Source organism: Triturus cristatus, chromosome 9 (genome assembly GCF_964204655.1).
Source record: "Triturus cristatus chromosome 9, aTriCri1.1, whole genome shotgun sequence".
Taxonomy (NCBI): Eukaryota; Metazoa; Chordata; class Amphibia; order Caudata; family Salamandridae; genus Triturus; species Triturus cristatus.
Window position 1 is genome coordinate 873,624,116 of NC_140592.1, and position 144,179 is coordinate 873,768,294.

A 144,179-nucleotide genomic window follows, 5' to 3' on the forward strand; every position below is an offset into this window, starting at 1 on the left:
TAAGCCTGAAGGTTGCACTCCACAGCTACCACTCAGACAGCTTTCTAAGGTTGTCTACGACCACTAAAATCAGCATAAGGTTTGTCTGGATCAGTGCAAGGTGTCCACTTACATAAGTGTACATCATATACTAAGCCAGTCTTTCACACCAACTGCTAGGACCTCTTCGATTTTTGGATTTGTTTCCTTATCACAAGTGAGGTTGTTTGAGGCTGAGGTACAACAGAAGGGCTAAGGTATACTGATACATCATATGGTCTGTCCTTTGTTTCACTCCAATGTGTGAGGGGCTTTCAGTTTGAATATTCACCAGACCTTTTTAAATCATTTTCCTGAAGTATCAAGCATATTTATGCTGCAAAGCAACCTGTCTTTCTCCCAAATGCTTTTACAAATATATTGCTGTCATTTAGTGTAGTAGGGGTCATTAATACATTTTTATTCTTCTGTGTGTATCTAACCACTACTGTTTTGTTTCTTCTTGCTATTCATGGTATATGCAAGGTTCCTCCACATTGGCATGGACCCATTCCAGCACTGCCGGACCTAGATTGTCCTTTTCGGGTCACGGATTTAGCAACGTTAAAGGACACGATGGCTACACCTGCATGAATGTTTTTTGTATATGCTTTAAAAACTTCAATAAAGAGATTTAAACCATAACGGATAGCCTGAAGTAGCATCTTTCTACGCCTTCTTTTGCCTCAAAGCAGGGACTGTCATGACATTTTTTTATTTTGTGTTTTTTCTCTTGGAATGGTGGTGCTCTAACAAGGGGTTTACCAACATTTGGTTCCAATTCCTTTAGTGGCTGAGGGGTATAAATATATCTGGTGTCAATCAATCTACACCTGTATCCAAAGAAAGGCTCGGGATCCACCTCATGAATTTCCTAGTGATCTAAAAAGGGAGCAAAGCCTTCTCCCAAGAATTCACTTGCCCACTGCTATGTGGATCTTGTTTACGCTTTGCTCTATTCCTCAAGGGAAGTGGTAACTTTAAGTTATTTTTATGTTCACAAAGCTGCGTATTTCATTCCTTAAACCAGGGGAAACAAAAATAAAATCCATGCTTGAGCAGACACCAAAATGAGATGAGAGTTGACTTTGCTGGGGTATCTAAACTCTTCCTGAAATTTAGAACTGACAATAAATATTGCAGATTCCATTTTAACATTTGTTATCAGATATGTCATTATCTGAATGGTATATCGTGAGAGCTGCCCAAACTGGAAGTTATAATGCTGCTGTTGTCTGCCATTACTGCACTCAGGGTCTCTTACTAGACTATTAGGTTGCTCCTGGGGAACCACTGAAGAGCAACGAAACTGCCATTAATTTTCCAAAAAGGGAGAAATTGACATGGGGGTATATATCAAGCAAAATAAAAGCCTTACTAGAAATACTAAGCACTGATAGCTATTTCTAAGGAAAGACCAATTTTAGATGTAGAACTCAAGGAGTCTCCAACAAAAGCAATACTCTCTCTCTTTTGTTATACCCTGTTTGTTTTACCTGAGCAATAGAATCCCACATCATCATGCTGTGCAATATTAGCAAGGCTAGTTAACTATAAACAAATCTTTATCACAGCGATGGTAGGATAACATAGCTATATTCAAGGAAGGTATTGGATTTATGCCTTTTCTCCTGACTTCATACTGTAATGTCCAATCTATTTCATGGTTGAGCCCAAAGAGTGAATAAAGATTCCGGCAATACCGAGTTATCACCTGTCTCCTCTAGGTTACTTATATAGAAGAGACCTGCATAACTATCTATGCTTTCAGCACAAATTAAATAAACTGGGGCAGAATTGAATAAAATCAATCATTCATTTCAGGTCAATAAACCAACTTGATTGGGGCATGTCGAGTGCAGGTGTGTTCTTCTCCTATAGCTATTCTATGACAATTACCATTTACATTGTTTAAGATGGCAATGCAAAAGAAAGGAGATTTGAAGAATACCTTTGTCAGTTCTTCTTCCTGCCTGTCCTCGATATAGGGAAGTCAGACCTTTATCCCACTTATTATCCGACTCAGTTACGAAAGTTGTCACAAGATGTTTGATAAAATAGACCTATTAAAATGCAAGTAATTCACTCTGTCGTTATAACTTTTACTTTTGAAGATTGAGCAATGTTGCCACATTCAATGCTTAGAAGGAGTTATCTAGAAAGATTTGCAATCCCCTCCGTTCATCCACTTTTCACCTGGGTCATAAACCCAGCACTAAATGTCCCTTTTATACTTAGGGGGGTGTCTGAACATACTCAGCTCTGAATGTTCATTCATAGACCCATTTACTTCACTCCAGAGTGTAAGGCTGGTCTTGAACATATACAGATTAAGCCTTATGAAATGTTTGCTAATCAGTTCTAATCGATTCATATGCAAATGTGTTTCACATTAAAGAACTATGGATTATTCTGGACTTTCGTCTCACCTTCAGTTGCCTTGATTTTCCTTCCAACGTGCTGCTGCCAGACAGCTGGGTAAAGGCCACACAAGAAGAATGGACCTAATCCCTTCTTAAACACTATATAGCAAATAGCATGACATCCTTGTCATAAATTCTGGCCAGCTAAATATACCCCAATAATCAAAAGCTTCTTTACTCCTTTGATGTAAAAAAAGCAAAGTTTCTAAACCTGCCTGATCTAGAATAATACAGAACACATGATCTTGAAGACAATGAGGGCGGGGGTGGGAAGGGTGTCAATAAAACAGAGCAATTGGTACTATAGAACATCAGGGAACTTCGGCAATTGATTTAGGATGTGGTGCATAGCTGGTCTTCATATTTTCCAACTGGCAGCTGCCTATCATGAAGTGGATGACCACCTGCTGCTGGAATAACTAGATGGTGTGGCAATTAGTCCCTACTCTTTTCAATGTTTATATTAAACCATCTAGGGTATCATACTGAATATTCAAATGTACTCCAGTAATACCTAGCTAATGGTGCAATTGCAAAGAACAGACAGGGAAACACACACTAGAGTGCTTGAAGGACACCCAGGCTGAAACAGGAGAACATGCTAGCCTTCAAAATACCAAAGACAATCATCAGTGCTCTAAGTGTTCATTCTCTTGTATATCTTGCTTTTCTACGGCCATTCTTGATGCCATTACCCATCATTCCACCCTCTTGAGTCATGAAAACTTTGCTTATATTTCACAAAAATCTATAAATACATAAGTACATATCGGAAGTGGAAAGTTCATACACCTGTCCCCTTAATCTGGCCAAAGAACTCCTGCTCTCTTGTAATACCCAAATCACAGCATCAATGATCAGATCTATCATACATTATATACAATGTCAAAGATGTTCTTTCTATCTCAGTTTTCCAGCCCACTTCAACATCAGAATTCTTTGGGTGCACAGTACAATAGTATGTGATATTTGTGAATTGTTTGCATCTGATCATGTACCCCAACATGGCTCACCTTCACTGGTCTCTGGTCTTCATTCACTCTAAAATCATGACATTGGTCTGGAAAGCTGTCTGGTGGAAGGGCTGTATTTCACAAGAGACTGCCACAAGACTAGTGGCAACTTGCTGCCTACAATTCAGAGTCTCAACTATTAGTTTGTTTAAGTAAAGGAGAGTAATATTCTATGCCAGTGTTTTTGTGGTCTGGCTTTGAAATTCCCTTAAGGGTGAGTTCTAAATCAGCCCAGATTAATAATAATAATAATAATCCACATTTGTAAAGCGCAAACAATCACCTGTAAGGGTCTCTAGGCGCTGGGGGCCGTCGGGAAGATGAAGCAAGCTATTGCCCAGAGTCACATGGTGCTGGGCTAATCTGCCGCCGGCGCTGGGGATTGAACCGTCATCCCCAGATTTTGAAGTCAGTCGCCCTGGCCGCTGCGCCACACCTCTTCCCTCATGGTCTTGAAAATGCAATTATTGGCAGAAATGTTAAGCTCCGTATCAGACCTACAGTGTTTGTTTCAATTTGTGTAACTGTGAATCACTCCTTCTGAGTAAGTAATTCACACAATGTGTCATAGCCAATATGAGTAGTGCAGATCATATATGAAGCCCAAAAACATAACATGACATTATGTGAAATATAACAACATAATATAGCCTAATGTAATCTGTTACAATGCAATGTAGCTTTACATATTACAATGAAGTACAAAACAACCCAGCACAAAATAACATATCTGTTAGACCTGGCATCTTTGCTGTGGTTTTCCCTCAGCTTCTTGCCTTCAACCCTCCTGTGTTGCTGACTTTCTTTTTGGTGGCTTAAGGACTCTGCACTCTTTCCCACTGCTAACCAGTGATAAAGTGCCTGTGCTCAATTCTTAAAACAAGGTAGAATTGGTTTATACTCAATGGGCATACTTAATTCACTTGCAAGTCCCTAGTGTGGGACTATGTGTGCCCAAGGCCAGTAAATGAAATGCTGTTAGTGGGCATGCAGCACTGAGCGTGCCACCCACTCAAGTAGCCTTTTAAACCTGCTCCAGGATTGTGTTGCACCCTCTCTGTGCAGTTTAGCTGCCATTTCGACCTAGCAAAATAAACCTCTTGCCAGGCCTAAACCTTCGTTTTGAATACAAAGGGTAGGCACTGGACGGATCAGAGGGCAGGGTGCAGTGAATTTAAAAAGCTGGACATGTCCTTTTAAGTTTTTTACATGTCGTGGTAATGAAGTACTCTTAAATTTGTCTTTCACTACTACAAGACTACAAGGCTTGACTCTTCCACAAGATAACTTTGAAGTTACCTTATTATTTATAATAATTGATCATTTCCAAATGGCAGCAGGTACCCAGTTCATGTTTGGTGTCTTTGGAGTTGTAATGAAAAAGCCTCTCTAATGGTGAAGTTGGATTTGTGCTTGCAATTTTGAAAACACATTTTTTAGAAAGTTGACATTTTCCTGCCTTAACCATGTAGGCATTTAGTGACTGCGACCTGTCACTGAGTGACATGACTGGATGTAACTGACAGTTGAGCTTTGTGTATTCCTCCTAAACAGCCACACACAATAGAGACCTTAGGTGTGACTGCTTGGGCCTTCACTGACAGGATGGGAGGGCATAGCTGAGCACAGCCCTACTAACAATTGCACTTGTAGTTTGTCTGGTGTCAGGGCATGGAAGGCAGGAAACCTGTGCAATGCAAAGGGAAACCCCTAGAAGGTTCTCCCACTGAAAAAGAAGAAATAGGTAAAAATATTAGACCTCAGACACCAGCTCTTCAGTACACTCCTTGACCAGTGGTAATTCTGCCAGGAAGAACGACAGCAGTGCTGGACTGCTGCACCGATGCACTACTGCCTTGGTGGACAACTGCATTACTGGATTGCTGCCCTACTGCCCTGCTGCCATCCTGCCTGAGTTAGAGGGATTAGAGACCTGCACCTGAACCCAGGACTCTCAGAGAGACTCCAAGGGATAGTCTGCTGACTTTCTGTTCAGAGTCACAGGAACATAACAGGCCCCCAGCCACCTGCACCAGCACCCAGATCCAGCTGGGGCATGCTCCTGAACCCCAAGTGTTGCCCGTCAGGTCCTGGACCTGCTGGTGTAGCCTCGGAGAGCCTGAATTGAAGTTTTAAGCTCTTTGCGAACGGGAACTGGTCAATTGGTGCCAAAGCCTTGTCACTCGCCTCGCCCACCAAAGTGAACTTTCATCAACCCGACTCTTTGCGCTACAGCATTGACTGCTCACAGGGAGCACCACAGCTAAGCTTCGGCTTGCCCACTTGTGACGACAACAGGCTATTTGCACTACAGTGATGACTATGCTCGATGCCAGGCCTGCTCTTTACGCTACATCGGCGACTGTCCATGTTGCTTCTCTGCATCTTGTGGCCCCCTCCACCGCAAACTATACTGTTTTCAGTGGGACTAACCTGGCCCCTGTATCCAACCTGTGCTCCATTGTAGATGGCCTGAACCTGTGACTATCTCCTGGTCTTGCATGACCAGATAGCCGTGAGTGGTGCCTTGGGCTTTTTGGTGCTATTTTCTCTCAAATCTTAAAAATTGCATATCTCTGGTTCTAGGGATTTTTTATTTTTTTAAATTTGGTCTTGATAAATGTTCTATTTTGGTCTTGGTAAAGTTTGCTCTATTTTTCTAAATTGGTGTGATATTTTTTTTGTGTTTTCACTTTTTACTGTTTGAATTTCTGGGTGAATACTTTACACATTGCCACCAAGTTAATCTTGACTGTTCTGTGCCAAATTATCAGGGGGCCACAGGTTAATTTGGGATTTGCTTGAGCCTTACCCTGCCAAGGATTCTTGTTGCTGCTTGAGTAAGGTTTCACCCCCCTCAACTAGTAAGCCAATTTTTCACAATAAAATAACCTAACATGTCTGTTTATATCAATATGCACTATTTATTAAGAGAAGTGAGGAATACCAGGGGGGTGTGGCCAGGCGCCAAAGATGGCGGACGCGTCTCACTAATGCTCCGCGCTGAATCCCTTCATTATCCTGGGCATCCTGGCAGAAAGGCAGATTTCCTGACCTTACCGCGCATCCCCCATGCCTGTGCATACCCGCCATACCTGGTGAGGGTCGTCTGGACCCGGGAGGTGACTCACGGTGGCTCTGGTCGGTGCGGCCTGCTGAGCCGTGAAAACCCGGCCCCGGCCGCGTGGTAGGCTGCTGCAGAGCGGCCCGGCCCCTTGAACTGCTGCCGCCGCGGTCTCAGTGATTGTTCCGGGACTGCTGTTCACTGCTGCCCCCTTACTCAGCGAGGCTGCGGCAAGTGCGACGTGACCCTGACGGGCGACGGAGGTGGCCCCTGGGCTGCCGGTGGGGAGTGCCTGCCATGAGGGGCTGGACCACTGCTGCCTGCTGTGGAGGCTGCTGCTGCCTGCTGACTGGGGACGCCCGGAGAGGTCTCTGCTGCCAAGGTAGTCCCGTCAAATTTAGTTGCGACGTCTGCCTGGGGACATGGGGCCAAGGGGGTTGGTCGGGCCTAGGGCCACCACCGGAGCACAGCGCGTGAGGAGATATTCCAGACAGGCCAGTGGGCCAAGTCATCTTTTCTCAGGTGGGGGACCTCGGGGGTCGGTTGGGCCTAGGGCCCGCACCGGAGCACAGCGTGTAGGGTGGCAGTCCTGACGGGCCAGTGGGCCAGATTACCTCTTCTGTGGTGAGGGACCTTGGGGGTCAGTCGGGCCTAGGGCCCCCACCAGAGCACAGCATGTAGGGTGGCAGTCCTGATGGGCCAGTGGGCCAGATTACCTCTTCTGTGGTGGGGGACCTCGGGGGTCGGTCAGGCCTAGGGCCCCCACCGGAGCACAGCACGTGAGGTGGTGGTCTGGACAAGCCAGTGGGCAAGGTTGCTTCTTCTGTGGTGGGGGACCTCGGGGTCGGTTGGGCCTAGGACACCCACCGGAATACACCGTGTGCCCTGTTAGACCGGACGGGCTGGTGAACCGGGTTGTCTCTCTCGCGGTGGAGGCCTTGGGGATCAGTCGAGACGAGGACCTCGCATAGACTCTTTCTGCAGATACACCTGAGAGGGGGACGGTGGCTGCTATGAGTGAGATAGCCACGGGGGTCGGTGGGGCCTAGGGCTCCTCACCTGCAGCAGCTACGGGGACCGAGGGATGGTCTTGCTCTCTCCGCACCAATACTGAAGACCTGCTGGTGTTGCATACTCCTTCCTCCGGGGGGGTGGTTTGCCAGCTGTGCTGTCTGCTGTGGCCCCCTTTCTGTGTTCTGGAGCCTTGGCGTGGAGTTAGAAGTGGGCCGCGACGCACTCGGTCTCCGCACTTTATGACTGGCGGCGAGCTGGGGGGCATTGGGGCCACGCCATTCACATCGGAACCTCGCATTCTCCTGCTCCCACCCCTGATAAAGTGATCGCTATGGTGAAGGGCCCTGTGGTGCTGACGGCAGGGTCAACCCTGTAGGTGGGGGCCACAGGGATCAGGCTGGGCCTAGGGTACCTCACCTAAACACTCTTTGTGGACTGTCGGCCAGGAAACCACCTGGCTGATGCGACTGCTCGGCACAGAGCTACCTTATGGGTCCCTCAGCTGAAGCGGCCGTAGACAGCTCTTGATGACTCTTCCCTTAACCAGAATCTGAGCTGTGATACCACATATCTATGAGTGCGGGGTGCTTTCCTCACTTTCCCCATCTGTTGCATCCTCTGTGGCCCCTGTGGGGGGAGTCTGGCCACCCAGTGGGACCCTGTAGCCATGGAAATCATGGTGGGGCACACCGCTGAATGGAACGAAACCGCCTTGCAGAGTGATCGAACTTAACTACTGACGTGACCACTACACTGGGAAGTCACGGTGGTCTGACATCCCAGCCTCGCTCCCTATGAAAAGCGCTCAGCAGATCATCATGGGCCGCCTGCATAACACCACCCCTCGAGATGAGCCCTTTGGTGGCCAAACTGGGACATTGCTCACGACCCCAGGGTCAGCAACCGCAATGGGTCAGCCTGACATTGCAGCCAAGCTGGACTCTGTACTAGCGGCGGTTGAACGGATCGGCAACGCCCTGGACTTGACCCTCACCCCCTTGGAAAACCAGATGGACACTATCACCTCGCACTTCACGCTCCTCCGGGCCGACCAACACAAACTCTCGAGACGGGTTCGTGACGCAGAAGCCACGCTGGCGGACCTTCAACACCGATCCCAGAATTGCTCCTCCGCGCTTCAGGATCTACTGGACCGGGTTTGCACCCTGGAGGAGAAGGTGGATGATGCGGAGGGTTGTTACCGCTGGAATAATGTGCGTATGGTCAATCTCCCTGAAGGGATGGAGGGGCGGGACCCGGAGACCTTTACGGATGCCTGGATGAAAGAGATCATGCCCCCCGGATCGCTCTCCCCACAATTTGTGGTGGAACGGGCCCATCGAATGCCAGCTCGCAGGCTCCCTCCTGGAGCTCGCCCTCGCCCCTTCTTATTTCGAGTCATGAACTTCAGAGACAGAGATGCTATTCTACGGGAGTTGGGCAAACACCCTGGTCCTAAGGTACAGAATGTCACTGTTTCCCTCTTTCCAGATTACACGGCTCAGGTACAATGGAGGCGAGCCACCTTCACCGTAGTAAAGAAACAACTCTGTGACCTGGACCTCCACTACTCCTTACTCTTCCCGGCCCGCTTTAGAGATGGCAAGACGAAGTATTTTTACTCCCCCGCGGAGGCATGGGACTGGCTCGAGGAACAGGTGTTGGCGACGGCGCCCAAATCGTCTGATGAGGTCTGACCCCGTGAGCACCCATGCGGAGGCAGACGCCGGGGGAGAGGAGCCAAGAGTGTGGGGTCTACAGTAGCCACCCCCAGCCCTGACCTTTTGATTTGTATACATGTTAGATCACCATAGTGCTTCAGGGCATGTTTCTTTTCGTACTTTGGTGATGCTCTATCTCATGCTCTCTTGGGGCAATTGAAGGGGATGGTCTTTACATTAACTCCTCTCTCTCACTGGTCTATCTTCCCCCCGAAATCATACAATGACACTAGTTTCGAAGCCATGATTTGGTGTGATTGTTTGGGCAGTTCCTCATGTTGGAGTTCTGCTCTTTTCCTGTTGCAAGGTTTCCTGCTGCCCCACCTTATTACTTTTCTCCCCCTGTATGAGTCACCACCCCTACAGACCTGCTGTCTCTCTGTCCTTCCCATCCAAGGGGGGTACTCCACATGTGGGGCCCCGCACCACCCGGGTAGGGCACACTAACCTCACTTGTCTCGATGACTGACCTTAACGTCCTAACTTGGAATGTCAGGGGCATCCAGACACCTAAGCGATACGCCATTTACGCCTATTTGCAGCGTCACAAGACGAGTGTTGCATTTTTACAGGAGACGCACCTGGCAGCCGTTGAAGCTACCTGCTTACACCGACATTGGCGTGGGCAGATATACAGTACCAAATACTCGTCCATGGCTAGAGGGGTGATGATATGGGTTAAGGCAGGGGTCCCGTGGGAAGAAAAGGAAGTCCTGACAGACCCAATGGGGCAGTACGCCCTGATAGTTGGCAGACTGAACAGCTCACCGATTTTGCTGGGTTCCTTATAAGCCCCCAATGTTGCCCAGGGCACCTTTCTGAGTGATCTCTCGGACATATCGCTCCAGTGGAGGGATGTCCCGTCGCTCCTGGGAGGTGCTTTTAATGCAGTACTCAACGTACCCCTTGACCGCTCCTTTCCTTCTCTCACTAGTACTACAGCTTCCTCTAATGCTCGCCTTTTAAACGCCTGGCTGGGTAGCTGGGCTCTTTCAGATGTTTGGTGAGAATGTCATCCTCACTCCAGAGTATACTCCTTCTATTCCCCGGTCCATAAGTTACATGTGTGCCTCGACCGTATACTTGCATCTGCAGCCCTCCTCCCCTTGATACAAATGACTAATTATCTTGGTCGGACACACTCCGATCATAACCCCTTGGTGATGCACCTGGCCTGGGAGGCGCAACCCCCTCCGGTTCCGGCCTGGTGCCTGCAGACTGCAGCTCTGGAAGACCCCCTCTTCCGAAGCTCGCTGGAATCAGCGATAGCTTGCAACTTTGCACTTAATACCGGTTCCATGGACTCGGTCCTCACTGAATGGGATGCCTTCAAGGTGGTGGTTAGGGGTCATTGTCTGGGACAGACTTGGAGTATTCGCAGACAATTGGACACCTCACTGGCCCACATTGAGGGACAGCTGCTCTTACTCGAGTCGCAGGTTGTCACCAACCCGGCGCGATAACAGCGCCTCGATGCTGCCCACACCAAACGGGAGGCACTTCTGGACCGCCTGTGCTGCCATAAATATTTGGCACATTCGATCCGCTCTCACTCGGCCATGGACAAAGCCAGGAGACTAATGGCCTATTTGATTAGACAGGAACATCCCCAATGCCCCATACATTTCTTACTCGACGACTTTGGTCGGGAGCGCAGCACCCAGAGAGACATTCACACACTGATGACTGAACACTACACTCACCTATATGAGACCCTCCTGATGGGTAACGCCCAAGATGTGGGATCCTTCCTGGACACGGTGGAGTTGCCCACTCTAACGCTAGACCAGTCCCTGGAGCTAGACTCTCCTCTAGCTGAGGACGAAATACGAGATGCATTACGTTCCTTGTCCTCTGTTAAAACTCCGTGGCCGGAGTTTTTCAAAACCTACGCGGAACATTTGGTGCCGCAACTACACTCGATGTATCTGGAGGCAATCTCAGAAGAGACTCTGCCCCCAACCATGCGTACCGCTAATATGGTGTCTTTGTTGAAACCTGGTAAGGACCCCGCGTCTCCCGGCTCCTATCGGCCGATATCTACATTGAACTCGGAATATAAGATCCTGACAAAGGTCTTGGCCAACCGGCTAGCCCCGTTGGTCCCTGGTCTAGTACACTTTGACCAGAATGGCTTTGTTCTGCAGCGTAATACGGCTCTGAACTTACGCCACTACTTTCGGGTGGCAGAATATGCCTCGATCGCCTGGCGGCGCTCCGGTTGCATGGTATTTGACCTTGAGAAGTCCTTTGATTTGCTGGCCTGGAACTTCCTTTTTGCTGCCCTGGTTCGCTTCGTTTTGGGGTTGGCCCCTGCTTTCTCGGCTTGGTGAAACTGTTATATCAGAATCCATCGGTTCAGGTTCGGACCGGCCCATATATCTTTCAGATCCGATTCAGGTGCGACGTGAGACCCGAAAGGAATGCCCATTGTCCCCGCTACTATTTGCGCTAGCGGTGGAGCCGCTGGCGGCCCATATCTGCGTGCACATCGATATGGGGATTGACCGAGGCGATGGCAGACACACCATTTTGCTCTACGCAGATGACCTTTTACTGTATGCTCGGGACCTTCATGACATTCCCCCTTCCCTTGATCGAGCCCTCAGCCATTTTGCACGTGCCTCAGGGCTCCGAGTTAACCGAACAAAATTCATACTTTCTCCGTTCTTAGGGGATACGCCTGATCCAGGCTACACGCTCGGGGAGATGCCCACGGCCTGGTGCATTCACCCTTTTCGCTATCTGGGAGTCTGGGTTTATCACACCAAAACTGACCTCTTTGACGGGAATGTTGTCCGAGCTGCCACGGCGATTCGATCTCAGATGGGTTTCTGGAAAACTCTCCCATTGGCGATCTCTGGTAGCATCGCCCTGGTTAAAATGGTGGTTCTTCCCCGCCTTCTCTATTACTTTGCCACTCTACCCCTCATCATTTACCATCCCTTTTTCAAGCAATGGGAAAAGGTAGTGCGGGATTTCATATGGGGGACATCACGCCATAGAGTATCCATGGGAAAGATTTATCTGCCTACTGAGCTGGGCCTTGCGGTACCCAATTTCGAACATTACTACCTGGCCTCCCAGCTGCAATGGATCGCCAGGTGGATGTCCTCCCGTTATTTACTGGACACGGCCTCTCTGCAGCCTCCGCTACAGCTGAAAACCCTTTTACAGATTTTCCACCCTTGCTCCACACTTAGACCCCCAGACACCTAAACGAAGGCGGCTGAGTTACATCACTGGGTTTCGGAGGAGATACAAGATGTGGGGGACCTTTTTCAAGAGAGAACTCTTATTCCATTCCAGGAACTCATAGCAGAGGAGAATCTACATCCTGGGCAGTTCCTATTTCACAGAACATGCATAGCTTTGTTAGCGTCCAAATGGGGTACAATCGCTCAGGATCCTCACATGCACCACACATTGCAGTACCTTCACATGATGGGGAGAGGAAGACATCTCACGCTCTGGTTCGCATCTTCACTTCTACAACACACGGCAGCAGATCTCACCCGACTTCTACTTCATTGGGAGGGGACCCTGGGAAGGGCGTTTACAGATAGGGAATGAATGGCTGCCTGAGGCAGTCCGACCCGCATCCCTCGGAATCAGCGATTCAGGCAGATACCATTTTTCATACTGTATCAGGCCTACCTTAACCCAGCTCAAATCAACAGATACTTCCTCCGCATCGATGCGGCTTGTCCCCGTTGTTGGCAATTAGATGCCAACTTGCTTCATATGCTTTGGGGTTGCTCAGTTCTTACTGACTATTGGAACACGGTGACGGCTACCCTCATAATTTGCACCTCCCGTACCATTCCCCCGACCTGGGAAGCCCATGTATTGCACCTCTTCAGCAGAAACAAGAAATATAGAGCTGCCACACAGTTTCTAGACCTAGGTCTAATAACAGCCAAGCGCTTGATCACCAAACGGTGGAAATCCCCCCTGTCGCCCCACCCACTTGCTTGGTGCCAATCCCTGCTTAACTGGGCGAAAGCGGAGGGAGCGGCGCTATGCAGAGAGGACCTGCTTGGCATTCGCATGTTCCCCCTGGTGCCTCAATAGGATGCGATGGTCTCTAAACTCTTGGGGGCGGACACTGACACAGGGACCCCAACTGCATCACAGAGGATTATCACTCAGAGTGCATCCCCCACTGGCGTGAATGCGGACTAACTCTGACACCTGAACTGCCACTGCCCCTCTGCCTCAGAGCCCCACTGTCACTGAGTCTTGGTGGTGTTTGAGGCCCCCCAGCTAATTAGGATGCGGCGGCAGGTCTTGAGCGACTCTCCCCTACCCTTTCTTCACTTTTGTTGTCCTCATTTTGTTGTGCCCTATGTCCCCGGTTGCGTTTGAACTGCACTGCCCCTGCATTACTCACATGCTACCTGATGCCGTGATTTGTCAGCACCACTCTGTCCCTCTTGAGATATTGGCACAAGCTTTGATGTACTCAACACACCCTGAATTTCCATGTTCATGTTGCTATGAGTCAATGTGTGCCTTGCCACTGGCAATTAATTTTCTCTCTTTTTCCACCTGTTACATGAGTGCTGCTCTGACTGTATGCTTTATTGATAAATGTGCAAAAACAAACAAAAAAACGTTAATAAAAACGATTTATACAAAAAAAAGAGAAGTGAGGAATACCATAACTCTCGTTGAGAAGTTCTGCATGTCTGCTGCAACAGAGACACACTCAGAGGGCCCAAATAACTGACCAAGTGAGTTGATCCGAAGCTGTGGAACACATTGTTTCCACCGCCTGTCACATTACTTTGTTATGTTTCCATGATTTTTTGACATTCATTCACAGGAGAGATCTTGGCACTAGAAATGAGAGCTTTGTCTGTACAGTACCCTAAGGACAATGCATACAATCTTGAAATTAACTTTTATCTCTTATCGGAAACCAGTAGAATTGAGTGAGAAATGGTCATGTGAGAAAAACTGGAAGTGTTAGAATCAGACCTAAAGCTGTGTTCTTTATAACATGAAGACCTCGAAGTAAATATAATGGTAATATTGCGCATTGGAGTTAGTATGATACATATGGAGAGCCAGTTGGAGTAGGAAATGCCATATTTTTCCACCGTCATTCAGGAAAAGCATTAACTTTTCTAGCAAATTCAGGTAGAAGAAAAAGGTAGAAAATACAGAGGGTATTTTGCCTACCATAGTCAGATCATAGTAAAAAAAATGCCTAAAATCTTGAATGTTTTGCATGGATTGGTACTCCAGATATAAGACTTCCAAATTACTGCCAATGCTTCGTTCTCTCTGCGTTGTTTAAGCCGATTGTTGCCATCCAGTTCCAAATGCTTTTCAAGCATTGTTGAAACTGCAACCTTCATGTGAATCCTCCTTTCAATTGGATTAGTAGTTTGGTATCATAAGCATATATGTGTTAAAATTAAACCCTAGGACTTAGAATAGCGTGGCCAGGGCCTGACATATATTTTAAAAAAGATGTGGGATAAAGCCTAACCTGGAAGAACACAACATTTAAGAGATACAGCCAGGGCAATATAGCATACTGACGGATTGAGGATATTTCAAGGAAATTTTAAAATATGCTAGAGCAAGGTGAGTGATTCCAGATGCTTTCAGATGTTCGCATATAGTGTGATGGTCCACGCCACTGAATGTGGCAGATAGATCACTTATTATCAATGCCTCGATTCTACTATTCAACACTTTGAGTCTGATATCAGCAAGTACTGCAAGAAGGACTGACTTAGAGCTATATGCACATCAGAATACTGCTTATGTGCATCCAAGTATGTTGGCCATTTAGATGTAGTTACATACGTGTTTGATTACTCGGACTTTCTCTAGTTTAGCTGCTCCTGGTATGAGGAATCTATGGTGAACATTCTATGAATTGATAGGATAATCAACTTTTTTTTACAAACTGCAGACTTGAATGGTTTGGGAACCATACCTTGCTTGAGCACGGAGAAGAGTAATAACATTGACGGGGTTAAGAATAGCAAATCTAAGCTTACCTACTTATATTTATCTTGATGATATATTAGTTGTCAATATTCTAAAAATCTATTTTCTTGTAGGTCAATATTTTTGACTTTACTATTTTAACTTGCAACCCCTTTCACTTCACTTAACCTGCATTATTACACATCAACCCATTTGTAGATAATTTCACATTTGATAGACTTCAACTTTTGTGTCATGGTCTTTCTTTGGGTAATGTTAGAAATGTGTATGTTGTCAAATATAATCAAAACATGATACACCTAACGGAGGACCCCATTTCTGGTGGATGTCAGTACACCAACACACTGGAGACAATGAAGTGCAAAAAACACAAGGCAGCAGATCATTGACCCTTCTTATCCAACCACTTTCTACCTCTTCACTGAAGCCTTTGATTCTGACAGGTATTTTGTTTTTGCCAGTATGTTTGTGAAGTCAGTGTTTTCACTTGAAGAGCATTTTCACTCAGTTATTCCATCTATGCATCTAGGATCTAGAATGATTTCCGTATGCATCAGGACTGCCCCAACGGTACTAGAATTTATTAAAGAGCTGAAGACATACTTCTTTAAACAACACAATGCCACACTCTTAGAAACTAACTACCACTACAATCAAACATCCACTGCCTCTTTTCCTTTGACCCTATAGAAATACTCTTCTGACTTTCAGATAGGTTTGTGATAGACAGATAAATACTTACATGCATATAGACAGTGCACATTTCACTGCCCCTTCTCCCTCTTGTTTTTTACTATCCCACAGGAGTCAGTTTGCTGATGAGCCAGGGAATACACCTGCATGCTTTGGCGAGGTACTTTACCTGGTATGCTACAAGCAGCTTTTTAAGAACCCACAACTCTACCTGCTACTTTCTTCTGAAGACAGGCCAAACCCATGAACACATGTCCAAAAATGCAGAAATTCTTTGCTCCCATTCAGGTCATCAACAATGTATTAGAGTGTAATTCAAAAACACTATGAACTGCAACTTCTGTGAGGAACTGAGAGAACTGGTGATGACTTCCTGCCAGAATGCAAACCTCTTTCTTAGATTGTTAGGTTCCTCTGAGCGTCATTTGATGGAAGAGTCATTGGATGCACATGTATGCTTAGGATTGGTTGTTTACCTGATTTACTACAAGCAGCATTCCAAGCACCCCCAAACCTACCTGATACGTCCTGCTGAAAACAAACAAGAATACAGAAACACGTGTTAAGAGATGCAAGCACTAGCTGAGCAAACACGTTTCTCCTTATGAGTAATTCAAAAGCTGCTATGAGCTGCATCCATCATAATACAATAGGGACTCTGGTGTGACTTACCTGAAGTTTGCTCCCTCCAATCTTGGTTGATGAGTAATAGATTGACATTACACACTGCTTGTACATACATGAAGTTAAAATGTTTGTGATTACAATACACTTTCTCAGGATTTTTTTCAATGGGGCTAATCCAGAATGTTTGCAGTCTGTTGTTCTTACCACATGTGGTATAGCGCCTCATCAGTTGATGTACGGAAATGGGTTCCAGAAATGAAACCCTCCATTTTATTTGCTTTTTGGACTACTGGTTTTTCCACTTTTCCCTTCTGGTTTGGTGTCTCACTCACTGTAAGGCTCCTAAAATTTGTTCTCCACAGCAGCCGACAGTGGAAGCCTTTCAGATAAGATCATCTGCCTATAGGCAGAAGTTTTGGTTGACTTAGGGTATTTAACTGAAGAGCACATCTAAAGGCTGAGCAAGACGGATTTTTCTCTCACTCAGTATATCATATGTGCATGTGGCAGATACTACCCATTCAGAATTTTGATGTAGGTCCAAAGCATAGTGATTATTTGACTCCCAAATTCATGCGGGTCCAAAAAGAATAAGCACTTAGTTTTGATACATTTGTTACCTTCAGGGTTTTGACAGTCATCAGTTTTTTTGTTGCTACATTGTGTTAAAATATATTTACTGATCAATCTATCGAGACCCAAGTCACTTTTATGGCTTACTCAGTTCCATAATGTACATGGATTACAATTTCCCCACTCCCTTAGCTAATGGTATTTACTCTTAACTGGCCTGTATGAGTGAGGATAACTGCCGTCCTCCTAGATGGCATATCTAGATGGGTGGAGCCCATGATGAGGACTTCAGTCTTCTCTGAGTTGAGCTTGAGGCAGAGGTTCTTCATCTAGGCAGTGACAGGCTTCATCCCGTCGTGATAGTTGATCTTGGCGACCGTTGGTTCGTTGGTGAGGGGGAGAATCAGCTAGGTGTCATCAGCGTAGGAGAGAATGTTGCATCTTGATGATGGCTACGAGTGGGGCCATGTAGATGCTGAAAAGTGTGGGGTACTCTGCAGCTGATCTCTGTGTGTTCTGAAAGGAACAGAGGTAGTTTGACTCTCTGTGCTCGGCCGGTGAGGATGTGGAAATGTGAGTTTTAGGGGCACACCGGTGCAGGGGTCACCCTTCTCTGTAAACGGGTCCTTAAACCAACAAAATAGAGATTGGCACTGAAGCTGGAATTCAAACAATAAGTTTATTAGCCACTCTACGTCCACACAGCACTCTCAAGTGCTGCCTGAGGTAGTACATGGAATACAGAGACCATGCTGCTTATATACACCCTTTGTTGCAAAGTAAGCACGTAGGTACAAATAGAAGGTACAAGCATACACAGGAATAGTTACAGCCAGACATGGGCAGATATGAAATCACTTAGTTAGCAAAGTGGAAGGGGGAACAGAACTGCTTACAGTTGCAAGACACAGTTGACAGTTATGTCTATAGTCAGGTGCATTCTAGCAGCTACAGGCCTTTTCTCAGCACATATACATTGCTTGAACTTAGAATAGAAGGAGTTAACTAAAGCTGATGACTCAAGCAGAATATAAAATCAAGCAGCAGTGAAGACGGAAGAATTACAAGGCTAACAAAATGGATGCTGCAAACAAGATGGCTTCAGCTCATGCTAACAGCAATTATTTTCGATATCCACAGACGACCCTTTTAGCATTGGCTGAAGACACCTTTACGACTTAGAAGGGGCATGGAAGATATCCTGTACATCTATTCTCATGAGTTCATTAATTTCCTGGTCCATTCCTAGGCGGGCATTTACATTCTTGACATTATTGTTTAGTCGGTATACATGAGGTACAGGTAGAAATACAAAGGGAACAGATCATTGGGCCGCATTGAATACATAGGCAACAAGTGAAAAGAATCACAAAAAATATACATAGGGCTGACAATATTTTCCAGCCCCATACAGTAAATATACTCCATAGCCATCCAGTCAAAGTCCATGTCCCTGAATCCTGATGGATTTCAGTGGCTATTTTGTGCATTTGCTCGTGATAAGGAAGAGAAAAATAGTGATGTTCAATGGGGACAGGAGTAGTAACAGTCAGTGGATTTCGGACAGGAGCTACTTCCTCTACAATCCATGTTATTATAGCAATAATAACAACAATCAAAGTGAGCCTAATAATGAACTTACTCTTTCGATCACAAACTCTTGCAGCAGCTTGCTTCTTTTCCTTAGGCATGTTCATCTTGTCGTTGAAAGACAGATGGTCCCCTGAGGTCCTGGGCAGACGTTGGTTTCATCACTGAGGTTGAGACGAGTAGCCACTAAAAGATTACCCCCATTTGTAACTCAGTCTTTCACTACCCAGGACAGTGGCTCAAACAGTCTTTTTCAGCAACAAAGTGTCTTTGTTCCGGGGTCGCAGCTGATATCGTGATGTACCAGGGATCGTGTGGTCCGGGAAGACATCTTCAGGTCCTTCAGGTGACATAGCTTGTCCTTTCTCAGTGACCAGAAGATCGCGATGATCTGCCAACACAGCTGGGCTCACTAGATCTTTCAACACCTTTTGACAGTGTGTCGCGTGGACCCAGTTCTTCCGGTTGGTCACTCGAACTGCAGTCCTGGTAGCCAAGAGCATCTGCTCAGGGCCACGACAACAAGGCTCCAAGGAGCTGGTCTGCTGAAAGGACTTCGTCAGAACAAAGTCCCCTAGCCATAGATCATGGCCCTCACCCTGAGACCTGTCTGAAAGAGTCTCCCAAACCTGTTGATATATAGAAGACAAACTGTCAGTCAACTGAGACAAATAGTCACTCATCAATACACAAGGTACATCATGTATAGGGCGTGGCTTAGGAATCCCCCAAATATTCATTGGCCTTCCAAAAACCACCTCATACGGTGTGAGGCCAGATCGCTTTGTGGTATCGATCTAATGGATAGCAATGCCAAAGGAAGTGCATCAGGCCATTTCAAAGATGTGGAAGTCCGTATTTTGGCCAACTTCACTTTGAGGGTAGAATTGTAATGTTCCACTAGTCCTACTGATTGTGGGTGAAAAGCAGCATGACATTTCTGCTTAATTCCCAAGCCTTTCATGAGATACTCAACAACTTGCCCAATGAAATGAGGTCCGTTGTCACTCCACAAAACTCGACAAATTCCAAATCTGCGGGAAAACTCCATTAGGAGCACCTTCGCTGTAGTAAGAGCTGCATTATCTTTCATGGCGTATGACTCCACCCATTTACTAAAGGCACAAACCACCACCAGAACATACTTCAGATTATTACAGCGTTCAAATTGGATGTAATCCATTTGCAGAACTTCAAAAGATGCAGTAGGTATTGCAAACCCTCCTGTTGGAGTTCGCGTTCCCTTTACAGGATTATACTGGAGACAGATCAGACAAAACAGGACTATCTTTTTAGCTGTGCTGGCAATATCTGGATGATCCCAAACTTGCATAAGTTGCTTTGCCATTGAGGATGCTCCAACATGTACCAGCCCATGTGCCATGTGAATCATAGGATGTAAATAGGATGTGGGTAACTTCCATTTTGTCATTTCTTTATTCCTCCAACAGCCCTCATCATCCAGTGTTCCTTCCTTAGACCATTGGTCTAAGTCCTCAACAAAAGCAGATCGTTGCATGTCCAGCACCTCTTGTGTGGCATCATGCCAAAGTTCAGCCCGTGACTTAAGTACATACATAGATGTGGTACTTCGCTGCATTATAGTCTCACGAGCTGTGTAATCTGCAAAGGCATTTCCTTTTCCTATTTTATCAGTCACTTTCTTGTGTGCACTACACTTAACAATTGCCACTTTCTTAGGATATGTCAAGGCAGTAAGGAGATTATGTACTAATTCCCCATGCACTATTTGTGTCCCATGTGAAGTAAGAAAGCCTCTTTCCTTCCAGAGTTGCCCAAAATCATGAGCCACTCCAAATGCGTATCGGCTATCAGTGTAAATTTTAACAAGGAAATATGTATTAAGCTCACATGCTCTTGTCTGTGCTATCAACTTGGCTGCTTGAGCTGACTTCTGTGGGATGCGAGCTATCTCAACTACTGTCTGAATTGTTGCAATTGCATAAGCAGCAGACGTCGCAGCATCAGGCAACTTCACGCAGGACCCATCAACCCACAGTTCCCCATCAACACTAGAAAGGGGCGTATCTTGTAGGTCAACATGACCCTTTGTTTATTCTTCAGTAATGGATATACAATCATGTAACTCTTGTGACTGAGACTGAGTAGCTGAAATTGGCAATAATGTAGCAGGATTCAGAGTCAAACATCTTTCCAGTGTGATATGAGGGGTCAAAAGTGTCAATTCATAGCCTGTCAAACGGGCACTAGTCAAATGCTGTGTTTTTGTTTGGTTTAACAAAGCATCAACTGAATGGGGTACTAGCACAAGCAATCTATGTGACAAGACTATTCCGTCACTCTGAAGTGTTGACACAGCCGTTGCCGCCACCGCTCGAAAACACCCAGGCAGCGCACAGGCGACTGGATCAAGGACAGCTGAGAAATATGCACAAGGGCGCTGCTTATCACCATGTGTCTGTGTTAAAACTGAGAGAGCGCAACCGTCCCTCTCGTGTACATAGAGTATGAAGGCCTTAGTGTAATCTGGAGTTCCTAATACTGGTGCAGAACAAAGAGCTCGACGTAACTGTTGAAAAGCATTCTGGCATTCAGTAGTCCATAGGAATGGGCATAGGAGTGCCTTTAGTCAAAAGGGCCAACAAACATTTAACAATGTGAGAAAAGCTAGGGATCCACTGCCTACAGAAAGAAGTAAGGCCAATCAGTGCACGAACGTCCTTCTGAGTACAGCGCACAGGCGTTTCTAAAATAGCTTGAATGTGATCTGGTGTGAGTGCACGTCCCTCCTTAGACAGGAGTTGACCTAAATAGGTAACCTGCTGTCTACAATAGTGCAATTTCTTCAGAGAGACTTTGTGATGATGAAATGCAAGGAATGATAATAATAATAGTGTTCCTTCTTCACACTGTTTAGGGGTATCAGCAGCCAACAATATGTCATTGACATATTGAATAAGAGCCACCCCTTTTGGTACAGGGAAAGAGTCAAGCTGCCTTTTCAATGTCTGGCTATAAATGCACAGACTCTCTATATACCCCTGTGGAGCTCTACAAAATCTGAATGATCGATTATTCAAAGTGAAGCCAAACAAATAACGGCTGTCAGGGTGAATAGGTATCGAGAAAAATGCATTCTTCAAATCGATCACACTAAATGTAGTGGCAGTAGGAGGAACCATAGTAAGAAGTGTTGTGATGTCAGAGACTACCGTGTATTGGGGCACCACTATTTTGTTGACCTCTCGTAAGTCAATGATGAATCTGTATATTTTAGTGTCAGTATCTTTTTTCAAAATAGGGAGAATAGGACTATTACAGGTATTGTAAGGGACTTCTTCCACAACCCCCACCTTGATTAAATCCTGGACAATGTGTATTAATGCTTCTTCGCCTTCCCGAGATATTTTATATTGGGGCAGTCGAGGCAATGAAGCACCTTCCTTCACTTGAATATGTACTGGTGGAATAACCATGTGTCCCACATCGGTATCTGATGTAGCCCACAAAGTACTAGGTAGTGATGCCAGAGCAACATCCTCTTTAAAGAGACTAGACCTCTCAACCATTGGATAGTTATCATTTAAAATAACACGCACACCTTCTGGGGAACAACGTATTGTAGCACGGATATGTTTAAGCATATAGATACCCACAATGTTATCTGGCGTGGGAGGGGAAAGCAGAAATGGACATGCTGCAGTGAATTTATGAAGACTAAATGCAAGTGGCTGTGACAGTGGGCTAAGTGTAGATGTCCTATCGAATCCTATCAATGTTATCATTGCGCCAGACAGGTGAGCCCTTGGAACCAATTGTTTAGACAGAGGACTACGAGTAGCTCCTGTAATAAACCAGAAACTGATCGGTAGAACCCTAGACATTTGTGTCAACATAGGAACCCTCTGATCCACTGGGTCCTCAACCGGTTCCTTACCCCATCCTATGCATTCCTATGCATAATCAGAATCCTTGAGACCATCAACCGAATAATCAGACATTTGATATTGGTTTCGTCTATCAAAGGTATTAGAAGAATTTGGGTTGTGTTCAACTGCCTCAAATATGGTATGATTATCCAGGCCTTCCCTATTTCCTGAGTTCCCTGGGCGGCCTATCATACTTTCTGTACCCCGCTGATACTGCTGATCTCGCAAAAGGGGGCACTCAGAACACCAATGTCCAATCTCTTTACAATAGGCACACTGATCAGAAGACAAAGTTGCTTGAGGGAAAGGGGGTACACCTGGGCGATACATTGCACGTCCACCTCGTCCACCCCCTCTAAATGGTGGACCATAGACTTGAGCCAACATAACGTTCGTTTTTAAATCCTTAACCTTTTTATCCTCCTTGCCTTTTGCTTCCAATTCCTGATGCTCATAATACTGGGCCATAGTCAAAAGGGAGACTGGGGAAGATGTAGTCCATAAATTGTTGCTGGCCTTTAGGCGACTAGCTATTTCTGGCAACATGTTGGCGACAAATTTGTCGACAAACTGATGCTAACCTGTGTCATCTGTCACTGACTGCCCACTAAAATCATGGAATGTCTCTTCAAATCGCATAAAGAAATCAGAAACTGACTCATCCGCTTTTTGTTTACAAGACGCTGACATAGTCCATCTATTTTCTTAGGGGGTATAAGAGTTTTCAACTTAGTCACAATAGCTTTGGGAAGATCTAATATCTCCTGTCGTGGTTTCTGCGCATGCTCTCTAGCCGCATGTTTTTCCTCTAAATGCACCCAAGTATCACCATAGGCTACATTATCATCTACCTTCCGATTTGATCTCCACATATCAGGGGGCAAAATAAGTGCAAAAAACATGTCAATATCTGGCAGAGTCATAGTACAGGAGCTAATAGCTTCTTCTGCTTCTTCATAAAAAGCGGCTGGATTTTTCCACGGGTCGGGCAAAGCAGCTTTATGAACAATAACATCTGCTATACTCCATGGAGTGTAAACCCAATTATAGACAAAATATCCCTTTGCATCATCTGAATCTTTATCATCATTCGTTCCCGCTCCCTTTGGGGGAACATACAGAGGTGCTGCTTCACGCATGGGTTTCATAGTAACTACAGTATCACTAGTATCTTTATCTGTCCCCGTAGCTCCCTCTTGTCGCTCCGGGGTCTGAACTGTTTGTTCAGTTGTAGCTTTAACAGCTGCTTTTCTCTCCTCTCGCAGACGGAACGTGTCAGTTCGCAATTTAACCACTCGCCTAATTAAATCAGGTACCTGTGAAAGAAGAAAAGTGCCATAACTTAATTGTTTATAATCAGAATTTATATCAGAGGGCTCTAGGTCATCAGAATTTTTTTCTATAACTGAGTATTACTTCCCAAGTAAAGGTCTCTACAAAATATAACTGCTCTAAATCTTTCCACTGCTGAACCATTGCTACGAGTTCTGGAGCAGAGGCACTCCCATGAGCTGCTTTACGAGCAGTGGATCGAAGATGAGCCTTGCCTTCAGGACTCAAAGTAGAGCGAGTCTTCCGCCCATCATGCTTATCTTTATCTTTTTCTTCTGAAGACAAATGCTCCTCATCAGAAACCTCATTCTCAGGGGCACTAGAGAATTTATACGGGGTGGAGGTCTATCTAACAAGATGGAATCATCCTGGGGTTTATTAAGTATGGGATAAATAGGGTGCCTAATAGGGTACTGGCCAGTTACCTCTAAATGACGCTCCCTTTCTTCTTTTTCTTTTATTGCATTCATCTCTTTATTTTTTAAATCTAACGCTTTTGGATATATCGTTTTACACTATAGCTTCTTCTTTCCTCACTCTCTCTTGTACTTCTTTCTCCCACATTCGTACAGTCAAACATATCTTGCCGACTCTTATGCTTAAACAAACCCTGCACTACATACTGAATCTTTTTAAAATTAAATGACCCATTCACAGGCCATCGTAAATCAGGATCCTTTTTCGTATATTTGTTCCACAGTGTACTATACATTATGAAAGAAATACCATATTTAATGTACATATGCCTATTAGGTGTCCCCCCTGTGGGAGCCATCTGACTTCTTTCTAAATCCTTTTTGGTACCACCAAGACAGCAACGCAACCTACGGAGTGTGCTAGGAGCAGGCATGCTTCCAAATTTTTGTAAAATGTTACTTATCCCAGATATGTCAATATAGAGAAAAATTTCCACATTACCTGCCTTTATCTTTTACAAGAGATCAGCAAACAAACAAAACCAGAATCTTGGCCAAGCAAATCCAAAATCAAGAGTGCCGCTTCGGCGACCTTACCAAACAATTGTCTCCAACATCCAACTGCCAATATCTTGGTCGACCTAATGGTCACTGCAAAACTTACACCAAATGAAGTCTCAGTTGGGACCGGCCACCACCTGGAGGGTCAAGTCGAGAAAACCGGAAAAGTCGCATCGGTCTGCAAAGACAAGGGTCTCCTCATACAGGACGTCTTCTCAGAAAGATTCCATTCCTCCGTCAAGACCACTCCTTCGGGCGGGCGCATCTCCGATGAGCCCGACGTTGGGCGCCAAACTGTGGAAATGTGCCTTTTAAAGGGCACACCGGTGCTGGGGTCACCCTTCTCTGTCCACGGGTCCTTAAACCAACAAAATAGATATTGGTACTGAAACTGGAATTCAAACAACAAGTTTATTAATCACTCATGAGTAGGACTACGTCCACACAGCACTCTCAAGTGCTGCCTACGGTAGTACATGGAATACAGAGACCATGGTGCTTATATACACCCTTTGTTGCAGAGTAAGCATGTAGTTACAAATAGAAGGTACAAGCATACACAGGAATAGTTTAAGGGTGGGTGACAAATTCCGTTCTGCTTGCGGAACTTGTGAAATTTCGGCATTTTCGCGTTCCGTGCGGAATGCGAAAATGTCAAAACTTCCGCGATCCGTGGCAGAACGTAAATATGCAGGGCAGGATTCATTCTGGCACGATGCTCCTGTCACTAAACCTCAACAGGAAGCACTTACAGATATAAATAAAGCAGGAGCCCAAGTTGAAGCTCAAATTCAGCAACGCATTAATCAGCACAAAACATTCATGAGCACGGTCGAGGCTAGGCAGGTGTGCTTTCTCCCCATATCTACCGTCAACAATTTGCTGTAATCCTTGATGGAGCTCTGTTCACCCATGAGTTTCTCGAGCGCAATCCCCGTGTAGTTCCTGACACCAGGAGGGTCTGTCTCCTCATCTGCTGCTCTGATCGGTCTCTGGCACTTCATAAACAAGAGGCATGTGAACTGCATGGAAGCCCCGCCCCTTCGGCCCACACACCAGTGGTGTGCAACGTCTTCCCGCCCTTTCCCCCACTATGATGGACAGCTCACTCGAGGGACCCCGGCGCCCGTCGGTGCGGTGGCAACGTTACAGACACACATGGTTGCTATAGACAACTCTTCTGGCCCTTTACGCAGCTGTAGTGTAGGAAAAGCACTATACATTTACCCAACGAGGTAGCACTTACTGATTAGCCAGTAGAAAGTACTCCACTTGAGTAGAGGTATTGCACAAAACTGGTGGCATCTTCTTGAGTAAATATGCAGGGCAGGATTCATTCTGGCACGATGCTCCTGTCACTAAACCTCAACAGGAAGCACTTACAGATATAAATAAAGCAGGTGCCCGAGTTGAAGAAGCTCAAATTCAGTAACGCATTAATCAGCACAAAACATTCGTGAGCACGGTCAGGGCTAGGCAGGTGTGCTGTCTCCCCATATCTACCGTCAACAGTTTGCTGTAATCCTTGATGGAGCTCTGTGCATCCATGAGTTTCTCAAGCGCAATCCACGTGTAGCTCCTGACACCAGGAGGTTCTGTCTCCTCATCTGCTGCTCTGATCGGTCTCTGACCCTTTATAAACAAGAGGCATGTGAACTGCATGGAAGCCCTGCCCGTTTAGCCCCAGCACACTCACCAGCAGTATGCAACGTCTTCCCGTCCTTTCCCCCACTATGATGGACAGCTCACTCGAGGGACCCCGGCGCCCGTCGGCTATAGACTCTTCTGGCCCTTTACGCAGCTGTAGTGTTGGAAAAACACTATACATTTACCCAACGAGGGAGCAATTACTGATTAGCCAGTAGAAAGTACTCCAGTTGAGTAGAGGTATTGCACAAAACGGTGGCATATTCTTGGGTAAATATGCAGGTCAGTATTCATTCTGGCACGATGCTCCTGTCACAAAAATTAAACCTCAACAGGAAGCACTTACAGATATAAATAAAGCAGGTGCACGAGTTGAAGCTCAAATTCAGTAACGCATTAATCAGCCCAAAATCTCCGTGAGCACGCACAATTTCGCGTGTTCGCGGAGATTTTTTGCCATTTCGTGAAATTTTGCGAAAGGCAATTTCGCAAATTCCGCCCACCCCTTGAATAGTTACAGCCAGACATGGGCAGATGGGAAATAACTTAGTTAGCAAAGTGGGAGGGGGAACAGAGCTGCTTACAGTTGCAAGACACAGTTGACAGTTATGTTTTTAGTCAGGTGCATTCTAGCAGCTACAGGCCTTTCCTCAGCACATATACATTGCTTGAGCTTAGAACAGAAGGAATTAACTACAGCTGATGACTCAAGCAGAATATAAAAGCAAGCAGCAGTGAAGATGGAAGAATTACAAGGCTAACAAAATGGATGCTGCAAACAAGATGGCTTCAGCTCATGCTAACAGCAATTATTTTCGATTTCCACAAGGAAGGAGCGTATCCATTACAGGGCTTTGTTGTGGATACCGGCGTCATGGAGCCTTATGCGTAGGGTGCAGTGAGAGACGGTATTAAAGGTTGCTGAGAGGTTTAGGAAGATGAGGGCTGCAGTTTTGCCTTGGTTGAGGAGGGCACGGACGTCGTCTGTGGTGGCGAGGAGGGCAGACTCGGTGCAGTGGTTACTTTGGAAGCCAGATTGTGAGAGGTCCAGGTTGTGGTTTGCTTCGATGAACTCAGAGAGTTGGGCGTTGATGGCCTTCTTGATGACCTTGGGGAGGGGGAAGCGATATGGGTCTGAATGTAGGAGGAGGGATAAGATGGAAGAGGTGTGTTCAAATGGTCTTTACCTCCCTTTAAATTCTGCTACAGAAGGGCAAAGAACTGAGAAAAAGAGACACAAATGGAATGTAGAAGTGAATGAGGAAGGACTAACTTTTTTGTGCCTGCTCTGTACTTGTATCTCTGCCTTTCAACAAACCCAGGCCTTCTTGATGTCTGGTGGCACCAGTGCACTGACCCTCCCTCAAGCCAAGTGAGTAGTGCACATGCTGTAGTGCCGTGGAGAAGCCTTGCTAAATGTATCGTTCAAGAAGTGGCCATTTCAGACTCTTGTTTTTGAGTACTGACCGTCTAGAAAATGGTGTGCACCTGGGTTGCTAGAGAGTTTGTAGTGGTTGCTACTAAGTAATTATGGTTCGGTCAGAGTCTTCATAGGAAGAGCGTTGGTCTTTTAGTATGATCAGGTGTGTGCACATTTAGCTGTTATTATTTTACCACTTCTTTTATGCCACTTCTTTTGAAGTGCTACAGGCTGCAAGGTTTGTCAAAGGTATCACCCTGATACTATTGAGTTAGACTCCCCCAAAAAAGTAGCATGTTGCACAACAACAGACGAATGGAGTATGTGGTGACTTTAATGTAGTACCAAATCCAGATCTGTCCCAGCAGAGGTTGGGGCTCTACAGGTGGCATGCCGGTTGAGTGAATTTAATAAAAAACAAGAGGTTTTCTACCTGAGCAACTCAAAATGTGCAAAAAGTCACGAATCACTAGAACATAACGAGTGCAAGTCTCAGGTTAATAGTGACACCACATCAAAAAATGGGAATTATCAAAAAGCCTTTTATTATAATTTAATATTGTGATACATACCGTTTTTTTTTATATATAGATATCCTTTCAGCAATAATATACGATCAAAACACATCCCACAACACATTCACTCAGATCTCAAGCATACCTTCTAATATACTAACATACTCACACACCTAACAGTATCAGACATTCAACAAAATAAAATCAATATATGCATGGATAGATACGTCCCGATGGATCTAAGGTAATATATAAGGCCTGAAAAGAAGTGCAAAAATGCCTCAAGGAGAAGAAACCATGTCAGGACATAAAAATCCATTAAACATGAGATAATAAACATTCTTAGAAATCAAATGAGGTTTTATTTTCTATCAAAGCTATTCCAAGTTTTGAATCCAGCGCCGACGCGTGTTTCGGTGTAAGACCCCGATATGGGTATTACCTTCCTCAGGGCGCATAAGTCAGCTAGACAACAACAGTGGGATGTGCCTAAAACAAAAAAATGGTATTCTTAACTTCCTTTAACAGAAAAATATAACATTTTATTACATTCATTGAATAATGGAGAACAAGCAAATGGTTATCTTAAAACAGGATAAGTCTCAAAGAGTGGGTCACGCTGCACTGGTTTATAGAATCAATTTAAAAACTGAGAACTTGTGCACATACAAGAAGACAGAAAGAATACACAACAAAAAGCTGGGATAAGACTAGGATGAATGCCCTGCAGAAGGAATAGAAAAGATAACAGGGTAAACAGACAGACAGTCTGATAAACGCAGCTGTTTGAGTCAGATATTGTGAAAGATATATAAAGGTATGATTGATGTTAAAGCTGAGATCTCAAGGCTATCAAACCAACCCTCCCGGTTACCTTAAAGCAAGACTGGATCACAATGGGTGAACTGGAGGTATCGGATGGAATACATGTCTTCTAAGGCCTATTTCGGTGCAGAAGGTACAAGCTACACCTGCTTCCATGTCGGATTTTCCATGACTTTCATTTCTCGTTCACCCGGCGGGAGGAGCCTCACCTTGGAGCCCTGATCCCATTTGTTAATATGATCATCTGACGGCTTTTCAGTGTCAGATTTTTCACCTGATCGCTCTCATCATTGGTGGAATTGAATATCCCTGCGGGTTTAAATCCGCTTGCTTATTGTTGCTCCCCTAACTTGTGGAGCCACTGCATTGGCCCGGCCATCATGCCGTCTCTCTAACATCCATTCCGCTGAACAGGTAAGCTGAATGATACACCGCCCTGCGCTCCCTCGCAGTTCGGTCTTCTCTGCTTAGATGCTCATCCTCCTTTTTATTTTCCTCCATTTTCTTTTATTAGACCTTGGAGAACCCCATGTATCTCAGTGCCCGCCGCGTTTTCTCTTACGGGGTGGGCCGTCTCCGGCCCAGATTGATATCCTGATGCCCCTCAGATGCACTCCCCTGACTGAGGTAAGACGCCGCCCCTACCAGAGCACGCGCTGTTTTTTTACTTCATCTCCGGCACCGGGATATTATGATCAGCACATCCCCTAATGCCTTGTGACCGTTTTCTGTATGTTTAATTACAACTATTTCGCAGCATCGGGAACCTTTAACATTTACAGCCGCACCTAGCCTGAGACCCGGCAATTGGTTTCCTCTCATTTCACTTGTTGCCTCACACGGCTGTAATCCATGCCATGTTTTCATCGTTTCTCACCATCCAGTACTTGCTTCCGCTGGGGACCGGTTACAGAATTACTCGTTTGACCGGCCGCACTTGATGAGCGGTGAGTCTATTGACCCATTTTTTTTTTCCCTGCCCACTATTCTTATCCATTCTAATTTTATTTTCTCATTCGGCCTTTTTATGTTTATGTTTTTGTTTGCTTGTCTTTTGTACCTTCTGCACCGAAATAGGCCTTAGAAGACACGTATTCCTTCCAATACCTCCAGTTCACCCATTGTGCTCCAGCCTTGCTTTAAGGTTACCGGGAGGGTTGGTTAGATTGTTTATTATCTCATGAAGATCTATCTGCATTTATTATTTCATTGTTTAATGGATTCTTATGTCGTGACATGTTTTCTTCCCCTTGAGGCATTTTTGCACTTCTTGTAAGGCCTCATATATTACCTTAGATCCATCGGGGGTATCTATCCATGAATATATGGATTGTATTTTGTTGAATGTCTAATACTGTTAGGTGTGTGAGTATATTAGTTCACGAGAATGTATGCTTGAGATCTGAGTAAATGTGCTGTGGGATGTGTTTCGATCGTATATTATTGCTGAATGGATATCTATATACATAAAAGAAACGTTATGTATCACAATATAAAATTTTAATAAAAGGCTTTTTGATAATTTCCATTTTTTTGATGAGGTGTCACTATTAACCTGAGACATGCACTGGTTATGTTCTAGTGATTCGTGACTTTTTGCACATTTTGGGTTGTTCAGGTAGAGAACCTCTTGTTTTTGATTAAAATTCACATACTTCCCCTGTTGGTCTCTACCTAATTTGAAACCAGGGCCCCCTCCTTTTGAGTGGCATGCCGGTTGAGTGACAGAGGTGTATCACTTTACAAATTTGGAAGAATATGCTGATGCGAAAACACTAGGCCAGTTATAATGAAGCAGGGAAGTAGGTGGGGACACTGCTCCACTCAACTTGTAGTTGAGCCCTAAGTGTGGATCTTAAGCACCATTCACGAACAAGACCCACACCATCAACCAAAAGTCATATTTTTAACATGATAATAACTGAGTCCGTTTTACAAAGATACAATTTCCAAATTTTACATTTGCCAACCATCAATGAAAATTAATACCACTTATGAAATCTCATATCATACTACAGTTTTGTATATGAGAACATACAGTGGAGTTACAACTTTTTGCCTCCTTTTTAATGGATGGGTTTCTGAGAAATGAAATAATTTATCAGTCTTATTCCCATTTTTCCCTTTCTTTCCTCTTATAAATGTGTACATTATTTTCATTAGTGTGCACAACAGCTGGAATGGATTACCGAAAAATTAGTTTTTCCTTTTTATAAGGTATTCTATGCAGCTACACGTTTTAGTGTGTTTCACTTTCAAGTGTCAAAATCTGAAGAGTTTGCCATTGTCGTGCACAGCAGGTTACATACTACTGTTAGTACTGTGTCTTTCATTATTCTCATACTAGTTCAGGTCAGTAACCTTTTGTAACAATGCATTTTAGCTTGTGCCTAAAAATCACTTAAAGCCTGTAGCACATCCATTTAATACAGCGGGTGCTCTTGAAACCTGCAGAAACCTTTGTAAATGTTAAGTCTATCCTGCTAAATTACAAAAAAGTACTGCAATGAATTTTTATGAAATGCAAATTGGTTTCTGTTCCATTATATTCTCTTGTTGAAAATGTCTCTGCTGAATACTTCGCTGTTTTAGCTTTTATTTTCTGCTGTTCTGTAGGAGCTAACCATTATTCTCGTTGTGACTGATTAATTCCCCTCGGAATAGTACTTTTTGACATTTTCCGGGCTCCTTTCATGGCTCCACTGTAATTTCTGATTTGCCCAGATTCGCCCACAAATGTAATTTCCGGCTGAATTGGGACTAAAAAAAAAGGAATGCTGTATATTTCCTTGACATTTTACTATGTGGAAGATTAACAAATTCGGAAAAACGTGGAATCGCCAAAGGAATCATATATGAGGTATGCCAAATTCCTGTATTACGTCCCCAGTTCTTAGGGGACCTCTAGAGGTAACCCTAGAATCCTATAGAAATCCTACCTCCCAAAATTAACGATACCTGCAGTAAATGGAATATTGAGGGCAGAAATTCTGGGAGATAAGGGTGCATTATAAACTACTGACCATCTTGCAAATTGTGGAAAAGGGCGCTATATTGAAAAAGGTGCACATTAACAACTTAATCCTAGGCAAACTGCCTTACAGAACTGCTGCTTCATTAAACGTCCAATCAGCTAACCTAAGAACTACCCCCCCCCCCACTGTCTCACCCCAGAAAGTCTACCCAGCAAGTATCTCATTGCTTTTGAAACACATTTCAACATTTTCAACCTTAACTTTTCCCTCCAGGCTATGACTGCAAGTATTAAACTCTAAGGGCCTCATTTATGAAAAGTGACGCATCGCTGCATGGAAAAAGCGATGCATCACCTTTCATTGCGCCCTCCTTGTATCACCAATGATGCGTCATATTTACAGTATGATGCATCATGTCGCAAGGAGTTACAGATACGTCAGTATTTCTGACGTATCTGTAGGCGCAAAAATGACGCATTGCTGGAGTGTGTCACAAAAGTGACGCAACTGCAGCAATGGGTCATTTCACATGGGCAAGTCCCATTTCAAATGTGCCTGCGTCAGTCTTATGCCTGCTGTGAAGCAGGCGTAGGATATTGATGCATTTGCGTCCTAGAAGTGGCGCAGTGAAATCTCATAGATTTCACTCCGTCACTTCTACGAGGCTTACTTGCGTCAGAACGCCCACCCTGCATATATTATACCTGGCGCAGGTATAATGTGCCGCAGTGGTTTACAAAGTGAGGAATCTACCTAGATGCGTCACTTTGTAAATATGACGCAATGTGGCACATTTTTTACGCTGCTGGTGCGTCACAGAAATAAACCCCCAAGCAACTAAACTTCTTAACCTTCAACTTTCTGCCTACCCTCCCTTTCCCCGTATTTTACCAATGTCAATGCCACTCCAACTTCTGTAACCTCCTGAAAAACGTTAGAGGCCACCTCTATGTGCCTGTCTCTTGTGACAATTTTACAACCATCACTACCCCTTGTGCACCCCTCCCAATAACAAAAATATAAAACTTCCGGAACCTAAATTACCCCAAAAAACCTAATTAGAGGGACGGGTGGAAGGGGAAAAGGATGAACAGGGCTCCCTGCCACCAGCCACAAGGTCACCTAAAACTATAGCAGGCAGCCCAAAAAGAGCGCCATATGTCACCCTCTTGGGCTACATTGGGCTTCATTAGAACCCAAACAAAAAGGTGGGTGGAGAGCAGTCAGTTTGACTGCACTCTGTCCCAAACACCCTGGGAGGCATACCTCCTGGTAGTCGGCTGCCCCCCCAAATCCCCATTGGGAGATAGTGGTGCAGTACAAACCACTGACCATCTTGTAAAGTATAGAAAAGGCCACTTTATTGAAACCGGTGCGCATGAACAACTTATTCCTGGGCAAACTGCCTTCCAAAACTACCATCTCTCTCTCTTCCTTCGTTTAGAGGGTTTTCCATTGACTTATGAGTCCCTCTTATGGGCCCTTGATCAGAAGTTCCTTCTTGATGACATTTTTGTTCACTCTATGGACAAAAAGGTAAGGATATTTTTTGAGCAGAATCTTGGTTCGACTTCTATTCTTTCTGTAAGAGATGACCTTAAAGCTTCTTTTTAGAGGTAATACTCCGCATACCAGCCAAAAGAGCTAGCCAGGGTGAAGCATGCATACAGTCTTCTCTTATTTATATAGAACACCTTCTGGTATGAAGTATAATCTCTCAGGATAGGGTGACATTTATATTCCTGTTGGATCTATTAGCCATCTATCAAGCTACCCTTTAGGAACGAATACTCAATGACATGATCAAGAAGGGTCAGGCTAAGGTATTAACTAATTTTGAAACAATAGAAGAAATGGGGCAAACCTTTTCTTTCAGGGATCATGCTAATGCTTGCATCATCCATGCACTTATGAATGATAAAGGGGAGTAAGTGACTGATCACAAACAACTCCGCAAGGAGTTCCTTAGGTTTTATCAGAAGCTGTATAGTTAGGAGGAGGTCGCTTTTGCAGATGTTACTGGTCAGTTTATCTGGACACATCATCACTGAAAGCTGTCTTATTTGCAACTGTCTAGGTTGGAAGGTCCTATCTCCTCTTTCGAAGTTGAGGCTGCGATCAGTCAATTATGAAGGGGGAAATTCTCTGCCCATGATCAAATTCCTCTTGAGTTCTATGCCAGGCTTTTACATGTACAGGTACCTTTCCTATGTGATCTCTTTAAATCTTTCGAGTCACTCTGCCAGGTTCCGAGGTCCTGGGTGGAGACTAATATTGTCATCTCCCCAAAAAAGGGAAAGACCCTTTGTCATGTGGCTCATACCGTCCCCTATCACTGATCAATGTTGACTCTAAGATCTGTACTCGGGTCCTGGCCAATAGATTATCTGCAGTAATATCCAGTTTGGTAGATGAGAACCAGCATGGGTTTATACCGGGGCATGACACCACTGCACATGTCTATACAGTATTTTCGGCACTCAAGGGTTTTTTAGCTGATGGAAACACAGTTGGAATGGTTATGCTTGATGCAGAAAAGGCTTTTGACCTGGTTTCCTGGCCATTTCTTCGGGCAAATATGAAGGCATAGGGATTCAGCCTGGAGTTTATTACCCGGGCTCAGCAATTGTACCAGAGTCTTGCTGCAAGAGTTCTCTGCTTGGGTAGTCCTTCGGACCCTATTCTGATTACCAGGGTACTCGGCAGGGGTGCCCTTTGACACCTCAGCTCTTTGCACTCTATATCGAGCCGTACAGTCAAGCCCTTAAGAGAACTAGCGATATTCTTCAATTGCAATTCTACCACCTTGACCTCACAGTTCTAGCACATGCAGATGATCTTGCTATTTTGACCTTAGCTCCGGCAGCCTCTTCATCAGTAATTTAAACTATAGCAAGCAAATTCAAGGCTATCTCAGGGTACAAACTTAACCTTTATAAGTCGCAGGTTCTGGCAAACACATTTCCTCTGGGACAAAATAGGTGTTGTGGTCAGCTTTGCCACATGTTTAGAGGTAAAAATATCTCTACAGATAGAAGAGATAATCAAGTACTGGGCATTACTCGTTATAATACACACTCATATTTATGCAATAATCCTAAGTTCCCTTGGCAAGTTCACAAGCGTTTCATTAAGTGCTGATAGGTCTCCATACTTTTTAGGCTGTGTCAATTCTATGAAGGTGATACCCTTCTGATGTATGAATTTCTGTATTGAAGATTATCTCTTCCTCACTCTGGATTCTTCCTTTATCTCCAGCTCTGGCATATCCTCAGGAGCTTTAAGATGGAGGATGTAGTCTGTTCTTCAAATACCTTCTTTGATTACCTTCGGCAAGGCCCACCTAAGAAGAGCATCAGTATGGCTCATAAAATGCTCCTATCGGCTGAGGTTGGATGGCTGGCCGATCCTTTTCAACATGCTGCAGATAAGTGGAGTCGGCATCTTGGAGTGGAATTAACTCTTGACGACTAAAGGCGCACAAAGGTGTTTACACATAGTGTTTTAAATGTCTCACGGGTTAAATCTCATCATCACAAATTCATTAGTAAGTTTTTAATTCAACCACACTGTATATATATTCTGAATCTTAGGCAGGATGCTAAATGCTTTCGATGCTTGGTAGATCAGGCGGATGCTGTCCACATCTTTGGCACCTGTCCTATCGCTCAATACTTGCAGACAGTTTTCAGGAAACTTAGCTGGTTCTGTCAGACCAATGTGTTCTGGGACCCTAAATGAATCATTTTTAGTCATTCACTGTATATTCCGGACCATATGGGTGGGATCCTTTTTTTTAATATTGCTCACACATTTTGGCCCTTCATTGACTACTTGCTGAAGCTCCTAATCCTATGCTTTGATGACATTAATTTTTAAATGGGGGTCTCCTTAAAAGTTTGCTAATTGATAATGATGAACGAATAACAGGCTTAGGAAAATCTGGAATCTATAGAGGGAACTCCTGTCAGGCTCTTTGGCTCATCATGACTATGCACCATCATTACGTGCTTTCTCTTTCCCTTCCTTCTTGTCTGTTTTCTGACGGTCTAGTTCCAGTCACACCCTGCAAAGTACTGTAAGCCTTTGTTTTCCATTTTAGTGAACGATAATGGTTTATCATACTTTCTTGTGCATCTTTGTGCGATTACAATAAACTCCGTATAAAACTAATTTAAAAAAACACCTTGCTAAACATCCAATTCATTAACCCACATCCTACCCCACCCCTACTTTTGCACCCACAATACCCACCCCACTTCTTAACCTTCAACTTCCTTGCTACCCTCCCTTTTCCCGTGTTTCACTAGTGGCAATGCCACTCCAACCTTTGTAAACTCCTGGAAAACTTTCCAGGCCACTCCGACCTAGAAAAAGGCAGCTTACTGCCTCGTTCAGCAATTACATTTTTCTGTTGATGATAGGTAACTAGCACCAGGACACCCCAGGGTAACCGTTGCGCTCTACAAATAAACTTAACATTTCTGCCCCCAAAGCTGACTGTCCCAGGGCCCCCTTTTTTATCCAGAAATGTTCGGGGACCACACCACTACTTCTTTTATCTCCAAACTATACAACTCCATGCATGCCCGTGAAAGAAGAACACCATCACTCCGAAAATACTATATGGCACCATACATAACCTAAGAGTGGCAGATCTGGCCAAAACCAAATCTCCTGCAAAATCTGATTGGCCCCCCTCCCCTACCTGCAGGGCATAAACTCTGTCAAGATTACAAAGCAACAGGACCCCGGGGAGTTTAACTGCATTGTGTACTGTTTCATAGCCCTCATCAAAACCACACCCTTCTTTGTTACAAGGTCATGGAGAACCAACATATCCAGGCATCTTCCTCCCACCAGCATAAATTGAAACACCTCAACTCGTGCCATCTCATGACCACTTTTTTCCACCAGGGGACGGGAAACAAATGCTCATTGAATCCCAAGTTGGCCCCATCTGAGCCTCCTGATGCTCCGCCTATTTGATGAAGGAATGTTAAACTACCTAGTTGTATACCTACTTCACCGCAGGTCCTGCAACCAAACCTGAAACAAAAACAGCAGTACATGTTCACACAGCAAGCCCTATTGCACTGCCCCCATTGGCGTGCACATATCACCAAAAGAAATCTGCACACCAATGACCCAGACTCATGACGCCTCCCCATGCCCAGCCACAATTTCTAACCTCAGTTGCAGTGACAAATGTGTTCCATATTTAGCCAAGGGGGCCCTAATGCTGCAAGTGCATTTCCCAAAACAGACAGGAGCTGTAACCTTCACCCTAGATCAGTGCCAGAAAACTACCTCCCTCCGGTAAACCCGCATTACGCAGCCCAACTGTCACCCTGTGCCACTGGGCAGTGCCCCAATGGTGGGAGCACCTGAAACACCACAGTCCTCCCTTGTGCTCTCTAATCGGTCATGGAGCTGCGCGGCCACACCACCAACTTACCCTCTCTCCTGATGACCTCCTACCAAGCCGCTCCTCCCCTGCCTCTGCTACCCAGCAACTCAACATTTGAAAGGCACAGCAAAAACAACCAGGACATCAAAGTGGAGAACATGCATACCTCCTCATCTCCCCTGAAAACAAGCAGCAATTGCAGAAGGACCCGGCAGAACAGATTCAAAGGTAAGGGCCTGGATGGTCTCCCCAAGAAACCTTGATCCCCCACCCTGCCCTCAAGCATCCTTTGCCCCAGTTTCCCGGCTGACAGGGCATAGCACCACAGCAATTTGCCCTTAAAGCAATACCAGCAAGCTTCCCTGCAATTGTCACATGCGACAGGACATTCTCTTTCAAATCCAGGATAAATTGACCCACATCTTCTATCTTATGTGACCCTGCCCCCTTTCTCTGCACCCCTGATGCCAAAATATCTGATGTATGACGTTACAACGCATGCTTTTACAACGCATGCTGTTACAACGAAAGTTTTACAACGCATGCGATGTTACAACGCATGCTTTTACAACGCAAGTCTTTACATCGACATACACTAGATGGCGTGCTGATATTAGAAATGTGTAATTTACTATTCTAACTCCAGTCCACGTTGCAGTAGGGAAGGTGTTTGGATAGTAAACTACACTATTTCTAATGTTAGCACGCCATCTAGTGCAAGTCGATGTAAAGACTTGCGTTGTAAAAGCATGCGTTGCAACATCGCATGCGTTGTAAAAGTTTCGTTGTAATGGTAGTGCGGTGTAAAAGTTGTGTTGTAAAGGTTGTTCCCCCAAAATTTCTGACCATAGGCATTCCTTGTAGATTCAGCTAGGGACCCTACCCTCAATTCCACTTTCCTGTGTTTCCTACTGACCACAACTCCTTCTGGTATAGGCATCTTGCATCTGTTTGCTTCTTTGGCCAGCCCACAGAATCTCTTCCACTGAAAATGAGACAAAGCATCCGCAATGTAATTGTCTACCCGTGGCACATGCCGCACCGTGAAAGAGATATCATGCTGCAAGCAACCAAGCACAAAAACATGCAACAATTGTCAACATTTGCCCATCTCTTGCAGACTGTCTGTTCACCACCTGCACAACAACCATGTTGTCCTCCTGGAACAGCACCCTCTTGTGTTCGAATTCTGTTCCCGACAGTGTAATTGCTATCACTAATGTAAAGAGTGCCATGAATGCAAAGCTTCTTCCTCCTGCTTTCCACTGTGCCAGCCACTGCTCTGCACACCAGTGACCCTGCCAGAACTTACCAAAATCCAGACCTCCAGACACATCTGAAAATATCTGCACATCGCAATCAAGATTGTCTTTATGGCCCAATGGAATTCCATTGAAGGAATTCAAGAAGAACATTCTGAGATCCTCTTTGACCCCAGCCGATATGCATAAATGATGGTGCGACAGTGACCCCCCTGCAAGCACCAAATCTAGCCTCCTACAGAATGTTCTCCCTGTCCTGACCACCCTACAGGCAAAATATAAGGTGACCCAACAGGACCTGTAGTTCCCTCACATTCACCTTTTACCTTGCCAGCATGTTCACCAACAATGCCTGTATAGCTTCATTTTTATCCTGTGGAAGCCTTGCCTCTATTTTTTCCACAACCAGTTCAATCCCCAAACATGACAATAGAGTACTTGGGCCCATTGTCTTTTCAGGGGCCAGCAGAAATCCCAGGTCATCCATAAGCTCCTGGAACCTTACTCCACCAAGCAAGGTGCCCCCACGAAAAATAAGTCATCCAGGTAATGAGCCACCAGCCTATGGCCCATATGACATGTAAAAAACCTTTGAAGGAAATAACTGAAGCTCTCAAAGTGCACATGAGAGACTACATCCCATTGGCAAGGCCTTGTCTACACATCATTTCCCTTCAAAGTGCATGCCCAGCAGTTGAAAGGCATCCGGGTGAACAGGAAGCAACCGAAAACTGACTTCACATCCAATTTGCCATCTATGTTTCTCGCCCTGCTGACACCACCAGGGATATGGCCACATCCACTGAAGAATAGGCCCCAAAACCATTTCTTCCGGAATTAAATCATTTACTGATCTGTCTTCGGACCCGACAAATGCTGAATAAGACAAAACTGCTCCTGTTCCTTGTTGGGTACCACACCTATAGGTGACACACTCAAGTCTGCTATTGGACAATCCTCAAATGGGCCTGGCATTCTCCCCTCCAAACTTCCATATCAAGTTTGTCATGCACTGCACTTGTGTGTTCTTTTGTGGACTGCAAATTATCTGCCCACTTCTAAAGTCTGGGGCCCTCAAACCCCAATCAAAAAACCCTTCTGAATCTTTCCCTCAAGATTTCAGCCTCCTCTAGCAGATCGTAGATCCCCATCTAGTATTCCATCCTGTCCCATTAACCGGAATACAAGCCTTACACCCCAGGTCCCTGTGCCACTCTCCCCCCCTCTATTGCTGAAATGGTGTTGCTGCTGGTGTGGCCATTGACAGCCTTCATAAGGTTGCCACTGCTCTGTACTTTGTCCCTTGTAACCACCTGCCACCTGTGTTGCCAAAACAGTGGAGAGGTGTGTACCTGCCTGCACACTTGCCAAAATGTGCATTATTCGTGAATACACATTCCATTATTGTAGGCCCAACCAGCTCCCCCTGATCCTCCCTGACCTTTGGCTTTCTGTACCACCCCCGAAGTGGGGTGCCACTGAAATGGTAAGTCACTGGCAGTAAAAATCGTCTTCCTGAACTTAGAGGGCTCATGGTACGCTACCACAGATCAATATCTATTTCCCCCCACTTTGCCTAAGGGTCCGAAGCTAACCCCAATCTGGATTCCTCATTATTTTGGGCCCGGGCATGCCTCCCCGAAAGTCAGTTGTGCCCTGCGTATTACACCCATATACTTGAACAGGCCAATGCAACATTCAGGAAACTTCTCGTTGAAGACACTTACGTAAATTAAGAACGCTGAGGTCCGATTCTTTATTGTGAGTGGAACACACAGCCTCTTGGCCAGCTTATACTCCTCCTACGACCCCTCTTTGGAGTGCAGCTCTTTATGAAGGAGCTTAAACATCTCCACATATTCCTCCTTCCAAATGTTCTCCTTCATTGCCAACATTAAGTGTGCCCCAAAGACTTTGTCATCCCCATTTATGGTAGCTGCTTAACTTTCAGCTCCTTTCTGTCGACCCATCCTTCTTGCCACCTGCATCCTCCATACCCCTGCATTATAATACAATTTCAAAACTGAAAATTGAATATTATAAAAGCTATGTAAATATGAAAGAATTTGACATTGGGATCCAAAAATGTGTTTGTTATCTTGCTTTTGATTTTTAGGAACATCCAAGATCAACACTTAGAATCTTGCACAGATGCTAATGGCCTCAATGGAAGTACTGGTATGCACCAACAAAAAGAGGGCATGCAAAGAGCAAAAAAGTCAAAGTGATATTCTGCATATCACTTCATGGCTGTTCCACCGATTCGGCCTTCCTCCAGGAGTTGTGGTAATGCGGTATAATGGATCCTGGTGCCCCTGAAGAGAAAAGAGGCCAATCCTTTGCCTTGCGAAGCCTTAAATGCTGCTCTCCCGGGTGCCACCTGATGATGTCACAGGCCATTCTGCTTTGTGGTTAAACTGGTGAGGGACTCTCTACCTTGGCTCCTGCTCATGGAGCGACTAATGTTGCCGCTCTGCTATTAGCCGGGGAGCCTGGCCAACACAATCAAAATGCTTTTATTGGAAATTAATGCCAGCACTCGATTACCAAAGAGCACACTTTTATTTGCATGTAATATGGCACAAAAACAGGAAACACATCTTAAGTATTAATAATCATGTAAGTAATTACATATCTCGAAATTATACATATATGCTTTCAAGCACGAGTTGGGAGCCATCTTTATAACATGCTATGTATTAACACAAGCATTATTCAGCAGTTAACACGCCGCTCATCCTTCTGAAAAAGGCAGAATGGGAAGTCTGTACAAAGGGTTTTACGGGAGTCATGTCTTCTCTGTGTATGAATCTTTCTGGAAAAACACACAAGGTTTCTTTGTCAGCTAGAAAAATACCTTTTAGCAGCCGAGAGAGTTGGGGGGCGTTACAACAAACAAATGATGGACGGAATGCTGACAATGCAGACATTCTCCCCCAGTCAAGAGATCTGGGTTAAATCCATCGTTCTTTTGCCCACTACGCCACCCCAGTTCAGGCATGGCCATATGCAAATCAGTCTTGACCCTGTGCCTCATGGGAACAGTCCAGCCCGAACTGCCAAGCCATGTCTTCCCTGGACCGGAATCAAGCATCCTAGGACCGGTTTCTGGCTATCAGCCGTCATCAGCCAGGATAGCTTGACTCCAGCGGCGTAGTGAGCACGGGTCCCACGTCTGGGAATACCCATCCCACTTAGGGCGAAAAGCGTTACAACAAACAAATGATGGACGGAATGCTGACAATGCAGACATTCTCCCCCAGTCAAGAGATCTGGGTTAAATCCATCGTTCTTTTGCCCACTACGCCACCCCAGTTCAGACATGGCCATATGCAAATCAGTCTTGACCCTGTGCCTCATAGGAACAGTCCAGCCCGAACTGCCAAGCCATGTCTTCCCTGGACCGGAATCAAGCATCCTAGGACCGGTTTCTGGCTATCAGCCGTCATCAGCCAGGATAGCTTGACTCCAGCGGCGTAGTGAGCACGGGTCCCACGTCTGGGAATACCCATCCCACTTAGGGCGAAAAGCGTTACAACAAACAAATGATGGACGGAATGCTGACAATGCAGACATTCTCCCCCAGTCAAGAGATCTGGGTTAAATCCATCGTTCTTTTGCCCACTACGCCACCCCAGTTCAGACATGGCCATATGCAAATCAGTCTTGACCCTGTGCCTCATGGGAACAGTCCAGCCCGAACTGCCAAGCCATGTCTTCCCTGGACCGGAATCAAGTATCCTAGGACCGGTTTCTGGCTATCAGCCGTCATCAGCCAGGATAGCTTGACTCCAGCGGCGTAGTGAGCACGGGTCCCACGTCTGGGAATACCCATCCCACTTAGGGCGAAAAGCGTTACAACAAACAAATGATGGACGGAATGCTGACAATGCAGACATTCTCCCCCAGTCAACAGATCTGGGTTAAATCCATCGTTCTTTTGCCCAGGGTAAGGGTAAGGGTAAGGGTATGCCCAGACGTGGGTCCCGTGCTCACTACGCCACTGAAGTCAAGCTATCCTGGCTGATGACGGCTGATAGCCAGAAACCGGTCCTAGGATGCTTGATTCCGGTCCAGGGAAGACATGGCTTGGCAGTTCGGGCTGGACTGTTCCCATGAGGCACAGGGTCAAGACTGATTTGCATATGGCCGTGTCTGAACTGGGGTGGTGTGGTGAGCAAAATAACGATGGATTAAACCCAGATCTGTGACTGGGGGTGAGTGTTTTGCCATTGTGCAACATTCCGTCCATCATCTTGTGTGTTTTGCTGTTCACCATATGTGGGAAGGGTATGCCCAGACGTGGGTCCCGTGCTCACTACGCCACTGAAGTCAAGCTATCCTGGCTGATGACGGCTGATAGCCAGAAACCGGTCCTAGGATGCTTGATTCCGGTCCAGGGAAGACATGGCTTGGCAGTTCGGGCTGGACTGTTCCCATGAGGCACAGGGTCAAGACTGATTTGCATATGGCCGTGTCTGAACTGGGGTGGTGTGGTGAGCAAAATAACGATGGATTAAACCCAGATCTGTGACTGGGGGTGAGTGTTTTGCCATTGTGCAACATTCTGTCCATCATCTTGTGTGTTTTGCTGTTCACCATATGTGGGAAGGGTATGCCCAGACGTGGGTCCCGTGCTCACTACGCCACTGAAGTCAAGCTATCCTGGCTGATGACGGCTGATAGCCAGAAACCGGTCCTAGGATGCTTGATTCCGGTCCAGGGAAGACATGGCTTGGCAGTTCGGGCTGGACTGTTCCCATGAGGCACAGGGTCAAGACTGATTTGCATATGGCCGTGTCTGAACTGGGGTGGTGTGGTGAGCAAAATAACGATGGATTAAACCCAGATCTGTGACTGGGGGTGAGTGTTTTGCCATTGTGCAACATTCCGTCCGTCATCTTGTGTGTTTTGCTGTTCACCATATGTGGGAAGGGTATGCCCAGACGTGGGTCCCGTGCTCACTACGCCACTGAAGTCAAGCTATCCTGGCTGATGACGGCTGATAGCCAGAAACCGGTCCTAGGATGCTTGATTCCGGTCCAGGGAAGACATGGCTTGGCAGTTCGGGCTGGACTGTTCCCATGAGGCACAGGGTCAAGACTGATTTGCATATGGCCGTGTCTGAACTGGGGTGGTGTGGTGAGCAAAATAACGATGGATTAAACCCAGATCTGTGACTGGGGGTGAGTGTTTTGCCATTGTGCAACATTCCGTCCATCATCTTGTGTGTTTTGCTGTTCACCATATGTGGGAAGGGTATGCCCAGACGTGGGTCCCGTGCTCACTACGCCACTGAAGTCAAGCTATCCTGGCTGATGACGGCTGATAGCCAGAAACCGGTCCTAGGATGCTTGATTCCGGTCCAGGGAAGACATGGCTTGGCAGTTCGGGCTGGACTGTTCCCATGAGGCACAGGGTCAAGACTGATTTGCATATGGCCGTGTCTGAACTGGGGTGGTGTGGTGAGCAAAATAACGATGGATTAAACCCAGATCTGTGACTGGGGGTGAGTGTTTTGCCATTGTGCAACATTCCGTCCATCATCTTGTGTGTTTTGCTGTTCACCATATGAGAGAGTTCGGGGAGCAAAGCACTGACACGTCGCAGGAACTGAAGCAGCGCATATCATGTTGAGAGCACTCACAACAAATCTGAATTTTGCAGACCTCAATTATAGTCAGATGTTTTGTGTTAAGCACACTCCTGCTGTACCTCCGACAGGCCGCCATACTGCTATAATCTCTGCGAGGAGGCTATCTGTTCCAAAGGCCTCCTAGGGTGCAGAGAATTTTTTTTCCTAACACAGCCAGTAAAAAACAACAACATTAAAGCATGCCATTGCAAAGAACGGGCCAGTGGTGCAATTAAATGTGCAGGAAGAGCAAATAATATTAACAGCGTTATGGTACACCTTTTCCAACAATCTCTGTAGGTGAACATTGTTGCTTTTTCCCCATTTTGGTTATGCCAAATATGTGAATATTGTTTGTTTGCTTTTTATTTTAGAAAGCTTTATTTGAATGTTTTAACAAGAGGTACATATTAAACACGTCTATTAATTTAGACAATATCATAAAAGAATGCAAGGAGATAGAGCAAAATATAGCAAAGAGTGAAAATAAACAGGAAAAATAATCCACTATAAAACGATAGACAGATAGTAACAGTATACAAAGCAATACCTTAAAGGTGTAGTGAATAATATTTTATTTTTGTGAGTGGGGAAGGAAAGGGAAAGGAAAGAAAAGAAGTAAGAGAGATAAAGGAATAAAGAGAAAAAAAGAAGAGAGAGGCAATAACATCATACACTCTTACTTGAAATCAATTATTAATGTGATTGTCCTATAATTAACACAGACGGCAGAATTGCAATGTTGAACCCAATATAAGAAGAGTTCATGGAGTCTGAAATGCAATAGTACTGTCCTGGATCTGACAGGATTGCATTTAAATATTTGGTGAGAGGTGATCAAAATAGATACGTTATGCTTCCTCACTGCATAGAAGTAGGAGATTCTCTGTCAAGTCTGTGATAAGTCAGTTCCTCCATCTGGTAGGAGTAACCATGGTAGCATTCTTCCAGTGAGATTGTTTCTTATGCAATGGCGATAAGTAGATAAAAAAATGTACCCAATTTTCATTTGCCAGTCCACCTATAGGAGTTTTCTAAAAGAAATAAGTTGAGTATCAAAAAGAAAGGTAACTGAAAAAATTGCTGAGATTGTTTTACAAACCTCTCGTCAAAAAGTTTGAATTGATAGGCAGCTAAAAAACATATGCATGTGTTAGAAATGGGATTTCTAGTTGACTTAGGTATGCATCTAGGCCGAGCAGGAACCACCACTCTAGTCAGGGTAAGTCAGATATGCACTTGGAGATTACATGTGCTCACCCTCTGGTAGTTTGGCACAGAGCAGTCAGGCAATCAAAAGTCTTTCCGTTGTCCAGTGTAATGACAGCAATAGGTGGTGTACTCTTTGTGGCACGGTGCAGTGTGTCCAAAAAAGCTCTAGAGTTATCAGTCATGTATTTGCCCTTTACAAAGCCAGTTTGTTCTAGACTAATCAAATTTGAGTTAATTGAGCAATTCGAAGAGCAAGAAGGTTTGCCAAAATTTTGCAATCTAAATAAATGAGAGAAATGGGTCTGTATTGAGCCCAAGAGGAAGGAGCTTTGTCTTTTTTAGGGAACAAACATATCATAGCTTCCAAAAAGATACCGCTGGCCTCACTAAGGGAGAAAATATATTGGAATAAAGGAAGCAGATGTGGGAGCAAAATCTGTGTGAAACGTGCGTAGAATTCAGCAGTAAAATCCTCTGGTCCAGGGGCTTTGTCTTTGGGTAATTTATCAAGGGCAATTTTTAATTTTGAAAAAAACATTCTTGACCAAGGAAGAGACATCCTGAGGCTGCTGTAGATGTGGTGGAAGAGAATTAAAGAAGGAATCTAGGGCTTTATCAGAAGGGGAGTGATTGGGTGTGTATCGAGTTTTATAAAAATTTTGTGAAACTTTTTACAATTTTAGTGAACTTGAAGTGTTGGGTGCCATTATCATCAGTAATGTTAACTATTTTGGACATTTGTGATTTAACTTATAAATAGCGAGCAAGCAATTTATTACTTCCGCCGGAGAATTTTGCATTCATCTTTGATAGTACATCAAATGCCTCTCTTTCGATCACTTGTCAAAGTCTAATTTTACCTGAATGAGGCACTTTAGTGTAGGTTTATCATTAGATGTATAATATTCATGTTGAGTTGTTTAATAGAGGTGAGTAAAAGTTAGGAGTCTTTAAGAGCTTTTTTCTTTTTGACCGCAGCATAGAAAATAATGGCAGTTGCATTAAAGACATTCCAGATGAAGTCGGACACTCTTTTTTATAGCTGTGCGCTCTATAAATCTTTTCATTCATTCATTCATTCAAGTGAAAAGAAAGATTGGAGTATTATTAGAGGCAAATAAGTCCTTTAGGAAGAATTCAAACCTTTCCACAATTACCTTATCTTTTAGTAAGCTACTATTGAAATACCATCTACTAGGCTTGGAGGATAGTAATTCTAGATCAAATATAAATTTTGCATGATCCAAAATTAATTTAAAAATAATTTTAGCACTGGCTAAATTGGAGAGTAAGTGGGGTGTGAGAAAAATGCATTCTATTCGAGGTTTGAGATTTGTGAGAGGAGAGAAAAAGGTATATTCCAGAGTATCGTAGTTCTACATCCTCCAAGAATCCACTAGCCCTCTGGAGTACATGGATTGCTTAAATGCTTTCTGCATTTTGTTGGGTACATACTTTTTTTAAAACGTTATTTTGCATTTCCATCAAAACAAAGAAACAAATAAGCATGTACATACAGCAGTCCATAATCAAAGACTGTCAGTTTCCCAGAGTCAGCGTCCACAGAGTCAATAATATGTTTGACAAAACACCAAGTAAGAAGACCAGTGGCATTAACAATAACATGTCACATTAGGGTCCGTGACCCGACCCCACTCATAGTTGTGAACATTAACGATAATTCACCTCCAACAGTCACATATTCCACTTCCACTGCCCAGACCAGATTCTGAAAGTGGCGTACTTGCTGTTGTGGATATTAAAACATGTCAGCCAATTATTCGGACAGAATCACCCCACTCCCGCCGGGACAATTCCCTGCTCCAGCTGTGATTAATTTTCTTGTCTAAGAGTCTCGACATATGCCCTGTATGACCCCCAGGTATCCTTGGGGTGAGACGTACGGGGCATCATGTCTGCATAAAGCTCACTGTTCACATTACAATATGCGATACTGCGCAGCCATCCCTGAACATTTGGGGCAGTGGTCCGTCCCCAGTGCAATGCCACCTCTCGCTTAGCTAACAGAAGACACAGTGAGGCTAACCTACGGGTTTTCTTAGGGAAAATGACGGTGTAGCCAAGTAGTGCTACCTCTGGAATCGGGGTCAGTGGGATGTGCAGTATCAGTCCAAGCGTGTGGTGTACTCACTCGCAGTATTCATGTAGGTTTGTGCATGTCCAAGTGAGGTGTGCGAAGTCCGCATAAGGTGCAGAACATTTGCAACATGAATGAGGCTTAGTGGGATCTATTTCATGTGCGAGCGCCGGAGTAAAATAGATGCGACGCAAGAATTTGAAATGGAGGAGCTTGTGTCTGCTGTTTAAGGACACGTCTTGTGTGACCGAGCAGCAGTGAGCCCACTGCTCATCTGTAATAGTAATACCCAGGTCCTGTTCCCAGTCTCTGCGACCTGCCTGGTTCCTCACGTTAGCTGAAAGGGATTGGAAAGAGTGCCATTCAACCGCAGCCGGGCAGTCGGTGTATTATATATAAGGGCTGTTGTGGAAATAAAGCCCATGGGCATACCCATGCAGCGCATTATGGTGCGGAAAATGGACCATTCCAAAGAATCAAAGGCCTTCTCTGTATCCAGTAGGATGGTGGCTGCAGGGGTCTCAGGGTCAATCCTGTGGAGGACTGAGAACAACGTGCGGAGATTCAGGGAGGTGGAGCGATGAGGTACAAATCCAGATTGAGCTGGGGAGATAATGAATTGCATTAGTTAAGATAGACTATTGGAGAGGACCTTTGCCAATATTTTATAATCTAAATTTAGCAGGGATTGCGGCCTTTACGAGCCACATTGCATAGGGTCTTTGCCAAGCTTGGGGAGAAGGATTATGCCTCATGTAGAGTAGGACGAAGAATCTGCCTCTGCATATACTTCAATAAGTTTAGGGGCCAGTATATCTTTGAATGTTTTGTAAAATTCTCCTGTGAATCTGTCTAATCCGGGAGACTAGGAACCACGAATGGAGTCGATGGCAAGAAGCACATCCGCTACAGAAATAGGCTCAGCTAGGAAGTCTTGCATATATTTATTCAGGTATACTAATACAACTTCGTCTAGATAGGCCTCTTGTGCTGCTTTATCTTTTCCGAGAGTAGTCTTGTATAAATTGCAGAAGAACCTCAGGAAGCTACTCTGGATGTCGTCTGTGGTGGTGTAGGTGTGTGAGTCGGAGGACCTTAGCTCAGTGATGTATGTTTTGTGGTAAGGTGGACGCAATAACTGTGCAAGGACCCTTCCGGGTAGCTCCCTCTCTCCATACCGTCTAGCAGTCTGGTACTTTCCCAAAAATAGAATTTCCCTGTCCGCTGTGTCCCTGTAATCATCTAACAGCACCAACCGTCTCTGTTCATATGTGTGTTGATGTTTCATCTAGCGTTTTGAGATCTCGCTCCAGTCTGGATAGTGTATTATGTAGATCTTTGAGGACGCCTGCGTGCTTTGCTATGCATGTGCCCCTGAAGACCGCTTTGAAACCCTCCCACAGTACCGCCCATGAATCTACCGAGCCGGTGTTTAAGTCAAAATAATCCACAATAGCATCTTGTATTTCAGCCCTGAAAACTTCATCATGTTGTGCGCGCTTAGGAAACCGCTATTGCCGTTCAAATCCCTCTGGGCGGGGAAACTGTAACTGTAATTTAACCAGGGAATGATCCAAATAGGTCCTAGGCAAAGTCTCCAACTGGGTGCACCAGCCATATATGTCGGGAGAGTGTAACCAAAAGTCTATCCTAGTCCATGTGTTGTGTTGCCCTTAATAGTGTGTGAATTCTGTCATGTTTGGGTTGCGTTTCCGACAAACATCTAATAGAGAAAACCTATCACATAGCTCCTTGAGTGCATGGCGAGCTCGGGGTTTAGTGTCCTGTGCCCTGGATATGCTGTCCATGACAGGGTCAGGTAGTAAATTAAAGTCTCCTCCCACTATCAACGTCTGTGAGTCCAGTTTGTCTAGATGCGAGGACAGGGCATGGAAAAAGTCAGTGTAGTCCAAATTGGGGGCATATATGCACATAAATGTCACCTTCCTGCCAGACAGGATTCCAGAAACTGGTAAATAACATCCCTCACTGTCCTGGTGAATGGAACTCATGCAAAAAGGCACACTGTTATTAATTAAAATGGCTGTCCCCCTAGCGTAGTTACTATAATTTGCAAAATATCTATTCGCTCCCCGGCTAGACCCAAAGAGCACCTTGTCAATCTTGGGCAGATGGGTTTCTTGTGAGACTACAATATCTACCCTGTGCCTCATTAAATAGTGTATGATCTGTCGCCACTTCCAATTATCATTCAAGCCCCGAACATTCCATGAGTGTAGAGTGAGGCTCAATGGACCCTCTACATTACCGAACCTGGTCATCTGGATGTCGTGACGATCTCATTGTTGCAAACTTGTGACTATGAACATCAGTGATCAATTTATAACGCTGTGAACAAGCCTGAAAGAACTGACTTCATCAATGAAATAACCCGCCCCCCCACCCAGCCGAACCCCAACCGGGGAAGGGCCAAACCCCAATTGAAAGTGAACGTGGAGTACCAAAATAGCACCCCAAGATGAACCGAACCATACAAAAAGGATATACCACGGGGGCAGCAACGCTCCGGCTGGCCTCCAGTAACTGTAATAACTTTACAAAATAATGTGATATGTCCCTGCAGAGTGAAATATAAAAGAGTGGCAAAGAAAGGAACCGATAATCCCGTGCCAGCACTCGAATACAGTTCCACGCTTGCATCTGAGCCGCTGTGTGGGGGTGAAGGCCTGGACAAGGCCCCGTTTTTGTTGGGTACATACTTAGCTGGGGATTTTATGTTAAAAAAGGGATTCATAAGTTGACTGCAACCCCCAACAACTATAAAATTAGTGATGGAGCCCACTGTATAGTTGTTGACATTTGTTCCTATCTATACCGGTAGTGCTGTAAATGTTAAGAAAGAAGACTGGAGAGTGGTGTATGGTGAGATGAAGTAGAACCAATCTACCATCTTCATCTTTTTCTTCCTTCTCAACCACCAAAGGAAGGGATTTAAAAAAACAAAATATGGAAACTCCATTCTTATTTTCACTAGCGGGTAAACAGAATACACACCTACCCAGTTTTTTTGTAACAAATTCATGTCTTTGTCTGAGGCATGGGTTTCTTGTATCAGAGTGATTTTTCACTGTAGTCAAGATAAGTGAGAAAGAACTCTCTGCTTTTCAATAGGATTACCCAGACCTTTGACATTCCAGGACACAACACATTCATTATTTTCATGTAAAAATTAATAACCATGTGTACTGAAATTATTTAAACCAACTTAACAGAACAAAAACACAACAAATGTTACAGTGAGCAGGTTTGAGAGGCTATGGCAGATCCCGCCTACACGTAGCCTTAGCTGATCATTGCCCCGCCCCTGCACCCGGAATGGATGCAGGGGCTGGGTTTTGACTTAATGGCAGCAAGGCCAAGTCGACTAATAAGTACCAAACAAAGTGCCAATGCTGCACAAGGCTTTTGCCTAACCTTTTTCGTGTGTATTGACTGAAACAATCACATTATTGACTGCTTTTTCGGTCAGATTTAATCGAACAGAAGTAACTCAATTACATTACATTTTCATTTTTCAACATCTAATATTTCATAGTCCTGAACTGCACCGTGATTTCCACAATACCCTTATTTTTCAATTTATATACAACAGTTTTATAAGTTTTTGACACCTTCTAAAAATACAAAACTTGGCAAAAAAACATTCAACTCTTCAGCATTCATACCCACTCACACCCATTCATATTATTCATTATATACAAAACAAACTAAGTGAAAACGTGTCAATGACACGTGTAGGCCATCCAGAAAATACGCGTTTCGGAACCCTTTTCTTGCTGGGATCCTCGTCAGGACCAATGTACTGCAATTTAAATGCAGTCTGTGCCTCGCAGGGGAAGGAGATGTGCTAAACGTCTACCTCTGTCTGCCAAGCCAAAAAATTCTGCTTTTGGTGTGCGTCGAGGTGCAGAGTCTCTGAAGTCACGGTTCCAATTACATCCGACTCCTCGATGTAAATGATACTGACACCGCCCGTGTGTTGAAATGGCTTCAAAGTTGCCAGTTGTATTCGTTACACTCAATGAAACTAAATTCCCGCGTCTCGGTGGGGTTCGCTCCGGTCCTATGTGAGCTGCTCTGTGGAGGGTGCGAGCTTCTCTGCAGTTGTGTGGAGGGCGTGAGGCAGAAGGGCTCAGAGAGATACTGCCGGCCGCTCCCTGAACTGCGCTGCACAAAAGATTAAACAAAGGCGGCAGGTGCGAGGCGTGTGTACTACTTCGGACCTGCCTGACTCTCGGTCTCCGCATTTTACGTGCCTCTTCTGCTTGGCTGCTTGGCTGCGGTGGAGCGACCAGGAGTGCTGAGGCCAATGTCTGGAGTACTGAAGCTGGCGCTTTGAGGGGGATTAAAGCAGGACAGCGAGGATGCTTTGTGATTCTGGCTCTCCTAGCCAAAAAGAAGAAGATAAAAGGGGAAAAAAAAAGAGGGAGTTCCTCTGGTGGCTGAACCGGGTTGAAAGAACAATAAAGCAACAAGTTAATAAGGTGAGGAAAAGGCACGCAGTAGTTGAGAGGAGAAACCCCCTTGGTGATGCCATGATATTTTCCTCACTTCTTTTTTTGTCTTCTGTCATCTCAGAGAAGGCCAGGAAACATTTAAATAACCATAAACAGCGCCCTACCTAATGGGAAGACATACCAAGAACCTTAGCTCATTGACTCAGCCGGACACAAGCATGCCCCTCAAATCCAAAACTCATACTGCACAGATGAAGCTAACCGCAAAGGCGGAGCGTGAGCGTGTGCAAAAAGCCTGTTGTGGTTCTTCCCCTATAATAAGTCCCTCATGCTCTGAAGATGAAGTTGTGGACCAGGGAGAGGAGGACCTAGGGGGTGCAAGCCAAGCAAAGCCAAATCCTACAAGCCAGATATTAACTAACGCAACTCCAGAGGTGATCGAGTCTGGCAGTGAATTATCTGGCTTAGCTATGATGGTGGGAAGACAGGCCAGCAATTCCTCTGTGAACAATCCGGAGAATAGTCAGCAAAATCTTTCCGGTATACCTCCAGGCAAAGCCAAGGAATATCCCATGTTTCAAACCCCCAAGACATCTCAATTTCAGTCTCAGCTTCCACTTCCTTTGCCGCAGCAGGCTACTAAGCAAGCCCCCAAGCAGGATAGCCATAGAACTAACTATGCACAGATTGCCCAGTCTCAGCCTCAGGCGCAGCCACAACCCAGTCCTGAAACGACCGTCTTGGAGCCTTCTCTGCTTTTTCAACCACTAATGAATTCACCACCCCTAGTTTCATTATCATCGGAAGAGATTGAAGCAACCACGCCAATCTACTCGGAGTCTGCAAGCGGGGCTGGCTCAACTTTTCAGTGTGATATAAAAGGCATGCTAAATCTTATTCTTGAAGAGATCAGGGAAATGAATGCCACACAAGCAACGGAAATTGCTGCACTGCAAGCCCGCCTATCCAAAATTGAAGAAGTAGTGGGGGCCCTACCATCCAGACTCCAGGAGGCTGAAACTAGAATCTCTCAGTTAGAGGACCAGATGACCTCTATGCAGCAGTACGTCTTAGCGGACAAAAAACAAAAGAATCTGCTGGAAGCGAAACACAAAGAATTAGAGAATCATTCACGGCGGACCAATCTACGGCTGGTTGGGGTTCCCGAGGGGTGTGAAGGGTCTCAGCCAGCACAATGGGTTAAGTCATTTATAAAAAAGAGACCGTGATTCAAGAATTTTCAGGGGATCTCACGATCACTCGTACCCACAGAGTTCCAGCACAGCCTTTTCCCAATTCTAAATTGCCTAGAACTATCATAGTACATTTTTAAGATTATCGCCTGAAGGAGCAGATTCTAACTAGGGCAATACAGAAGAAGCAATTCTCATCCTGAGCGGTTCCTAGCTGCCGTATATTCTCAGATATGACCACAGCACATCGCAGAAAAAAGTTTGTCAAGCTCCTCTATTTGTTTAAAGCGCAGGGAGCCCAAGCGACCATTGCCCAACAGTCAAAACTTTGAGTTCTGGTTCATAGCAAGTTCCACATGTTCACTAGCTTAGATGAAGCTCAGGAACTTTTGCAACAAATCATGAATGATAAGTAAAGGGATTAGTCTATTTGATGGGAAGGACATTTGTGCTGCTGGAGGGAGGGTGGTGGTTCAGAAAAAGAAAATGAGCAGAATTATGTATTGGTGGTTTGGAACAAAGCAACTCTGTTGTATTTAGAATATAATTTTAGTATGAAGGGTATGCCTACTGACGTTTTTGAATCAAAGTAATAGTGCTGGATAATAATCTCCGCATCTTATTGATCGATGTAAATGCATCTCGAACAAGCGAAAGTATGGTGGTTTGATGAGATGGTTGGCGGCATTTTCGCCCCAAATTTTGTTCTTGCAGGAAACTCATCCTAAAACTAATCAGCCTAATTTGTTTATCCCCAATGCTTTCTCCACAGCTTATTTTGCTTCAGACCAGGCAGCAATTAGGGGAGTGGCTATTTACTTTGGTCGTGAGATAAACTGGGAAGTCATCCAAATCCAAAGCGATCCATTTGGAAGATGGATTTGAATAGTTGTGAGGGTGAAGGGCAATTTGTTAAATTTTGTGAATTATTACGCACCTGTGATAGATGATTGTGTGGCTCTTAAAAGCATAAATGATAAAACCAAAACAGCAGAGGGCCCAATTATTTTAGGGGGTGAGTTTAATTTTATACAAAATTTGCAACTAGATACTTCAAACAAAGCAAAGAAACAGATGAAGCCCGCGACCAAAAAGCTGATTGATATCAAGAAACAGGACTATCAATTGGTAGATCCTTGGCGAAGGGCTCATGGTCTGACTAGAAAGTTTACTTTCTATTCTAGTCAATTTAAGTCTGCTTCACAGATTGATTTCTTTCTGGTCTCACACTCCCAGAGCTGCTTGAATACAGAGATCTTGGCCAACTCTTTCTCAGATCACTCTCTGCTAAAATGTGAAATTAATCTAGCACTGGGAGATAGAGAAAAATCCAGGTGGCAGATGGCTAGACTTCTCCTGGCCAATCAACATTGGGTAGCGGGCACCCGAGAATGGATCAGGGACTTTTTTAAGATTAACAGGGGCACTGCGAGCCCTTTCTCAGTTTGGGGGGCGTTTAAAGCCTCAGGAAGAGGACATATGGTTGTTTTTATGGCAGAACGAGCTAGAGAATGTAAAATTTGTATAAAAGAACTTCAGGAAGCTGTTGATACAGCCTTGGCAAAACAGAGTGGTTCCTCTGGGAGGGGATATCGAGCTGGGAAGGAACTAACTAAGGCCAAAAAGGAACTGAGGGAGTTTTTTAATCTCAAAGAAATAAGTAGTTCAAGAGCATACCCGCAGAGAGTGTATGAAGAATGCTAGATGGTAGGTAAAATTACTGGCATGGTCTACCAGAGTCAAGCAAGAAGCGGCGGTAATTGATTAAGTGGTAATACCTGGGTCACAGATAGTAGTTTCTGAAAAAGATAGAATCTCAAAAAACTTAGATCATTATAAGGATCTTTATTCAACTGACTATCAGGTATCTATAACAAAACATAATTGATCCTTGAGGACTGATTTAACTTTGATTCATATTTAAAGTTGTCACAGAAGTGAACACAATTTCACAGAACTCAAAAAGGTTTTCATCAATAAATAGTTCTTTTTATAATAGAATCAATCTATTATCACAATCTATACATTTTCTCAAAAGAACATGGAACAATATTCTTAAATCGTATCATACACGGCAACCAAATAACTACTGTCTAATTTCCTCTAGTATATACAGTATTGTGTGACATCTTTTGTACAGAAATATGGACAGTATTAAAATCAGCCATATATTGTAGTCAGTTCATTATTTTCGTTCCATTCAATAAACATCCATTGATAATGATATACACATAAGAAGTGTGGTAGCGTTGACGTTTCGGTCTCATATATAGTTAATAAAATCCACGAAACCATCCTCAGGATGTATGTTGCACCATGAATCTAGCATAAAACATACAGTATATTCAAAAGACATATATTATAAAAACCTTGAGTTCCAATATGTATCGTCTGCTTATAACTCAAACTGAAAATCAAGTACCACCTATATATAAAGTCACCATATGCCAGAACTCGTGAACTCCACAATAGCAGAGTGATCTTATCTAAAACTTATGTGAAACACATATACAGAGAAACCTCCACCTTGTTTCCCACCACTAGTGAAAGAACTCCACAAATGTACTCACAAAAACGCCAAGTGTTAAAACTATTTCTTCAGCAGCACTAAGCGGAAGATAGTTCGCGAGACAACAACACTAACCACCACTCATGAAAGTCTACTTCTATCCTTACCTTCTGCCACCTTCTCATGTAATCTATGATGAAAAATACATATTTTATGTCAATTTCACCAACACTACTTATACTGGCACCTTGCATATAGCCATTCACAGTGTCATAATACTCATGTCAAGAACAGCGTGTTAATCCGCAATCTTTCTGAAAGATGAAGACAGCACATTGAAATTAAATTCAAGTTCCCTGCTCCTCTCGGAAAACACTCATCCAACTTAGAAACGTTAATGGCCAGGATGTCGTTACTAAACTTACTTGTTTTGGAACTTGACTCTATCCGCCCCACACTCGACAACAAGACCGAGTGAGGACGCGGGGTCTAGCATGACCTATAATCTTTCTGACACGACGTGATCGGGCGTATAGTCCGTGTCGACCATCTTGAGAGTATATTATCTTGTATCTAATGCAATATAGCAAGACCTAATCTCATGGGCTTGAAAGCGTCAAAGACGCATACTACCCCATGTCTTTTCTCCATAGAACCGAGCATTGCGTCCTTCTTAGAAGTATCTTATATTAATATTGCTGGACAACCACCATAACAAGTACTAATTTAACAGGCTTAAAAAGCGTCCAAACCACATAGTACCTAATATATTTTTTACTCGGTTACACAACTATCAAACCTACATGGCTGCATGTCACCGACTGTCTAATCCATTCCATAAACTATTTGTCTGAGCCAATGTGTCTCTGTATCATGAAATGAACTGTACACATAAAAATAACAACTGCTCAATACATAAATCCATATATACATCTGATTCAATATCATGTATCATACTAGCAATATATCCTTGCATAGCACATCAGGCAGAATATCCTAGCTTAGCCATTATCTCATATACCTTGATCTTACAAAGTTGCCAGTGTTTGCCACTCAACAAAAGAATTCAGCCCTTTCTCCACAGTTTTGGCTGACCAAATCCACCTATTTTCTTTGAATATAAGCAGACGATCCACATTCTGTCTTCTTCTAGAGCTCTTAACAACCTCCAAAACAAACCATTTCATGTCTAACGGAGTGTGTTGCTTCTCCGGATAATGCTCCATCAGCGGTGCAGTTACAATTTTGCATTGGATGCGAGACTGGTGTTGCATTATTCGTTTCTTTACCTCTTGTGTGGTTTTGCCTATATAGTACAAAGAGCACAGGCATTGTATACAATAGATGGTTAAAATGATATTGCAATACCCATTCCTTTCCATTTAAACTACATGATTTTACCATAGATGTAGTTTAACATGCTGCACAGTGTCCACATGGATAATGACCTACAACGGGCATTAATCCCCATCTATTCTGTATTGTTGTGGGCATTGGTTCTCTATATGCTTTGACCAAGTGATCCCTCACATTTCTTGCCTTTTGAAAGCAAAACGGGGTGGCTTAAGTTGTGGCTCAATTTTCTGTATTAGATGCCAGTTCTTTGACACTATCTTTTTTATTGAATTGGATTCTGTCCCAAACGTAGTTACACACATAACTGATTCATATTCATTTTCCGGACAACTTTTAGTTTGTAGCAGAGCCTGTCGATCATAATACCAGGCCCGTTTCAACAAGCGTTTCACCAATCTATAGGGGTCATTTCTCATTACTAGTTTCGCTTGCAGAACTTTGGCCTCTTTAAAATAATCCTCCCTCTTGGTACAATTCCGTTTAATACATAAAAATTGACCAAAAGGGAGGTTGTCACGCAAACTGCGTGGGTGCTGACTTGTATATTTTAAAAGCGTATTTCAGTCAGTAGACTTAGTAAAAAGACTTGTCGAGAGTTTACCCTCATCATTCCAGATACGTAAATCCAAACAACTGATGGATTGATTATCATATTCAATTGTGAATTGAAGATTAGTGTCCTGCTCATTAAGCCATAAATGAAATTCCTGCAACATTGAGATAGAACCTTCCCATATCAAACATACATCATCGATGTATCGTAAGTACTTTTTTATATGGCCACGGAAAGGGTTGTTGTTATAAATCACTCTCTCCTCAAAGGACGCTACAAAAAGATTCGCTATATCTGGAGCACAAATTGCCCCCATTGCGACACCTTTTATTTGACCAAAAAAATTCCCATTTAAAATGAAATAATTCTGCTCCAACGCAATCTTGACACAATTTACGATAAAATCTGTTGGGACCTGATGTGGACGTGATCTTTCTTCTAAAACCTCTCTGATGACATTGAGGTCTTCGAATTGAGGTATGCTTGTATATAAGCTTTCTATGTCCATTGTCACCAGAATGTTAGTTAGTGTATCAAGTTTTTCACCTTCTAGTTTTGTAATCACACTTGTACTATTTTTAGTATATGATTTTATATGGGACACATAAGGTTTGATGAAAAAATCAACATATTCAGCCAGTGGTTGTAGAATCGACTGACAACCCGCCACAATCGGCCTACCGGGAGGATTCCTTATGTTTTTTTGGTAGCGTATAAAACGGCGGAATAGAGAAATTTTTCTTATTTAGATAGTCAAATTCTTTTTGGCTTAACCATAGGCCATCACGGTGTGAACTGGTGGGACTCAAAATTTCTGTTCTGATTTTATCCGTAGGGTCTCTAGGTAATTTGACATAATGTAATACATTATTCAATTGTCTAAAGGCTTCCATATCATAATCTGTCGTGTCCTGTACAATGATACTTCCCCCCCCTTGTCAGCCGGTTTGATCATGATATCATCCCAACTGGCATGGGTTTTGAGAGTCAGATGTTCGTCTTTTGAAAAGTTGTATTTAACATATTTTCTGTCTTGGAACATTTGTTCTACTTCCGTTAACACAACATTCTCAAAGGTAATTAATTCATTTGGCATAAGGTTAGTTGCTGGATAAAATGTAGATGAGCAATGTAACCCTGTGATATTATTTTGTGTCATTATTGGAGTCTTATTAAAGAAATGTTTTAGGCGTATTGTTCTAAAAATGTATACATCTCCACCTGAGTCGTAAATGAATCGTTCCTGTTTGTAGGAACAAATGATAGTCCATGACTCAGCAGCTCAATCTCTTTTATGCTCAGTTCATATGTTGATAAATTGAAAATAGGTACTACTTCCAATGTAGGATTATTCTGATTTCCCATTATGGACAGATTAATATCCGGTGTTGGCTCTACCATTCGTAGTAACTGTTCCTGGTTTGGCGGAACCCATGAGTATATTGGTTCCTGAACCAATAGCTCCGTGTGTTCCGAGCTCGGCCTCTCTGTGGTGGCTGGCCTCTCGCTAAAAAAGAAGGGTTATGTCCTCTGCCAAATCTATAGTTGGAAATATTACCTAGATTATTGTTTTCATCTGAGCTTGATGAAGCCGTATCAGAGAAGGTGATATGTTTGGGTGCCCAATTGGGTTGATTGGGATTCTGTTGGAAAAAATCCTTCTTTAAATAAGGATATGTACGTTCCCTAGCATAATTTTTTATATCTTTCTGAATTTTTTCAGTCTTTTTCAAAATCTTATTTCTTTGAAAGTCAGATATAGTGGTTTCTAATTTCTTAAGAAACTCACGAGCATCTGTGGAAGTAGTAGCTTCTAAGATTTGTTTTTCCAATTCAGCAAATTCACTTTTCAGTCTGTCTATATGTTTAAGGGCAGTTTCAATGCTAAGGACCATCCAGCTTCGTGAACATTTGTTTGAGACAAAGCTGAATCCTACTTTAAAGTCCTCATCGTCCACGAAAATCACTGGGATATTGCACACCTGTAAACCCACTGGGATAATGTTGTTATTTAGGCAGTCTGTCAAGAATTTAGCATGCAGTTCAGTTCTTATTAGTTTCTTATGCAGTCTTTCTAAATTGTTACGTATTGCAGTCTGTTGAGTATTCTGACTAGTACTACTAGTCTGAGGACCTAGTAAAGAGGGCCCCGAGCTATCTTAGCAATATATTCGTCGGTGTATGTAAGTTTCCTGTTCTGACATTTGAAACAATATATGAAAAAAAGGCTTCCCAATATTTACAAATTAGTGACACAAAGTATCACCACACATATACAGACTGATACACAAACCACTTTTTTTACAAAGGGTCCTTGCAGACAGTGTCTGCGCTTATAATCTAGTACATCAATAGGGCGACCCAATATTCCCTAAGGAACTGGGTGTAATCAATAACAAAACATAATTGACCCTTGAGGAATCATTTAACTTGGATTCATATTTAAAGTTGTCACAGAAGTGAACACAATTTCACAGAACTCAAAAAGGTTTTCATCAATAAATAGTTATTTTTATAATAGAATCAATCTATTATCACAATCTATACATTTTCTCAAAAAAACATGGAACAATATTCCTAAATCGTATCATACATGGCAACCAAATAATTACTGTCTAATTTCCTCTAGTATATACAGTAGTGTGTGACCTCTTTTGTACAGAAATATGGACAGTATAAAAATCAGCCATATATTGTAGTCAGTTCATTATTTTCGTTCCATTCAATAAACATCCATTGATAATGATATACACAAAAGAAGTGTCGTAGGTGCTTAGTGTTGTTGTCTCGCGAACTATCTTCCGAGTAATTCACAGACTGACATGGTTGTTTTTAGGTGCTTAGTGCTGCTGAAGAAATAGTTGAAAGACTTGGCGTTTTTGTGAGTACATTTTGTGGAGTTCTTTCACTAGTGATGGGGAAACACGGTGGAGGTATCTCTGTATAGGTGTTTCACATAAGATTTAGATAATATCACTCTGCTATTGTGGAGTTCACGAGTTCTGGCATATGGTGACTTTCTATATAGGTGGCACTTGATTTTCAGTTTGAGTTATAAGCAGACGATACATATTGGAGCTCAAGGTTTTTATAAAATATATCTTTTGAGTATACTGTATGTTTTATGCTAGATTCACGGTACAACATACGTTCTGAGGCTGGGCTCGTGGATTTGATTAAGCGTATATGAGACCGAAACGTCGATGCTACGACACTTCTTTTGTGTATATCATTATCAATGGATATTTATTGAATGGAACGAAAATAATGAACTGACTACAATATATGGCTGATTTTTATACTGTCCATATTTCTGCACAAAAGATGTCACACACTACTGTATATACTACAGAAAATTAGACAGTAGTTATTTGGTTGCCATGTATGATACTATTTAGGAATATTTTTCCATGTTCTTTTGAGAAAATGTATAGATTGTGATAATAGATTGATTCTATTATAAAAATAACTATTTATTGATGAAAACCTTTTTGAGTTCTGTGAAATTGTGTTCACTTCTGTGAAACCTTTAAATATGAATCAAAGTCAAATGAGTCCTCAAGGATCAATTATGTTTTGTTATTGATTATACCCAGTTCCTTGGGGAATATTGGGTCGCCCTATTGATGTACTAGATTATCAGGTATCTAAACAAGCTATTCAGTGCTACTTCGATGATTTAATTCTCCCTTAGCATTTGGTAGGCCAGAAAGAGGCTTTAATGGCAGACATTTCAGTAGAAGAAATCTAGAGCTTTGGCCTCAATGCCTGGAGGTAAGGCTTGTGGGAATGACAGGCTTCCGATTTAATTTTATAAGGCTTTTGCAGAAGAGCTAGTTCCATTCCTGCAGGAGCTATTCAATCATGTTAAAAGTGGAGGTGATGTTCAGCGGCTTTTAAAGAATCCACAATAGTCAGCTTTATAAAGAAGGGTAAGAATCACAGGGAGGTTGGCTCTTACAGGCCAATTAGCCTCTTAAATGTTGATTATAAACTTCTCATGACAATCTGGGTTAGTCAATTCACCTCTGTTGCACAACATGCCATACATAAAGACCAATCAGTCTTTATAGCAGGTCAGTCAATGTCATCAAACACCTGTTATTTAATACAAGCAATTGACTATTTTAATACCCACCAAATTCCTGCAATAATAATGATGGTTGATGCCGAGAAGGCAATTGAACTTGTGAACTGGGGTGCGCTATTTTACTGACTTGAAAGGTTTGGGTTTCCAGTACAAACTATTACTATGCTCCAGAATATTTATCGAGGAGCTCAGGCTCAGATCAGGATTAATTCTAAATCAGCAGGTACAAATGATATTAGACGCGGGACCCGGCAGGGCTGCCCCTTGTTTCCAGTTTTATTCACTTTCTTTATCGAACCCCTAGCCATCAGGATTCAAGATAATCTAGATATAAAGTCTCCAATAGAGGGGATGTCAAAAATAAAACTATTTGCTGTTGACGTTATACTTTATCTTGAGCCAGAGAAACAAAATATCGATAGGATTTTGAGGGAGTTCGCTGATTTTGAGGCGATCGGAGGATATAAAAAAACAATCATTAAAAAACTGAAGTATTGGCGTTAAATGACTGATGTAATTTTCTCCCAGTCAATCTAAAACAACTAGCATATTCTTCTGAGACGATTTGTTATCTTGGAATCTATGTTTCAAATAATTACGCGGATCTGTTTAGACTAAATTATAAAACCACACTCTATAAAATTAAAGATCTTTTGTAAAAGTGGATTCTTCTATCCCTCACTTTGATAGGCCCTGTTGCGCTAATAAAGATGTCTGTACTTACCTTATTAATTTTTCTTTTTTCTAACATACCGATTAAAGTCAATGCAGTTTATTTTAGAGAATTGGAAAAGTATTTCGCCAGTTTATCTGGAACAAAAAGACACCAAGATTAAAATTATCTAGCCTTCAACTTGATACTAGCTGGGGTGGGTTGGCTCTCCCCCATATCCGTACCTGTTATGAAGCAGCATTTATGGACATAGTAGTTTCATCTCCTTGATAATAAGGGATCTTTGGATAGCTTTTACCATGCTACGATGGCTTATGAAGCCGGGACTCACCTTCCGGTCTTCTTAAAAACTTTAAAGCTTCCTAAAAACGTAAAGAAATTTTACTCTCAAAAGGTTCAGTCTACGGGGTTTGAATATTTGGGCTTGCCAGAGGCCAGAAGTTTAGGACTCTACATTCGCAATGGTCATACCAAACTCCGGGAATCAAAAGGTTTTAAAGAACTAAGCCATTTTATAATAGGAGGTAGATGTATTAAGTGGGAGGAGGTTCAGGCCAGATGCGGCATTCAGAGCAGGCTACTCTTCTTTAGCTTCCTTCAGATTAAATCTCTGATAAATATATACCATCAGGAAATTTAGGGACCCCGTTGGTTCTTGCTGCTGTGTTTAGAACTAAACTGCGAGGTATAGGGAATTGGTATCAAATTTTTCGAAATCAAGTGAAGCCCCTAGTCGTTACCAATTTTCTCGAAAAAATAAAACATGAATTGCTGTGTAATTTTTCAGCTAGAGAGTGGCAGACTGTTTCTCAACATGGCAGCAAGGCTTTGAGAGCTGCAAATTTTAAGAGAAGGGCGTTCCTGTCACGCTGGACGGCCTATACCTCTTACGCTCTCCATAAAATATATCCTGAGGTTGAAAATAAGTGTTTCCGTTGCCAGCAGGTCGGGGAGGGCGGTTGCCTACACGTCTCTTGTACATGCTCAAACTTGTGCCAGTTTTGGGGGAAAATGTGTGCCGAGCTCAGTCGTGTTCTTGGAAGCATTATACAACCCGAGCCGGAGCTTGTACTGTTTGGGCTGTTAAAACAGAAGTTAAACCAGGTTTTAACATGAGGTGGACAAATGTTTTTATCACTCTCCTTTCTGGTTACACGCTCACTGATTCTCCAGAATTGGAAAAGTACCAAAGCCCCGAACTTCCTCCAATGGTATAATAAGATGAAACGAGTAAGAACTTATAAAGAAGCCTATGCAAAAAGGGTGGGAGCTAGTAGAAAACTTATTTCAGTTTGGAAATATTTTGATCAAATGGAAAGAGATCTCCAGGGGTAATATCTCTTTTGGACTTCTTGCACTTTAAGCACTGTCATTGTGACATCTCTTTTTTGAATTAAGATATAATTGGAAAAGGACTTCTAGAGATATCATGTTTGTCTGTTACAGGCCATTTTTTAGCACTTGCACTTTACTTCATATGAAGTGATTTCTCTTAAAATATCTGTCGCTTTCTGATGACTTTTTTCTCATTTTGGCAAAAAAAGGATTGTATAGCATGAACTTAATCTTGATCAAACAGAAATGATTCTTAGGGCTTATACTTCCAATGTTTTTTTTGCACTTTAGCACCTGCACTTTAGTCGCTATGAAACAATCTTTTAAATAGTATAATTTCTATGATCTATATAACGCTTTGTCTAAGTAACAGGATACCTCAGGATGAATTGTATTTGTCGGATTAATTGCACCTTAGCATTTGCACTTTAGTCCATATGAAATGATCTCTTCCCAGATGACAATAACTTGTGATGAAGATTGTTTTTCTCTATGTTAAACTGCTTTTTTTATGTTCTTAATTCTGCTCAATAAAAATTTTTTTTAACAGTGAGCAAGTAAGCCTTATTTGAGCAAGATGATTGTACAATAAAAGAAAAAGGTAGGAGAAGATGGGAAATGGGAACATAAGTACAGTAGTTGGTTAGTGGAAGTGCAAAAAACAAGACAGACAACCAGCAAGGAATCAACCAGGAGCTGGTAGGGGGACCTCCGTAGACAATTATGTTAAAACAAAGATGAATACATTTATGATAAAAGAAAAAGAATAGAAACTTGGACAACATAGGAAGAAAACTAGGAGCACTTAACAACATAAGGGGAAAAGAATGTAAACACTGGGTCAGGGGGAGGGTACATATGTGAGAGAGAAATCTGGGACAATGACCCAGGTGAGATGAGGGAAGCCTGTAAGAAGAAGAAGAGAGGATGAGGATGGCGTATTTAGAAGGAACATAACTAAATTATTAACCATAGGCAGACAAGATAGAACACATCTTTCCAATGTCCATTTCCTCTTTGTTACCCTTAGATATGATTGTTTTTGTATTTGTCACAGGAGTCAAGTGGTAAAGTTCTTTCCTTGTAGGTGACCATAAACTTGCAATGATGTATAAGACCATAATGGGTGTTCATAGGTCTTACGGCAGGATGTAGCAATAATAACACCTTTCATCAATTGGCTGTAAATTTATGCCACATCCTGCGTGAAGGAGACTTTCTGACCTGACCATAACATTTGTTTTCTTTTCTTGGCTGCTGATAGAACCGTCATCAAATCCATGTATTTTATAAAAAAGACCTATAATTTCTCTTGGTCTAGCTGATGAAGATACCCCCGAGGAGTTAAGGCCAGTGCGATAGGCTCTTTGCAGATTAAGATTGGTTCCTTTACTGAGGCCAACCATTTTTTGAATGTGTTTTAACAAAGGTGTTGATGTCAGTGCCCCATGCGCATTCAGGAATTGTATAGATTTGTAAGTAGTTGCATCTATTATGGTTTTTCAAGTCTTCTGTATGTTGTTTTAAGAGAGATTTCTTTAGATATCATTTTGACTTTGGTTATAATATCTTGAATGCCACTTAACCATTGTTCCAACTTGGTCACCCGGGAGTCAAGACCAGACCATTTCTCTTCAATCCTCTGAATCGTGACATTAGTATCCATCACGCTTTCGTTGCCCTATTTCGTCCGTTAGGTCCTCAAGTGCTTTGATGGAGAAGTCAGGTCCTTCTTTTGCCTTTTACTAGCGCTGCTGTTAAAATCTTTATGGGGTAAAGGAATTGCAAAAGGTGAAGGAGCAACCTTTTGTGTAGAGGAAGTAGCAGAGTCTATACCTGAGGGCATAAAGCTGTATTGTTGCAGATCAAAAGGAGAGGAAACCAACAAGCAACTCTGTGTATTAATGACTGCTTGTGACAGAGTTCCCAGCAGCAGGATATATCCTGTAGTAAAAAAAATTGAAGTGTAAATGTGCAAAGAATTTCCATTAGCAAGAAAGATTTATGAGGAAAAACGTTAGTGTGTTGCTTCCCTATTCAGAGATGTTGCAGGGGTCATTCAAGCTTAAATTGAACAATGTTTTTATTTGAGCACTGTGCAAATCTCCTCTCTATATTGTGAATGAGCAAAAGAAGACCTAAAGCTCCCCAACATATTTTTTAATACAGACCAGGCAAACCAGGAGTTCGCATTGGTACTCAAAATTGAGCTCAAAATGGCAGCTGCGGTGGCCCAGCATGAGGGAAATGGGACTGGAGAATAAATCAGTGAAAAATCCTGGACAACGGTCAAAAAAAGGTACATACCCACTTCCTACACGTTCCGCCACTGCTGAAGAATGCCTCATTTAAAAAAAAAATGCCATCCGTGCACTCTGAACTCGGCAGAGGTCTTCAATGTGGCGGGAGAGTCACGCGCCGGTGGCCACCTTGCTGGTGGTTCGGCCATGCCTCCCAAGAATATTGTTTTCACTAAATACTAGATCCGGTTGGCAAAACCTTTCAAACAATTGTAAATGAAGAATACAGTAATATTAAATTCAGTTTTTCAAAATGGTTATTTAGTATAGCTCCAAAGAAAGGGCTAGTGAAACATTCACACCATCTGAGTCGACAGAGTTGGCAATTGGAGATATTAATCCAATCATTGGCATTGCTTGAGAGGACTTTATTCATGTCTTTTCCTCTAGAAGTCTAGCGCCATCATTTATTTTTAAATTCCAATATAGCTATACAACACAGGGATTCGGTTTAGAAACAGACCAATGCCTGAGATCACAGAATGTCAGTATGTAGAGGCCTAGGGGCTGATTAGGATGGCGGACGGAGGCACATCCGGGGTACTGGCGGAAAATGCCCTTTTCTGCACTCCATCGGTGGTCCTTGCTTCCGCCGTATTATGATGGGCATAGATAGCCCATTTCCCGTCCTCTGCGGTGTTTAAGGTTCCGCCAGAAATCCCCTTCCGCACTGGTAGCAGACGGAGCCAGTACAGAGGGACCGCAGTGCGGAATGCGGTTACGACCGCCGGTCGAATCACGACGTCTCAAACAGCCCATCACACCGCAGCGGAGAATCCGGCCATTCGGGGAAGGCGGTAGCAATACTGCGGATAGCTCCATGTATTCCTGTCCGTTGGGCCTTTCACCAGCAATTCTGACCACTGCAGATGGATTTTCAGCTTTTACGGTGGTGTATCATGGAATCGGACCGCAGCAGTAGGAATCTTCAGGCAGTGCATCCTAATCGGACCGCCGGTTTTGCCACGGTACCTGTGGATGTTACTTTTCCGCTACCACAGCAGTCGGTATGCTTTTCCGCCCAACATCCTAATCAGCTCCTTAGTCACTGTGCCATATATGTACCTATATAATAGTTTTTCTTAAGATCTATTCAGCTAAAACATTTATCATTTACGAGTTTTTGCAATGTGTTAATCAACATAAGTACCTCTGGCACAAAGCTGATACTGCCTTACCTGCTCTGCTAACGATTCAGAGTAACAGGTAAGTTAGCACCCCAGAACACAACACCCTGAATACTCCCAGGGGTCGCTGTAAGAGGTCATCACCTTTCATTCTCTCACTCATATACGCCCACAATAAACAGCAAAGTGACACAAAGATGGCTTACAAACTTTATTTAAACTATCATGCCCGATCATGAAGCAACTATGCTGCAATTAGGAGAAGTATGCAAGTCAGCAATTTATTTAGCATGAAAAGTCCTGTCACAGCAAATGACAAATCTGCCTAAGCCTACTTTTAATATTGTTAGACGGCGACCTCAGAGGAGCCTGGAAGGGGTCCTGACTACCCTGAGTCCCACCCTCAAGGTATCGTAGCCGGGCACTGGCGGGAGATTCCCCAGGGGGAGGAATCTCGTATCTAGGATCGTACTTCTGGCACCACACGACACAGAGTGACCACACCGGGTATTCTGAGAAAACAATCTTTATCAAGTAGGTTATCACTGCAAATATGTACAAGGTGAGCACGGGCTCAAGAGTCTCGGAAGGGGTAGGGGGTAGCGGGACAGTCTCTGTTAAAGGTTCAAGCAGGGACGTATCCGGCGCACCGCTCACAATCCTCGAGCTGGGGGATACGATGTTGTAGTCGGGGTCCGGCGGGACCGTGAGAGTCGGTTGGAGCCGCGAGTCACTCAGCGGGCTCAGGTACAGGCTCGGAGGTCTTACGATCTTCAGGGAGCCGCGAGTCACTCAGCAGGGCTCAGGTACAAGTTCGGAGGTCTTACGATATTCAGGGAGCCGCGAGTCACTCAGCAGGGCTCAGGTGGGTCCAAGTTCCAGGAGCCGCGACCACGTCGGCAGGCTCTCGTTGTTCCAGCGTCGAATCTCCCGGACAGACCCAGAGCACCCCTTGTTATAGGTCGACCCCTCTTTGATGTCCGGAGTCTGTGCAGGCAGGGGTCTTGTCACCTGGGGGTCGCTTGTCGGGATTTCCTGCTATTGTCTTTTGATCCTTTCAGGGCCGGGTCGGGAGGAGTCCCAGACACCCAGCAGGCATGGAGCCAGCCCTCAGGGAGGCCGGAGGGCCGATCGAAACCCATCGTCCCGGGGGAGTTCAGAGGTGCGATAGAAACTGCTCCTCCCTCTCTCATCCCCTGGAAGCGTGATGTCCTCCAGCCGGAGTGGCGCCTCTAGGCCCGGGTCGCGCTGGGGCCGGGCGGCCATCTTGGTGCATGAAGTGGGCACGCGGGCCCGGGGTGGCCGAAAGGAGAGAGGCCAGGGACGGGGATGTCCGGGTCGGTGCGTGTGTCCTGGTGGGGAGGTTCGGCTGGGCCGTGTGCTTGGGCCGTAGGTACCAGGTTTCGGTGGTGCGGGGGCACGGAGGGCCATTCTACGAGGCCGGGTCCAACACGCGTCCCCCCCCCAGCTGAAAGCCGGAGAGAACTGCCCATCAGCTTGGGGGGTTCTCTTCGCTGAGGCGGAAGAACCGGGAGAGGCCGTCGGCATTGGCGTGGTCCGTACCAGGGCGGTGTTCCACGGTGAAATCCATCCCCTGGAGGGAGATTGACCACCGCAGTAGCTTGGGGTTTTCTCCTCGCTTCTGCATGAGCCATCGCAAGGGCCGATGGTCAGTTTGGACTCTGAAATGGGTGCCGAACAGGTAGGGTCGTAGCTTTTTGAGTGCCCAGACCACGGCAAAGGCTTCGCGCTCTATGGTGCTCCATCTCTGTTCTCGGGGCAACAGCCGCCGACTGAGGAAGGCGACAGGCTGGTCTAGGCCTTGGCCATTTACTTGGGACAGGACGGCCCCAATGCCATGCTCGGAGGCATCGGTCTGGTCTATGAACTCCTTGGCGTAGTCGGGAGCCTGGAGGACGGGGGCAGTACACATGGCCTTTTTTAGGGCATCGAAAGCTTCCTGGCAGGCAGCCGTCCACTGCACTTTCTTTGGCTGTCTTTTAGACGTGAGTTCTGTGAGAGGGCCGACAAGGCTGCCATACCCCCGAATGAATCTTCGGTAGTAGCCCGTGAGTCCCAGAAAGGCTCGGACCTCCGTCTGGGTGATGGGTGGTTCCCAGGCCAGGATGGTGTCGATCTTTGGCTGTAGGGGGGCGACCTGGCCACTCCCGACCTGGTGCCCCAAGTAGACCACGGATCCTTGCCCGATCTGGCACTTGCTGGCTTTTACTGTGAGGCCTGCCTGGCGCAGGGCGGTTAGCACCCTCCGGAGGTGCTGGAGGTGCTCACTCCACTCTGAACTGAAGACAGCGATGTCGTCCAGATATGCCGCGCTGAACTGTTCTAGCCCGGCCAGGACCCTATTCACCAGTCGCTGGAAAGTGGCCGGGGCATTTTTCATCCCGAAGGGCATTACGCAGAAGCGGTAGTGCCCATCGGGGGTGGAGAAAGCGGACCGCTCCTTGGCCCCTTCGGTGAGCGCAATCTGCCAGTATCCGCAGGTGAGGTTGAATGTGCTGAGGAACCGGGCTGCCCCTAGTCGGTCAATGAGTTCGTCGGCTCGTGGAATGGGGTGGGCATCGGCTCGGGTAACGTCATTGAGCCCCCGGTAGTCCACACAGAATCGGAGCTCGGGGGCGACACCGGGGGCCGCTGCCTTCGGGACCAGGACCACGGGGCTGGCCCAGGGACTGTCAGAGGGCTCGATCACCCCCAGGGTCAACATCTTCGAGACTTCCGCTTGAATGCAGGACCGGACCCGGTCAGGAACCCGGTAGGCTCGGTGTCTCACCGGCGGGCTGTCCCCGGTGTCCACGTCATGAACACACCAGTTGGTGACCCGGGGGGTCAGGGAGAAGAGGTCGGAAAATTGTCTTAGGAGCTGGTGGCAGTCCGCTTGTTGCTGGGCAGTGAGGGCTGGGGAGAGGTTCACTCCTTCCACGGAGCCATCCTGCTCCTTGACACACAGGAGGTCCGGGAGGGGATCCGACTCATCTTCGGCCCCGTCATCGGTGGCCAGCAGGAGGCTCAGTTCTGTCCGCTGGAAGTGAGGCTTGAGGCGGTTCACGTGCAGGACCCGGAGGGGATCCCGAGGTGACTGGACGTCCACCAAGTATGTGACTTCGCTCTTCCGCTCAACCACTTTGTAGGGCCCAGTCCATCGGTCCTGGAGGGCGCCAGGCTTCACGGGGGCCATGACCCACACCTGCTGGCCCGGCTGGAACTCGACCAGAGTGGCATTCTGGTCGTACCAGCGCTTCATCTCCTCTTGACTTGCCTCCAGGTTGGCCTCAGCCAGTTCTCGGAACTTCCTGGTCTTGTTTCGGAGGGCCAGGACGTATTGGAACACATCTCGGGGGGTGGTCTGGGGTGCTGCCTCCCACCCTTCCTTAACCAAACTGAGGGGACCTCGGACGGGGTGTCCATAGAGTAATTCAAACGGGCTGAACCCTAAGGACTTCTGGGGGACCTCCCGGTAAGCGAACAAGAGGCAGGGGAGCAGGACGTCCCACTTACGCCGGAGGGGCTCTTCTAGGCCAGCGATCATCCCTTTCAAAGTCCTATTAAACCTGTCTACTAGGCCGTTCCCTTGGGGATGGTACGGGGTGGTGAACTTATAGGACACCCCACATTGTTGCCACAGGGACGTCATATACTTCGAGATAAAATTAGTGCCGCGATCGCTCACGACCTCGCGGGGAAAACCCACCCTGGAAAAGATCCCCATCAGGGCCCGGCCCACCACGGGGGCCGTAATGGTGCGTAGGGGAATAGCCTCAGGATAGCGGGTGGCGTGGTCCACGAGGACCAAGATGAAACGGTGGCCTTGGGAGGTGGGGGGGTCCAGTGGTCCCACGATGTCGATTCCGACTCGTTCAAAAGGGGTACTGACGACCGGGAAGGGTTGGAGGGGAGCCTTGCACTTCCCCCCACTCTTCCCACTAGCCTGGCACGTGGGGCAGGACTTGCAGTGGGCTTCTACCGCTGCTCTCATTCTAGGCCAGTAAAAATGGGTCACGAGTCGGCTGTAGGTCTTGTCCTGACCCAGGTGGCCGGCGAGGGGGACGTCGTGGGCTAAGCCCAGGAGGAAATCTCGGAAGCGGAGGGGTACCACCAGTACCCGTCCGGATCCCAGCTCCACCGACTTCTGCTCACTGTACAAGATGCTATTTTCCCAATAGATTCGGTGTGTCCCAGTCTGGTCACCTGCGGCTTGGCCCTCGGCCTGGCGCCGCAGTCCGACCAGGGAAGGACAAGTGGCTTGCTCCCGGCAAAACTCTTCCCGAGTGGGCCCGCCCTCGTGGCGCCAATGGGCCAACTCCGGTAGATCTCCCAACTCGGGGACCGGGGCGGGGTCGGATGGTGCGGGTTCGTCGCAGGCGACGGACCCTTCTGCTGGGGGGACGGGAGGACCCTCGGCGGGGACTGTACTGGTCTCTTCGATCGGGGTGTTCTCGACTTCTCTCCGGGGAGTGAGCCGGGCTGACATAGATCGGGTGGTGGCGCACACCCACTCGGGGAGTCCCATCATTCCTAGGTGGGCCTTGCGCTCGACGTGCTTCCAGGGAGAACTCTCTAGGTCGTTCCCTAAGAGGCAGTCGACCGGCTGGGAGGTTCTTACGGCCACCTTGAGTTTACCTATCACCCCTCCCCACTCAAACGGCACCAGGGCTACCTGACACATACTTTCTCTATTGTCTGCGGATATTACGGGGCAAAAGACGTTGGGGAGGATCTGCTCCTCGGGGACTAGGTGCCTGAGGACACCGGTGATACTGGCCCCGGTGTCCCGCAGGGCCTCTACCTGGTGGCCATTGATCTTGACGAGCTGCCCGTATTTCTGTGTGTTGGAGGGTAGGAGGCTACCAGGGATCATCTCTCTATCTCCCAGGGATACTAGGGCCATTGCTGCGGGTTCCCACTCCTCGGCTTCCTCAACCTCCTCCCCCAGAGCTATGTTGGCTATCTGTCTCGCAGGGGTGGTAGGGGAGACTTGGGTGGCCATGGGGCACTCTGGGTCATTGGCGTAGTGCCCGGGTTTCTGGCAACGGAAACATGACGGTCACCCGGTGTCCCCGTCTCCCAGGGGGCCCTGTCACCGGTGGGGGGGGCGCCGGGAAAGGGGGAGGTTGTGTCTTCGGGGGGCTAGGCTGGGACTCTCTCGGCCCTCCCTGGTTCCCTCCCCCTCTCTGGCGGGGTGGTCCCTGACCGGCTCGGGGGTACTCTCCTACCATGCCCCGGGAGACCCGGGTGTTGGTCCAGCGGTCGGCCTCCACAGCCAGCTTCCGGGGATCTGTGAGCTTGCTGTCAAGCAGATGCTGACGTAGTTCTATGAAGCAGTTCGCAGCCAGATGTTCCCACAACATGAGGTCAGTGAGTTCGGCAAGGGTGGTGACTTTGCTGCCCTTGATCCACCCATCGAAGGCCCAACTGAAAAAGTTTACATACTCCACCCAGGTGGTGCCCGGGATCTTCCGGCAGTCCCGGAATCGCTGACGGTACATTTCTGGGGTGAGGCCGTATCTTGTGAGTAGAGCCTCTTTCATGTGGCTGTAGGAGGTCTGCAGGCAGAGGGGTAGGTCGAGCAGGTTGTCCCTTCCTTCGCTCATAAACCGCCCCTACAACCCCGCCCCCCCATAAACCGCCCCCACAACCCCGCCCCCCAGTCCTTCTGCGGGATCCGATGGGAGGTCATGGCGACCTCGTAGGCCCTGAACCATTGCTGAATGTCATCGTTTTTATAATATTCCTTGACCACATCCTTGGGGATGTGGACCTTCTGTTCCGCTGGGGAGGCTGTCTCTCGGTTTCCCGGGGGCCTTCCTTCCTCGCTTCTGGCCTTGAGCTCGATTTCTTTCAAGCTGCGTTCGTGCTCTAGTTGGAGCTTCCTTCCTTCGTGCTCCCGTTGGAGCTTCTTTTCTTCTAGTTCGCCTTGTACACGCATTTGCTCTACTGCTAGCTTTTTTCCGCTAACTTCAATTCGCCCTCGATTTTGAGTTTGGATAACTCGAGTTCATGATTGCGGCTTCTCTCTCTGTCCGCGAGCTCTTCCGGGGATAGGCCCCCGTCTGGTACGGTGCCTCGCACCTGATTGCTACTGCTTCCACTTTGGGGGGGTTCGGCTTCGTCGGGGCGCTCCCCCGTGCCTTCCGGGCGGGAGGCCCCGGTCTCCACCCAAGTTTTCAGTGCCTTCTGCAAATCCTCTTTAGTGAGACCAGTGGTAGCGATTTTAAGTTCTTTGCAAAATTGCTTTAGCTCCTTGTGTGTGTATTCTTCTAGCTGCTCCACCTGGAACACCCTGTTGGCGCTGGTTTCTGCGGGGCTCACGGCGCTTCCTTCTGCCATCTTTGTCGGTAGTGCTTCCGTTGTTCACGGTACGATCTCTAGGTGATGGGCCCGAATCCCGTCGCTTGCCACCAATGTTAGACGGCGACCTCAGAGGAGCCTGGAAGGGGTCCTGACTACCCTGAGTCCCACCCTCAAGGTATCGTAGCCGGGCACTGGCGGGAGATTCCCCAGGGGGAGGAATCTCGTATCTAGGATCGTACTTCTGGCACCACACGACACAGAGTGACCACACCGGGTATTCTGAGAAAACAATCTTTATCAAGTAGGTTATCACTGCAAATATGTACAAGGTGAGCACGGGCTCAAGAGTCTCGGAAGGGGTAGGGGGTAGCGGGACAGTCTCTAAAGGTTCAAGCAGGGACGTATCCGGCGCACCGCTCACAATCCTCGAGCTGGGGGATACGATGTTGTAGTCGGGGTCCGGCGGGACCGTGAGTCGGTTGGAGCCGCGAGTCACTCAGCGGGCTCAGGTACAGGCTCGGAGGTCTTACGATCTTCAGGGAGCCGCGAGTCACTCAGCAGGGCTCAGGTACAAGTTCGGAGGTCTTACGATCTTCAGGGAGCCGCGAGTCACTCAGCAGGGCTCAGGTACAAGTTCGGAGGTCTTATGATCTTCAGGGAGCCGCGAGTCACTCAGCAGGGCTCAGGTACAAGTTCGGAGGTCTTACGATCTTCAGGGAGCCGCGAGTCACTCAGCAGGGCTCAGGTACAAGTTCGGAGGTCTTACGATCTTCAGGGAGCCGCGAGTCACTCAGCAGGGCTCGGGTGGGTCCAAGTTCCAGGAGCCGCGACCACGTCGGCAGGCTCTCGTTGTTCCAGCGTCGAATCTCCCGGACAGACCCAGAGCACCCCTTGTTATAGGTCGACCCCTCTTTGATGTCCGGAGTCTGTGCAGGCAGGGGTCTTGTCACCTGGGGGTCGCTTGTCGGGATTTCCTGCTATTGTCTTTTGATCCTTTCAGGGCCGGGTCGGGAGGAGTCCCAGACACCCAGCAGGCATGGAGCCAGCCCTCAGGGAGGCCGGAGGGCCGATCGAAACCCATCGTCCCGGGGGAGTTCAGAGGTGCGATAGAAACTGCTCCTCCCTCTCTCATCCCCTGGAAGCGTGATGTCCTCCAGCCGGAGTGGCGCCTCTAGGCCCGGGTCGCGCTGGGGCCGGGCGGCCATCTTGGTGCATGAAGTGGGCACGCGGGCCCGGGGTGGCCGAAAGGAGAGAGGCCAGGGACGGGGATGTCCGGGTCGGTGCGTGTGTCCTGGTGGGGAGGTTCGGCTTGGCCGTGTGCTTGGGCCGTAGGTACCAGGTTTCGGTGGTGCGGGGGCACGGAGGGCGATTCTACGAGGCCGGGTCCAACAACTATGGAAACACGGTGTTATATTAGAGATCTCTGAGATTATTGATGGACCCAACACCTGTCATGCATAGTCAGCTGGTTCACATCTCAGATGGCGCTTGTTGCTTGACCTTGTGACCTTCAGACTGAATCCCAGCAGAAGAGTAAAATACCACAGCATGTGCAGCCTATTTCCAAAATAACAGTCTTCCATAAAAACAAGTGTGTTATTTTCTAATGTGTGCAAAGCAAAAGTGGCCTATTGCAAGTGCAGTTAGGCTAACATAGGGGAGAAGCTACAGTGAGCCCTATACGAAACTCATGATAACACACCCCCCCTTTGGTTGGGGCAGTAATACAATGACTAATTAAATAATAAAAGATTTAAGGCACAAGATAAGCAAATTCAAAGTGCTGCTAATAAACATATTTATACAAAAAAGGATCATCATCATAAAAAATAATGAAAAAACATAACTTGCTAATTTTGAAAACTAGACGAATTTCAGTGTGCCGGCAATATCCATGATGTCTCTTACATATTTGAAGTCTGGTGAATCCAGAACATACTCCATCTCCACAGATGACGATTAGTCTATCACCCAATTCACAAGTTTCAGAGGACAGACATGTTACTCAGGGCCATATGTAGATAGCTAAATACCGGTCGGTAATGGCCGAAAATCGGTAATTTTCCCGTTACCGACCGGTATTTAGCCCTTTCCAATGTAGGAGGCAGGTTTTGAGGATTCGGTAATTTACCGAATCGGTATTTTAAGAAATTGGTAAAATACCGATTCGGTAAATTACCGAATCCTCAAATCCTATGTAGAGAGCACTCAAGTGAGTGCTTTTTTGTTTCAAGGATTCGTTATTTACCACCAACTACAGGTAGCGGCAATTGATTATTGGGGTGCTAATGTTGTTTCCTGCACAAACGTTGTCATATTATGTTTTCTATTGCATAGCATCAATCTCTCATGATTTGCAGTACATTGCCTATTGAGAAAAATCCATGTGTTTTAGCTCACAATGGTACACAGAGCTCCATCTCACCATGCACACACAGTGTGCTGACTAAACACATCGCTGGCCTAGCTGGGTGAAATGCACCTAGAAGGTGATGGCAAATGTTTGTTTTCATTAGTTGGCTTGCCTTTAATTTTGAGAGAAAATGTCTGAAGGGCTGTTTGTTGCTCAAGTGGAGCGGTTTTTAGTAGTGGTCATTCTGGTGTACATTCCAGTTGGCCAGCTGTAAATGTTTTTTGCTAGATTTGTTTGCAGACATATTTCAGCACTTAGAGACCTGCCGGTATTAGGCCCTTTGCAAATCACAATTAACATTAACATATATGCTTTATGGGATTTTGGCCAGCTAAATGGCAGCAATGGATACATTCTAATTGATTCCAGTTCGATCTTCACACTGTAGTTTGGGGTCTGTTGTTGCATATTAGATTTGATTTATTTTTGCTTTACCAGTAGAAATATATTTGACATATAGAAGGCCCCTTTGGTTTCTGCTGGGTCTATGCTTCCATATTCACAACCACACATGTACTGGATCCAGTAGAAGCCATTTCTATTAGTGAAAGGGAGTAAATAAAGGACAAGAAACTGTGGGGCATATTTATAAGTCTCTTTCGCCACTTTTGCGTCACTTTTAACATGGGAAAAGTGACGTAAAAGTGGCGCAAGGGGCTTGTAAATCTGCCGCTGTGTGCGTAGGAGATTTTGGGAAACTGGAAGTAATTCTTTGACCGCACTGAGGTTTTACAGGCTGTGCATGTCTGCCCCTGGGAGGTTCTAACCAGGGTTCCAGCTCAGACTGACTCATCCTGCCCCGGGTGACCCTGGTCCCTACACAGCCAGGGCCTGCTCTACAGGCTTGAAAGGGAGGGGAGGGGGTCGTGCTTCTGCCACTTCACCAGAATGGTTTGGGATACGACTGTCCATGAGAACCAGCTCTTTAGGACACCGACAGGATGTGCCTCAACGTAAATGGGAATTGTTAACGTATTTAGTAGTCACTCTGCAAATGTGGGGCGAGACTGAAACTCATGTCGCTATGTCGGATGTAGCTGCCTTCGAAACCGAGAAAGTATTTTGGAAGAGAGCAATTAAGCTAATTGTGACTTCTGTTAAGGAAAATCTGTTATAACGGCACCGAGTGAGGCGTGTACAGTGCTGTGTACAGTGCCACAGCAGGAAGTGAATCACTAGTGAGCACTTCAAGAACATGCAGGGTGCTTGGTTGTTTATAACAGCACTTTTAGGAGCTGTGGTTTGGGAAGATCGTGGCACTGGTATGGGTTAGATTCCTGTTTGGTCTGTGACCCGCATTTTAGGTGGAGCAGGTAAACTTTAGAAGCCAAGATCCGAATCCTCAATGGACAATATTTATTTTGTATAGACGTGGAGAGACTGCTATTTTCAATTAATAGAATTGGGGGTGTGCCACATTACACACATGCAGCAGAGCGTGTGCATATGGATGGGCTGGGGTTGTGCTTTATCTTGCACAATTTACTTGCTCAAATAGGTCAGTATCAGCTGTACTAGCAGCACAAAATGAATAATAACGAGGATGATTACAAGATAAAAAGACTAACAGGAGGATTAGAAAGTTAAGAGTTACAGGGCCGTCGGTAGCACGAGCCCATGAGCGCTTACTGCGAAAATGGTGAAAGCAGGGTCGTGAGAGGAGGGGTTTACCGTGAGGAGCAGCCAGGGGCTGAAGGTGGTGTGTTAGTCGATTGAGTTTCCATTGTTTTCTGAATAAAGAGAATGCCTCTGTGCATCTTTCACTTACTGATTGCACTCAAATGGCACCAATCTCCATGATAGCTCTGGGTTTTGGGTCTTCTGGGGCATATTATCAAGCACGGCGTTAAAATTATTGCCTCTTTAGCAGCAGAAAACTGCGGCTAAAAAGCGGCGATAATGGGCTTGATAATATGCCCTGGAGAATTCCAATAGAATCCCATGTTGCCACCAGAACATGGGCTTCTATGGGAATTCTTAAGGGCATGTTATCACTTATCAAGCGCATTATCGCTGCTTTAGCAGCAGTTTTCTGCCGCCAAAGCGGCGATAATTGTAACGCCGTTTCTTGATAATATGCCCCTTCTGTACTTTACTTTACACTACCACAACTTTGGGTTTATTCACTGGGATGCTCCTAGAGGCAAGAGTTGCTGTGGGCTTGACCTAAAAAAAAAAAAGCACTGGAGTAAGTGGCATGGCAGAATCGCTATATTTAAATGTAAGCAGAGAGGGAGCTGAAGCTGAACACAGACAAACAGTAACGGACTAGGAAACCAAGAAAAAAATAGTCCCTTATAAAACAGATACGGAACCAGAGAGGAATGAGACAGTAAAAAGCCCCTGCTCTGCACAAGAGAGAAAGGAGAGCAAAGAGGCAGGACTGACAACTAGCAAGCAAGAATTTTTAAAGGACACTGACACAGACAAATGAAAAGCAATGTCGAGAAAGGGGATGGACTTCATGCCCACAGACTAATTCCAGTAGGTCTCAAAGAGACAGCACGTGCTGTCTAGCTCGACCTAAATAAAGACCAAGGCCGGCCATACTAGATGCATTAAAAATGTGGTGAGCTAATTCACCAAAATGTAATTGGAGACTGCTGTTTGACAGGGACTGCATCTCACTGGATGTCCTTGCAACTTGAAATTCAAAGGTTTCTAAAGGAGATGCTTGTGCTACTTCTTTTTGTAACAATAGTGCTTTGCGTCTGCTTAGTTTGTCGAAAGATGAATTTAAAGTTGGAATGGAAGGCCACAATGAGCTATCCATACCCCTTGTGTGTGAGGGAAAAGGACTGTATTAAAACAAGTGATATGCTGGAAAACAGAGAAAATATAGGGAATCCCAGCTCACATTCCACAACAGTCCTGATTTCTCAACATTAAATAGCTTCCATTTGAGAGGACTGTAATAAGTGGGAGTATTGCAAGAGCTGATATTGCTTTTAGATAGCAGGCCAAATTTATTACCGGAACATTACCTGCTCCATGAATGGTCACATGTTTGCAAACAAGTAAATGCCTAACAGAAGAGTTGCATTCTTTTCCAGTAAGGAAGACCTCTTTGTTGGCACGATCACAACAATATAAAAATTGAAGTGACCATAATCCATGCATGAAACTGCCTCAGGGGGTTCATATCTACCGACTGAAAAATATTTCATGCAAGCTGTGGATTGGAATGTTGAAATCGGCAAAATAATTAGGCCGTGTATTAACTAGACAGTAGAAGGTGTTTCTGCTACTGTAAGAGGGAGCTGTTCTTACTTCTCAAGGCGCAACATTTTGTATGTGACATTTTAGCCATCAATTGTCGTTGCGTGTCAGATTAAAGGGCAACAAGAAGTAGCTTGAATTTAGGTAGCGCTAAGGTACGCACCCATTTTTTAGGGATTGCAGTGTCCAGCTGAACTGCATGATAGATTTAAGCTGACGTTGTCCATGATACATTGTCAACATATCACTTTGCATGATATCAATAACAGATGCCACAATGTTTTTCAAATTATAAATAACATTATCAAGCACTTTCTCCAAATTACCTTGAACAATTTGTCTTAAACATGCTGCAGTTACTATTTGTGACAATTTCCAAATGTAATATGTAGCATAAACAAATCTTTCAGAACATGGAGACTTGGGACCTAATAAAACATCTGATAGGTCTGTGTCTTCAGACAGGAGAGAAAGATGTTGTTTTACGGCAGACAGTGTGGAATGTTCTAACTATTGTTGACATAATTTCCCCATCAAATAGGTGGTAACAATACCTGAATGGTGTGAATGAGAGTAACAGTCTGCTTGTCCTAAACCCAAGTGGGGAACTGGGAAAATGAGCATGCCAACTATTTGTGTCTATCGGCCCCAATAACCACCCATGAGGACTTCAAAGGAATTGAATGTATCGTTCTACAACATACTATTGAGTTGCTCTTCAGTATAATTTGTCAAATTTTGCAAATTCCCAAAGTGGGAAATATCGGGAATAGTTGGGCCATTCATCTCTTTGATTTTAACCATTCCCAGATATGTAGTCTGTTGGACTGTATCATTCAGGAAGCCCATTTATGTAGGAATTAAACTTGATTGAAACAAAGTTTCCATTCCCTGGATTTGCCATGGTTTTGTTAAGCCTGGGTGGAGTTCTTGTAGCAGCGCTACGTACAACTCCAGGAAGTGGGAAAAAAACTCGGCTGCACTACGCAGAGTTCTGTGAGTGGGTGGAGTTGCTTTTTCCAACCGTTTGTGTGACATTTCCTGTCGTACGGTAACACGGATTGCATGTTCGGGCGAAAATATGGCGCAAACTGCACTACGTGGTCACGCATCTTGTTTTTCTTCTCTGTTATGGTTCTGGGGCCTGTTTTGAATTCTCCCTAAATCTTTCCAATCCTTCATTCCCAAAACTAACCCTGGGCGGACAACTACGCTACGCTGGCATAATTTGCGTAGTTTGTGCTATTTTGTGCTACGTGAATTGCACGTAGCACAGTGCAAAATCGCGTAGCGTAGTTGGCATTTTTTGCTCGCTCGCGGTCCTCAACGTCAAGTTGGCGACCGCGAGCGAGCAAAATGACATCCCGGCGAGACTTTTTCCTTGTTCACGATCAGCACCATCAAGTGGCCGATCCCGAGCGTGGAAAATTAACCTCCCGGCGAGATTCTCAAAGTGGGGAGGACAGGTTTCTTATTGCGAGTGGCCGCGTATACTCGCGTCCGCTCGCAATGAGAAACTACCAGTCCGCGTTGAGAAAGCTGTCACTTGAGTAAAAATCTACTTGAGCGGCAGAAAACGACAGCTCGCACTGTGCAAGATGCCGTTTTCAATGATTGCACAGAGTGGACAAGCATCCGGCACTGTGCAATCATCGCGAACAGCGCACTACGCAGTTCGCGTAGTGCTACGCGTACCTCGCGTAGTGCAAAGTGCACTTCGCGTAACTACACGTAGCGCTACTACGCGAGCTACGCCGAGGGTTACCCAAAACTTTTTTTCTTATCTTTTTTATTTCTTATCTCTCTTCTTAAGTGTATATTTTGCATTTTTGTTTTACTTTTTTGTGTTTTTAGTGAGTTTTGTTCTTTTATGCTATTTTTCTCTATACATACTTTCCTCCTAATTCTGTTTTACTTCCTTCTACTCCCAGGTATTTTTGATACTTCTGCCACACCGCCCGCCCCCCCAGCATCATGGCAGAGAAAGAGAGCAGGGCCAAGGTGGCAAAGAAGAGCCAACTTCCTTGCGAAAGGCGGCACCAGGAAGAGGTGCAGGCTCAAGCCTTGTTTTCTGATGCGGCGGTGGCAGCGCTGTTTTTTTTTTGTGCAGTACCATCTTCCCTCTACTCTAGCAGCACGTGGCAGGCCTGGGGACGTGTACAGACTCTGGGAGCACCATCAGCGGTGGGTGAGGTTGCACTTGGCAGAGTATTGCCTGCACCGGTGGTCCACTATCCTGGACTGAGAGCACGATCTTCTGTACCTGGAAGGGGTTGAGGTCTTGGGGCTTTGTGAGTAGCTAATTATTATTGTGTATTTTGTGGTATTGCTAATATTTTTTTCCCAAATAGCAAGCATGCTGCTCACATGTAGGCAAGTCACATTTACAAACCATATATTTTGTGATCGTTATTCTATACAGGTTCTCAGCGCTACCTAATCTTACTTGTTTGCAACATTTTATAATTGCTTGGGCTGGTTATGTTAGAGAACTTAAGTTAGGTAATGCAGACTAGAGATATTCCTTTCCTTTGTCCTGTCACTAAGATAGTGGTAGTTGCTTAGTTACTTAGTATTAGTAATTTAGCGCCCTGCGTCCTCTCACTTCAGGCTTAGTAGAACCTTTTTTCTAGTTTGTATAGTGAGTGACTAGCAACCAGCCAATTTGTTGTATGCTATATGCATGCGTCCAACTATGTTTTTAAAGACTAAATGCAGACATAGTAAATGGGCCCGTCAAATGGGGTTGAGATGATTGCGAATGAGATCGGAAATTAGAAGAAAATATAATTTTTTTGCAATTCATTCCAAAGTGTTTGGAGTAGGTGGACTAGATAGGGTTAGGAATCAGCAATTCGATTGGAACTGTGGAATAATATTTAGATAGGACAGTCCGTGACTGCGACCGCGATACTAGTTTAAAACTAGTGAATCTGATTTCTGAAAGGTCAATGTTATTGCAATTGCAGTTTCCTATTAAAAAATCTTTTTGGAGCGATTATTTAATATTTATTTAACAACAATCATTTTTTGTCTCTTTAATTATGTCTTTCATGATCACCAGCATCCAGGGCAAGATTAGGTCATCTGAGGCGGGTGCGGGAGATGGAGGGGCCTCTAAAACTGACTCCTCATCTCATGACTCTGCTGGCCCCAGTAAGTCCCCCTGTTGTTAATATTGGTATAAATTTCTCTAACTTTTACCGCTCGTTATTTTGAACTATTGTTTCCATTTCCTAATTTATTTTTTTCCAAATCCTCTTTGATCTATCTGTTTCTAAATTCTTGTTATCCTTGCATAATCTTATTTACTAACTTTATATTTCTTGTGTGTGTATTTACCTTAAACTGCTTCTGTTTTACCTTGTCTGTCTGTAGCTTGCCTTCTTGTGATTTTTCATTCAGCTTTCCTTCTCCCCTTATATATTTTGTGGACAGCCTATTGATGCTACTAAAAGACTCAGAGAACCCATTGGTCCTTACTACTACTAGCACTAGTACTGCTACTGTGCCGTGCAGATTGCATGCCCAAGTAAGGTATTCTACGCATGTTTGTTGAGATGAGAAGGCTTTCTTTTACTTTCTCATGCTCAATCAGTAAAACTAGAGAGTGGCCATGGTAATGTTGGACACCCCATAGTTATGTCTTATCATCTAGGCCTAGTATTATTAACAGCAGTTGATGGTAAACTAATGACTGTGCACCATGGCTGGAAGGAAATATCAGGAGGAGGAGGAGGAAGATGGCACCATTACATTGTCCTACCAAGAAGACCTTATGTTTAATTGTCCGCCCAGTTGACCACTCATGGGGGCATATCAACAAGCAGGCGATAACATTTTTTATCGCCTAATCAGCAAGGTCACGCTAACGCGTGAAACCTTGCTTTAGCGTCAGGATTCCTAACGCCCAGCTTTGTATCTCTAATGAGATGCAAAGTGGGCGTTCCTGACCTGGCATGACAGGAGAAATGTCGCTAAGCGACATTTCTCCTATCAGCAAGCCTAACACTATGAAGCATAGCGTCAGGAAAAGTAGCGATATCCCCTGTTATCGCTACTTTCCTTACACCTGCTTCAGGACTGACTTAGCCATGATATCCTATGGAAGGTGGATATCATGGCTAAGTTTGTGAGTCCCTATCAACTAGCTAACGTGAGATTATTGCTGAGTTTCCAGCGATAATCTCACGTTAGCCAGTTAGCGCTAGGATTTTTATCGCCGAGAGATAAGCGTTGCTAATAGCACGCTATCTCAGCGATAAAAGTCGGCGCTAGCCGGCGATAATTATCCGAGCGCTAAGTGCGTTCAGCGATAATTATCGCCAGTTGTTGTTGATATGCCCCTTATTTCTTTTCAAAAAGTCAAAAGCTCTAGCCACTCAGTCCAGACCTTTACAGGTTGTCTTCTTGAGAGGCTTTTCAAAAGCTGCCTCCAACAGAATGCCCAACCAGTTATTTTATTATTTTTGACAGGACATACTGTCTGTACCCTGAATTGTAGTAATGTGTGTGTTGTATGTATTTTCAATCTTGCTACAGAAAAAAATAAATAGGGGAGGCATATATGGCATCTACAAAAGGTGTGATGTTCTTTTTGGCCACGTCTGAGCTGGGGTGGCGTGGTGAGCAAAATAACGATGGATTAAACCCAGATCTGTGACTGGGGGTGAATGTTTTGCCAATGTGCAACATTCCGTCCATCATCTTGTGTGTTTTGCTGTTCGCCCTATGTGGGAAGGGTATGCCAAGACGTGGGTCCCGTGCTCACGACGCCACTGGAGTCAAGCTAACCTGGCTGAAGAGGGGTGAAACCCCGAAACCGGTCCTAGGATGCTTGATTCCGGTCCAGGGAAGACATGGCTTGGCAGTTCGTGCTGGACTGTTCCCATGAGGCACAGGGTCAAGACTGATTTGCATATGGCCATGTCTGAACTGGGGTGGCGTGGTGAGCAAAATAACAATGGATTAAACCCAGATCTGTGACTGGGGGTGAATGTTTTGCCAATGTGCAACATTTCGTCCATCATCTTGTGTGTTTTGCTGTTCGCCCTATTTGGGAAGGGTATGCCCAGACATGGGTCCAGTGCTGACGACGCCACTGGAGTCAAGCAATCCTGGCTGAAGAGGGGTGAAACCCTGAAACCAGTCCTAGGATGGTTGATTCTGGTCCAGGGAAGACATGGCTTGGCAGTTCGTGCTGGACTGTTCCCATGAGGCACAGGGTCAAGACTGATTTGCATATGGCCATGTCTTAACTGGGGTTGGCGTGGTGAGCAAAATAAAGATGGATTAAACCCAGATCTGTGACTGGGGGTGAATGTTTTGCCAATGTGCAACATTTCGTCCATCATCTTGTGTGTTTTGATGTTCTTTTTGGCCATACCGACCACCAGTGATGGGGCCAGCGGGGATGGCGACATCAGCCAGCAGGGAGCAGGTGCTGCAGCTGCAGAGAGTGAGCCAGCAGCAGTGGCCGGTGGTGTTAAGTCATATTGCTTGCTTACTGACAATTTATACACTCACTGCAAGGGTGTACATTTAGTATACTGTACTGTAGAGACTTAGGGAGTTATTAGGATGCCCGCCACCCTAGCGGTGCTGGGACCGGCCGCCAGGTGTGCGGCGGTCCCGCACCGCCAATTAGAATGCAACTGCCACCGTGGTGGTCGCATTCCACATATTTAACATTGCGGCGGGGGCTGCTGTAAGCAGCACCCACGCAATGCCAAAGTGTCATGTTGTGCTTTGCCATGCACAACGTGGCAGGCACCACGCAGGCACCGTGGCAGGCTTACCCCCTAAGTGCAGCCCACACCCCCCCAACCTCCCCGGGGACCCGCAATGGGCCCCCAAAGCAATTCCCCACCAGCCCCATGGAAAGGCCTGTGAAACCCTGCATCCTAATATGGATGGTGGTGCCTGCTAGGCACCACAACCACATTGAGGCTCACGTCCGCCCTTCCGATTGCTGACCGGCAGAAAAGCGGCAGACGCACTTTGTGTCCGCTGCAATACCCCACGCATTGTAATAGGGCGGGGGGTAAATCAGGTTGGGATGGCGGGTGGATCATTATCGCCGGGCCGACGGTGGCAATCCGCCCGCCATCCTACTCACCCCCTAAGTTGTGAACAGTTGAAGACACCCTTTAATTAGCATTAGCAAATAGCATAAACACTGGGAGTTGAGTAACTAATGGCCTCTTCTATCTTCAACTCAGCAGAGAAATTTTTATGAAGAGGAGTCAGACCTTGATGGGTTGATGGGAAAGGGAAAGAAGGATGGAAGGAGGAAGGACGGGTGAAATGTAAATTGAATGGCAGAGAAAGATGGCGGGTGAAGGGATGCATATATAGGTAAACACAAGGAGATGATGGACGGAGCCCTGACACTGTTCAGACACTCACCCCCAGTAACAGATCTGGGTTTAATCCATCATCATTCTTTAGCTCACTCCGCCATCCCAGTTCAGACATGGCCATATGCAAATCAGTCTGACCCTGTGCCTCATGGGAACAGTCCAGCACAAACTGCCAAGCCATGTCTTCCCTGGACCGGAAATAAGCATCCTAGGACCGGTTTCTGGCTAATCAGCTGTCATCAGCCAGGCTAGCTTGAATCCAGTGGCAAAGTGAGCAAAGTACCCACGTCTGGGCATACCTTGCCAACATAGGGCGAACAAAGCAAACACAAGGAGATGATGGACGGAGCACTGACACTGTTCAGACACTCACCCCCAATCACAGATCTGGGTTTAATCCATCATCATTCTTTAGCTCACTCGGCCACCCCAGTTCAGACATGGCCATATGCAAATCAGTCTGAACCTGTGCCTCATGGGAACAGTCCAGCCCGAACTGCCAAGCCATGTCTTCCCTGGACTGGAAACAAGCATCCTGGGACCGGTTTCTGGCTAATCAGCCGTCATCAGCAAGGCTAGCTTGAATCCAGTGGCAAAGTGAGCAAGGGACCCACGTCTGGGCATACCCTGCCAACTTAGGGCGAACAAAGCAAACACAAGGAGATGATGGATGGAGCGCTGACACTATTCATATATACGTGTCTGATAGTATGCATGGGGGTTGAATGATGGGTGAAAGGTGACAAAGGATGCCTGCCTGGGTGGGTGAAAATGTATGGGTGAAAGAAATTCTCTGGGTGGTTTGATAGGTCAAAGCAGGGATGCATGGGTGGTGAAATGGCAAATGTATGTTGGTGAAAGATTTATTGATAATGATAGCCATGTTTGGATGGATGGATGAATGGATGGCATTCAATCATAGGTGAAGACTGGATGAAGAGAATGTAAAACTTACACTGGGCCTGAGTAGCAAAGCCAAAGATGAAGAATAAAAATAATGCTAGAAGAACAATGCAATGATAAATGGAAAAATCCCTTGGAAGAAGAATAAACAAGTACTGTTTTTTTAATCAATGTATTTGATTCAAAGGCTTGAGGTTGTATTTCAGATGTACCCACCCATCTTCCATCGCCTCCCTCCGAGGCCCACTCCCTACCATTGCATTTTGAGAGTGTCAGCCATGGGTGGCCTCTCGGCTGCATGATAGTAGTACCTCACGTGACGTCTTGAGTTATATCATCATTTATAATAGTAACTATTCATTTGTTTTGTTGCAGTCAGGGTGAAAGTGAAATTGAGCATTTGCCATTTAACAGAGCATGGCCATAATAGAAAAAGAGATAATTGTGTAGTACAGCTGCCCCACCTGCAAACAGTAGTAAAGTAATGCGAGTCTGCGACACAAGTATGTCTGTCTTAGGCGCAAGCTGAGCTGGCATGCCTACAAGGGTAATTTACTTAAACAAGAAAGAGAAGACGAATAGTTATTTACTCCATAGTGCCTAATGCCTGAAACTCTAATCACATCCAAATCATAGGTGCAGAGAAACTGTGGATACCACAATTGTTATGTACTGCTAGTGCTACTGTGCCACTATAACATTTTAAGGGTTACTGTATTGCTATGAGTATTGGTTACAATTTGTCTTTTTTCTTTTTTGATATAGTTACTCCTTCCCAACCCACCAGGCAGGACAATGCAGCCAAGACCTGGTAAAGGAAGCTGGAGGCCATCTGGGCTGAATATCGGTGGCTGATGGCCTTGGAGGAGGAGGCAGCAGCAGCCTCCAATGCCCCAGGCCCCAGTGCCTCAGCCGTTGGGATGGCTCAGTGATCCAGCAGCCACCCGCCACCAATCAACCACTGCTGCTCCCCCCTGTATACCTAGAACCTTTCAGCACCACATTCTCCTGAGGATGGCGTGCCTGGAGGCCAGGATGGAGGAGCATTTTGACTAGCTGGAAAGGAAGATTTGAGTCCTAGCCCATAGCTAGACCTCTCTTGCCCCTTTTTTAATCTTTTGTTTGGTGGGTGGGACTTGGAGATAGGGTGAGAATGTTGGAGTAAAATTGGATTTGCATAATATTTTGTTTTATGGACTATGAACATTTGATTTATGGATAATTTTAATTTTGGACTTACTTTACTTTGGACATTGGTTGGGGTTAGATAGAGGGGTGGGTCAGGTGCTGGGCATTTTCTTATAGTTTATCTTTGTTAGGGGAATACATTTATAGTTTTTTGGGGGATTACTCTTTTACTTCGCACTGTTTCCTTTGCCGCAGGACTGCAGCCAGTTTTTGAAATCTGCTGATAGTGCAACACACCAACAGATAGATGCAGTACCCTCACTTGTTCTACTACTCTCTCCTACTAGGCTATGCAGCCTGCAACTTTATTAACCCCTACAACTCAGAAGGGGTGTGTGAAATAATTTCCATAGATTATAGATTATTGCATTTTAAATGAATCCCCCACAGTTCTTCTCTTACCTGTGATTAGCTGATGGTGATGGTTTCCTAAGGTGCCATGGTGGTAGCAGTAGTAGACAGTAGCAGCATGCTAGCAGACTAATCGAATACTACTGAAAGCAACAGAATCAGCAGCGAGGTTTCACTCCCTCCTAGGTGAACTCAAACTGTAGGATGAGGAATATTCATCGCAGATAACTAATTAAATTGACATAATAAAAACTGAGTTAATGCCGTTTTATTTGCAAGCTTTTCAAAACAAACGAGACAGTCATCTGAGGGAGACTAGAGTATCACTAGTAGTACACAAGAAGAAGACTGCCAAACAGAGAAAACATTATAAGAAATGCTAAAGTAAAATAAATAATCATAATGGTTAGCTAGTACAAGTTACAAAATGAAGTCAACTCGAGCTATGAAGTGGGCAAGCGTAATCTTTAGAGGTGGAAGGATGATGATGCTGGCAATTATGATGTATTATGTTCCTCTGAAAAAAATGTGAATATCGAATACCGTCCATGGCTGGGTAATCTAATATATAAAATATTGCTAGTGTGTGCTATACTTAGAGCAGCAGAAGATCCTCGCCCTGGCACTTCAAAGTCATCATCATCCAAATTAGAAAAACCTAGTAGTCAGGGAAGTAGAGCTCATCCTCAAACTCTGGTGGTTCATCCAGAAGTACGTCACCTAACACGCTACTTCCATAACCTGAATCTCTGTCATCTTCTTCCTGTGGTACTTCAGGTAGGGTGGAATCCTGTGGTACAAAGTGCTGATTCATTCTGATCATGGCCCCCTATTGTATGCCCTTGTCCAAAGCACTCCCACTCCCCTTTTTGGGGATGGATCCAGCATTTTTGCCCTGGAGTCTCAGAGACCCTGCTGAGAGAGTTCACAGTGGCAAGGGAGTCTCACATAGTGGAGGGCTGGAATTGATCCCCTTACCACTGGGAACCGTCTCCTACCATGCTGGAAGTTGGACACTGTGTTCATACTGGGTTTTTTTACCCCCTCTCCCTCCTTCATTTTTCTAAGTGCATCTGCGACCAAAGCACTTCTCTCCCCCCGTTGGGGAGGGATCCAGCATCTATGCCCTGGAGACACAGTGACCCCGCTGAGAGAGTCCACCGCAACAAGGGAATCACACAAAATGAAAGAATGGGAATGTTTCCATTACCGCGGGGAGCCGTCTCCCATCCAGCCAGGCATCTGACACAGTTACATCCTCCCCGCCTCGCTGTGTCTCCTACCCCCCCACCTCTTCCCCCCTTCATTCTTTGTTTGCCTCCCCTATTCCTTTTCTCTCTCCCTTGAATGGCTCTCCCCCTGCCTGCTTTGTTTATCCTTGTGCCTATTCTCCACTTAATCTCCCTCCCCATCGCCCTTTTACATTACCCCCTCACCCTTCTACACGCCATGAACCAACGGATGTAACTTGTAATTGATGTACCTTCTGTAACAATGTGTAACTTGCAACCTATGTAACTCTCCTCATGTAAAGCGCTCTGATACCTCTGGGTCTAGCCAGCGCTATATAAAACTCAAGTAAACAAAAAAAAAGTTAATCTCACCATGTTTTGTGGTGAGAAACTGGTCCTTCTCACTGTCAGAAAGGCACCAGCAGCAATAAAAACACACCCAGCGGAGACACTGGCTAGTATGGGGCAAGCCAGAAAGATTATCGCCAGCCTGCTGAGCACAGACCATTGGCACCTCCTCCCATACCACTACAGCAATGGGTTTTGATCAAAGTAGACCTCTGCTGGGTCATCCAGATATGTCTGAACCATCCGCTCAATGGTCATGGGTGCTCTGCCTCGCTCTGCCTCTTTTGCCTTTGCCTCAGCACTGGACTTAAGCCCTGCTAGTAGAAATCATTCCTTTGCGATCTTGTGGCGGATGCTCCTGTTTTTGATGTTGTTCTTGCTGTTGGTGGTTTTGGCTGCTGTGAGCCAACCACACTGCCCTCAGGTTCTGATCTTGAAGGCTGCCCTGCAGTACTCCTGTACTGGAGGAGCGGCCTTAAATTCCCGGCCGTTCTTTTTCTAGCTGACTGGCTTGCACAGCTATCCAAGTTTTGTAGTTGGCAACATCCCCGTCTGAAAAAGGAATGAAAGTGGCAAGTGATGGTTTATACCGTGGATCAAGAATTTTGGTAAAAATGTAAATGTTGGATGACACAATGTTTCTTTGCACCCTTGTATTTGCAGATAAGCAAAGGATTAGGCTCTCCACCAACTCATATGCTTCTTATTTTTCCCCAACACACCTGCGTACATTGCAGACACTTCCTTTAGCTGTTCCTTTAGCATGTGCAACAATGGGATAGCTTGGCTGCTATCCTCCTTGCACTATCCTCCTTGCTGACTTCACGTGAGAACACCTCAAAAGGAAGCAGCATGTCTGTCAGGAATTTAACCAGGACCCATTGGCCCATCTCCATAATCATGCCTTTCACAGTTGCATCCCCTCTTTGCATGACATATTCATTGATTCGTCTGTACTGCTCAAACAGACGTTCAAGCATGTAATAAGTCGAATTCCACTGTGTTGGCACCTCCTGCATGACTGCTTTAAAAGGTATATCAGATGTTGCTCTATCACATAAAGAGCCAGCTTCCTACATTGGTGGTGCATCGGTGGGGATACAAGACTTGACATTTGATGTACCACTTGGTTGATAAGTGATTCCGTAGAGGAATCCATAGAGTAATCCAACATTCTATTTTAAAACATTTCATTTTAATTTTTGATTTTTCTAAATTGTTCAAACTAGCTGTTAGGGCGTTGGCTAACTCCCTTTGCAAAACTGCTTAGACTTTGGGAGGGGGGGGGCGCTGGAGAGCCCACTGCAAGATGGCTGCAGATTAGTCCAACTCTGCCGGCCAGCACTCCAATCTGCCTAATATCAGGGCCATAATCCGTCATCCAAGACCCTGGTAGAGCGATCAACATCTCACACACAGATTGCTGCGGTTGTGGATGGAAACTAATCACAGCGCGGCCAGATAGACAGGAAGGACAGGAAGCGGCAGACAACAGCCCTTACTCTCAAAATGGTGGCACCCAGCCAGAGTGCATAGTAGTGTGTCCCATGGGGTGCAGACTGGTGCCCGGGACGAGGAGTGCAGCGGAGAGCCGCTGGCCCCGACAGACGGAGGTGTGGTCTCTAAGGGGGGCTAAGCTCCATTGATCGATAGCGGACTGCGTGAGGCCTGTTGGGTGGAGTCTGTGGACCACTGTGTGGGTGACCCTGGTCCGCTATCCTCAGGGGCGGGACTCAGGGGCAGCCTCTACCCCCCCCGAGGCCAATCATTTTAAAACTCCTGAACTTCGGAGACCGAGACACTGTACTACGCCTATCACCAGAAGTGGGTGCTGCACAATATCATGGCAATAAGATCACCTTTTATCCTGATTTCACCGCAACCGTCCAAGCAGCAAGCAGGGAATTCATCCCAGCAGAAAGGAAACTGCAGGCCTTTGGTCTTTCATACGTTAAGTTGTACCATGCCCATCTGCATGTCGACCACGGCGGCACACAGACCATATTCACCTTTCTGAGAGAAGTCATGGACTTCATCAAAACTCAAGGGCGGAACCGCCGCACTTCTCCATGCTCCGATTTGGATACTATGGATGCTGGGTACTAATGTGCTTTGCCCAATATCGCTGAACTTTTTGCAGAGAAGTTTTTAGATATATGATAATCCACATTGAACATCTATTATATACTACATATTTACAGCCTGGCGTGACTGGAATTGCTGGACCTGTTGTAGCCTGTTGATAATCTAATAGATGATTCCATGCTAGAGCACATAGCATACAAGGTCGTACTACCTTAGATTTACTGCCGGAAACTCAATGAGTGAAATAGCTCTCCCTCACTATAACATGTTCAATGGCTGGGCAACGATAGCTAATCTCCTGACCCCCTCTGTCCTATCAGAAGGTAGACAGCATTTCGCTCCCCTGAGAGGGTATACCCCCCCTGGGTTAAGATGTATGTGAAAGTTTGTATTGGTCCTCCTACACTACTGTATTTTGTTTCACTGTATTGAGATTTTTTACTGTATCGGGAATGGTTTTAGCAAATTCTTCATGCTGAAATGGGAGGAGGTGGGTTCATTGTTCCTTTTTTGAGAGTCAGTGGACATAGTACCTACCGAACAAGCATGTTGACATGCTCCTGGCCCATGGCGCCTTCACCCATCATGGCAGTGCAGTGTAGACTGCCCCCCCCAAGGTGTGCCTATTGGGCTTTGTCAAATCACTTCAGCCCACAAATCGCAAACTAGTAGCAGTATCACTTTTGTTAGCTAAACGTAGAGTGTCAATGTGCTGGGTTTGGAGGAGGGCACCAAAACATGCTGATTGGCTCCAAGGCTTAGCGTATTGTAAGACCCAGCTTGAAACATATTCAGAAGAATTACCTCTTCTTCAAGGCCAAAAGACTTTTGGGGTCCATATGTGTCCTATCTGTTATCCAGCACTGCTGAACTTGGCAACTCACTGAACTGTACCAATGTATATGTGTACAGTGGGGGGATCAGGAGGGTATGGGAGCGATAGAAACATGATGTATATCATGATGCCAGAGTCTCATGTGGGTTTTTGTTTTATGACTGTCTGCATGGAACTGTGAAATGAAACTTTACCAAAAAAAAGAGTAATAAAAATAAAAACTGCTCAAAATTTAAAAAGTGGTAAAGTAGTTAGACCTTTAGTAGTACTTAGCATTTTTGCAAGTTCTTAAAAAGGTCTGAACTGCTCTAAAAATTATGTCTGATCCAGGGCCTTCCCAGGAGCTCAACCTGGAACCTTATCAGCACCTTTGGCTGGCCCAACTTAAGGAGTTGTGCAAAGCTCACAAGATTGGGTGGTCGCTCTTTTTCCTATCTTGGCCCACTCTTATGGAATTCTCTTCCCATAATGATCTGTAGAGAAACACTTTATACGAAATTTCCGTAAACTACTAAAAACTTGGTTATTCAATCAATAATTTTTCATTTCCTTGGTCCCCTCAGTTCTGCGCTGGGAAATGCTTTTTGGGTAGCTGTGCGCATTATAAAACTATTTAAAAAAGCATGGAAACTTCCAATGGGACGTAGACCCACAAAAGCCCAGCTGCAGCATTTGCTGATGACAAGGCTTTGGCAAGTAACGGTTCCCCCACTGGGGAATATGAGGAAGAATAAGAGGTGGATGAGGTTGACACTGACACCACCACTACCCCCTCTCTGCCTCAGCCGACCCACAGCACGCATAGAACACCTCCACCCACAGCCCGAATTTGGGAAGTTGAAGGAGGAATAATAGGCCTGCTGTAGGTATTTCAAGTGCATAATCCTGAGATTCCTATTGGATGTGAGCTCGTCTAATAAGGTACAGTGGAATTGCCACTCTGACTGTTTTAATGGGTTGTCTAAGGCCTTGCTCCATTTATCTCTAGCTGTGTCCATAATCCCACCCCGTTTGGTCTGAGAGGAATTATATAGTTTGGTGAGGAGTTTTTTCCGATCTGCACAGGAAAGCAGGATCTGTAGAGATCGGAGTGCAGGTGCTTCCTGTGAAAAGGAAGGGTATAAGGCTTTTATAGCTGCTCTTAGTCTGTAGTGCATGAAAGTTTGTAGGGGGTACAGTCCAGGTGTCCCCCAAACTCCGTGAGCATAATCAAGGATCCGTCAGGGGAGGCATCTCCTATTACCTGTAGTCCTGCCTCCCACAGTGTGGTGAATGCCACTCGCTCTCTCATGACTGACAAGGATGAGTGGTTTAGTAGAGATAAGGCTGGAGTATACAGTGGGGTACTTTCTGCATGTGTAGCTAGTGCCTGCCATGCCCTCATAAAGTAACTACACAGGGAGCACTCTTAGCAGTGTACCAAAGAGGGAGGCACTGAGGATGCAGATCTTCAGAATCTAGCCAGGAAGATAGCATTAGAGTCTAAACTTCTGGCCATAGAAAAGGAAATAATTGAGATAGGCCTAGGATCTATCTCTGATGGCAACAAAATTATAAATGGGGATGAAGCTTTCAACTCTAAAAATCCCAAAGGGATTGTCCCAACATATTCAGAGGGTGATGATATTGCCAAATGGTATACAGCCTTTGGGAGAGCCAGTAAAATAAGACAGGTGAGCAAGAAGTATTGGGACTCTCTTCTTTGGGGCCTGTTCTCAGGAAAGTGTACTGAATGTGGCAGATAATGAGTTCTATGACCTCATGAACAGCACCCTGATTGAGGGCTTTGGACTCACCACTGAGAAATACAGAATCAGGTTTAGGGAGACTCAAAAACCCAGAGTCAGACCTGGGTAGATTTTGTAGACTCTTCAGTGAAAACACTAGGTGGCTGGTTAAAAAGTGACAATGTGCATGTGAATACACCTGATCACACTACAGGACCAGATGTGGCATGTAATTGCACATCGAAGAGATGAACTAACAAATTACCAGCCTCACAGCAAATTGTGGAGTCCCATACACAGGACTGGGACAACTCAAGCTTGTGTGTCTTTCTAGATTAATATTATGGCTTCCTCACAAAGGTTTCTTGCATAAAATACATACCAACCATAGACACTTGGAACTGAAATTATATCCCTGATGAAGTCTGCTTTGATTGTACTAGACGGAGATGAAACACATGTTGGCAAAGGGCGTATGTGGGAATGAGGAAATAAAGAACTGTTGAAACCACGACCTCAACTTTAGGATTTCTGTGTGCCCGGAAAACTTTGTTAATGTGAATGCTTATGATGGGCTTTATAATGTAATTATGAAACAGCATCTGTTAAGGTATTGTAATCAGGAGAAGTTAAATCAGTACCTGGTAGACCTAGGTACACTTCCCCTAATGAGTTGGGGAAGAAACTTGGTCAAAACAAGGGTGACCAAAAGTACCACTGGTGGGGGTGAAGTAAAGAAAGGGGTTGATAAACAAAGAGGCTTCTAAAGGACCCCAAACACTTGCTCAGGAGGGTGGGCCCTGAAACTAACCCTAGGTGGTGAACCCTGCTCCATTTGCGGAGTTTGCAGAGTTTTCTGCACTCCGCGGATCCTGCGGAGTTCCCAAAAACTCTGCTCAGTGGTGAGGAGTTTTTTTCCTCGCTTGCTCTCGTCAATGTCAAATTGGCGAGCGAGGAAAGTTCACCTCCTGGCGAGATTTTTCCTTGCTCGCGCTCGCCAAGGCCTAGTTGGCGAGAGTGACCAAGGAAAATCAACCTCCTGCTGAGATTTCTCAATGTGGGCAGTTGGATTACTCAATGTGATTGGTCGCGGCAGGTCGCGAACACTCAAGTTAAGAAACCTTCCGTTCGCTTTGAGAAAGCTGCAGCTTGAATAGAAAATCTACTCGAGAAGCAGAAAGGAAGCTGCACCCTCTTGCACTGCACATGGTGCTGTTTGTGATGATCTTACAGCATGAAAAACACACAGCACTCAAAATCACCTCGAAAGGCAAGACCCTAATGCATTCTGCTGCTTGCGGAACTCTGCGTAATGTGGCGGAGTTTTTTTGTCACTTTGTACAGTTACGCATAGCGGAACTCCACCCAGGCCTACCAGAAACTCCACACAGTCTAAGGGTGGGTTCCAGAGTAAGGACTGGCATCCCAAGAAGGCTTGGTGTCATGTTGGTAAAGCTCTTAGACACCAAACTGGAGACCTTAGCTGTCCCAAAAAATAGAATGCCTCTTTTGCATCTGCTGTAAATGCAGTGGTAAGTCTCCAAATGGGATCACAGGTGAGCCCTAACCATGTCAGAGAGCACACTCTAGTCTCAGAGGGTGGGATGGATGTAGCTGCCCTGGCTGTCTGGCCAGGTAACCTGGAGAAATATAGTCAACAGCCATATATTAATGGGGCTGGAGCTGAAGCACTTGGAGACACTGGTGCCAGTGTCACCAAGGTGACTGATAAACTGGTGTCCTCAGAAAAATACTTGACTGGTGAGACATATACAGTCCTCTTAGCTGATAATCAGGCTAAGGTACATCCCATGGTGATGGTATCCTTAGAATGGGGAGGGGTTACTGGCCAAAAGAAGGTGGTGGTATCCACAGCTATTCCTGTACAATGTCTGCTAGGCAATGATCTGAAGTCCTCAGCATGGGCTGAGGTCAAAAGAAAGACCCATGCAAATATGCTGGGATATACCGCAATGGGTGTTGGTAAGAATAAGAGCACAGTGTAGAGCCCAGGGTGAAAAAGAAGAGTTGGAGCCTCGGATAATGGCCCAACCATCAAAGAGAAAAGGCAAGAAGACTGGGAAATCAGCTACTACACAGATACCAGATCAGGTCCCCTCTCCTCACGGAGAAGAGCTGTCATCCCCAGAGGGAGCAGAGCCCCAGGGACTTGGGCCTTACACGGCAGAGGTCTTGGGCCCAGGGGGACCCTCTAGCAAAGATTTGTGCCAGGGACAGAGGACCAGTCCCTTGCTTGAAAGCCTGAGGAAGCAAGCTGCTGATCAGGAAAAAGAGAAGTCAGTGGCTCCCACAGGACCTATTGGGAGGAGGGACACATTTACACTGAGGTGAGAGACCCCAACCCTGGTGCCTCTAGGAGAGTGGTAGTCCCTCAGCAGTGTAGTGAGTTTCTCCTCACATTGGCCCATGATATCCCCCTAGCTGGGCATCTTGAACAGGCTAAAACTTGGAGTAGGTTAGTCACCCACTTCTACTAGCCAGGTATGTCCCAGAAGGTGAAGGAGTGTTACAACTCCTGTGCCACCTGTCTAGCCAGTAGCAAGACAGTTTGCCACCCACAGGCTACCTTATGTCCACTTCCAGAGGTTGGGGTTCCTTTTGACAGGATATGGATTGATATTGTCCATTCCCTTGACCCTCCAACTGCATCAGGACCAGTGTTCCCCCGAACCTGCTTGCGTGCGCGCGCGCCCACCTCTTTCACCCCAGGCGCGCACTGTCCTTTATGAAGCGCGCACATACTCGATCCCTCGAGCAGCTTGCAGCAGGGGGATAACTCACTCAGCTCGATCTGGGCTGTCAAACGTAACACTCACTCTGCGACATTCCAGGTCATTCTTTTAAAGACCTGTGAAGTACTCTGGTGCGGCTGGCAGCTGAAAAACTGTCTGTGCCCGGGAAGCTGTCTCAGCCCGGGCTGACACACTCGACGGGGGAGGTAGTGGTGGTTTACGCCTTTTGTCCGTAATTTTGGGCCTTTGAGGGAACTGAGCTGTTCCCTTGTGAAAGGCCTCCACCCCTGATGGGGCCGCCTCGCACTCCTCGGAGCACAAGAGCAGCCCCACCCGCCCATTGTCATTCTGTGTGGGGCTGATTGCCACATACAGAATGACAATGGGTCAGTCTGGGCTGGCACAGCATGTGATGGCCTCCTCCAGCCTCAGTCCGGGGCAGGGCATTCTGTCCCATAGAAGTGCAAAAACGCCCATGCTGCTGCTAGGTAAGAATCCAGCTACCCAAAGGAAGGCCGGGAAAAGTTCAAATGAAAGGATTATAGTTCTCTCAAAGTCTCATCGTTTTAGAACTGACGCATTTTCTAAATTATATTCAAGGAAGACATGGTTGCTGCTGTATTATTTTTTGCAACTAACAACCATTGACAAAGCCAATAGTTCTGGCTTGCTGTAGGTGTAACGTTACTTGTTCTAGGTGTAACGTTACTTGTTGTATTATATATCTGGATGCAATGACAGAAGCAAAAAAAAATACCAGTCTGGCGGCACATTACATTAAGCACAGATTTTTAACTTATGTGTTTTAAGCCACGCCCTTAATTACATCGAACACCGTTTTGGAGAGACGCCCCTCGTTTTTTCATCCCACTTAATGCTCTGGAAATAACACCATGTCACAGTCGCCCCACGTCCAGGCACTGTGCATCATGCATGACTCATGCCTTCAACTTTTTCAGATTACCTATGTGCAGGGGCATAGTGAACCCTGCCCCACCCCACCCCTTGCTTTAGGAACTACAGTGAGGGTGGAGTTATTGATGGGACTCTTCTGTCTGCAACTCTGCAGACAAAGGATCAGCTCATAATTAATGTGAATAGGTGAGTGAGTGAGTAAGTAAGTGAATGGATGGGTGGATGGATGGCAGGATGGATGAGTGAAATGATGGATGGATGAGTGAAAGGGTGGATGATGGACGAGTGAATGGGTGAATTGATGAGTAAAATGATGGATTGATCAATGAATTGATAAGTGAAAGGGTGGATTGATGAATTGATAAGTGAAAGGGTGAATGGATGGACAGATGAGTGAAAGGGTGGATGTAAGGGCTTGTAGATGGCCAAAAGGATGGATAGATGAGTGAAAGGGTGGATGGATGAGTGAAAGGATGGATGAGTGAAAGGATGGATGAGTGAGGTTCAATGGACAGATTCATGAGTGGATGAGTAGATGGATGGGTGGGTGGATGGAAGGATGGATGGCTAAGTGAAAGGGGAATTGAGAGAGAAAGGAAGGATGAGGAAATGGATGACTGAACGGGTGAATGGGTGGAAGGATGAGTGACTGGGTGGATGAATGAGTAAGTGAAAGGATGGCTGATGGGTGAATGGATGGGTGGAAGAGTGGATGGATGAGTGTACAGATGGATAGGGTGAAAGGGTGGATGGATGGATAATGGATGGATGAGTAAAAGGGTGCATGGAGGGATGGATGAGTGAAATGATGGATGGAAGGATACGTTATGGATAGGTTTGTAAATGGTTGAATATGGACATGGATGGGCACACAGATGGAAGGACAGAATGAATGGTGAAAGACTGAAGGATGGATGAAAGTATGATTACACATTGTAAGCCTCATTATCTGAAGCATCATTTCCTATACATTGACTTTAACATTTATATGAGTGATTGTCTCTATATAATATGTGTGTGTTGTAACGCACTCCAACACTATGCCCCACATACTTGGGATGAGTAGCACTATAGAAGAAATTAAATACACATGAGAGAGGCTCTATGTGAAGATGAGGGGCGCCATTGGAGGGTGGTAGCAAGGCTGGACCGCCAGGACCGGGCATCAGGCGTTTCTCTAGGAGCTGGAAAGGTGGGGGCGGTTTTGTTACTACAAAAAGACCTGCACATTTGCTTAAAGCTGCGCGCATACTGAAAAACCATGAAGTGCACAATTGTCTCAACCTAATATAAACTTACTTTCGCTTGCACTTTAGTAGTTGTCTATTTACTTACTTATATACTATTGCGCAACCTCCTCTGATATGTCTGTAAAACTTACATTTTACCTGAATTTTGACCTCCTGTCCTGAATTTTTGTCCTGAATTTTGACCCTTTGTCCTGAATTTTTACACTCACTGTCCTGAATTTGCACCCATGCCAGTTGGTCACCCTAACAGAAACTTATGCATGGTCTGGTGGAAAGTCAAGCACTGTACACTGCCAAAGTTCATGTGAACCTGTTTCAGTCGCACAGTCAGACACAGAGTCGGCACCCAGAACCCAGGACCCTTGATAATTCCACACCGTCCAGAATATTCTGATAATTTACATAGGTTCAGTCTGACAAATACTTGACCAGCTGCACACAACAGGGAAATTAAACGAAACAAATTAGATCATGTCTCGTCTTCTGGTGAAGTTGGATTATGGTGGCGCCCAACTACATCTTTGAATAAGTCCTTTCGACATACACGTGGTAAATGCCTTCAGAAGAAAAAAAGACCACCAGCTTATATTTGATTTAAAATCAAAAGCCCGTGGGAGGGCTCCAAGTTGACTGCTTAATGCGACAAGACACAGTGAGCATGCGCGTTGGAGAATTGACATCAACAGCCCCCTAGTGCACCACCCCTTACCTTGGGTTAGTTCAAAGCAGAACAAAAGCAAGCACACAGCCGTTTCTTTATTAGCGCTTACTTGTCTTGAAGTTCCAGCTTAGTTTGGGATACCGAGGATGCCAGCAATACGGAGGCCAGAGTCAGACTGGCAGCATTGTGAGTGCAGCGATTTCTGGCTCCTCACATGCTCCCAGCCTCGCTCACTGCCCAAAATCGCCATTTCAGATCCTGGCTCCATCCCTTCTTCTCCTCCTCACCCCAGCTCCTCTGCTTTCCCCGAAGGCCCTGGTTGTGTATAGTGCACGCTCTCAGGGTAGGAAAGAAACGGAAAGTGGTTCACGTTGACTTTGTGCCAACGTGAACCTAACCAATCCTGCAGCTGCTCGCAGCATGAGAGAAGAACCAGGATTGGTTTGAGCAGGCTAACCTAGTGGTCCTTTTGAGCCTAGGTCCCTGTGCCTGCAATACCCATCAGGTTAACACCAGCTGTGCATTGTGCAGTGTGAAGTGCGCATGTCTAGCTGGCCGTCGCAAGACGGCCGGCCATTCTGTAATGCGCACTGGGCAGCCAGCGTCAAAAATCGCTCCGATCCTGCTGCTGCCATTCTGACCGCCCTGAAATTCTGACACTCGCCACTAGAACAGCTTGCACATGCCAGATTGCCTGTGATAATTATAAAGTAGTAACAATGGTATGGTCTAGAGGGCGGGGCAGAGTCACCGCAGGTGGGGCAACACTCCTCCGCCCTTTAAAAGGAACCACCCGGGGGTCATACTAGAAACAGTGCCCTGGGGGCCCAACTGGCGCTTGTGCACATGTTCTTCACACAGCGCTGTATCATTTTAGGCCAAGCGCCTGTTTGTTTTTAGTTCGAGCCTGGGTAGCGCATGTGCTGCTCTGCGAGGCATGGTTGAGGTATGGCATAGAAGCTCTGCCCATTTCCCACCCATCTTTTTAATTGGCTCTTGTTACTGTCCTTTCAAAATCGTTGCTTTTCATTTGTGAATAGGCTTAGTAGTCAATCCTTGGTATTGCCTTGTCTGCATTTGTATTCTCTTATAACGACTGGACTTTTTACTTGTGTTGATACACAGTCTGCTTTATCTAGTGGGTGAGCACTGTTTTCTTTAATGATCTTCCCTGTTCCACCCAGGATGTTGCAGCATGTCGCCACCTTTTATAATATGTCATTTACTAAGTATTTTTTCATTTCTAGCGCAGTCCGCTTTAACTACCGTGGCCGTGCTTATTTATTTAATTTACGGTGCGGTCCGCTTTCACTTGAGCAGCAGAGCTTATTTATTTATTTAATTTACAGCGCAACCGCTTTCACTTTAGTGGCTGCGCTACAAAAGCTTTCTTTCTTTCTTTTTATTACACTTTGTGTGAAAGTGCCCCATAGACACTCACTTTAATGTTGGCCGCGCCACTTTCTTTAGACGCTGCACCCACACACGCGGTCTGGTTCCTGGCGCACATAACCTTGGCTGCAGCGCACAGAGACCTAACACTGCCGCACACAGAGGAAAAAAATTAGAGGGAACATTGATCAGGACACAGATATATATTGCAGTAGTGGATCATGCTAACAGGTATCCTGAGGCAGTTCCTCTAAGGAGTACTACTGCTCCTGCAGTAGCTAGAGCCCTCATTGGTATCTTTACCAGAGTGGGTTTTCCAAAGGAGGTTGTGTCAGACAGAGATAGCAACTTCATGTCTGGCTACCTAAAACACATGTGGCCAGAATTTAGGGTGCTCTTTCACAAAACTGTACAAATGTTTCTCCAACTGGCAAAACCTTTAGCATCCTCTAGAAGTCCCTAGCAAATGGTACCCCTTTTACCTGGGGCCTTAGGTACTAAAGAGGGTCCCTAAGGACAGCAGCCTGAATTGTGCTATCCTAGGGGAACCCTCGCCGAGCACATGCAAGGCTGCCATTGCAGGCTGCATGTCTTGTTGCAGACAAAAGTGAAAACACAACATGTCAAACATCCCTGTGTGCCATGTCCCCTAATAATGCATGTGATATTGGTAAGTCACCCTAACAGCAGGCCTGACAGCCCTAAGGCAGGGTGCTGAATGTGACATGTGAGGGCATACCTGCATGAGCAAATATGCCCCTGTGCTGGTCAGTTCTATTGCTGCCAGTGCAAGTGGACAGGGAGGCCATTTTTAAAAATGTGCTGGTCACTGCTGAAAACGAGTTCCCCAGCTTCATGATGACTACACAATAACTAGGGATGTTTGGTATCAAACATCTTGTATTGATAAACCCACACTGATTCCAGTGATGGATTTATCAATGCATGCACCCAGAGGGCACCTTGGAGGTGCCCTCAGAAAACCTACCAGCCTCTGGTGTGCTCCCTGACTGGTTTCTGCCAGCCTGCCTCCTGAGACGCTGTTCTGACCGCCTAGGTTGATAGTCTCTGCTCTCAGGAGGTCCAGAACAAAAATCCTGTCCAGGAAGAGGGTGTAACACCATCTCCCACAGGATGAGCTGGTGATTACCCTTCCTGTGCTGTTAAGCTTCAAAGAGCTGCTACCTTTGGAATGCAAATCTGGATCCCCTCACAGGAGGGTAAGCTGCCCCCCTTTGTCCAGGACCCCCTTGGCACCTGGACAGGTCGCAAAATTAGCTAGTCAGAGAGGCATGCCACCTCCAGGCTGGTACCACCCCTTAGGTGGGCTACACTGAGGTGGACATGATTTTTCAGAAGTAGCCATCTTTGTTATGGCATACCTGGGAATTCTGGGGCAGGGTTATGCCCACTTCCCACAGGAAGTGGTCATATCAGGGGCGGTGTGACCCCAAGGGTCAGTAGCCCATTTGCTACTATCCTACACTCCCCTAACACCCCTAAATTCAGTATTTAGGAGGAGACCCTGGCACCATAGAAGCAAATCTGGATGGCCTAAGAGAGAAAGGACACCAAAGAGCAAAGTCAGAGAGCATAGAAGCAGCAGCTGACCTGGCACTAACCCTGCCGTCCTGTCTGTATCCGTCAATCGAAAACTGTACCAAAGTCAACTCGTCCTGCAGCTGTTGACTCCAGAACCTTTGGAGGACTAACTGCCTTTGAAAAAAACCCAAGACCTCCTGTGAACCGAAGACCTGGTCTCCTGCATCCTGCAGAAACTTCATAGCAAATACTCTGAGGCCTCCGGAACTGCCAAAACCTGACACCTGAAGCAACCACTGCACCTGTCGCCCCAGGCCCAAGTTGAAGTGGGCCAATGGTATCAACAAGGTCACCCAACCCTCAGGAGCTCGAGTCATCGTGGTTGTACCCCTCGTGGATTTCCTGACGCTGCCTGCAGCCTCTGCACGCAGGCCCCCTCGAATGTGACTTCTCCTGGTAAGAAAACCCACCGCCTAAAATCACATCTGCATCTGTCGTCCCTGAGCCATGGAGAAGAAGACCCCCAGGTGTCCCTACATCCCTGAGCATCACAAGGCTTGATCCTCCCTGCTGCCTCAACCAGACTGGCTTTCCAGACAGAGCCTGAAGCCTCTTCTGGCAGTGAATGATCTCCTTAGAAACTTATTGGGCTCCCATCGCTTTTTGGCACCCTACAGCAGGCCGCCCCATGCCGCTGGTGTTGTCCTACTGGTGCTGCCTTGGACTTTGACCAACACTCACCTTAACTCCTGGAGATTCTTCCCCTAAGTCGCTGTACTTTACCTGTTTGCAGAACTTTTTCTTCCTTCCATCGGATAACATTACAGAACTCACAAATTGCACTGTCAACTTTTTGAAGTGAAAGCATTTATATTTTAAAACGTACTTACCTGAATGATTTTTCTGTAATGCCTAAACATATATAAAGATATTCACTAGTTATATAAATTGGTGTGAATCTCCTTCTTGATTCATATGTGGCATTTATTAATCATTGTGTGTATTTGCAAATGTCTTGCACTCCTCTGTTTTAAGCCTAAGTCTTCTCGACCATGCTACACCCTAACATAGCACTTTAGGATTTCAAGGCAAACCCCTGTCCACTCATAAGCGAACCCCTGGACTCTTTACACAGTGTATCGGATTTTTGATATAGCACATAAAAAGCCAGCTTCCTACAGTTCTGATGTGGAAAAAGGAGTGGCAATGGGCCCCACCACCACCCTGCTCAAATTAAGCACTGCCAGCTCTTTAAAGTGTAGCTGAGAGAATTTCCTAGTTATTTGTACATAGTTTAGACACCAGGGGCCGTATTATACATGCAAAAACAACAGTTGATGGACAGAATGCAGAACAATGTCATACATTCCCCCCAGTACAGAGATCTGGGCCTAAATCCATCGTTTTTTTGCTCACCATGCCATTCCAGTTTGAACCCAGCCATATGCAAATCAGTCTTGACCCTGTGGCTCATGGGAACAGTCCAAGCCAGCTCCTCCCTGGACTGGAAACAAGCATCCTAGAACAGGTTTCGGGGTTTCACCCCTCTTCAGCCAGGATAGCTTGATTCCAGTGGCATGGAGAGCACGGGACTCACATCTGAGCATACCTATCCCACTCGGGGTGACAAATGCAAAAACAACAGTTGATGGACAGAATGCAGAATTATACATGCGGCACATTTTTCTTAATTGCACTGGATGCACCTTTTAAAACGTACACCCAGCGCCATGAAGGAATATACACCATATTATGATGAATATGCCCTCCCCAGGGCAGTCATGAACTCGTGCTGCCCTTGGGGCCGTGCATTTATGTAAAAAACTGAACCGCTGCTTTGAAGCTGCTCTGTGTTTTCACAGTGCATGTGGCAACCTGCCTGCACTTTGAAGTAGGAATAGAGATCCCCTTGCAGGCGGGTGCAGTGAGTGACTGCACCCACCTCCAAGAGGATGTCTGGGGAGTCCATGGGACCTCCTTTCCTCCCTCCAGAGGGTTGCCATCGGGGGCGCACTGATAATACGCCACTTTTTAGGTGGCATACTATCAGTGTGCCTCCTGAGAGCTTCTTTGCCTCCGCGCCTGCGTCTGTAATACGGTGTGGACGTGGAGGCAAAAGAATAGCCGCATGCAAATGAGGGAAATGCCCTCTGAAGATAGCGCTGGCGCTTTATGTCCGCCAGTGCTATTAGTATTACAGAAGGAGCTGCACAAGCATCTGCGGCCCCGTCTGTTATACCAAAGTACCCCGGGGGTGCACAAAGTGGGCGCAAACGTCCATTGCACCCCTGGGGCACTTGCATAATACGGCCCCAAAGTGCAAAAACATCGAGCTTGGCTCTGCACTGAGCCGGTGCAGCTCTTCCTCATATAGCCTTGGTGTGTTGTTTACTTGTTCAGAAGTGCGAGGCTCTGCTTTCTGTAGTCAAGGATAAAGGTCTCCTAGGCTAGTTCCATTTCACCGACGTGCGTGCAGTGTGCTAGAATGCTGAATCTTTCAGATTTGTAATTGCATACTTTGTTCTTCAGGTTTACATTGATATTTTTCTTTTACACTGGTTGATCTAGAAAATTATCAGTTTTAACAAAGGCTTACGTGATTATTTTATTGAACAAAATTCCAATCTCTTTTCAAAAGCTTAATTGTATCATAATCAATGAACATTAGTATTTTAAAAAGGCACATGGTCAATGAGTATAATCAGCTAGGGACATTATTTGTAAGGCGTTCTGGAACTTCTGAAATTTAACCCTGTCAGGCTATTTTTTTTTTTTTTTTGCTCAGACAACCTGCAAATTATAAAATTATCTTTTTAATGTGCTTTAAATTATTTTTGGATGCATTCAATTAGAAGGTACGTTTTCCTGTCATTGATGAAACAGTCAATTTAGAAATGCATTACCAAAAACTGTTCGAGTTACAATACATATTTTTCTCTTGCAGCCACGATTTGCCATTATGTGCTGTGTTCAATAAAGGTTTCAAGAGGTGGCAGCTTGCACGTGAGAGACAATTGTTGACCGGTTGTACGGGCCTCACCGCACTCAACGGTCATTCGCTTGGCATAGCCTCACGTTTCAGTGTCAATCAGGCGAACCAAGCAGTACTCCGGCAGTCGATGGAGTCGTTCATTTCACCTGGGCCACATGAACACATTTTGAAAACTGACAGGCTCCTCTTTGGGGCATTTGTTTGATAGCACTTGGGTGAGATTCCTACTGCTAGTTACCCCTTCACAGTGGCGGCTCCTCCGCAAAGGCGGAGGAGCATCACCCTACTGAACAAAAGGAAAAATAAAATGATATTAACCTTTCCATACAGGAATTTACTATGCGTGACAGCTTTGTATTATTTATAGCACTCTCCTACAGGCTACTTTGGCTGTCTGGTGAGAGTTAAGGTCATCATAAAACACCCACAACACAATACCAGACAACACACAACATACTCCTACTCGTATACAAAGAGGTATAGAAAGGGGACTTTGAACAGCTTATTTGAGCCATTGGCTGCTCTTTAGGTCTCGCCTACGCAGGGCGCATGCGCTGCATAGGAGAAAGACCTTTAGCCATCGATGCGCCTTTTCATGCAAAAACGTGCATGAGTTCCATTGCCTTCAATGGCAACACGTGCACGTCTGGGGATTCCCTTGCGGGAGCGAGCTTTGACACCATATGTTTGTAATTAACTTGCAAATATATGGTGCCCCTGCTCGTTCCCGGAAAGGAACAGGCGCAGACCCCCTCCTGTCTTCCCTCCCCCTGCTGCCTCCTTCTTTAGCGCGAGCAGACCTCGTTAAACAAAGCAACTTTCATGGATATCTTGTGTTAGTGATTTTCAGCGACGCAGGAGAGGGTTAAGACCAGTTTCTTTTCCCCCTCAAAACTGGATGGACCCTTAAAGCATACGTTTTACTTTACGCTACCTCTGGCCGCAGCGACACACTCTACCGCCTTCCTACCTCTGTCCCTGGTGAGGCGGCGCTATCAGCCGATCTGTCCCGGCTTGGCTTTAACAGCTTAAGTAAAGGTTGCTATGCATGTTGAAACCCAGACCTGAAGCAACGCATCTTGTTTTTTTTCTCACTCGTACCTTGTGTAGTTTCCTCTGCTCACACTGACTGACATCGCATCTTTCAGAGTTAAAGCTTAGCTTCTGCCAGGGATCGCAGGACCTCATATTGTAGAGTTTAGTTGCTTTGGAAATTTGGATGTAGCGCATAGAAGCCTTCCTTTTCTGCTCACGTATGAGACGTTTTGTTGCTGGGCTTTGAGTTGGACCCGGAGAGTTGCCTTTTCTCTCTTATTCTCAGCTTATGTTTGGGTAGTTCCCCAGACCCCCTGGTGGTCCTGGTGCACCCCCCTTTCCTAGGAACCGTGGGGTTCTGTGCTGGCTCTAGCCATAACCCCCCCTCCCCAAACCTGTCTAATCTCCTTAGGGCCCATCGTCCCATCTGGAAGGCACCCCCAGAACAGCCCGTTCCTCTCTGGTGCCCGCGTCTATCCAGCGGGCTCCATCTTCACCACTTCAGGGCTGCTCCCAGGAGGCCAGGATCACGGGTTGGTCTGCAGAAAAGGACAGCTGGGCGATGCGCAGTGTGAACAGACCAGGTTTTGATGGGAGATGGATTAACAACGTACAAGACATTTCAAAATAGCAAATCGCCGAGGGAGGTTGCGGCATTCGTGCCTTGAGGCCCAGTTCCGTATTAATGTCATGTGGTGTGATCTTGTGCAACTCCCTCCCGCAAGCCGTCTATAAAGAACACTTTCTGTGTTGGAGTATTAACATGTGGGAGGAAGCCCCGCTGCCCTCTGGCACACTGCCGTTTGTACCATGTGCGCAGATCTGAATGTACATTCACACAGTGCCAGGGGGCGTGTGGCATCACACGTCCTTTGACCTTCATGACCGCACAAGAGGTGATAGCCGAGGGCCTTTGACCCTGAATCCTCCCAGGAAGTGATGTCACCTGACCTTCGTCCTGATGATTTCACAATAATTGACATCCCTGAAGTTCGATTATAGCTGCATGGTTGGTATGACCACAGAGCACAGACCAACATCTATTTTAAATACCACTGCTCCTGGTATGGCAGGGAAAGATTGTGTGTTTCCCCCTGTATTACATGAAAATGTCTTCTGCAGAGAATATTGTGTCACAGAACAGAAATTATGTGTATCACACACTGATTTAGGAGTCGCTCTAGTGTACTCCCCACAGAGGCATACATTGATTAATCGTAGAGGAGGAAGAAAGATAGAACATATTCGCTATATAGATAAGTATTAATTGATACAGACCATATACCGAATATGAACTGTTCCTGACCTCAATTATTTTTTATCGTTAATGCACTTTGGTTTATGTATATATATCTCCCAGAGGACAGTGCATTTCACTACTGTATCTATGTATTTTACAAAACCCATAGTGTAATGCCCGGGTTTCTGTGGGGGAAGGGGGGTGGGGGGTTACAGGAAGTGAAGCGTGCTCACCACAACATTATTTACCTTTGGCTAATGAGCCTGGCAGCCTCTAGGAGTGTGGGCGTGGGGCTTCTCCCCCCCCCCCCCCGAAAATGATTAAAATCTGGGGTTGCATAGTGCACTCCAAAGCAGTTTTTACATACATACATTTGTCAAAAAGCCATAAGCTGTGAAAGGACACGTGCCTTTCAAATCCTTTCTGCAAAGCCAGTGATGCCTCACGTTGTCCTGGAGTCCAGAAGTTCTCTATTTTTGTCATAACGTGCAGGGGGGGGGGGTCCTGTGTGTCCCCCCCCCCCTTTAAACTACCTTCATGGTGCCAGGGCCAACTTTTGTCACTGGTGCCCCTTAGACCAAAAATAACATAGTGTGCCAGGCTGTTACCATTAGTGGCATCCATTTTCATGGAAGTTCCTTAAGTCAATAAAGACACCTAGTATTGTAGGGCCACCGGTTACTCATGATTGTCTTCCCTTATGCCAGGACGTTCCTCCAGTATGCCAGCGCTTTGCCACGGGTGTCCCATACCACAGACTTGCTCCAGTATGGCAGCACCAGCATTTTCCACAGATGCCTCTTTGCCAGGTATTACTTCTAGTGTGCCAGTGTGTTCCGGGTCCAGTGACTGACCTGCAAGGGTTACAGGACGTTCTCACTCCCATACGTGAACTCACTCGTTCATATTTACTTTAGCTTATGTATTCATTATGATTCGCATTTACTTTTACGTGCACTCACTTATTGTCTCTCTGACTCGGTCTTATTCTGACACAATCATACTTTCTCACTCATGTTCACTCACTACCACTCCCTCTCATGCTCAGTCTGGATCTCATGCACTCTGACTCACTCATTGGCACTCATTTATTCGCACTCACTTATATTTACTCTTAGTTTTACCCCCCTATACATTCTCACACAGTGACTTTCATTCACTGTTAAACACACTCGTTCTCACTTATTTACACCTCGCACATTCTCACTCCGTTATGCTCACTATGACGCACTCTACCTCAGCCACACTACCTTACACTCTGTAACACTCCCTCACAATCATTGTTATTCCTACTCACACATTTGCAATCGCTCTTATTCACTCAAACCCATTAACAATGACTGTCCCTCATTCTCACTCACTGCTTGATCATTCTCTTATACACAAATGCTCGCACATAAAAACCTATTCAGTGTTCTCTCGCCAGTATGTACACAATAATCACTGTATTTTACTTTTCCCCGCTTCCAGCGGTTGTCCCGTTCCAGCTTCTGATGCTCCAGTTTTATTAAGCTATTCATCATTATTGCAATATAAATAAATAGAAAATAAGTAGGGCAGAGCCCAAATGCCCAGGACAAGCCGCCCCTGTGTTATTGGCACTGAATCGCAGCTGCCAGCCCTGAATGACGTCACAGGTGCTGATGCTGCTGATTCTTTGTTAATAAAACACGGAATATAGCTCTCCCCTGGTCTGTTGTGGGGGAGAGGGGTAGTCAGAAGTCCACGGGTGCAACAAGTCTGATTTTAAACAAGCACAGCACAAACCACGTTTGCACTACATTGCCCTGGAGGGGGCCCGCTAGGTTCAATTACCGAAGCAGCTTTCACTCTTCGCAGATGCTTTAAAATCACATTCACCGCAAGACCAAGGTTTCTGGTGTTGACTAATACTGTATTTAGCTTCCGGGAGGAACTTGGGGGCATATCAACAACAACCGGCGATAATTATCGCTAAGCGCACTTAGCGGTAGGATAATTATCGCCGGCTAGCGTTGATTTTTATCGCTGAGATAGCGTGCTATTAGCAACGCTTATCTCAATAGCGATAAAAATCCTCACGCTAAGTGGCTAACGTGAGATTATCGCTGGAAACCCAGCGATAATCTCATGTTAGCTTGTTGATAGGGACAGACAAACTTAGCCATGATATCCTCCTTCCATAGGATATCATGGCTAAGTCAGAAAAATACCAGACGTAAAAAAGCAGCGTTAACTGCGGTTAGCGCTGCTTTTTTTGTCCTTAACAGGGTTAGCGATATTCTTGATAATAGGAGAAATGTGGCTTAGCGACATTTCTCCTATTATTTTACTCTGGAACGCCCCCTTTGCATCTCATTCGAGATGCAAGGGGAAGCGTAGAGTGAAAGCCAAAAAAGCAGAGATAAAGCCCTTGTTGATATGCCCCTAAGGGGCATATTAACAAGGCGGCAATATGAAATTATCGCCGCATTTGCGTCCGTTTTCGGGCAAAAAGCGGCGATAATTTCATCGCCTTATCAGCAAAGACACGCTATCGCGTGTCTTGCTGACTTAGCACCCGTTTGCAGCACGCCTCCGATCGCATCGCTAATGAGATGCAAAGGAGGCGTGCCTGACAAGACTCCCTTGGGAAAATATCGCGAAGGCAGCTTCGCGATATTAACAAGGGAGGGTAGCGATTTTTAAAATCGCGTTAAGTATGCCTTAACGCAGGAATTTAACGTCTGTTAAATTCATGACTAAGGCATACTTAACATGGGAGGTGGATTTTGTGGCAAAGACCACAGGCCCTATCATCTAGGATATCGCCGTTTTCCACCATGGAAAACGGCGATATCCCAACTATCTCTGGAATTTTTATCACCTCGGTGATGCGCATTGTTAATAACGCGCAAACCAGGCGATAAATTCCAGAGATAGCCGGCGATAAATATGCAAGCGCTAAGCGCGCTTTGCGATATTTATCGCCGGCCTTTGTTAATATGCCCCCTAAGATGGCGGCGGTTTCCACATACATATGATTCTCTGCTATGTGACCTACACACTGTAACAAAAAAAAGTTTAATTGCCAAGTGGATCAAAAGTTGTTCACATTTCTGCACATGGGGCCAGCACCAAGCACTTCGCAAACGTTAACCTGTCATTTTAAAGCGATTTATTACTGTGATCGGGCATATAAAAAGGTGACCATTTAGGCATAAAAGTATAAAACATTGTTTGAAAATGTTGAAATATTAACACAGCAGATTTGAAACGTAATGCCTCACAAGTCGTCCCGCCACTGCTGAATTTTTCTGTTGGCCCTATTACTGGGAGTACATATCTGGGAACCGAAGTTGGCAATACTTTTCAAGGTTCTTTGTGGGTCTCTTCTGCCAGATGACTGTTACAATCTAGTTTCACCCCGATGACCTCGACTATAAAGAAATGTGGCGATACAACCAGAGCTGCCGATTTTGGATGAGGGGAACCGGGTTCGAGTCAAGGCGCGGGCGCAACATCCTATGATTCTGGCCAAATCACTTGATCTCCCGGGCCTACCAACAGAAAAAAAACAAGCTTTGGCATAGCCAATAGGTCTCGCCTTTGTGACCTTATAAGTGTTTAGCCATGCAACGGTTGATGTTGTTGCACCAAGGATATCGTGCTGGATAACTAAACACTTATAAGGTCCCAAAGGCGAGACCTATTGACTATGCCAATGCTTGTTTTCATCTTGCTTTAGTCATTGGCTGACAGGGATATACATTGCTGTATTTATTAGCGCTCGACCTTTCGCTGATGTGGCCACTCAAAAAAGTAGTCTATACATAGCGGCATTACATTCTAGCTTTATCATTTTATTTTTATTGAGATGGATCCCCACCCTTCATATTCCTGTTTATAAAATCCACCACCACCATCACCACGACAGACGCTCACTCATTTCAGGGTTCACCCTCTCCACATCATGCTTAATAGAGCCTGGCAGCTGCCAAATGCTTCTGGATCCCTCGTTATTTATGTCAGTGCTTTTCTCACCTTATTTCTCATTTTTAGATGACCATTCCCACATGGCCCTCAGCCGTGTTAGAACAGCAAAGGAAACAAGCATTTGCAACACAATATGTCTCGCATTTCTAAAAGCCAAAGCTATTGGCGTTATAAATTATGTATTTTATTTATATTTTTTGGTTTGCAGTGGAGTGCTTGTTTAATGAAAAAGTGCATGGGATACTATATTAGAAGCTTTTTACAGGAACTGTACAATAAAGCTATGACTATATCAACATAAAAACGCAAGCTGAGGTCAAATAATGTACTTAGAACACCCTCCCCATAAGAAAGCCTTTGCATTAATAAATCACGTCTTCATAAATACAAGGTTAACTTATATTTAGGGACTCACATTTTGTTTTAGTGGGAAACAATCCTCTTTGACATATTCATATTTTGGTACTGTAAAGTAGCAGCCAAAGGGTTTGTGCTGCAGTGGGGTGTCCAATGATGGAAATAAACATGTGTTTTCTTGGATGTTGGGCGATACATATTCCACACCCCTGTACTGATGTTCACCAGCTATTCTTATTATCACCAACTACCCTTATGGTTCTTTCCACTGAAGTAGGCCTGGAAGTAAATCTTTGCTCACTGATGCTGGCCACTATAATTGGGCAATGTCAATGGTTGTTGGCACTAACCAGTAATTATGTATTTCAACTATAGGTCCAATAACAGATATTTTATGAGAGTCAAGGACAGACAAGCATGCATAATGATCTGTTGGACTGAGCGAGGAGGACACATATACAAGTGCAGGGATACCGCAGAGAGTGGCGGTCAAACTTACAAGCGCTGTCATGCTGCTGATTGAGGAGGGCAGATATAAGACTGTAGTGATCCCATGATCAGCATCAAACAAATATAACAGCGCAATGATCGTTTTGGTGCAGGAAGGCAGATATGGAAGGCAAGGATCATATGGGTAGAGAGGGAAAGAAACAAGAGCAGGTATCCCATTGACAAGTGCGTTGAAACCTATGGACTGAGGGGAACAGATATACAAAACAAGGGATCCTATTGGCTAAGATGGACAGATATACGAAAGCAAAGGCCCCAGGGGCAGGGACAACAATGATACATGGTAGTGCTATTGTCTTAATAGAATACTGATTTGGTTTGCTTAAGGTGGAGGAACATAAAAAAACGGTGAAGCAATAAACTAAGGAGTGCTATTAAAATAAATCAAGGATGAATACACATGCACTCACAAGATTCCAGGATTGGAGGAGGATTATCTGCCATGGCTGCTAATTGTAGACAGTGACTGCCTCCCCTTCTTCATGGTGTCTAGCGTTTAGGCCATGCAGGGGAGATGCACTCAGCATTACATTGTGCCTCCATGAACAGTGGGTCGTATGACAGTGCAGCCCACAAAACCAGCTGTTTTTTAGTGATGTCTCACACAGAAACGATTACCTGAAACAGCCCCATTTGTTGCAAGTGGGTGGGCAAAAACGACTTGACCGCAGTTTGACATTGGGTATTGATGTGAATAAGGGAGGCGGCATCTGGCAAGTTGAGTAGCGATTATAGAAGGTGAAAGCACCAGTTCCTGATGGCCTACCAAATGAGCTATACAAAGTCCTAAATGAAGAGCTGACTCTGTGTCTCACCAAATTGTTAAATAGCCTCTATATTGACCACTTGCCTCTTCATCCTCATGACCCAAGGACCCAAAAGAATGTGAGTCGTGTAGACCAATATCCCTGCTCAACGACTACAAGATATACACTCAAATACTTGCTTACAGGCTAGACAGAATGTGTGAGAGGCTGGCTTGGTATTTGATGCACACTTATTTAAGTGGGCACCCTGCACCAATCCAGACAACCCTTATGGTGATTTTAGTGGTCTTAGACAACCTTAGAAAGCTCTCTAAGTGGTAGCTGTGGTGAGCCGCATTCAGGCTTAGTCCAGAAGAGTGTAAAGCAGCTTGTTTTACCAGAACATAATCTTATTGGTATAGATTAAGTGAAAAAAAACACACAGTGCATTTATAAAAATAAGTATTTATTATAAGACAAACCATATACTAAAATAGTGGTCATCGAACCACGACTCGAGTCAAGGCTGTGCCCAGAAGACATAGAAGTGCTGGAGACTCAAGTAACTACCCAATGTGAGTATCTAGGAACCCCACGGTGGTTGTGTGCAGTGTGGGAACACGACCTATTCTCAATACAAGTCAACCGCTAAGTTGCGGTTGCAATTTTAAAGAAGAAGGACCCTTCCCAGTGGACCCTGAAGAAACCCCATGGAAGAAAGAAGGATGAAGAGCCACCCCACCCATGGATACCCTAGGAACCAGGATACATACACCAGGGACGCCGGGTGCATAGGTGTGAGGTGGTATCAGAAACCGCCGTCAAACTTAATGAAAGACTTCAGGAAGATGCCACTGCTGGTGAAGGAGAAAGTGTCAGTGGAACCCAAAGGTGGATTCGAGGTGAGAAGTACCTGCAAGCAGAGGGGACAGAGTCTATGCCACTCAGGAGTGACCAGGAGGCACGAAAGACGAATGCCCACCGAAGTCGGGTGCTGCAAGAAAGATGATGGTGACCTTGGAGCTGCAGCTGTGAGGACCAGGCAATGCTGTGGTAGACCAGGAGTCCTTCACAAGCTGTCCCACGTCGGATGTCGAGAGTTGAGGGGTCAGTGTTCATCGGGAGCACCAACAAGCCTTGGTAACTGTAAACATCGTGGAAAGCGAAGAAAGTGCAGTGTCGGGACCAGCAGGGTCCAGGTGACTCACCACAAGCAGGGGAGTCAGGGCAGGACCGGAGCAATCAGGGGAGCCCACATAAATTTAGAAGAGCCTCAACCAATCCCACAACCAGAGGCACTAGATTCACAAGAGGACCCCGAGCAGCTCACCAAAGATGCAGGTCCATGGTGCAAGTGATGTGGAGAGGACAAAGATCTTAGTCACAGGAGATGCTTGAGGTGAGGGCTCCTCGAAGCCTAAAGAACTTGGTGGAAGGAAGCCAACAAGCCTTTGCAACAGCAAGTCGACACAGTGGACAGGGGTTCAGTCCCTGTGGCTCTGATGAGGAATACGGGCCTCAAACTTGGTACCAGGCACGGACATTCTAGCAGACGAGCAGGGCAAAGAGATAAGGAGCAGCAGGAGTCTTCCCAGTTGCAGTCTTGATCCCCAGAGCAAAGTCCCGAGTGCCCAGATGGTCGAAGAAGTGGTGTCTTGAAATGAATCTTGTCCCTCAACGAATCTAGGGACTCACCCTCAGGTATTCTCTTAAGTACCATAAGGAAAGGATTGGGACAATTCAGGGTTGCCTCCCAGGGGAAGGGTCAGACAGTGGGGAGGTTACTCCCATGTCCTTTGTCCAGTTTTGTGTCTGAGCTGGTTTGAACTGGACTATACAAAGAGGGCACCAAGGTTGCCCTTCAAGCAGACTGAGTGGCACTGGCAATCGCTCCCACCAGGCCCCAATACACTAAACCCTGTCTGGGAGATGGTCACACCTCCCTGTGACAGGATACCTATTGTTCTGCCTTCCCCTGCTCGAGCTTGGCTCATTAGCTGGAGGGCAGAATTGTGTCTCATCATCCATGTTTTGCTGTCCGGGTCAAGAAGACTGGTACCGGGAGCACTGAGGGCCTCCAAGAGGAGCTTTACAGTGCATGGAATCATACCTCCCATACCGTTTATGGTGTGGGGGTATGATTCCAACACGTTTGATAACATACATGATATGGTTGGGGGCGTAGCTTTGCCGCAGCGCAAGATGGGCACATTGTAAGCGAGCTCTGCCGGCTGAGCCTAAAATCCACCTGCTATAGGGCCCATCTGACTCTCTCCTGGGCGCTGCATCCTATAAGTGCCAGCGACAAGGCGGAGGTGGTGAAACCCCCGAACAGTGGCTGGTGACGACACTGGCATGGCAGTCGCGAAGAGACTGGGGCTTACCTTGACCCTCCGGTGGGCTGAGAGACTTGTGGCCAGTGGGGCTCTGCCTCGCCGAGAAAACTGTCACAGAACACAGACGCCACGGGCGCTGCACTGGATGGGCCCGCAAGACCCGTGGCGTTGGCGGCTCCACTGGCAGATTCTACACCTGACAAGCGCTGAGTGAGACCTGCAGAACAAGTGTGGTGGGCTGCTCCGGGAGTTCCCTCCCCTTCCCGCCACTTCATATGACTGTAATTGGTGGCAGCATGGCCGGAAACTCTCTGCCTATTAATGCGACCCAGCAGCTATTCCTCAAGCGCTTTAGGGCACTTCTGGCACTTCTTTCCCGGGCGCTGTACCTTACAGGCACCGGCAGCAAGTGGGAGGTGACGAAAACCCTACATTGAGGCTGGCCTGAGGTGCGGGCCGGACAGACGGGGAGCGGAGGAGGGCTGCCGGGACACCCTTGCTGGCTGGGAGGCATGGGGACAGCAGAGCCGCACTGAATCTGGTGGAGAAAACAAAACACTGATGCCGCTGTGCTAGAGGCACCCGAGGGACCCATGGTGGGCGTCCGTGCCGTGCTGCTGGGTGGCCGGACACCTACCAGCAGTGGGCCGCTATCCCAATTGATGCTGTGCTGCTGCGCTACGGCCGGAGAACCACACTGCATACAATTGGGGCCAAGCTGTTTGCTAAGCTCGGCGGCCCCTTCCTCTGGCTGCTGCCGCTATGTGTCCAGGCGAACTGATGACCGGAGGGGTCAGCCCCCGCAATTTATTGAATGCACTGCTGCACATCAGAGGTGACTGCCCCGGGCCCAGTGCTAGAGCTTTGGACACGTGCAGCTGCCCCCATCAGAGACCATTCGAGCCTGTGGCGGGAAGAAACGATTTGGGCCCGGGACAGCGGCACAAGGGAGCGAGTGCTCCATTGTCCCCCCGGCTGCCCAGGGCCACGAGATACGCTCCCCCGGGCCTCTGCGGCAGACCAGACCAGAGTCCCTGTCCCCCAACAGCTATGGGAAAGCCAGAGTGCAGGCAGTCCAAGCTCTCGTTCAAGAAAAAACGCAGCACCTGGCTGGCAGACCCATAGGCTGGGAAAGGCACCACCTCACAGCAGCCAGATGAGACCAGTACCAAAGAGCAAGACCTGAACCTGAAGGAAATACTTCTGGATGAGAAATTCAGTTTAAAAAACATTCATGCCAAACTGGACCTGCTCACGTATTGCCTGGATAAGGTTAAAAGCAGAGTCTATCCCAATGACACCCGGCTTGACCATCTGGAAACCAGGGTATCCGAGTCCGACGATGCCCAATCTGCCACCTTTTAATGCCTCCTACAAATGGACAAAATACTGGATCTGATTAAACAGAAAAAAAGGACCTGGAGGCCCGTTTGAGGCACAATAACCTCCACGTAGTGGGTGTGCCCGAATCCACTTCAATCTCAAAGATGGAGGATTTCATGGAGACTCTGCTGAAGGACCTATTCGGAGCAGACCTATCCCCCATCTTTATCGTTGAGAGAGCCCACAGGTCACTGGGACCCAAACCCTCTCCAGGGGCTCCCCCTCGTCCAATCGTGGCCCGGCTGCTAAAATACATAGACCGCAACGCGATTCTCTGGCTTGCCAGAGAGAGGGGACAGATACAATACGAAGGGGACAACATATCCTTCTTCCTGGACTTCACCATAGCGGTACAGGCAGCCCGCCGTGATTTTCTCCCAGCTAAACATCTTCTGCAACAGGCCAACATCAAGTATGCCATGATATACCCTGCCAAACTCAAGATAAACCAAGACGGCAAAACACTCCATTTCACGGATCCGAAAATCTCTCTCAAGTTTGCCAAGCAACAGGCCACGGGCGGCTCCCAATCAGAGGCGCGATTCAGTGACAAGGATTAACGGGTCGCACGACAACATCTGCTACAGCATGTAAGAACTTAAACACTGTTCCATTCAGGTGGTATAGGACTGGCCCTGTTTGCAAAGCTGACTTTGTGGAAGCTATTTGACTATGCTAAGCACTACTGTTCGAGTCTAATACTACAGCGCACTTTTGGGTGGGGTGTCAGGTGGGCCGTCCGACTATACTTACGCTCAGCCACCCAGCCTCATGGCAGGCAGTTCCCGTGGAGACTCCGCGGCCCCCAGGGATAATTCCAAGATACATCTGTTATGGGGAGGGATACATCAAACCAATTCGGGTGTTGTAGTGAGTGGGGGGAGGGTTGGGAGGTAAGGGTCATTTGAGAGTTGTTCCAGTTAATCTTATGTAGTGCATTAAAATGTTGGCATCATGGCACTTGCATGCACATCCTTCTCAAGCACCGGAGACGACATACTCTCTATCATGTTCATATGCAGCATCATCACCACCCCTGTCATAGATAAATAAGGCAGACCCAGTAAAACTAATCTCGTGGAATATAAGGGGGCTGAATGACAGTAGGAAAACACGGTTGGTACACGCCTATTTGAACAGGCATGCTATCGACATCTGCCTATTACAAGAAACCCATCTTGTTGGCACCAATCTTCTCCCCTTCTTACCAGAGGGTGGAGCCCAACATACTCTTCCACGTATTCCAACTATGCGAGGGGGGTCTGTATCCTTATACGTAAGGGCTTGGCATGGACCACCGATCATTGCATTTAAGACGACGAGGGACGCTACATTATTTTGACTGGCAAACTACACAACCATCCCATGACTCTAGCCAACGTCTGTGGTCCCAATGTGGACAATCCAGCCTTCTTTGTAGGAGTCTGGCACCTGATCACCGGCACCAACCCACAAAACATATTCTGGGGTGGAGATTTCAATGTCCCACTGGCAGATGCAGTAGACAGAGCAGGTAGCTAGAGATGTCCCCACCCACAAGCCGCCATCAGATTAGCTTCAATTATCATAGATAACTGCCTCGTGGACACTTGGAGGGACACACACCACAATATACATGAAGGCAGATGTTTTTCCCTACAACATGGGGCGTGGTCTAGAATTGACAGCTAGGCATGCTCTGACATGGTGACCAGAGGTGTCTCACTTCCCACACACCCTCTCAGATCACGCTCCAGTCCTACTAAGCATTAGGCCACCCCAAGGTCCTGCCCACACGTTCTCATGGAGGATACCCCTGAACGCCCTCAGAGATGAGGTTTTTAGGGAAGAAGTGTGAATGGCAATCCAGGACTACTTTGAACACAATACAGGCTCCGTTAGCTCCCCTGCCATACTCTGGGACGCCTTTAAAGTGGTAATGCGTGGCATCTGTATAGCAAAACAAAACGGTAATCTCAAATCTATCTGGCGGACAATATTAGCACTTGAGGCTGACATATCTTTGCTTGAGACCCAGTTACATCACTCTTCTGACTCTGCTGTTCTGGCTGAATTATGTAGTAAAATATCGGCATATCAGGAGGAGGTGCAAAGAGAGGTCCATTTCCCGGGCAAAGAAACCCAGGCTTGAAGGTATGGAGAGGGAGACTGCCTGGGCAAAATACTAGCCAGAATGCTTCCGAAATATCACGCCGCTTACTATATTTCTGACCTTGTCAACGAGGAAGGCCAAGATCACTCCTCAACTCCAGACCTTCTACACACCATGGTCGCCTTCTTCGCTCGCCTTTACTCCTCCTCCCAACCAGTTTCCCCACTGGACCTGCAAGCCTATTTTGATGCCATTGAGTTGGTGTGGCTCTCAAACTTGCATCGAGAATTTGTATATGTCCCCGTCACCAGCTTCCACCCATTCTGTATGGCACAGGCGGGAAAGGAGGTAAGTTCTTCTGTGAGGCAAGGCATCGAGATCAGTGCATCTTGTGCTGGAAATGACAATCTTGAGTGGCCACCACAAAAGAGCCATGGAACCTGGCACCCAAGCTCATGGCTCAGAAATGGCGCCTCCACAATGAAAAACTGGTCTTTCAGGAAAAGGGAAAAGTCTAAGCATTAAGACAAAAAGCACAATTCTGGCAAAATAAACCATTGCGAGCCACAGAATGGCTCATGTGCTGAACTTGAAAAGATTTATTTTGTAGAAGCAAAAATCTGCGGAAATTCCACATATTCCCAGAAAAAGGAGAGTTTATCAGTCTGTATTCTGACCAGGGAGTTGCGCAGCTAATATTTTTGACAAAAATGGAACTGATCTGAAAGACACTGAACACAACGCAACTACTTGTCAGTTTGCTGGCTTGAAGACTGACGGGCCATCAGTAATAGACACAAAACAGAGCCACATCCCTGACACTATGGGGCCGATTCCGATCCTGTATTTTTTTTTCTGTACGACTCGTATCCGAATTTTTTTCCGTACGAATCGTACAAGTCACATCCGACCCGTGAAGTACAATCCTTACGGGAAAAAGTACATACGGATCGACCCGATCCGTACGAATCGTAGCTGGAAAATTAGTACGAGACGGACACGGACACTTCTCCGTACAAATCGTAAAAATTAAGTCCGACCGTACTAGTACGATCCGGATTGGCGTTACAATTTACGGTTCGTACGGAAAATGTCCCGTACACGGGAAATGACTTTGCCCGCTATGAAGCGAAGTTTGTACGCACCGTACCCCCAGCGCGAATGTATGGTGCATACCCCCAGCGCGTAGGTATGCACCGTACCCCCAGTGCGTAGGTACGCATCGTACCCCCAGCGTGTAGGTACGCACCGTACCCCCAGTGTGAATGTACGGTGCGTACCCCCAGCGCGTAGGTATGCACCGTACCCCCAGCGCATAGATACGCACTGAACCCCCTGTGCGAGTATACGGTGCGTACCCCCAGCGCGTATGTACGGTGCGTACCCCCAGCGCGTATGTACGCACCGTACCCCCATTGCGAATGTACGGTGCGTTCCCCCAACATCACGTATGTACGGCGGATGTTGCAGGTACGCGATGTTGCGGGTATGCACCGTACATACGCAATGGCGGTCTACGCACCCACACCGTACAGAAGCAATGGGGTGTACGCACCGTACATAGCAATGTCCGTGTACACACCTCACATCCACTACGCGTGGGGGTGTGTGGCTGTACGACTCGTACCCCTGTACCGTACTGAACCACGGACAATGTAAAACAGCACAAGGAGGGCCTATTCGACTCGCACAACACCACAAAACACGTCTACACTGCACAAAAAATGCAAAGGACTGACCTGGACACATCCAAACAGGCAAACAGAGGGGCAACCTCACAACCACCCCATATAACACACCCACCAAAAATTCAAACTGAGCCCCACCCACAAATGGACCAATTAAAAGGGACCACACACACAAACCATGAGTCTTTGCATCAGACTCACTACTGCTACAGAGCACACACAAACCACTGCACCCATCCACCTTAACATATACACCTTCAAACACACCCCTTCACACATACCCCCTCTCCACATTCACACACACACCGTCACATTCAGACCCACAACCATCCACACCCTCACCCCACACCATGGCCACCGACAAGAATCCAAAGTTCACAAGTAGGCCTGGGCTAAATTTCCGTTCCGCTCGCGGAAATTGCAATAATTTGACATTTTCACGTTCCAAGGAGAGCGCGTAAATGTCAAAATTTCCACATTCCGCAGTTTAGCGATAATTTGTTTCTTGCTCGCGCTGTAAAATAATACATTCTCGCGCGCGCGCAATTGCCTTACCTGAATCCCCGCGTTCGCCGACAAGTTTTCCCGATCCGGTCGCGTTCTCCACGAGATGTTGGATTGTTGGTAGCCATTTGCGCTGTCTCGCGACAGTTCACGCCCGCAGTAATGTCATTGGTCGCGCGATCACATCTTTCTTCTCGCGATTATGCACTGCGAGAAGAGTCAAAACAAGATGGCAGCGCCCGCGAGCAACCGCATGGGTAAGTTGGCGAGCCGCGACCATGCAGAAAATACCGCGAACGGGCGGGACAAAAACGTATGCATCTTCGCGATATTACCGCATCTTTGCGGAGATTTGTAAAATTTTCGCGATAATTTGCGAAAGTCACTTTCGCAAATTCCGCCCACCCCTATTCACAAGGGAGGAGCTGGACATCCTTGTCAACGAAGTCATCAGAGTCGAGCCACAACTGTTTGGAACATTGGTCAGACAGACCAGCATAGCTGAAAAATCATGCCTGTGGCAGAGGATCGTCGAGAGGGTGAATGCTGTTGCACCCATCAGAAGGACCAGGAATGAATGCCAAGCCAGGTGGTACGATCTGCAGAGGGCGGTCAAGAGAAAAATGAATGAAGAGCACGCCCAGACCAACATCACTGGAGGTGGTTCGCCCCGCAGACCAGTACATTACCATCCCTGGGAAGAGAAGGTGATGGCCATGCTTCCGCCGGTGGGAGTACATGGACTCCAAGGACCTCCAGAGCCTGGTGAGTACACAAACAACTTACGTAACATGGGGGTAATGGCATCCACACCCCAACTACACCAAATGCACGCAACTACCCCCAAGCCCTCACCCACCAGAACCACAGTCACAAACAACGCGAATGCCAATAACATGTGTATGCCCCATTGAGAAAACAAGGCCATGCTATGTCCCATGCTACACGAAGCACCAACCCAAGAATGGATGTCTGGTATGCTGGGAGGGTGGGTGCACCAAAACGCATGTTTGAATTCCAAATCAGACACAATTGCCCTCATCCCATATGGCCCAGCTACATACCCATGCACCATGCGCAATGCCCAGGGATTGGGAAAGCAATATATTGTAAAATTTAATTAGTAAATTTTATTTCAAATTTGAAATGTATATTTAATTTTAGGAGCGGGATGTTGAGTTACAGGGGATAAGGGTGGGACCTGTTGTTAAAAAATGTTTGTAATTTGGAATATTTAATAAATATAATTTGAAATTTGGAATAAAAATATATTTTTTATATTATCTTTTAGGAGTGGGATGTTGGGTTATAGGGGATGAGGGTGGGGTGTGTTTTAAAAATTTTGATTTATGTAGGAATAATTTGTATACAAAATTTAGAAAATTAGAATAAAATTTCGAATGTTAGATTTAATTTTAGGAGTGGGATGTTGTGTTATGGGGATAAGGGTGTGGAGTTTGATAAAAATGTGTAAAATGTTGGTAATATTGTATAAAAAGTATGTATAAATTGTGATTTTGATTGTACAATGTAAAAAACTTTTTGGGGATTGGGATGTTGGCTTATAGGGGATAAGGGTGGGGAGTGTTTTAAAAATTTATTTTAAATTAGTTATATTGAGTAATTTATATTTAAAAAAAATATATTATATATATTGGGATACATTTTAGATTGGGGAGTTGGATTTGTAGAGGATAAGTGTGGGTATTGTTTTATGTAAAACTTTTAATAATGATTAAAATATATTTTTGTTTAATATATTTATATTGATATATTTGTATTGCAATTACAGTAATTAAATACATATTGGAGTGGGAATATACAATTAATTAAGATCAGTATACATGATCTAGTGTAATTAAATATATTTTTGAGTGGGAATACTAAATTAATGAAGTTTAGTGTTTTGCACCTACCATAATTAAATATAGATTTGAGTGAGAATAGTAAATTATTTAAGTTCAGTGTCCAGCATTTATCTTAATTAAATATAGACTGGAGTGGGAATAGTAAATTAATTAAGTTCATTGTCCAGCACCTACTGTAATTTAATATAGGTTGGAGTGAAATAGTAAATTAATTAAGTTCAGTGTCCAGCACTTATCTTAATTAAATATAGACTGGAGTGGGAATAGTAAATTAATTCAGTTCAGTGTCCAGCACATACTATAATTAAATATGGGTTGGAGTGAGAATAGTAAATTAATTAAGTTCAGTGTCCAGCACTTATCTTAATTAAATATAGACTGGAGTGGGAATGGTAAATTAATTAAGTTCAGTGTCCAGCACCTACCCTAATTAAATATAGATTGGAGTGAGAATAGTAAATTATTAAGTTCAGTGTCCAGCACTTATCTTAATTAAATATAGACTGGAGTGGGAATAGTCAATTAATTAAGTTTAGTGTCCAGCACATACTCTAATTAAATATAGGTTGGAGTGAGAATAGTAAATTAATTATGTTCAGTGTCCAGCACTTATCTTAATTAAATATAGACTTGAGTGGGAATAGTAAATTAATTCAGTTCAGTGTCCAGCACATACTCTAATTAAATATAGTTTGGAGTGATAATAGTAAATTAATTAAGTTCAGTGTCCAGCACTTATCTTAATTAAATATAGACTGGAGTGGGAATAGTAAATTTATTAAGTTAAGTGTCCAGCACCTACTCTAATTTAATATAGGTTGGAGTGAGAATAGTAAATTAATTATGTTCAGTGTCCAGCACTTATCTTAATTAAATATAGACTGGAGTGGGAATAGTAAATTAATTAAGTTCAGTGTCCAGCACCTACCCTAATTAAATATAGATTGGAGTGAGAATAGTAAATTAATTAAGTTCAGTGTCCAGCACTTATCTTAATTAAATATAGACTGGAGTGGGAATAGTAAATTCATTAAGTTCAGTGTCCAGCACATACTCTAATTAAATATAGGTTGGAGTGAGAATAGTAAATTAATTAAGTTCAGTGTCCAGCACTTATCTTAATTAAATATAGTGTGGAGTGGGAATAGTAAATTAATTCAGTTCAGTCTCCAGCACCTAATCTAATTTAATATAGGTTGGAGTGAGAATAGTAAATTAATTAAGTTCTGTGTCCAGCACTTATCTTAATTAAATATAGACTGGAGTGGGAATAGTAAATTTTTTCAGTTCAGTGTCCAGCACCTACTCTAATTTAATATAGGTTGGAGTGAGAATAGTAAATTAATTAAGGTCAGTGTCCAGCACTTATCTTAATTAAATATAGACTGGAGTGGGAATCGTAAATAAATTTAGTTCAGTGTCCAGCACCTACCGGGATTTAATATAGTTTGGAGTGATAATAGTAAATTAATTAAGTTCAGTGTCCAGCACTTATCTTAATTAAATATAGACTGGAGTGGGAATAGTAAATTTATTAAGTTAAGTGTCCAGCACCTACCCTAATTAAATATAGATTGGAGTGAGAAGAGTAAATTAATTAAGTTCAGTGTCCAGCACTTATCTTAATTAAATATAGACTGGAGTGGGAATAGTAAATTCATTAAGTTCAGTGTCCAGCACATACTCTAATTAAATATAGGTTGGAGTGAGAATAGTAAATTAATTAAGTTCAGTGTCCAGCACTTATCTTAATTAAATATAGAGTGGAGTGGGAATAGTAAATTTATTAAGTTAAGTGTCCAGCACCTACCCTAATTAAATATAGATTGGAGTGAGAAGAGTAAATTAATTAAGTTCAGTGTCCAGCACTTATCTTAATTAAATATAGACTGGAGTGGGAATAGTAAATTTATTAAGTTAAGTGTCCAGCACCTACCCTAATTAAATATAGATTGGAGTGAGAAGAGTAAATTAATTAAGTTCAGTGTCCAGCACTTATCTTAATTAAATATAGACTGGAGTGGGAATAGTAAATTCATTAAGTTCAGTGTCCAGCACATACTCTAATTAAATATAGGTTGGAGTGAGAATAGTAAATTAATTAAGTTCAGTGTCCAGCACTTATCTTAATTAAATATAGAGTGGAGTGGGAATAGTAAATTTATTAAGTTAAGTGTCCAGCACCTACCCTAATTAAATATAGATTGGAGTGAGAAGAGTAAATTAATTAAGTTCAGTGTCCAGCACTTATCTTAATTAAATATAGACTGGAGTGGGAATAGTAAATTAATTAAGTTCAGTGTCCAGCACATACTCTAATTAAATATAGGTTGGAGTGAGAATAGTAAATTAATTAAGTTCAGTGTCCAGCACTTATCTTAATTAAATATAGAGTGGAGTGGGAATAGTAAATTAATTCAGTGCAGTCTCCAGCACCTACTCTAATTTAATATAGGTTGGAGTGAGAATAGTAAATTAATTAAGTTCTGTGTCCAGCACTTATCTTAATTAAATATAGAGTGGAGTGGGAATAGTTAATTAATTCAGTTCAGTGTCAAGCACCTACTCTAATTTAATATAGGTTGGAGTGAGAATAGTAAATTAATTAAGGTCAGTGTCAAGCACTTATCTTAATTAAATATAGACTGGAGTGGGAATAGTAAATAAATTTAGTTCAGTGTCCAGCACCTACCCTAATTTAATATAGTTTGGAGTGATAATAGTAAATTAATTAAGTTCAGTGTCCAGCACGTATCTTAATTAAATATAGACTGGAGTGGGAATAGTAAATTTATTAAGTTATGTGTCCAGCACCTACTCTAATTTAATATAGGTTGGAGTGAGAATAGTAAATTAATTATGTTCAGTCTCCAGCACTTATCTTAATTAAATATAGACTGGAGTGGGAATAGTAAATTACTTAAGTTCAGTGTCCAGCACCTACCCTAATTAAATATAGATTGGAGTGAGAATAGTAAATTAATTCAGTTCAGTGTCCAGCACTTATCTTAATTAAATATAGACTGGAGTGGGAATAGTAAATTAATTAAGTGCAGTGTCCAGCACATACTCTAATTAAATATAGGTTGGAGTGAGAATAGTAAATTAATTAAGTTCAGTGTCCAGCCCTTATCTTAATTTAATATAGACTGGAGTGGGAATAGTAAATTAATTAAGTTCAGTGTCCAGCACCTACCCTAATTAAATATAGATTGGAGTGAGAATAGTAAATTAATTCAGTTCAGTGTCCAGCACTTATCTTAATTAAATATAGACTGGAGTGGGAATAGTAAATTAATTAAGTTCAGTGCCCAGCACCTACCCTAATTAAATATAGATTGGAGTGAGAATAGTAAATTAATTCAGTTCAGTGTCCAGCACTTATCTTAATTAAATATAGACTGGAGTGGGAATAGTAAATTAATTAAGTACAGTGTCCAGCACATACTCTAATTAAATATAGGTTGGAGTGAGAATAGTAAATTAATTAAGTTCAGTGTCCAGCACTTATCTTAATTAAATATAGACTGGAGTGGGAATAGTAAATAATTAAGTTCAGTGTCCAGCACCTACCCTAATTAAATATAGATTGGAGTGAGAATAGTAAATTAATTCAGTTCAGTGTCCAGCACTTATCTTAATTAAATATAGACTGGAGTGGGAATAGTAAATTAATTAAGTGCAGTGTCCAGCACATACTCTAATTAAATATAGGTTGGAGTGAGAATAGTAAATTAATTAAGTTCAGTGTCCAGCACTTATCTTAATTAAATATAGAGTGGAGTGGGAATAGTAAATTAATTCAGTTCAGTCTCCAGCACCTACTCTAATTTAATATAGGTTGGAGTGAGAATAGTAAATTAATTAAGTTCTGTGTCCAGCACTTATCTTAATTAAATATAGACTGGAGTGGGAATAGTAAATTTATTAAGTTCAGTGTCCAGCAACTACTGTAATTTAATATAGGTTGGAGTGAGAATAGTAAATTAATTAAGTTCAGTGTCCAGCACTTATCTTAATTAAATATAGACTGGAGTGGGAATAGTAAATTAATTCAGTTCAGTGTCTAGCACCTACCCTAATTAAATATATTTTGGAGTGAGAATAGTAAATTAATTAAGTTCAGTCTGTAGTGGGAGTAGTATGTTAATTAAGTTTGGTAAATAGCAATTATTATAATTAAATATAGAGTTGAATAGGAACAGTTAAATTAATTTGTTTGAATTTACAATAAATCTGTAGATTTTAGTTTTGGTTGGATAAAAGATAGAAGTTATATCAGAATGCAAATTCCAATTTTTTGTATAAAATAGTAGAAAGGAAAATAAGATTTATTTTATAGTTGTTGGAATGTATATTAATTAGAGAGAACATATTGTTTATTATTACGCATATTATAATAATTAAATCATTGAAATAAACATGTAATAAAATAATTAATATTTAACATTTGTATTATTGTAATAATGTTTTTATAATGGATATATATTTGTTTAATGTATATTTTGGATATTAATATATGAACAGACAAAATAATAAAAAAAATATATATACATTGGTTTAGATGGAAGTAACATCCTTGGATAGCTGTATGGGGGTACAGTTTTAGAATGCAATTTATCATGGCTTGCTCAAAGTCTATGATAATTCTTTGAGGGTAAAAATCATTTGATTCTTGTTTTAGTTTTCCTAGCATTTCATTATATGTTGTGTTTTGTTTGTTAGGTAATAGTGCATAAATTAAAGGTATGGAAGTGATGTGATATTGACCGTGTATTGTGTAAAGCTGGTAGAATGGTTTTGGGCATATTGTAAAGGTGCCATCCATCATCCATGTTTGGCATTGTTGGAGTTTAGTTATATTGTTTGCAGTAGCAAACATTATGATTCTTTTTTCTGTACTTTTGTTATCAAAAAAAATAAAAGGTTCATTATTGTGGGTGATAGTTAATTCTGGTGGAATGATGATATCTTGAAAAGTTTTAGGGGATGGTATAATTGTCGTGGTTGATTTTTTGGTCCTAGCAATTGTTCTTTTTATAGAAGCAATTGATGGTAATTGGCCTCTTGCTTCTTTGGGCACTCTAGGTAATAGTTCTTTTAGGATTACACTTGTAGCAGTTTGTGAACCAGTGCTTAATTCTTTTATATTTTCAAGGGTTGATCTGACTTCTATTTCAGAGAGATTGGGTGGATGGTTATGCTCTCTTGTATATAGTACAGTTGTTTCTCTTGTTGTTGCTCGTCCGTAGCATTTGTTGGAATAATATTTAGAACACTTCCAGTTCACTTTTCGGTCCGTCTGCTTTTCTTGGGTGTATGTGTAACCCATGTAACACAATAGGAATTTTCCTTTCTGCGAAGTTATAAATTGGGCTTCTTCTGTCATCGTGATGTGTTAGAAATCTGGAAAAAATGTATATGAAAATATATGCAATAGTACTTTATATATTTCTAAGAAAATTTGAAACAAAACAATTTTTTATATATACTTACCAAGTGTTTTTGGTTGTATTTGAATGAAGATGTTCTTTGTAGACAACAAAGCTGAAGGGACCGGTATGTCACACATCCGCAACATCATGGAGGCATACCGGCGTGACACCAAGGAGATCAGCCAGGTTGTGGTGACCCTCACAGAGATCAAAAACCAGCAGGCCGAGCAACACGCCAGTCAACAACAACACCAAGGACAGATGGAGGCAAGACTGGCTGAGCTCCTGGCGGTGCAAAGGGACATAAGCCATTCACTCCGTCGGATCGCCGACAACATGGGCAACCCTCCCTGTGACACCAGGCGCAGACCAGCACCAGCCACAGGGAGGGAGGAGGAGGAGGATTTGTCTGACGGAGCGTCCCAAACATCGTCAAGGCCTGCATCTGAGGGTCCCCGGAGGAAGGTTGGTCGTCCACGGAAAAGACCATGAGAGGCAGCGGGCCATCCACATCTGCCAGGTCACCTGGCCTGGCACCTGGCCTTCATGTGCGACAGCATCACCTCATTGATTGACATCATCTGCCACATGGACTTGCTGGTCACAGTCTGACCAATGATGCCAAACACTGTGGGCTGGACTCCGATGACTTCAAATGGCAAGGATCCCATCTCCCCCTGTGAACTTTGGATTCTGTGGTCCCTGTATTTCCCCATTTTCTGTGCACAAATCACGCCCCAGAGCTAGAAATAAAAAAAATAATAATTGAAATTTCATGTTGCAGTCATTTAGCATTAGTCCACAACATACGTGTGGGGATATGTCAGCCTCAAGCTGCTGAGGGGGGCTTGCTATATTGCTCTGACAGACCAATTTGAAAGAGTTACAAGAAGGTGTAGAGGTCATGGGTCATGTTGATGTGCCCGGGGAGGGAGTCCCAGGTCTGTTTTGCGAGGTGGGAGTACTATCTCCTGCACGCAGATTTTATGTGGATGTGATGAATGGTGGCCAGGGCAAAGTGGGCTGCATGAAGTAGGGCCAACGGGGTGTTGGATGACACACGTCCAAGGTCGGTTTGGGTCTGGGGTTGTGGACTGCCTCCTGAGTGTAGTTGAGGAGTCTGAAGGTGATCCTGCAGCACACAGTGAGCCATTGTACCTCTCTCAGGTGGACGGTGATGTGGCTGGCGTGGGGGATGTTGCAGATGAGGTGTGCGGATGCAACCTGGATGTGGATAAGTTCTCCTGCATGTTTGCTGTTGTCCTCTGTAGAGGCCAGTGCTGTATTTGAGCCGGCTGGTGCCCTGGACCCGGGGGACTGTCTGTCTTGCCTTGGAGTGGATCTATCTGGGGGTCATCAGCAGCATGTGGAGGGTGTTGCAGCATGAGGTACAGATGTTGGTGAGTTGCATGTTAATTGTGAGCGATGGGTCCATGATGAACACCAGCTTGCCTGCGTGGCCACTGGGTGCTGGTGCGGTGCACAGACCAGTGGGGCACAAGGAGTTGACCCAGCCGTAAGGGGACAATCCTCAGATGATGACCTCTGTCCTGTCCAAGTCCTGCCTCAGATGGTTGATATTCAGCCATTCATCAACGGATCTCATGCCTTCTTGAAGTTTGGATCTGGAAATGGCTGGCTCTTTGGTGAGTTTGAGGAGCAGCTGGGTGTCAATGGCATACCAGATGATGATGAGGTTGTGTGCGCATGTGATGGTGGAGAGGGGGGTCATGGAGACATTGAAGATCATCACGCTGAGAGAAGAGCCCTGGGGCATGGGCCAGATGACCCCAGTGTACTACATGTTGCAGGGTGAAGGCAGACTCCCTCGGCCTTGCTGGTGAGCTACTTCCTGATTAAATCCTGGGTCCTCCTCTGGATACCAGTGTTGGAGATGTGTGAGCTGACAGTGTGGTAGCACATGGTGTAGAATGCCGTTGAGAGGTCAAGGGTGGTGGCCTCACTATTGTTGAGCAGGGCAAAGTAGTCATTGGTGTTGGCAATGATGACGGTTTCAGTGGTGTGATTACTGTGTAAAACGGTCTGGTGCCGGTTGGCTGGAGCTGGTTGCATGTAGGAAATTGGTCAGTTGCTTGTTGAGTGTCTTCCTGGTGACATTTGCTGGGTAAGGAAGTAGGGGGATGTACCAGGAGATCCTGCGGTACTGCCGTCCGTTGTTTAAGAAGGGCCTGGGGCTCTGCATGCCTCCTGCAGCCATGGAATGTGGCTAACTCAATGGAGACATTCATGACGCGCAGGATGTGGGCTTCAAGGATGGCGAATGATGTCTTTGAGATGTTGTGTGGGAAGGGGCCTGATGGAGAGCCAGAGTGGATGGTGCACATGATCCCGGTTGTGTACTTGCTGCTGACGGGAGTCCATAACCTGAGGGGGGTTTGTCCAGCAGATAATAGTGCTGTCTGCCTCTGTGTGCCAAGGCTGTTGTGTATGGCCATGAGCTTGCAGTGGTACAAAGTTGCAAGGGATGGGATCTGACTTGCAATGTGGGGTGTCTTGGATGGAGATCTGCTGTCAGTTCACTCACAATGCTGATGAGCTCCTTGATGTCGTGTGTTTGGGTGTCTCAGCACTATCTGAAGTATCTCCACTTGTCCTTGCTGATGATATGGTGATGGCTGTGTGTGGTGTTTTCCGGCGCTGTAAGGAAAATGATGTCTCTTTGTGTTGCAAGGTTTGCACAAGAGTCCGGCTAGGTCTGTAGGAGTCCAGTCGGTCTGCCTTGTCCCAGGTGCCTTAACTGTTGTTGTGCTTCACAGGAAAGTCCGTCAATGTGGCAAGATTGTTGGAGCAGTTGCTGATCCAGTGTGTAAGTTTGCAGGGTGTGGCGGTGGTGTTGTTTTGAGTGTCCCACACAGCTTGTCTGTGACGACTTACATCAAGCATCTTTGAGGGATCGGTAGCGGGGTGTGTGGCACTGTGTTGCTTGTTGGAGACGTGGATTCAAATGTTGATGGACCAATGATGGATGGTGGTGTGTGTCCCCTCCAGCAAGAAGTTACTGGCCCCCAGCCACATGTAGCCTGTGGAGGTGAGGGCCTGCATGCAGATGTACGTGTTGATGGCTTAGCGGAATTGTGTATGTAGGCCTGCAGATCTGTAGATGAGTGTCACTCCGAGGGTTGCTAGGGAGTTGCTGCAAACCCAGACTTGTGACTCTGAGGGTGTACTTGTGAATAATTAGCAATTCAGCCCCCAGGATTGGTGTTGGTGTACCTGCGGGTGGGAAAAAGGGGGTGGTAATGGATAGGCCTGGGCGGTAAATTCCGTTCCGTTCGCGGAATTTGCGGAATTCGGGTAATTTCGCGTTCCGCGGAGAACGCGAAATTGCCCAAAAATCTGCGTTCCGCAACTTCGCGAAATTTTTTGCTTGTTCGCGTTCTCAATATGCGTGTTCGCGAGATATTTCACCCCGAGCACGCAAACAGCGATCGCGAACAGGAAAAAAGTACCGCGAACAAGCAATTCCGCGTGTTCGCGGAATTTCTGCATGTTCGCGGAGATTTTTTACCGTTTCGCGGAGATTTGCGTAACGCGATCCCGCAAATTCCGCCCACCCCTAGTAATGGACAGAGTTTCTGAATGATGCAGAATACTCTTACCAAGTCAAGAGATCATGGTTTTAATCCATCACCGTTTTTTAGCTCACTGCACCATCCCAGCTCAGAACCTGGCTACATGCAAATTAGTCTGTACCTGTCCCAGTGCATGATGGGAACAGGGCAAACCAAGCTACCAAGCCAATTCTTATACTGGGAAGGAAACAAGCTTCCGGGGACCGGTTTCTGGCATCACAGCCTTCATCGGCCCGGCTTGCCTGAATCCTGATGGTGCAATGAGCAAGGGTGTACCTGCGGGTGATCTTGGATCCGTCTGAGATGGCAATGAAGACGTCATGTGCTGAGGATGCTTTTGTCCAGGTTACTGTCATGAAGGTGATGTGTGGGGCTGTAGTGTTGAGGAAGTAACAGAGTCCAATGGCGTTCTGGTGGATGGAGCGGGTGTGGAGTAGGAGGCACATAACCTGGTTGTACTGACAGGGTCTGGTAGGCTTGGCAGCGCTGTGTAGGCAGTTGGAGTAGCACACTAAGCATGCGAAGGTGTCATGTGTGTGCTTAGGGGTTGCCTGATGGCAGGAGGATGATTGTCACGAGGACATTGCTTGGAGAGTGGCTTCAGCATGAGCCTGTTGTGTGACGTGGGTCATGCAAAGTCTAGAGGGTCGTGCACTGTGCATGTTGCACCGGCCTTTGGCACGGCGCTGGGGCTACAGTGGCACAGAAAAGCTGCTGGCTGCATTTCAAATGGTTGGAGGGGAAAGGGCTGAGCATTTTTGAGGCATGGGGGTTACAGAATCAGGGCACTCGGAGTGGCGGGGCCGCAGGTGAGGCAGCAGCAGGCGGAAGGGGTTAGAAATCATGCAAAAATCAACACACAAAGACAAGGAGGTCTGCAAGGCACAGTGCAACAGGTGTATGTCAAGGAAGGAGTGTCAGCTCACTCATGGGTCACTCCCAGAAAGTCTATGATCAATCACCATAAATTACAGCCACTGTATCAGGCAACAAAATGCGGAGATGCGCAAAGGAGACACACCATCAGCAGGCATTCACGTCCCATTGTGGGCAGCAACCTGCACAAATACATACACAACCAGGTACTTCATGCAGAATAGAGATCATTAGCCATGAAGCACTGCATGCATGTTGCCAAAGTACACATACACTCATATGCTCAATCGTTGTCAATTACGCCATAGATGACGCATGCAAACTGGTAAGAGATCTGCAGTGACCAAGATGAGTCACTTTGGATTGTGCTGAACACCTTTATTCCACATACACACACAAAGGGATATGCCTCCATATTAACAGACTCACAGGTCAGTTGACAGAACATGTGGGACATACGCTGGACCCCCCTTCACAACACGGATGTCAATCCCAATGAACTGGCACACAAGGTAAGGGGATGAGCAAAAGACATCCTGCTGCATACGGAGAGGCTGCAATTCCCCATAGAGCATGTTGTTGTGATTTCCCCCACTATGTCCACCCGTAGCATCTGCAATGTTTCAGAGCCAAGGTTCACACACATTGATGCCTTCATCAGACGCCATATTCCACTACAGATGACTGTCAAGAAGGCTGACTATCATGTCATGGGAGTGATGCTACATGTCATATGCTCCATGGTGAGAAGACATGTATGCATGGTACCACAACATGCACAGAAGCAGTCACCACACATTCCCAACCTGTACCACCACCAAAAAGCCTTGCTGCAATTCTTACCCAAACTGACATTTCCACATGTCCGTGCATGGAACGCTGATTCAGCACACGTTGCAATCCTCACGAGGAATAGCAGGAGGACAATGATGACACGACCAGACAACAGGTGCAAAATACCTGGGAATGACAGACACACGAGAAGTCACCTAAAACAATTCTCTACGCACACATGGGAGTGTACAAAACATGAACAATGTTGGACACATGTAAATTGCCAATCAAGTCTCTCCGCAAAACTGTGTTGCATGACCTCATCACTCGAGTGACACATTAGAACACACCCCAAGTCACTTTACATTCAGTCAGCTGGACACACACATTGCAACACATGGCAATCAATGCTACAAGCTTGCACACTCATAGCCAGTGACTCACCATTATGAGAAGAAGTTGCGTATGAGCTGACTCCGGATATCATCCCCCTCCTCCTCCTCATCACTAGCCTCGTGACCAAGCCCTTGATCCTCCGCGGGTGGATGCTCCTGCTCATCTGGATCCAGGATGAGTGGCACTGCCTTCTCAACTGCCATGTTGTGCAGCATGCAGCACACAATGAAGATTTTGCAGACCTTCTCCAGGGCATAAGGGTGGGACCTGCCTGTCGTGTCCAGGCACCGGAATCGGCTCTTCAGGAGTCCAAACGTCCTCTCAATCACTCGGCTGGTCTGGCCGTGTGCATCGTTGTACTGGTGATCTGCAGCTGTTCTTGGGTTGCGGAGAGGGGTCATCAGCCATGGCATGTTGGAATAGCCAGAGTCCCCTACATGGAAACATCATGTAAATAAGTGGGTCACAAGATGCCGTAAGAGTCAAAGATACCTCAACACATAGGACAAAAAGACTATACCCACCAACAAGACATGCTCGTTCGTTGTGCAGCCGCAGCATCATTTGTGGCACCCTGCTACGCCTCATGATGTAGGCATCGTGTGCTGATCCTGGAAAACGTGCACAGACATGGGAAATCAGCATTTTAGCAAGACACACCACAAGGGCATTTATCGAGTGGTAATGTTTGCGGTTGCGATAGTCTTGTTCCTGTGCCTGTGGTGGTACAAAAGCCACATGTGTACCATCAATGGACCCAATTACACGGAGCATCCCACCCAGGGCATAGAAATCCCCCTTGACATCCCTCAACCCCTCTGGAGTTGGAAATTTGATGAATTCATCAAGGTGTTCCAACATGGCTGCTAAAACATCATGCAGGACACGGCTGAACATAGTCTGGGACATCCCACCCACATCAGCTATGGTCAATTGAAACGTACCTGTGGCAAAAAAATGTAAGGCTGCCATCACCTTCATCTTGGGGGTCAGTTGCGGTTGGAGGTTTGGTGCCAGCTTGTTTGTCAGGTCCTCAATCAACTGTGGAGTGAATCTGTAATGGCGTATGCAGACACGTTCCCTCATGGCACCCAAGTCTGGCATTAGTCTTGGGACAGGTGGTGCCCTGCAAAACATAGTTTTGAAGAATGAAGATTGATAGTCGGCAAACATCAATGTCAATGAACATAGCACATGCTACACTGCTAATACACATCAGGTAACTATGGAGTCGGGTGTGTGCAATACATCCAGGACACAGATGCCAGCTTGCTGGCACTCCTCCAAAAAGCCTGATACACCTGTTGATTGTCAAGTCTACATGACATGCCCTGAAATGATTTGGCAGCCAGTCTGAATGAAGAGCCACAGATATGACTGGAGTGACACACAACCACATAGCTGCATTTGAAGGATGTCATCTCATCCAGACAGCTGACTGCAAGGCACCCGCACAGGTCACATGGAATGTCAAATGTACATATCAAACACAGTGCGATGAAGGGGTACACGTGACAACACAAAGACACAGCCATTGAGACAACAAACACATGTATGACTAAAAATATATGATGTCCCATGCACACAGACCCTACAGCCTTGGGAATCCACATGTGGCATGGTGTGCATAGATGTGTTACATGCCCATCTCCACACAGACCCCTGTTGGATGCACCAACAGCAGATGCCGTTGACTGGACACTGACATGAAGCTCATGGGAACACATGACACACACCTGACATAGTCCCAAAGGGGCACGCTGATCGTGACAGGTCAGTTGATAAAGTGTCCCTGTCCCTGGCATCAGGAGACAGGTGCGGGTGTTGATGACTGTGCCACCCACTGCTGCTATGCATGACACAGTTGGACTACAGACACACATGTGGCAAGTGTCAAGGTGATGTGTGCCACATCGTGCCCCATCACACATGACATGTGTCCACAGGTCCGAACACATCAATTGTGCAACTAGATGAGAGGACCTGTGCAATATCACTGGCTAACACACCTATGGCCTGCACATGAAAGTATGCAATGAGAAGTACTTGATGGACATCCATGTGCGACTCGTAGCCCTCCATTCCTGGCATGTGTACGGTTGTATTACCATTGTAAGCGTGTGAAATGCATACCTGTACGTGTACGCACTGGTAGTACACATTTGTGTACTACGGTAGTACACGTATGTGTACAACTACTGTGTACACGTATGTTTACTAAGGTAGTACACGTACGTGTACAACTACTGCGTACACGTACTTGCACACGTACATGTAGGCACTGGTAGTACACGTATGTGTACTACCAGTGCCTGCACGTATGTGACACGTATGTGTACGCACTAGTTGTACACGTACATGTACTACCAGTGCGTACACGTACTTGTACACGTACGTGTAGGCACTGGTAGTACACAAACGTGTACTACCAGTGCCTAAACGTATGTGTACAAGTACGTGTACACACTAGTTGTACACGTATGTGTACTACCAGTGCCTACACGTACATGTACAAGTAGTGCGTACACGTACTTGTACACATACGTGTAGGCACTTGTGCACGTACAGCAACAGTTGCACAGTGCGTTTGACACGTACGTGTAGGCACTGGTAGTACACGTACGTGTACTACCAGTGCGTACACGTACGTGTACAACTAGTGCGTGCACGTACTTGTACACGTACGTGTAGGCACTGGTAGTACACATACGCGTACTACCAGTGCCTACACGTACGTGTACAAGTACGTGTACAAGTATACGTACATGTACAAGTACGTGTGCGCACTGGTAGTACACGTACGTGTACTACCAGTGCCTACACGTACATGTACAAGTACGTGTATGCACTAGTTGTACACGTACATGTACGCACTGGTAGTACACATACGTGTACTACCAGTGCCTACACGTACGTGTCAAACGCACTGTGCAACTGTTGCCGTAGGGGTACATGTGAAACGCACCATACCTGTGTGTGGCCTTAAAAATTACATAGGGGACACATAAGGGACAAGTATTAGGCCCTAAATGCATGCTGGTTGTCATGGATACCGAGTTTTCTCCTCAAATTTTTCCATCAGGTGTCCTGAAAAAGTCAGTTGGCCACAAAATACAATGTTGCAAAGTGGTTGTTGACATGACATGATGCTCAAAATTTGAACGATGCAAATGCTGTCACTGGTGTATGTTTAAAGGGATTGGAGTAAGCGTAAGATGCGAATGATTCTGACCAATCACTATGTACTCCTCAAAATAAATGCCCATCAGCAAGACAGATATAAGGCAGCCAGAAGCCATGAGAGGGCACTTGCCTACACAACTTTCCTGTCGCCAACATTGCTGCTGTCTCTGCTTCCCTGGACCATGTCTCCTGCTGTGGAGAGGGCCCAGCCATTCAACCTGGAGGAGAATCAGGCCCTGCTGGATGTCCTCCTCCCACAGTACACCAGCCTGTATGGGAGACCAGGGGAGCAGGTGAGTGCTGAGTCCACTACCTTTGTCTATGCACCTGTTGTGTGACTGTCAATATTGTGTCCAGGTGGGACTGACATGCAATGTTGTTCAGAGTGTGTCCCGGGGGGGAGGGGCATGCTTATGTCTCTCATGCAGCGCATCATGTAGTTCCTGGGTGCACTCCTCACTTGCATGGTGCTTACAGTGTCTTTCACTGCATAGTGCATGAGACATTCAGCCTGGCTAATCCTTGGGGGCTTTTATTCCTGTTGTCCTGAGGTGATTCAGTGGTCCCCCCAGTGTGACAGGTGACTGTACCCACAGATGTGTATGAGTTGAGTGGACCTGTGGTGAGAGTGTCCAAATGACGTGTACGACCTCATGGACATTGATGTCCATGAGGACATCAAACCATACCATGCCTGCAGCCTTGTTGGCTTTTGAAAAAGCAGTTACGCTGGAAGTCGACCACTTGAAAGATGACGAAAAAGGAGCGTTCAATAATTTTTCATCTATAGAACGAAGAACCTTGGCAGAATTTGACAAGATGAGCGATGTGATAATAAAACCGGCTGATAAAGGGGGAGCAACAGTGATCTTTCCCATTGAAATGTACAAAAATGAGTGTCGGAAACTTCTCAACGACCCTCGAAACTATGCACGACTACAAAGAGATCCAACCGGAAATTTGAAACAAGACATACATGAGATGGTAAAAAAGGCAGCGGAAGAAGGATGGATAACTGCTGCAGAAGAGATTTTTCTGAAAGAAGTGGATCCAAAGATACCATACTTTTACATCCTTCCTAAAGTGCATAAAAACACAAACCCACCACCAGGAAGACCGATCGTATCAGGTATCGGCTCTATATTGGAACCACTGTCCAAGTTCACAGACCATTTTTTAAGACCAATGGTCCAGAAAATGCCATCGTATTTGAAAGATACACAGGATATCCTTCTGAAACTTCAACCCTTAAGCTTTGACCCATCAACAGATTATCTAATTACATTGGATGTGGAAGCGCTATACACCAGCATTCCACAAGAAGCTTCCCTTACAGTGATTGAAAAATTGTTAAAATCTGAAACATGGACGTCAATAACACCTATCAACTTTGTTGTGGAATGTGCAAGATGGGCCCTGACCAAAAATTACTTTGAATTCGAGGGCGAATACTTCCTACAAACCCATGGAACTTCAATGGGCATGACTTGCGCACCGAGCGTAGCATGCCTGTATGTCCATGATTTTGAGACAAAGTTAATCTATAAAGAGACAAACCCGTACCAAACCAACTTGGTGGTTTGGAAACGGTTTATAGATGACATCTTGATAATTTGGAAAGGAGAAGAAAGCCGAGCAAATGAATTCCTGGCATGGTTGAACTCAAGGGATGAATTTCTCAAATTTACCATGACTCTAGCAAAAGAATCAATAACATTCTTGGATCTAAAAATCTGGCCTACCAACGGGATACTAAAAACAGAAGTGTTCTACAAACCAACAGATGTGAACAATTTACTGAGGTACGACAGTTTCCATCCGAAGGCTCTAAAAGATAACCTACCAGTGGGACAATTCCTCAGATTAAGAAGAAATTGCACTGACAAAAAAACCTATGAAATTCATGCAAAGAAACTTACACAGAAATTAAAGAACAAATCATATCCAACAAGATTGATTAAACAAGCGTACAAAAGGGCAAAAAATAACACTCGAGAGGGATTATTGGAATCTAAAAAAAAAACGAAAATAAAAGAATTGTGTGCGTCACCACGTTTGGAACAGAATCTAATAAAATAAAAGGAATTGTCCTACGACACTGGAAAACACTAAACTCAGGAGGTCTAAGATTGGAAAAGCCAATGTTTGCCTTCAAAAGAGGAAAATCAATAAAAGACTGTGTGGTCCATACTCGTCCCAAAAAGAAAAAACACGAAACCAGCAGCAAAATACCTTATGGAATCTACCGGAGGTGATTGGACATTTTCCATGCGGCTCCTGTAATGTATGCAGTTTAACACAAACCAGCAAAGAGATTGACGTGGGACTAAAAACTCCCTGGGAACAGCGAACCTTCAGTAACTGTAACAGCCAAAACGTGGTCTACATGATGATTTGCACTTGTAAGAAGATGTATATAGGAATGACCACCCGCAAAGTAAAAGTCAGAATAAATGAACACCATAGTACATTCAGATGTGGAAAAACGATCACCAAAATGATGCGCCACTTTCAAACCAAGAACCACAATGAAAACGATTTTACATGGACAGTGATTGAAAAACTACCAAACAGCTGCACTGAAAACCAATTGTTTAAACTAGAACAAAGGTGGATTTACCGCCTTTCTAGTACAATAAATGGTTTAAACGAGGAAGTACCGTGGACTTCACTTACATAAATCAATACAAAAACAAGGAGTATATGATATAGCCTAGGACACTGCCTATAAGCACTCAATAAAAAGAAATGATTAACATGAGGGCTTGTGCTACAACAAAAGAAATATATCTATAAAACTAGGTAATAACTATTAACTGTAAGGATGAATGCATCATATACACTGGGGCATTTACAGCAACCCTAAATAGAACTACTAGAACATCCAATGTATTGAATAAAATTTGGTATGCGAGAATGTAGAGCGTACTCGCAGTCTAAAATTTCCAAATGTTAAGTGTAAAGATAAGGAAATGGTAACCCTACATAAAATATGCTCCATCATTTACCAAGGGAGTCAGCTTAATGACGATAATGACGTACAATAAAGTCCGACGAAACAATAAACAAATAGAAAAAAGACCCGATACAACAGAGGACTTCAATACCCAGAAGCCTCTAAAAAACGGAACCCACGCGTTCACCTGGAAACCCAGAATCCTCCAAAAAAACCATAGAGAGAACACCAAGGGCCATATGTAGGTAAATTACATTTACCGATTCTTAAATACCGAATTTTACCGATTCGGTATTTATGAATCGGTAAATGTAATGTAGGGAAAAAAATACCGAATCGGTAAGTGTCGGTATTTTAGAATCGGTATTTACCGATTCGGTAATGGTAACTTGTTTCCCATTGATTCCTATGGGCCAGGAGGCCCATAGGAATCAATGGGAAGCCAGTTACCATTACCGAATCGGTAAATACCGAATCGGTAATGGGGGAGGCATCATCATGGGTGGCAGGGTGTCACATTGACACCCTGTTGCACCCCTGATTCGTCCATGTGTGCACATGTGGCGCACATACATGCCCTAGGGGCATGTATGTCTGCCACATTGCACACTTCACAGTGCACAAAAATGAATTTTTAGTTTTTTACACCTATTCGTCATTTACCACCAACTTTTAGTTGGTGGTAAATAACGAATCCCCACACCCACCACACAGTCCCCCTACATCTCATTTCTTTATTCGGTATTTACCGAATCGGTAAAATTACCGATTCGGTAATTTTACCGATTCGGTAAATTACCGAATACAGAAATGATCCCCCTACATAGCAAAAGCCTAAATACCGGTCGGTAACGGTATATTTACCGAAAATCGGCCGTTACCGACCGGTATTGGGCTACCTACATGAGGCCCCAAGTGAGATAGAAGAACACGAAAAAAAAGGCACTATTTAGGAAGCACACCATAACCGCCATGTACTCGACGGCAGGTGATGTCTCCATTAGGTAGAGAAACGGTGGCGATTCCTTGACGAAGTAAGTTATGTTACACAATAGAGAGTGTGTGTGCTGTATATAGTATAGTACGCAATTCCTCGTAACATACCGCTGACAGTCCTTGGTGTAAATTTCACCACGCGGTGTGTGTAGGAGTATTTCTTTAAGTTAGATTTTTTAAACAATAACTGAACAACTTAACAGTTTACATTTAAATTAAGGCTCGGGGATTGCGACCAAACCCGTCCTTCGTATCCTGGCGGTTCGGTGTTCACACACAACAAACATCAATCTGGGTATTCCGCAATGTAAATTAAGAGCAGGAATTTTACATTAACAATTGGGCTCCATATTTGACGGTAGCTACATTAGTGCCCCGCTGCTCGTATAGGGGTCAATTAGCGAATCGTGTACTATCATGTTAAATTCGATTAGTACAACTATGAGAACGTGACACGGTGGATACCTTTAGACTGGCTGAGCTGTATGTTACATTTAAAAAACCCCGTCGAGTAATCCCGTAATGTGTTAACTGATTAAACAAAGTTTTCATTTAAACACAGACACAGGCAAGATTATTAAACCTTGTTATACCACGCAACGGGTTACAAATAGACTCAGAAAACGATGTAGCAGAGGTCATGTCCCATAATTTGCACAGGGATAAAAATGTTGTAAATACCGTATATAATCTATGCAGAGGTAGGAGCGCAAGAGAAGTATTTTGCACCCCAAAAAAACCCAACAGCGAGATTTAATGAAACAACTATTTCCTTTACCCAGTGTGTGACTACAGGACGCCACCCCGATACATAAATCCTGCGTGATGTTAAACAACATCCACCAGTAGGTGAGCTATATTAAGAAAACCCCAAAAGAAATAGAATTTGAGTTTTGATTGACCAGTACAGAATATAACTGAGTGGAACAGTACGAGAGTCACAATAACATCTCACGCAGAAAACTATTTTATTGCATCATTTAGAAACGATCACACAATAGCACACGTGTGTTTTGTAGGACAAAATGGCACAGATTCATGTGGGAAACTTGTTGCACAATGAACCGTTTTTAAAAAGAAGTTTTTTGGAATCAGTACACAGAGTGTGGTGGTAGAAGTATATGGAGTGGTATCCAAAATTGTGTTTAGGCAAATAATGTTTAGCAGCACCAAACAGCGAGCACATAGTCGGGTGGTGCACACACACCTAACATTATAGGAGTGAATTACAGTATGATCAAAGGCACTTTAACGTAAAGTTGCATATAACTATGCACAATTGTGTATATCCCCTGTCTTGTCTTTTATTTTTAGAAAATCTACTGGATTTCGAGTACAAGAGTTTTTAGGTGAGTGCATTAGGCCTCATGAGTGGTATGCATGAAATATATGCGTAGTGATCAGGCAGGGACCCTAAAACATAGGAACAAAACTTCAACGCCCTGACGAAGGCCCCAGACCCGAAAGGGCTATCAACGCGGTACGAAACATGTTGGCACATATTTGAGGGTACATTTGAAAAAATTATATTAAAAAAAACCCCAACACTTGTCTTTTAACGGTACCACGAGTACCCCAGAATAAAGGAATAACCGGGGAAAACTTGTAGGTATTTTTACTGTATTAACAAAATCTAGTTCCCTGCTTAACCAGCTATCATGTTATATAAGAACTCCAAAAAAAACATCTTTGGTTGAGTCCGCCCAGCTAGCACCATCTTATCTGGGTGTGGAAAAAACGCCTATGATGAAGCATGTCACTATTATGTGAGTGAGGCGTCTTCTTCAACATCTTTGATATTCCACCCGAAAAAGCGAAAAAGTGAACATCGTAGAAATTTTTCTGGATATTACCGTAGTCCTCGTGGGCCTACTGGTAGACAACAGTTGCTTACAGTGAAAAAAAGTCTACTTGGGAGAACGCAACTGGATTGTTTCTTCTCTCACTCTCTTTGTGAAAAAAAATGTGAATGTTCCTTGTCATGTGGGTTAGTATCTATGTGAAGTGTTGCATCACAGCTGCATGTTGGAGGCTACTGATCTAACCATCTGATGTGACAAGTGAGCCGTGCTTTGTGTCTGACTTGCAGAGCTAACACAACTCCCCCCTGGCAAATGGCACATGTGCAGAGTGAGGGTTGTATCCGCTGTTGTCAATGACAGGCCAGTGATCTGTGGCTGGGTGTGTCTGTCTAGTCTGCTGAGGGTGCGTCAGTGAAGTGGGACATGTGACTGCATGGCA

General features: G+C 45.2%; 1 protein-coding gene across 4 annotated transcripts; it reads left to right on the forward strand.

Moving 5' to 3' along the window:
- The first annotated feature begins 29,602 nt into the window (after positions 1-29,602).
- Positions 29,603-88,533, forward strand: LOC146798992 (uncharacterized). Of its 4 annotated transcripts, none has more exons than XR_014969226.1 (6): positions 29,603-29,747; positions 29,848-29,960; positions 35,567-35,794; positions 81,412-81,771; positions 82,545-82,636; positions 87,511-88,533. XR_014969226.1 is itself a non-coding variant. In XM_085628029.1 (6 exons), exons 3-6 carry the CDS (start codon positions 30,274-30,276, stop codon positions 87,558-87,560), a joined length of 402 nt encoding a protein of 133 aa, XP_085484155.1. In that variant the 5' UTR covers positions 29,603-29,747; positions 29,848-29,960; positions 30,218-30,273; the 3' UTR covers positions 87,561-88,533. The 4 variants fall into 4 exon arrangements, 2 of the variants coding, with proteins under 2 accessions (XP_085484155.1, XP_085484154.1); XM_085628029.1 differs by lacking the exon at positions 35,567-35,794 and adding an exon at positions 30,218-30,280 and having other exon boundaries at positions 81,412-81,664; XR_014969225.1 differs by lacking the exon at positions 35,567-35,794 and having other exon boundaries at positions 87,511-88,531.
- Positions 88,534-144,179: the final 55,646 nt, after the last annotated feature.

Coding starts and splice junctions, on each gene's coding strand:
- LOC146798992 (XM_085628028.1), top strand. CDS start 66,351: ATGAGGGAAATGGGACTGGAGAATAAATCAGTGAAAAATCCTGGACAA. Junction 81,665..82,544: donor CTCTGGGAGCACCATCAGCG/GTGGGTGAGGTT, acceptor CATGATCACCAG/CATCCAGGGCAAGATTAGGT. Junction 82,637..87,510: donor TCATGACTCTGCTGGCCCCA/GTAAGTCCCCCT, acceptor TTTTTGATATAG/TTACTCCTTCCCAACCCACC.